This window comes from Cricetulus griseus, chromosome 3 (genome assembly GCF_003668045.3).
Source record: "Cricetulus griseus strain 17A/GY chromosome 3, alternate assembly CriGri-PICRH-1.0, whole genome shotgun sequence".
Taxonomy (NCBI): Eukaryota; Metazoa; Chordata; class Mammalia; order Rodentia; family Cricetidae; genus Cricetulus; species Cricetulus griseus.
Genome location: NC_048596.1, coordinates 74,021,605 through 74,162,378, shown reverse-complemented (window position 1 = coordinate 74,162,378; position 140,774 = coordinate 74,021,605). Strand labels below are relative to the sequence as shown.

The following is a 140,774-nucleotide window of genomic DNA, read 5'->3' as shown; positions in this document are numbered from 1 at the left end:
GCAGGGGAAGCCCTGAGGCACCCAACATAGCGGTGGCTACAGCTATGACTATTGCTTGCATTATCTTTAAGGAGTGCTAGTTGAAAATTTACTTTGAGTCATCCTGAAATTTAAATATGTACGTATGTACAAATGTATGCCCCTATATGTGTATCGTGAGCTGGCTTTTGAGAAAGGGTTGGCTATAGAAAAACTAGAAATTTTTTGAGAAACAGCAAGTTTCTCAATTCTCTGCAAGGGGCTGGGAATCCTTTTAGTTATGGAAACCTCAGAGAAGTTTCTGGAAGGCCCTGAAGGGAAAGAGGTCAGTGATTTCTCTGGTTCTAATGAGGAACCCCCGAAACTGGGGGAATAGACATTCTATGCAGCCGGAAGGAGAAGGGTAAGAAGAGGGGTGGAGAAGAGGGGTATTCTCTCAGGCTCCTTCCTGATCTGAGCTATCTTGGGTTCCCAGAATTGCTGTAACAGTTCCCAGAACAGCCTGGAAAGGCCTCAAGGCTGCGCTGGGGACAGGTGAGGCAGAGGGCTGCCTGCCCATGGGCCAAGAGTAAGGGAATGTCTGCATCTCCTAAGAAGCAGGTGCTAACGGGCCGAGCAGCTACGACTACCCATAAAAGCTGAGGAAAGGGCATTCCTGACCTTCATTTTCTCTTTGACAGAAGGGACTTTGCTCTCACCTTTTGATGGACGAGGCAACCTATCTACAATCTAGGGTCTTTCATTGCCAGGACTCTGTATTTTTTAAGCATACCATAAAAAGGAAAAAGGCCAGGGGTTAGAAATTGGATAGACCTGAACTCATAGTCTCATGCCCCACTGGATGAAGCTGCATGACTCTTTTCTTTTAAAGATTTATTTTGATTTATTATGTATACAGTGTTCTGCCTACACAGCAGAAGAGAGCACCAGATCTCATTACAGATGGTTGTAAGCTGCCATGTGGTTGCTAGGAATTGAACTCAGGACCTCTGCTAGAGCAAGCAGTGCTTTTAACTTCTGGGCCATCTCTTTAGCCCAACTGCATGACTCTTAAGTGAATTATGAAGCACAATATAGCTTACTATATACACTGTAGTATGTACTTACAAAGCGAAGTTTAAATTCCCCGAGCCTTGGCTTTCGGTTTGGAAAAATGGGAGGCACTAGTAATATGTCCCACTGGGTTACTATAAGGATTAAATGGAGGAACTCCTGTAAAGTCCTGTTGCAGGGCAGCCTGCCTTCTTAGCATGTAGCTCCACATGCTGATATACAGAAGAAAATAAACCCTACAAACAAACAAATGAACAAAACCTGTCCAGGGCAGCAGCCCAAAACATGGGGGCTGTTGCTGTGGTACTGAAGCCAACACCCAGATAGGTGTGTGCTGCTGCCAACTGTGCTCTGGAGCAGACAGTAGCACCAAAGTCTGTGCTTCGGGCCTGCTTCGGGCCTGCCTGTAAAATAACAGGCAACCAGCAAATTTTAAAACAGCAAATGATTTGGGCTAAGCATGGTGGTGTATGCTGTTAACCCCTGCACTTGAGAGAGGGAGGCAGAGGCTGGTAGATCTTTATAAATTCAAGTCTGACTGGTCTACATAATTCCAGCATAGCCAAGACTACTTACTTTAAAAAGGAAAAAAAAAGGCAGGTTGTCACTATGGAGCCCTGGCTGGCCTGGAACTCACTATGTAGATCAGGCTGGCCTCAAACTCACAAAGCCGCCTGCCTCTGTCTTCTGAGTGCTGGAACTAAAGATGTGTTCCATTATGCCCAGCCAGGCCAGAAGGTTTTCTTTTTGTATTTTAATGCTGCCGGGGACAGATTCCATGGGAGACTGTTGTTGGGCTGGACTCAGAAGGTGACTGAATATGGTCCCTGAGAATCCCAGCTGGGTCACAGCCTTCTGGAATGTCAATGAGTCAGCAAGTACTCTAGCCACTGGGCCTACCTAAGTGCAGTGGACTCCAAGCTCTGCAAGTAGGGTTTATGTGGAGAAGGGGCCAAAGGCTCAGCCTAGGGCTGGAGCTAGGGCTCTTTCCTCTCACTTTGGCCGGGGATGAGTATAAGTGATGCTTCTTGTTCATTTTTTCAGTATTCTCCCTCTCCTTCCTCTAATAAAACCCGCCTGCACCCAAGCTTGGGTTAGCACATGACTGAACAGCTAAGTATGGTATTTCCTGCTTCTCTTCAAGTTGGGTGCAGCATGTGACTAAACTGTGAGCAAGCACTGTATGTTCTACTTTCAAATGGGGCCCTTAAAAATGAGTAGGGAAAATGGGAGTGGTGATAAATGCCTGTAATCCCAGCACCCGGGAAGTCAAGGCTGGAGGACCACTGGAGTCCAGGAGTTTTGAGACCAGCCTGAAAAAGAGATCCTCGGTCTCAGAAAGGGGGAAAATATGTGTGGCTTCTTGTAACCTCTTTCCTGCCTTTCCACAGGCTGAGATGCAGATGTGATGGCAGCTACTAAAGCAGCTATTTGGGGCTTCAGAGTAGAAATGTATGGAGTGTGGCAGACAGTAAGCTAAAAGTAGCAGGAGCCCCAGTACAATAGAGTTGCCATCTGTAATTTAGGAATATTTACTCTTGGAGCTATTCTGTGTGAGAGAACTTTCTACCTGGTTTTGTCTCAGTGTCATTACAGCAGCCCTAACTCAGACCTCAGTAACTGAACACTTGGTTCCGACCATCTTCTCATTTGCTTCACTCTCCTGGAACTCTGGTCCTGAGAACCACCAAGAACCTTTACCCCAGTGGACCGGAACCCTGTCCTGGAAGCCAGCCTGTTATTACATGCTTGGATTTGAACCCTCACCCACTTAAAAAAAAAAATCCTCCCCATGTTTTTTTGTTTATTGGTTTAGTTTATTTTGTTTTGGAGACAGGATCTCTCTGTGTAACTCTGGCCATCCTGGAAATCACTCTGTAGACCAGGCTGGCTTCAAACTGAGAGATTCACCTGCCTCTGCTTCCCAAGTGTCAGGATTAAAGGCGTGTGCCTCTACCTCCCAGCCAATACTCCCCATGTTTTAAATCTTTGGTTGTTTCTTTTTTCATTTTGCAAATGGTATTAATAGTAACATTCTCTTTTAAAAAAGCAGTTTTATCTAAATATGACCTCATCCTGTACGAGAATGTGTAGGGGCTGGCCACAGTTTGTCTCCGGGGTAGCAATGCAAAGAAACAAAATAGTTTCCCACAAAGAGACCACAGAAAGAGGCACCCAAAAGTATCTGCATACATTACAGAAAGGTACCAGTACCAGGACCTGCTCAGTCTCCAGTCCTACACAACAAGGAAACTGCCATTCCAATACATACCCAAGAGAGACACTCCATGAACACATCCAGACACAAAACAGATGACACCACAAAACACAAGAAAGCTGTCGCTGTTATACTGTTTATTGTTGCTGCTCATAGTCCAATCCAAGACTAAACTTACAGCCCTTGTTTCCTCTTAGTTGACTTAAAAATCTCTAATTTTGGAGGTCACACAACAAGGCAATACATTACTGACAATACAAAGAAAAACAGTGAGTGGCAGTGGGGGTACCCAGCACTTCACCTAATGGGTGTAGGTGCGCTCCAATTTATGTCTGGTTTCTCTCACATTTCTTTTTGGGGGTACTAGTTCCCCCATTCTTGCCCTGATTGTTGCTCCGATCGTGCCCTTTTGCTGGATCTAGAAGGGCTTTTTTGGTGTCCCTTCTCTAGAACCTCACTTAGGTAGGAAAGAGTCAAACAGGTCTCTGTCTTTGCCTGTATCTCCTAATCTCTCCAAGGTCCTAATCCATTGCTGGGTGTGGTTGTCCTGTTTCCATTGCTGGGTGTGATGTCTGTGGTCTGGCCTCATCTGTGGAGAGAGAAAGCAGGTGGTGGAAGGGGCAGAGACCTGGGTTTGAATTCTGGCTTCCCTACTTATTTTTTCTGTAGCCTAAGTGAAGTACTTGACTCTGTTAAGATTCAGTTTCCCTTTCTGTAAGCCAAATTTCCTCCCAATTGGAAAGGCTCTATGGGAAACTTCCCCCATTCTGGTCATCAGAGTGGAACTCGGAGTTAAATACGGGTCTCATTCTTGCTGTAGATGACACCCTATTTTTTTTTTCTATTTACTGGAATGTGAGTGTGCATGCATGAGTATCTACACATGAGTATTCTCATATGCTTGGGTCTCTGTGAGCATGTGGAGGTAGGTCAGAGGATGTTGAGGGCATGGTCCTTGTACTCCCAGAGAAGCACTAAGAGAACCAGGAATGTTAATCACACAGGGTGTCTCCTCAATGGAGGAGATGAAATCAAATACCTGCATTCCATCCAGAAAGCTGAGAGTGGGTTTGTTAACAACCTGGTGACCAGGAGGCAGGCCTCACCCTAATTCCCCAAAGTGATTATCCCAGACTCTTCCCTCCCTAGACCATTACCCATCCTTGGGGGGAGATGTCACAAGTACTTTACAGCCTGCTGACCTCTATGCTGTTGGTCAGAGATCACACTAGATTCTAGGTCTTCTAGCTATAGAACCCATCCTCATGGTTACATGTACTTTGTAAAGGAGTCTCTACTGAGTCACGCTTTAAGTTTTATTGTGCAACTGGAATTGAACTGATTGGATTGATTGTTGCGTGGAAACCTTTTCCCAAATTGTACAGAGCTTAAAATAGGCTGACAGTGAACCGCCTGGTATTAGCCTCTCTGAAGCCTGATCCAGGTTGACAAAGTTGATCTGCACTAGGTTTTCGTTCCCATCTCTTCTCAGGCTCGATTCCCTGCCTGGATACCTGCAGGGTCCTCCTAAGGGGAGAACTTGCAATTGATTCTCTCCCCTTTCATCATGTGGGTCCCAGATGTCTAGCACAGGTTGTCACTGCTGGCAGCAAGTGCCTTTACCTACTGAGCCATCTCACCAGCCCAGGGCTTGCTTTTGATTCCCCACTTCCTACTCAATTACACTCTTAGGCCTGTCACCCTAAGCAAAGCCACTTTTACTGGCTCTCTGGCTCGTGACTCCTCACCTCCAGCTCTGCCTCAGCGCCAGGCCTTTTTCCTTTCAGAGTTCTGGAACTTGGTCAGCAGCTTCCTCTCATGCCCACCAGGGCTAGGGCGGTTGGTATTGGCGGCAGCTTCTCTCTTGGTACGACCTTTCCGGCCTCCCCCGACTGGTGGAGCAACAGGTAGAAGGGACACGGGCAGAGGAGAGGTGTGAGGTTCAGAGGACAGACAAATGCCTGGGGCATAGGGATGAGAAGGGCAGAACAGCCAGAGGGCAGCTGGTGGTCGCCCTGTGAGGTTGGGGCACTCTATCCCTGCTGTTTACTAATGTATAGAATGAGAGATGCTTAGAAGCGAGCCCTCAGAGCTGAGGAGGACAGAACTCAGTATACGAGGCTAGATTGGGTTTACTTTGGGGTAGGGAGCAGATTAGTTAGAGAAGGCAATCTGGGAGAGAAAATCCAAATCCAAGGAGGAGGATGAGAAGTCAAAGAGCTGCCCAGCAGGCCTACCGATATAAGGATGGGCCAGGCTGTACTGGTCATACTCATCCAGGATGTCATCTTCATCCTCTGGGTTTAGGGGTTGCTGGGAGGAGCTGGTTGTTGGTGGCAAGGTAGCCATCACCCTGCTCTGCCTTCTCCAAAGTCTTGCCTGTGTCTTGTTTTCCAGCTGTCTGCCCTCACCCAGTTCCCTCACCCCTGCTTATAAAGCTGTCTCCTCCTCAGACCACAGGCTGGCTCCCGCCCTTCAAGTCCTGTCTGATGCAATCTGGCCTTTCCCCAGAACTGGGCCCACAGACGCCAGCCCTGAGCAGAGAGGCACACCCTGCCCTTCCTCCTCCCTCACAGGGCTCACCCAGGCCCAGCTGTGTTTTTCCACATGGAAGACTCCTGCCTCTCGGGGAGGAGGGAGCAGACAGGATGTGGGCACAATCTTTGGCATGTTGGCCAGGGAGAGCAGAGGGCCTCAGATGGGCCACTCCTTATCATTTCAACCTCTGCCACAAGCCCTGCCTGGCTCTAGGTCATGGCTACACATTGCTCCCACCACCACTCTAGTCTGGTTCAGACTCAGGACTTGGTGGCAGCATACACCCTGAAAAAGGAGAGAGGAGGGGACAGTGACACGCTTCATGCCAGGTCAGCAGTTCCTATCCAGTCACACCCAAGGCTTCTATTTTTATGGAAAGTCCCCTTACTGTACTTCAATAGAGTCCCTAGGTACTTCCCCTCATCCAAGGAGATGCAGGCTAGCTAGCTGGTAGAGACAACAAACACCCTGGATTCAACACTCTGACCCCTAATCAACCTTCCTCTGCTCTTCCTTCTGACAGAGTCCCGTTATATAGCCCAGCCTGGCTCTTGAACTTGTAATTCTCTTGCCTCAGCATCCCAAATGCTTGAATTAGAAACTCAACAAGTCAGCTGAGATCCACTGTTTCCTGTGTGACCCTGGACATGTCACTCTCCCTCTCTGATTGTTCCAGTTTCCCCCTTTAACAGAGGATAACCCTACTGAAGGGACCAGACCCTCACCCAGTGCCCTGCTTTAGCAGCCATGACAGGCTGCAGAAAAGACCCAGCAAGATGTAGGCTTCTGACTCAGCACATGTACATGTTTGACCTTGCCAGACTGTGCTAGTCACTAGGAGGTCAGATACCCTCCACGTGGCAAGGAACCAATCAGAAGTTAGCTGGTAGGCTCTGGACATGCTTTACAGTAAAAGTGGCATAACAGTGGCATACAAAGTATAGCAACCGCCCTGGGAGGGCCATAACAACCCGTTGACCAATCAACACAGAATAGGTCATCCAAGCCTGGAAGTGCACCAATCCTGAGACTGTTGCATACCCTTAGACACTCCCGTCGCTCTCCCCAATAAATTCCCTGCCTCGAGGCCCCTTCAGGTCCTTCTCAGACCAACTACTGTGTTGGATAGATGAGGGAACCCAGTTAAGACAGTTAACTAGTTAAACAATAAAAGACTCTTTGCTTTTGCATTGGAATGGGTCTCGGTGATTTTGGGGTTCAGAATTTGGGCACACCTATCAATCTTGGTTGGTGAGAGTCTCCAGTGACATAATGCCTGGAAAGGCCCTTGCATTAGCTGCAAACAGCGTAAGGGTTTGTCCCAATTTCCCATGGTTTCCCATGCAGTGCCCTCACTGTGACAAAAAGAAGAGTGGAAAAAGAAGAATTTAGAATAAAATAAAATATTGTGGGCTCACAATATGGCTCAGTGGGTAAGGTACTTATCAACAAGCCTGGCAATCTGAGTTCAGGGGTGTCCAGGACACAGTGTCCCACATATTGTCCTCTAACCTTCAAATGCCCATACACACACATACAAATATATAAATGTGGCTTTTAAATGTTAAGTAAAATAATATATTGATGTGGAAGGCATGATGAAACAAACAGGTCTTTGTACGCCCCCACCCCCGCCCCATTTTAGGCATTCTTAATTTGTAGCTGTGGATAGCTTAGAACTCTCTCTGTAGACCAGGCTGGTGCTGAGCTTGGTGATCAACCTGCCTCTGCCTCCCGAGTGTTGGAATCAAAGGTGCACATCACCACATCCAGCCAGTATGAATTTAAGTATGAGTTAAGTATCAAGTGTTTTCCGTCCACACTGGCCTCCCCTGTGATGGATTATAGACAGGCATGTGCCACCAGTCTTAGAATTTTTGTTTTGTTTAAAGACTAGATCTTATCATGCTGCTCAGGTTAAGTCAATGTCCTAGGTTGAAATGATCCCCTTGCCTCAGCTTCCTGAGCAGTCGTGGCTACTAGTGTATGTATGTACACCATCATGCCAGGTCTTAGGTGGGAACTTGATAAAAGTTAATATGAATTTTAAGTTCAGAAAAGAAATATGTGAAGCCAGACAGTAGTGGAGCACACCGTTAATCCCAGCACTCAGGAGGCAGAGGCAGGCAGATCTCTGGTCTATAGAGTGAGTTCCAGGACAGCCAGAAATATACAGAGAAAACCTGTCTTGAAAAACTAAAAGAAAAAAAAAGAATCATATGAAATGGAGTTTTCTATTCTCTCTCTCCCTCCCTCCCTCTTTCTAATTGAAAAAAAAAAAAGTTTTCTGTCTGGAGAGATGACTGAGCAGTTAAGAACACAGGCTGCTCTTCCAGAGGACCCAAGCTCAATTCCTAGTATCTACATGGCAGCCAGAACTGTCTATAACTCCGGTCCTAGTGGCTCTGACACCTTCATACAGACATAGCAGGTAAAACACCAAAGCATCTAAAAAAATTTTTTTTTTTAAGTTTCATACAATGTATTCTCATCAAGGTTTCCCTTCCCCAACTCCTCCCAGATCCTCCCCGCTCACCCAACTCCATCACTCTTTCTCTCTTTAGGAAACAAACAGGTAAAGTAATCACAACCATAATAACCATGAGAAATATTAATGAAAAAATGTTAAAAGGAGGACATGACTGCTCCAAGGTATGGTTGGGGAGAGGGTTTATTGTAGATACAAGGGAAAGCACAGCCAGAGGTATCTGGAAGAGTCCAGACTGAACAACAAGGCCATGAGAGGAGAGAGGGGGAAGCAAGGGAGGAAGTGAAGAGAGACAGGAGAGGAGAGCTAAGGGAAGAGCCTCAGACCGTGTGGCCAAGAGGCAAAGAGAGTACCTGGAAACCTGGAGATCTAGAGAGAAAAAGGAAAAGAGACTGGTGTAGCCAAATGGCTGGGTTGTGTAGGAATCAGAGAAGCTTCGGGAAGGAAGCCCAGCCTGGGGCTGGAGGGTTAAGGGTAAGGCATGGGGTATGCCAGCCAGGACGTCTCTGTAACAGGTACTAGCAATGCTGAGAGAAGCTGAGGACAGCGTCTGCTTTTGATATGCCAATAGGTACCTCAGCCATTTGTGTGTGTGGTGGGGATTGAGACCTAACAAAATACACACACACACACACACACACACACACACACACACACACACACAAATCTATAAAAACACAAAATCAGGATCCAGCTAGCCACTGAGGAAGTGTGACATGTAGAAAATGAGGAGAAATTTGAAATCACAAACTTGGACAAGAAATCAGGGATGACCCTGAAGATTAAAGGCAAGATCCACAAGGATGTTAACAGCTTCACCATTAACCTGGGCCAGGGGCAAGACAAGCTGAACCTACATTTTAATCCCCGCTTCCACGAATCCATCATTGTCTGCAGGAGCTGGGGACAAGTCACTGAAGTCCAGGATCAGAGGTCAAGGTGTGGTGAAACGGGAGCCCAAATATGAACCTCCTGCCTGGACATGGGAGCACCACCAGGCACCCCGGTCCTGCTGATATTCGCCCTCCCGTTGCAGTTCACCGTGGCCTTCCATAATGATGAGTTCAAGGTGATGCTACCTGACGGGCACACGGTGACCTTCCCCAACAGGCTGGGCCACAACCACCTGCACTACCTAGGCATGGATGGGCTCCACATGTCCTCCTTCAAGCTTGGGTGAGCATGCAGCTCTTCAGCTCACAAACCTGTTCCAGCCCATTGCAAGTCATGTCAGAACCACAGCCTTTAAAAGGTCCTGCACTCCCCAGGATTCACTCGCAGCTTCTGCCCTTCTTCTGACTAACTCCAAGGTCAAGAGCAAATAAAAGAATCCACATTTATTATTTCTACATTTAAAAAAAAACACCACAAAAGGAGAAACTATAATACGCAAGCAAAAGGCTAGTTAGACAAAAATAAATGTCCAAACAAAACAATACGAGACAAAAAGTCTATTTTAAAAATACCCTTGTGTTGGCTATCTACTGCTGAACATGGGGGCCTACCCTTAACTGTGGTTAATATAACCACTGAGAAAACTAAGTTTTCCTTTGCAAGCAGATGTCAGTCTGGTGAGGAGTGGGAGCCTGTGTCCACTTTGCCATCGCAGCGCTGGGACCTCATCTGGTTTGCACTTGGGCAGGCCCTGGGCATGCTGCCAGTCTCTGAGTTCATATGGCATCAGTCCTGTCATGTCTGGAAGTCACTGTTTCCTTGGAGTCACCCATCCCCTCTGGCTCTCACAATCTTTCCACCTCCTCTTCTGCAGAGCTCCCTGAACCCTGAGGGGAGGGGAATTTTCTATTCTTGATGGGAGGATCTGAACCTTGTGAGTCATGTTAGCCTAGAAAGGGTGCCCATATCAGTTCTCTCTGTGTCTCCAGGCAGGGAGTTAGACAGACAAAACATTCCATTTCTCAAAACAAAACAAAACAAAACAAAATTGGATTCCAGTGAAACCAAGCCCTCTCAGCCCAGGCCAGATGTTATCCCTCTGCCGGATTCTACAGACTGTGAGCCTCATAACTGCACTTCTGTCTCAGTATTACCTGAATTCAATCTTCCCCCCAAGACTGCTACAGGACCATGATTACTCTAGTTAAGAAGAAACTATACTTCTGCTTGATGCTCCCTCCCCTTGACAACAAAACCAGGCATCTGTTCCAGATACCGGGAACTTTGTGTCCCACTGTGCTTGCTAGTCTGGTTTGGGTCATGACACATTCTTTCTATAAAAAGAAATTGCCTTACTGGTTTATGTTTGCTTTGTGTATTTGTTTGTGTGACACTGAGATTAGTCTTTTCCAACAAGGCCAGCCTGTGTTACACGGTGTCCCAAATATCAACATTAAAACAAAGCATATAATAAGAAAAGAAACAAAACCTGGCGATAATGCATCAAGACAAAGGTGCAGAAAATGGTATTCTTTGGCCCTGCAGAGCTTTATCACTTGATAGCAAAATAATTTCTCTACTGTGACATGGGTTGGAATCAGGTTGTGTTGTGACCAAATTCTGAACCCCCAAATCACCAAGAGGCCCATTTTGATGCAAAAGCAATGAGTCTTTTATTGCAGTTGTTTAACGAGCTAACCCCATTAGCTCGGGTCTTTTATCCATCCACCAGGCAGATGCCTGGGAAAAGACCCCAAGAAACCACGGGACAGAGATCTTATAGGGCAGTGTAAGGGGAATGTCTAGGGTTACGCAAAGGCTCAGGATTGGTGTGCCTCCAGGCTTGGAGGACTTGCCCTGTGTTGATTGGTCAACTGGTTGTTATGGCCCATAGGCCCTCCCAGAGTGGTTGTTATGCTCTGTATGCCTCTGCTGTGCACTTGTCTGTAAAGTACACCCAGAGCCATAAAGCACAGCCCTGCTAACTAACTTCTGATTGGTTCCTTGCCTCGAGACAGGCATCTGACCTCCTAGTGACCAAGGCAACGTCAGGCAAGCACATGTTAGGCTGTTATGGCTGCCGAAATGGGGAGCTGGTCCCTTCAGTTGTAGGGAAAGATACTGCAAATAATCTTACTAGTGTCCTGAATGTTCAGCAAGAAGCAGGGCGGTCAGAACATGGGACGCACAGGCCCACAACTGTCCTGCCTTTCTTTTCTTTTCTTTTCTTTTCTTTTCTTTTCTTTTCCTTTCTTCTTTCTTTCTTTCTTTCTTTCTTTAACCCAGAGCCTTGCACGGATTTCTGCCACTGTGATATCTCTAGCCCTTTTCTTTTGTGTCCCTTCCCCTCCTCCTTATGACGAGTCCTTTGGAGTCCTAAGGAGCCCCCTGAGGGGCAGTCCTAGTCCTGCTGAGAGGTAGATGCTACATTCCTTGACTTCTGCCATCAGCCTCCTTGGTGACTTGCCAGGGGTCCTTGGGCTCCTGGGCAGCTGGTCAAGTGATGTGTATTGCTACACTGAAGAGCTATCTCTTTACAGAATAGAGTGTTCCAAAGGCACACACAGTTCTCCTTGCCACACACCATGTAAGCTGTCAACTTCCTAGTTTCAGTTTGCGCCTTTGCAAATCCAGGATGATGAGAACACTTGCATGTTTATGGCAGGGCTTAGCCAGGTGTCAGTATGTGACACCCTGTTATTTCCTTATTCCTCAAAGAAGGTAAACAGAGGCTCTAGGAGTGCCGTTTCAAGGTCACAGCTCTATGACTGATAAAGGACCCATGATCTATACAGACACCAGCTGGGAAAGCAGTGGCAAAGGTTTGCACTGTGTGTGTGTAGTCCCTTGCCAGCTGCTTCCCTCTACACGCTCTTCCTCCCCAGGCATTTGTGTCTTCTCTGGACCAGGACTTGTATTGAGAGCATGTGGAGAACTTCACATGCCTTTTGAGAGCTCTGTGCTGTGGTGAGATGGTTCTTCAGCATTGCAGTACACATCCCTGTCCTAAGTACCACACATATGCCAGCTAGGATGACACACCTGTAATCAGAGTACACTGGAGGCTGAATTGGGAAGATCGCAAGTTCAAGACCAGCCTGGGTCACACAGTAAGCCCCTGTCAAAATTAAATAAATAACAGACCAAACCAAGCCCAAAGAACAAAAACACTACACACATCAACAACTATCATTCATGCTATTGAAGGGACCAGCTCCCCATTTTGGCAGCCATAACAGGCTAACCTGTTATGCTTGCCTGACCTTGCCTTAGTCACTAGGAGGTCAGATGCCTGCCTTGTGGCAAGGAACCAATCAGAAGTTAGCTGGTGGTGCTATGCTTTATGGCTCTGGGTGTGCTTTACAGACAAGTGCACAGCAATGACGTCCAGAGCATAGCAACTGCCCTGGGAGGGCCTATGGGCCATAACAACCAGTTGACCAATCAGCACAGGGCAAGCCTGGACGCACACCAATCCTGAGCCTGTGGGTACCCCTAGACACTCTCCTTATGCTGCCCTATAAGATCTCTATGCTGTGGTTTTTCGGCATCTTTCCTAGCCATCCGCCATGGTGGATGGATGAAAGGCCTAAGCTAACATGAGGTTAGCTCATTAAACAACTGCAATAAAGCCTCTTGCTGTTTGTATCAAGTTTTCACCTCTGCCTGGTGATTGGGGTGGCCGTGGTCCTGGGCTGAGATCCTGTGGGCCTGAGCCTCCAGGGGTCTTTCACTATCATCCTGTTCTATTTTACTATCTTCCCAGCATCCACTTAACATTGACAAAAATATCTTGCCAGGCAGTGGTAGCACATGCCTTTGATCCCAGTACTCAGGAGGCAGAGGTAGGCACATCTCTGTGTTCAAGGCCAGCATGGTCTACAAAGAGAATTCCAGGACAGTCAGAACAGTTACACAGAGAACCCTGTCTTGAAAAACAAAACAACAAAAAATTTAGCTCCGCTAGGCGTTGGTGGTGCACGCCTTTAATCCCAGCACTTGGGAGACAGAGGCAGAGGATCTCTGTGAGTTCGAGACCAGCCTGGTCTACAAGAGCTAGTTCCAGGACAGCCTCCAAAGCCACAGAGAAACCCTGTTTTGAAAAACCAAAAACCAAAAACCAAAAACAAACAAACAAAAAATTAGCTCCATCCCTTGTTGACTGCGTGTCATTGGACAAGTTATTTAACATCTCTGTCTTTGTTTCCGCATTTGTAAACCCAAGTGGGGTCTTTGTGAGCATTAAAAAGACAATTCTTGGGGCTCATGACATGGCTCCTCAGGTAAAAGTATTTGCTATCAGGCCTGAGGACCTGAATTCAATTCCCAAGACCCACATGGGAGAAGGAGAAAACCAACTCCCATAGATTGTCCTCTGACCTCTACACAAGTTCTGTGGAGTACTTGTGTGCCTGGTGTGTGTGTGTGTGTGTGTGTGTGTGTGTGTGTGTGTGTGTGTCTCTCTGTCTCTCTTACACACACACACACACACACACACACACTTTTCAAAGGGGTTGAATTCTTAGTCTGGTGCCACGGTGCACGCTTGTAATCCCAGCTGTTTGGGAAGCTGGGGAAGGAGGATCAAAAGTTTGAGGCTGGACTAGAAGACTCAGAAAGGTCTTATCTCCTCTTTTCTGCATTATTCTTTCTTTCTCTCTCTTTTGTTTTCAGACAGGGTCTCACTTTGCAGCCCTGTCTGGCCTGGAATTCACTGTGTAGACCAAGCTGGTGTCAGACCTAAGAAACATTTCCAGGACTGTCTGATAAAAGCAAGCTTTATTCAGAGGTGCACATGGGACTCACCAGACTTCTGCTTCACCCTGGGTGGGGTGGGGGAGGGAGGGTAGAAAGCAGTCCCTCACTGGCTTTTGAGGTACTTTTTATGGGAAAGGGTTAAAGTTGAATGAAACACATGTTGAGATAATTGGCTGTTAGCACCTGGATAGAAGAGTGGGGATTCAGGGCTCCAGGCTGCCTGTGGGGTAAAGTGTGATAGTAAACAGTTGTTGTGATAATTGGCTGTTAGAAAGAGGCAATAAAAATAAGAGCAAGAATACACCACGTGGAAGGGGAGTCAGCAAGGTATCCGAAAGGTATCCAGGAAGACACATTTTTGTAAAGCAAAGGGGCAGTCATTTATCATAGGTTCAGGAGTTAGCAAGGCAAACAGGGTGGGCAAGCATCATGGGGTCACAAATTCAGGTTGTGTTCAAAAAACAAGGTTTTCAGGATACATTAGGCTTGAGAAACAGAAACCTGCACTCAGGAGGCAGAGGCAGATAGATCTTTTTAGTAAGTTCCAGGCCAACATGGTCAATAGAGCTAGTTACAGGATAGTCAGAGTTTATACAGAGAAACATGTCTCAAAAACAACCAAACAAAACAAAATAAAAAACCAAAAAAACCAAACAAACAAACCAAGCCCATAACTTATTCTTGTGAGGTATGTAGATTTAGTAACAATGTATAACAATGTGGTTCCTGTTTCAGTTTCACACTGGCCCTAAGGTCACAGGGATCCTCTGCCTCCTGAGTGAACAGAGTCTCAGGGTACACTGAGACACTCTGGACTGAGCATAGTGGTAAGTACAGCTGCCTGACCAGAAAGCCAGCAGCTCCTAAGAACTTCAGGGGGTATTTACAACCTTGAGATTGCAGAAACAGAGCCACAGAGGGAGCTTTTCACCCCACAAGTTCCCTTTTCTACCCTATAATCCCTTGAACCTCCTGTACCTCAGAGTCTCTTTTCCCATGGAGAGACATGGTCCTTCATTGTCTTGATAAAGGACAGTCTGCCTCAGTGTGGGACACGTCTCCACCTTCTTTCTTATTTTCACATCATCTCATCCATCCTGGTCTAACACTGAGTACTGGCATTAAAGGAGTTCACCACAATGCCTGACTTTGCTTTTATGAGGGTGGAGGGTGACACAGGTTCTCTCTGCACAGCCTTGAAACTCACTACATAGATCAGGCTGGCCTTGAGCTCACAGCGATCTGTTTCTGCCTCCATAAGCCCTGGGGTGCTGTGATCAAAGGCATGCACCACCACACCCAGCTTGTCTTTTTATTATTATTATTATTATTATTATTATTATTATTATTATTATTAAGACTGATGGTACTGTGTGTCATAAGTGTTATTCTTTTGCTTAAATTAGAAATTCAAGAGATGGACACGAACTATAGAGAGCACATTAACCAGTCTATTATAGGGCGGGAGAGCTAGAGAGGGAGGGGAGAGAAATGGAGAACAGAGCCGAGCAGAGAGTAAGAGAGGAAGGAGAGAGAGAGAGGGAGAGAGAGAGGAAAGAGAGAGAGAGAGAGAGAGAGAGAGAGAGAGAGAGAGAGAGAGAGAGAGAGGAGAATAATGCATGCTTTGGGTTTAAAAGGCGGAGCTCACACATGCGCACTGAGTCCCTACGCAGCCCTGTAATGAGTGATATAGCCATAACGTGGCCACACAACATAGGGCCCTTTAAGCTGCCTAGGTATCTGGCTGAGCCTTTCAATAAGCTAACCTAGAACTCATGATACTACTACCTCCTTGGTGCTAGGATTACAGGTGTGGGCCACTCAGCTAAGACTTCATCTTAAGAAGAAAAAAATAGGAAGGCCTTTATTAGCCCAGTACCTTGAAGACAGTATTGCTGTCTATTCTGTAGGGCAGGCATCTTGCCTCTCCTCTGTGCCTTGAACACCCAGCTCAGCAAATGACAACCCAAATACACAAATGTTGACAAGTTTGGCCAATATTGTGTGTCCAGCTTCTGGATACTATGCTCTGAAGTATCAGAGCCCCTCCAGCCTGGTCTCACAGAGGACCACAATGGCTTCTTTGATGGAATGAGGGCAAGTGGACATGGCTGGGATCTTCCAGGAGTGGAAAGGAAACAAAAACACTGTTAGGAAAGCTGAGTGAAGGAAGAGGAACCTGAGAAAGGGACTTACAGAAAAATCTAAAATTCCACTCACATCTGTGGGACCTCAAAAGTGACTAGTACAGACCAGTGATTATAACTTGTGCTGGTCCACAGGACCCTCAAACCTAGGGCTACACTGGGAATTTCTCTTGGTTCTGTAATCTCGTTTTGAGCATAAATGGATGCTGGCTTTAACCAGCACTTAGGAAATACTGATAAGATCCTGAAACATGCATACCTCCACGACACGCTAGTCCTGCTTGCGGAAGTTTCTCCTACAGCAAGGAAAGAAGTAAGTAAAGAGGTGGGGACAAGGCTGGGGTGTAGTTTACTTGGTAGAGTGCTTGCCCAACATCCCTGAAGCTCTGGGTTCTACAACCCCCCGCCCCCACGCACTTCATAAAACTGGGTGTGGTGGTGCACACCTGTAACCCCAGATCAGAAGTTCAAGCTCACCTCAGTTACTTTGCTCAAATTCCTTCCTAGGAGACAGAAACACAAAGTCTACTCCTAAGTTCCCAGCAGCAAATGAAGGCATGAGTCCGCCAAAGTTCACCCTAAGAAATCAATGAGTTTTGTGGGCTTCCTTACAGAGCAGAGGTAAGGAGAGTTACCTACCTGGGTAGCTGCTTTTTCCCCTACAGTACCCAGAAGGGATGAGCTCTCCCTCTATGTTCCCCCAGCCTATATACATGCTAGCCTCTTCCCAGGCCATGTGCAATTAAGGTTGAGTTGCATAAACAAGAGATAGGATTGCATCACCTGGATGAATAGGTAAGGGTCTCATGACCTTCCTCACCCCTCTATGAGGAGGTATAAACAGTCAAGAAGCCCAGTTTGCATAACTCTTTTACAAGAAAGTGCAGTTGCTTGGCTGGGAGAACAGTCACTCACAACACAGCAAGTTTCAGGCCACCTGGGCTACATGACAAACAAATCTGTCTCAAACAAATAAAATAGGTAGTACTATTTGCACGAAATTTTGTTGTAATAATGTCTATGAGTTATACGTGTTTTAGCATAATACAGATCTCATATATTTTTCCTGGCCCCCCCAAAAAATAATGAACAAATAAAACAACATAATAGAATAATGTAGAACAAACATTTCAACTCCCAGATAGAACCCCAGAGACTAGCAATCACAAACCCCTTTTAATCTTAAAAAAAAAAAAGATTTATTTGTTGTAATTTTTTGTTTTGTTTTTCGAGACAGGGTTTCTCTGTATAACAGCTCTGGTTGTCCTGGAACTCGCACTGTATAGATCAGGCTGGTCTTGAACTCACAGAGATCCACCTGCCTCTGCCTCCTGAGTGCTGGGATTAAAGGTGTGCACCACCACCACCACCACCACCAGGCTATTTATTATATTTTATGTGTATGAATGTTTTGTTTGAATGTATGTCTGTATCATTTGCATCCTGAAATTGTGGGCAGTTGTGAACCAACAAGTAGATGCTGGGAGCAAACTTGGGTCCTCTGTAAGAATAAGAGTTCTTAACCATTGAGCCATCTCTCCAGTCCACCATATGGCACTCGCCTGTAATTCCAGCACTCAGAGAGCTGAAGATCATGAGTTCAAGGTCGGCCTAGGCATCATAACAAGGTCTTGCCGCAAAATAAATAAATAAAGCAAAACCAAAAATAGGCTGAGCATGGTGACACATGCCTTTAACCCCTTAACTCAGGAGGTAGAGTCAGGTGGATCTCTGTGAGTTTGAGGCCAGCCAGGGCTACTTTAAAAAAAAAAAATAAGTGAAAACAAATAAACAAAAACCAGACCAGCAAGTTGGCTCAGCAGGTAAGTGCTGGCCACCAAGCCCAACAACCTGAGTTCTATCTTCAGGATCCGTAGTAGGTGGAGGGCAAGAACCAGCTCCTGCAAGTTGTCCTCTGTCCTCCACATGTGTGCTGTGACACGAGAGTTTCCCACTCCACGTACACTCACAAAAGTCAATAAACCAATAACCGCTACAATACAAAAAGCACTGTCTCTCTCCAACTGCAGACAGGCTGTGGTGATCAGCACATCCATCAATGCTGTGTGGTTTGTACTAACTCAGAGGTAGATACGAACATTTTCGAACCCTCTAATTTCAAATTATATATATATACATATATATATATATGTAATATATATATGTAAATATATATTTTAGTGAAGTAGTTATTTCATAGTATAGACTTTTACTTGAGCTAAAAAGTTTCGTATTCATCAGGTCTGTTAGCTCTAGAAGGGAACACTGTGGCTAGGTGGTAGGAACACCGTGGCTAGGCGGTGGGAACACCGTGGCTAGGCGGTGGAAACAGTCAGCTACCCTGCTACAGTTAATAGAGAGGTTGCTGTCTACAGAGAACTTAGCCTTGTTTGATTTTGAAATAGGATATTTCTAGGTTGCCCAGGTTGCCAGGTTGGCCTTGAATTTCTAGACTCAGGTGACTCTCTTGGCTCAGACTCCAAAGTAACTGGTATTGCAGGCATGTGTCACTACGCACCTGGCAAGAGTTTAATATGTCTGATCTAGATCAGTCTGCATCCACTGTCAGTTCTCAACAGCATCACTATGAGATATGCCCTACAGGGCAAACTGCTCCCATAGGCCTTAATATATTATTGTATTTCGTATATATCTGCATAGTCATAAAAATAGAATCCCAGGACTAAAGCAATGGCTCCGAATTAAGAGTGCTGATCTTCCAAGGAAGAGTTCCGGACCCAGCACTCACTTTAGGCAGCTAAAAACTACCTATAACTCTAATTCCAGGAGATCTTTTGCCATCTTCTGGCTTCCCAGGGCACACACACTTACTCTGGTTCTGGTTCAAGCATGCACCCACAAGCCCCCCATGAACACACACAGAAACATAAATAAAAATACCTGGGTATTGTGGTGCACACCTTTAATCCCAATGTTCTGGAGGCAGAGGCAAGAGGATCTCTGATTTTGAGGCTAGCCTGGTTTACATAGCAAGTTCCAGACCAGCCAGGGCTACATAGTGAGAGCTTGCTTAAAACAAACAAAAACAAAAAAACAAGCCTTAGAAATAACTTGGTATTGTTATTAGCTATCTACTTCATGAATATTGCTGTATAGTCTCCATCTGATTTTGTTTTGTAAATGTAAACAGCATGACTATCAAAATCATCCATGAGGGTGAGGGGAAAAAAAAAAAAAGAACCAGCTCTTGGGAAGCAGAGGCAGGTGCATCTCTGAGTTTGAGGCCCGCCTGGTCTACAGAGTGAATTCCAGGACAACCAAGAAACCCTGGTTTCTACACAGAGAAACCCTTTCTCGAAAAACAAACAAATAAATACATAACCAAAAATTTAAATATTTATTATTAAAGAAAAACAAAACAAAACCCTAACAGCCATGTGTGGTGGTGTTCCTGTGTAATCCCAGCATTCATTAGAGGTGGAAGAAGGAGGATTTTGAGTTTGAAGCCAGTACTACATAGTGAGATCTTGTCTCAAAAAGCAGTTGAAGAGATGGCCCAGAAGTTCAGAGTGCATACTGCTCTTGCAGAGAACCCAAGTTTGATTCTCAGAACCCATATTGATTGGGCGGTGAAATATGACACATCTTAGCTCCTCTAGCATCCTCTCTCTCTCTCTCTCTCTCTCTCTCTCTCTCTCTCTCTCTCACACACACACACACACACACACACACACTCACACACAAATCTTTTAAAAAGATTTTCTGGCTGATCTGAGTGGCCTGCACTGTTACTTGGGGCAATAGTGACATCCAGACCCGGCTGCTGCAAGGACTGTATCTGAGTCTGTCGCCTTGCCTAAGCTGGGGTCTGTTGAAGTTCAAAGCCCATGGTACCACCAAACGTTACACAAAAGCCTGGGGTTGGGGCTGTGGCCTTGTTGGTATCTGGGAGCCATGCCTCCACCAGAGCCATCCTGATCTGAGTGGCCAGTGTTTCCACCTAGAGCCAAGATGTCCTGGACTGAGCTGCTGCCAAGCGCCATGTCTGGGTCCATGGTCCAACTGCAGCTGGGTCTGTGTTGATGTCTGTGGCATGTGTCACCTCAGAGGTCCTAGGAAGCATGCATGATGAAATTTGAGAGCCATACTGAGTTAGCCCTGCTCTTCACTGGCCCTGGGAAAGCTGGCACTGCAGCAAGAGAGCTGGTCCTGACCCTCACAGGAGAGCTGCCAGGCTCCCTGAACTTGGGAGAGATGGCCCCATCCCTTACCACAGGCTAAGGAGAACAGACCCTGATGAAATGAGCATAGGGAAGTTAGTTTTGCACCCTGACCGAGGGGCCTGGACTGACCATCTCAGCTACCACCCAGGCCCATAGCTGGGCCTTGGGTTGACCCACCCTAACATCTACCCCTGGAACTTGTGAAGGGACTGTTCCTGTGGAACAATACCAAGTCTCCAAGACTCCCAGACATGGGATATTCCAAAGGAGTTTTGGTTAGGATTCAGTGATGATGGTATATCAGAAACCGGAGTCATTGAACCAGACCAGTGACCCTCTGCAAGGAACATAGTAAAGCTGACTGCACAAAAGGGTATGCTACGTGACACACTACTCCCAGTGCCACCAGGACCAATGAAGAGGTGTTGGAGAGGTGGGAAAGATGGAGAATTGAAGGCTTTTTGTTGTTGTTCTTATTTTTATTTGTTTGCTTGCTTTGTTTTATTTTGATCTTTTTAAAAATTTTCTTTGGGGCTCCGGGTGTTGGTGGTGCACGCTTTTAATCCCAGCACTCGGGAGGCAGAGGCAGGTGGATCTCTGTGAGTTCAAGGCCAACCTGGTCTACAGAGAAAGTTCCAGGACTGGCTCCAAAACAATACAGAGAAACCCTGTCACAAAACAACAACAACAAAAAATATTTTCTTTATGTGTGTATGTGTATCCTGTGTGTGCCTGGTGGCTGAGGTCAGAAGAAGCATTGGATCCCCTGGAACTGGAGTTACAGATGGCTGTGAGTTTCCATGTGGTTTCTGGGGAAGGAACCTGGGTTCTCTGTAAGAGCAGTAAAAAAATCTAACTGCTGAACCATCTCTCTAGCTCCCACCCACCACTTTTGTGTGAGGCAAGTTTCACTATATAGCCCTGGATGGCCTGGAACTCACTATGTAGACCAAGCTGCAGGGATTAAAGGGATGTGTCACAAATGCCCAACACCCACCCAGAAAAAAAAAAGAAAGAAAGAACAAATAATGTTTATTTTCCTAAAATTATGCTGTCTGGTTCTAGTTTCATATCCTCTTCCTACTTTAGCCAATGACATTAAACATCCATTGTGCTTGCTTCTTTGTTCCCAGGTTAGCCAAGCATTCCTGCCATCCCCTGGTAAAGGCAAAATTAAGCTTTCAAAGAGAAATTACTCCAAACACCTCAGAGACTAATGAGGAGAACTCTTTAATGAAAGCATGAGTCTGGGGCCTGGCTCATGCCCACGGTATTTGTGCCACGAAACTGAAATCTCCCATGGCTTACATTGTAATCTCGAATAGGCATTCATCTGCAAGTGTGTGTTTTTGGGTTCCCACCCAAAGTTACATTTTCTGAGCAATTGGTGGGCTTTCTCAAGGCAGAAGTTGCAGTTTTAGGTTATGTTTAGATTTTAGATTACACTTTCTGGGTTGAGAAACACAACTCTATCTGGCTCTCTGTCCTCTCTGTCTCTGTCTCTGTCTGTTTCTCTCTCTCTCTCTCAGAAAGGATCTCTCCTGTAGCACGAATTCTAATTGTAATTGTTCTTAATAATAAAAATCCAGAGTCAGATATGAGGTAAATGCTGAAAGATCAGAGGAGTAAAGGAGCCAGCCACAAGAGAGACCTCTTAACTCTACTGAATCCTCAGACCAAACGGGGCGATCCTGTCCTCAGACTGCCTGTTAAGATTGCTTCAGACTAACCACTGCTCAGGTTTGCATCCTCAGACTGAATGCTCAGACTGACTGCCTAGACTGCCTCCATCTCTATGAAACCTCAGACTGCATCTCTCTCTTGTCTCCTCCTACCTTATATTCCTCTCTCTGCCCGTCATGTCCCTCTTGTCTTCACCTCCCTGGTGCTGGGATTAAAGGCATTTGATCCCAAGTGCTGGGATCACCTTTGTGTGAGCTCTGTTTCTCTTTTAGACAGAGTCAATCTCATGTAGCCCAGGGTGGCCTTGAACTCACAGAGACCTGTCTGCCTCTGTCTCCTGAATGCTGGGGCTAAAGGTGTGTGAAGGAACCGGCTTCCCTTTTGGCAGCCATAACAGCCGAACACGTGCTTGCCATAAACCTACCTTGGTCACGTAGAGGTCAGATGCCTGTCTCATGACAAGGAACCCATCAGAAGTTAGTCACTAGAAAGTCAGATGCCTGTCTCGTGACAAGGAGCCAATCGGAAGTTAGCTGGTGGCGCTATGCTTTACGACCCTGGGTGTGCTTTACGGACAAGCGCACGACAATGACGTAGAGAGCATAGCAACCACCCTGGGAGGGCCTATGAGCCATAACAACCAGTTGACCAATCAACACAGGGCAAGCCCTCCAAGCCTGGAGGCACACCAATCGTGAGCCTGTGCGTACCCCTAGACACTCCCCTTACGCTGCCCTATAAGATCTTTTGGGAGACCCAAGGAGCCGTCTTTTTCTAGCCGTCTGCCATGGCGGGTGGGTGAAAGACCCGAGCTAACATGGGGTTAGTTCGTTAAATTACAATAAAGCCTCATGCAGTTTGCATCAAGCTTTCGCCTCCATTCTGTGTTTGGGGTGGCCGCCGTCCTGGACTAAGATTCTGAAAGCCTCAGCTTTCTGAGGGTCTTACATTTTGGGGGCTCGTCCTGGATTTGCGACCACCCCTCACCTGAGTGGAGTCGATCTTGGAGGTAAGTGGGTACCCTGTATTGTCTGTGTCTTTGTGTTTTTGTGCCGGCTGAAATCTGGTTCTGTGCTTTGCAGTCGCTCGTGTCTCGGGAAGAGACAAGAGCTCTGGTCTCGGGAGGAGACAGAGTGTGATCAGTAGACGTGCTTGGGAGATCACCGACTGCCACCCTGGAAGACGTTCCAGGAAGTCTGTGGGAACCTCAGGGACGCTTGGGAGATTCCCGTCTGGGAGCCGGTGAGGGTACGGTAGTTCTCCTGGATTGGGGAAGTTATCCGTCCTCCCGGCCGTCTGTATTTCTGGAATGGTTTTGTCTGTCTAGGTGGAGACAGACATCTGATAGTTTTTGTCTGTGTCTTGGGTGTTGTTTTGTCTTATCTGTGACTTTGATGATGGGACTGACTGTAACCAACCCCCCTCAGTCTGACTTTTGACCATTGGATGGACGTTAAGGACCATAGTTAGTCAGTTAAAGTTACAGCACCCTCTTTCGTTGAGTCATGTGGCGCCACACTAGGTAACTTTATCTTCCAGTCTTTGTTTCTGTATGGTTTCTGTACAAGAATTGTTTAGGGCAGAGGTTCGGATGACAGCTTCTGCAGTCTGTAGGAGCGGGACTTGGTAGGACCAAGTTGCTTGGTCCATCTGTAAGGGGACCCAAGCGGGTCGCCCAATTTGTAGGACAGGGGCTTGCTGGGAGCAAGTCGCCTGGTCCGTCTGTAAGGGGACCCAAGCGGGTCGCCCAATTTGTAGGACAGGGGCTTGCTGGGAGCAAGTCGCCTGGTCCGTCTGTAAGGGGACCCAAGCGGGTCGCCCAATCTGTAAGGACAGGGACTTGGTGGGAGCAAGTTGCCTGCTCCATCTGTAAGGGGACCCAAGCGGGTCGCCCAATCTGTAAGGACAGGGACTTGGTGGGAGCAAATTGCCTGCTCCATCTGTAAGGGGATCCAAGCGGGTCGCCCAATCTGTAAAAGAGGTACTTGTTGGAATCAAGTCATCTAAAATTCCAAATAGGACCCTAGTCTGTGTTACTGTACTGTCTGTCCATGTTTCACATTTGTGTTATATGTTTCTTAAGCATCTCTTTCTGTCCCTGCTCTCCCTACGCACATGGCATGCATGGGTCAGGGGTCTTTTCTTGATTCTCTGAGCACGTGGCGCCACCTCAACTATGATCGGCAGATGCACCCGGAGGACAGACTGCCACTCTGAGGACACCCAGGACCCAGGAGGTACAGACTCGGGCCAAGGACACTTGGACCCGCCTCAGTTAGCCGCCGAGTTCTGCCGCCGTCTTCCCGGCGCCATTGCCTTATGAGCAGCGTGGGCGGATTGGGTTGGCGTCTGTTCTTTCCTGTCTATTCTGTGTTATCATCATTGGTTTTCAATTCAGGATCCACCACGCCACCCCCTTTCTATCCCCACCTGCGGGTCTGAGGCATGCCCAGTAGGGCTGTTTCTGCCCCAGCTGCCGTTATGGCTGTTTCCCTGCTCTGGGGGAACATGGCTACAAGGCCGCCATCTGCTACCCGTCTTTCTGTGCTCCACACACATGGTATGCAGGGGGGCCGCAGGAGTCTTTTTCCCACCCCTGGATTGGCCAAGGGTCTGGGGTTACCAGCAGCACCCCCACCCCAGGTCTCTCTGCCTTGAGCACATGGAGCTAGCTCAGGCAGATGAACCATCTGTCCTGATCCGGATATTCAAAAAAAAAAAAAAGGGGGGGCCTTAAAGTTATTAAAAATTATAAAAGGGACTTTGACAAAATTTTTATGTTGACTAAAAAATGGAAAAAAATGTAAAAAACTTAAATAATAAAGAGGGAAAGAAAAAAAGAAAATTGTCTAAAAATGTCTAAGAAAGTCAGAGAAATAAACTAAAAGGTTATAGAGAATTACAGCAAATGGTAAAAATTATAGAGGGTTAAAGCAAGTTGTAAAAGGTCAGAGAAAAGTTGGAGGTCAGAGAAAAAGATTGTTACAGAAAGTTATAGAGGGTTAAAATAAATTGTAAAAGGTCAGAGGAAAGTTGTCGAAGGTCAGAGAAAAGGTTGTTACAAGTTAAAAAAAAATGTAAACTGTGCTATGGTTTCTCATGTCTACAAATAAATTTTAAAAATGGTAATATAAGTTAAAATTTTAACCATATTAAGCTGATTTTGTTTTTAAAAAGTCCTGTTTATTTCTCAAGTAAATTATGTATACTTGTTTTAAAAATGTTCTATTTCCTGGTATAAACTTAAGCATGTTAAGCAAAGCAAGTTACGGCCATTTTGTAACTGGTCACATGACTTGACTGGTCGCCATTTTGCTAAAGTTAAAAAAAGAATACTTAAACCGCCATCTTGACTAAAGGTGACCCCATGGAAATTAGAGGTACCATCTTAGAAACAAGTTTTTCAATTAAGATTTAAAATGTTAATGCTTATACTTAAAGAGCTTCAATTTAAAATTATTCTTAAGCAAAGCCTGACAATGTAAAGTTCTTGTTTTATAAAAGATGCTAATCTGGTACAGTTTGTGTTTTCAGAAGTTAAGTTTAGAATGTTGGTGACACACACCTTTAAGCTCAGGGTGTAGGTGGCACACGCCTTTAATCCCAGCATTCGGGAGTAAGAGGCAGATGGATCTTTATGAGTTCAAGGCCTGCCTGGTCCGGCAGATCGAATTCTAGAACAGGCTCCAAAGTCACAGAAAAACCCTGCCTCAGAAAGAAGTTAAGCTACTGTTTAAGAAATATAAGATAGCTCTATATAGTTTTAAGTTCAGCTGTATTACAGAAGTAAGACTTTACCTAGCCACCTGTGTGCTTCTTGTATGCTTAAGGCAAGTAATTAAAACAGACCTCTAATGCTTCAGAGATCTTCAGAATATGGCATTTAAATTGTTATCTTTAAAGTTTATAATGTCAGACAGACTGCCAGATCCGGACAGTGACCCAAAGTCTCCAAAGAAGATTACGAGGCACCTCAGTTCCTGCACCTGGACCAGTGAGCGAGATGCTCAGATGTGAAACCTGCCGCCTGCCAGAACCTGGCCGAGACTGTGGACAAAGCTGCTGGACACTGGAAAATTGATTGCACCCCTTTGCCTAGACAAAACAAGGTCAGTCTTTTCCATGTCCGTCTTCCACAGAGAGAAAAAAACTCTCACAGTATAGGCCTGGCGAGGATTGCTGGTCTTTGAGACACCTGCCTCCAGCGGTAATGGAGAAACTTGGGTTTGGCTAACTGTATATGGACTTGCTTCTGACTGGCTTCTGTCACTTTTTAGTAGATTTGGATAAAGTATACCCTTCTCAGATCTCTGAAATATTACTGGTTGTCAGCTTGACAGCATCAGGCAGTCAGATCCACTATAGACTAGTAAGTATGTTAGCTGATAAAATAATGACTATCTACTGTTCAGGCACAAGCTCAAGGTTTTTAAGTTTATTTTGGTTGTCATCTAAGTACAAACTTAAAGGGCTTTTCATCAGGCCAAAGGCACCTCTGTCCAATCCATACCTGGCTCTCTGGACAGAAGAAAAATGTACATGCTTATAGCCCAAATCTGTAGTTTTTGCTAAATATGTTCCTGCTGTTTAAACAGATATCCAAATATCTGCTTTTTCTGTACTGTGGGCTTCAGTAAATAAGTTTTAACCTCTGTTCCTAGTTTAAACATGTCTTAAACAGGTTTCTGCTTCTGGCTGACATCTGAGTATCAGTTGCTGACTACAGGCTGTTCTAAGTAGACTGCGAGCCCTGGACTTGCTGTGGATGTAAACCAGTCCAGCTGATGTGGACACCCCCTGTCTCTGCAACAGTGTCTTCTAACCAGAAGCCCCTGATGAATTCCCCATTGCCTAAATTCCTTTTTGCTTTTGACTAGCATTTCAACCTTCTGGGGTCCCTAACTTCGTCCCAAAGTCAGCAGGAAGCAGTTTGGAAAAGAATTTCGCCGTCCATTTTCCCTGGTTAAAATGCTAAGTCAAAGGGAACTCCCTTACATGGGGATGCCAATATCTATCACTCCCTAATGGGGATGCTAGAGAGACAGCAATTCCATGATTGGAATTTCCAAAAAAGAAAATGGGGGAATGAAGGAACCGGCTTCCCTTTTGGCAGCCATAACAGCCGAACACGTGCTTGCCATAAACCTACCTTGGTCACGTAGAGGTCAGATGCCTGTCTCATGACAAGGAACCCATCAGAAGTTAGTCACTAGAAAGTCAGATGCCTGTCTCGTGACAAGGAGCCAATCGGAAGTTAGCTGGTGGCGCTATGCTTTACGACCCTGGGTGTGCTTTACGGACAAGCGCACGACAATGACGTAGAGAGCATAGCAACCACCCTGGGAGGGCCTATGAGCCATAACAACCAGTTGACCAATCAACACAGGGCAAGCCCTCCAAGCCTGGAGGCACACCAATCGTGAGCCTGTGCGTACCCCTAGACACTCCCCTTACGCTGCCCTATAAGATCTTTTGGGAGACCCAAGGAGCCGTCTTTTTCTAGCCGTCTGCCATGGCGGGTGGGTGAAAGACCCGAGCTAACATGGGGTTAGTTCGTTAAATTACAATAAAGCCTCATGCAGTTTGCATCAAGCTTTCGCCTCCATTCTGTGTTTGGGGTGGCCGCCGTCCTGGACTAAGATTCTGAAAGCCTCAGCTTTCTGAGGGTCTACAAGTGTGTGCCACCACTGCCTGGCATCTAGGGATAACTAGTGTGGCTAGATTTGCACTCTGATTTTCAGGCAAGCTTTTTTTGTTAGATTATAAACAAAATATCACCACATTCCCCATTATGTGGCCCTGGCTGTCCTGAAACTCACTATGTAGACCAGGCTGGCCTCAAACTCACAGAGCTCTGTCTGTCTTTGCCTGCAGAGTGCTAGGTTTAAATGCATGTGCCGCCATGCACCGGATGAAGCTACATTCTAAACAGCTACCCTCCCCCTTGACCTCCTGCATGCTGAAATAACAGCCATGTGTACCATGCCCCATCTTGGAAGGGACTTAAATGCTCAGTGCCAGGACAAGAGGTAGGTGGGTAGCATTTTTGGTGAAGGCTTCTTGGAGAGGATAACAATCCCAGGTTAAGCACTAACTCACAAGTTAACAAAGTGAGCCAGAAACATTGCCAGGCTGCATGTCTGGAGGCCAGGGATGGGCTAGGGCAGCTCTGAGAAATCTGTCCCAGACACTGCCTCCACACCCAGGAGTGTAGCCACACTGCCCTCAGAGGGTGATCCTGAGCCCAGCATCACCCAACACATTCAGCAGCCTTCCACAGACTGTTTTTGACACAGTCTTGATTTGTAGCCCAGGTTGCCTCAGCTTCCAGTGGGCTGGGATGGATTATAGGTATGTACCGCCACACGGGGGTTTGCCATGTTTGCCATGTTTTAGTAAGAAAATTTATTTTATTAAAGGAGAGACAGTGAAACATATACCAAATTCTGCATAGTGGATATAGCTTAGACTGGGATTATGGAGAAGTTTATTTTCTTCAGTATATATTGTGGACTTCAGACTTTGTCATAGTGTATAAATTATAAGTAGACATAGTCATAAGTGCCTGTGTTTCATTCCTTCCTTCCTCCAGTCCTTGGATTCCATGCAGACTATGCCATGGTCTGGTTACAGTGTGGCTTTTGTGTGTCCACCATGCTCAAAACTCATTGTGTTAAAATCAATCGCCTCTACCTGCCTGGCAAGGGAGGCCATATTTGGAGAGAAAGCCTTTTGTTTCCATCAAATGAGCGTTGAGTGGGCATGATCAGGGAGAAACTGAGAGAGAGATACCTTTAGCCTGCAGGCAAAAAGACTTTTCCCAATGAGAATAAAGGAAGGGACGCTATGAGCTATGTTTTTGCAGTGGGACTCAGGACAGGAAGGGCTCTGTAAAGCGCATCTTGGAAAGCTGTGCTTGGGAACTAACTTCTCAGTGTCCTTCAGTAAAGATCTCTTGTAACCCCTCTCCCCTGAGTGCTAAGGATTGAACAGAAGTCTTTGCATTCCACCACAACCCCAACCCTCCGTGTTTGAGACCGAGTATTGCTATGTAGCTCATCCTGGCCTGGAATTTTCTATGTAACCCAGATTGATCTCAAACTCACAATCCTCTTGATTTTGCTTCCCAGGTGCTAAGATCATTGATGTGGGCCACCATGCCTGCCTTCTCTACAATGTTTCAAGATTCTTTGGAGAAGAATTTGAATCTAACATCTGTGACCATGAGATTAAAGGTGAAAACATGGAGACTCTGATTTCCTCACACACCGAGATCTTTCCAGGAAAAGAGAATATTCTGGTCAGCTCCACTGTTCTCCCCAGATGATTCAGTGGACGCAGTCTCTTGGGGGCTGGATCATTGGGAGTCTAACCCTGAGAAATCAGTGATAGAACATAATTCCGAAGCCTGCAAACTTGAGGGCCAAAGTCTGCTGCAGTCACCCCACCAAAATGCTGCCTGCCACAGCCTTCCCAACCAAGACATGGCACCTTCATTTGCTCTTTTATTTGAGAAAAAAAATTTTTTTTTGAGACAGAGTCTCACTATGTAGACTAAGCTGGCCTCCAACGCAGAAACCGGCCTGCCTCTGCTTTCCCAGTGTACCCCTGCCTGGCTTACTTAAGAAATATTTTTATTAAATGCCAAGCTGAGAACACAGAAAGGAGCCTAGCTTTCATGGAGTTTAATATCCAAGGAATAAAAGACACAACACACGTGATTCAAATGTCACAACTTTTAGGCTGATGATGTAGCTTAGTGGTAGAGAACTTGCCTACCATGCCCAAGACCCTGGGTCTGATTCCCAGAAATAAAAGCACACCACAACTACTTCCTCCATCACCTAAAACTGTGACTTTTAGGTTACTGCCATAGTGACAGAGATGTATATAATATTGTGAGAGACGGGAAAGAGGATGACCCTGTCAGGAAGATTTACAGTGAGTAAGGGCTGTGGAGTTAAAGAAGGGAGAGAAAGGGCTGGAGAGATGCCTCAGCAATTAAGAGTACTGGCTGCTCTTCCAGATGATCCTGGGCTGGGTTCCCAACACCCATACAAAGACTCATGACCATCTGTAATTCCAGTTCCAGAGGATCCAAAGCCCTCTTCAGGTCTCTGTGGATGCTGCACACATATGTACATGTATGCATACAAACGCTCATGCACATAAATTTTAAAACATGAGTAAACCTTAGAAAAAGGAGGAGGGAAGGAGGGGGGAGAAGAGGAGGAGAGGAAGAGGAAAAAGAAGAGGAGGGAGAGGAATGCTGTCTGAGCAGTTACAGGGGCTCTGAGGGAAGAGTGCAATGGAGAAGACCCAAGCAGGAAGCAGGTATACCAGGGCATGAGCATATTTGCACTTTAGAAAAACCAGTCTGGCCAGAACAGACTCTCTGAAACATTATAAGAGGGTATTGTTTTCTCTTATTAGTGAATATACATTTTAGAGAAATCTTCATACTTGCCACAAGGGGGCAGGCATGAGGTGATACACCATTACAGTACCTGTGACTGCCAATGGTTAGTTGCCATTTAGAAAACCATCATCAGGGGCCTAAACAACTTCAAAACGTTGGATGTTTAAACTAAGCTTGGTTGCACAGGTGTGTAACAACAACATTCAGGAGGTTGAGGCAGGGAGAATGCAAATTCAAAGCCAGCCTGGACTACCTCAAACATTAAGAAAAAGATTGATGGCACACTTGTTCTAAGTCACAAAGCAGACATGGGGGCTGGAGAGATGGCTCAATGGTTAAGGATGCTGGCTACTCTTCAGACAGCCCAGGTTTGGTTCCAGGACCTAGATGGTGACACTCAGCAAAATGTAACTCCAATTCCAGAGGATCTGGTATCTTCTGGCTTCTGTAGGCATGACATACAAGAAGGCAAAATACCAATACATATAAAATAAAATTTTAAAATGTAGACACAAGGACAGGTCTTAGAAACTAAACAAATAAGGAGGCCAGGTGTGGTGTGGCACTAGTCTCAGCACTTCGGAGGAAGGTGGATCTTTGTGAGTTTGAGGCTAGCCTGGTCTACATATCTAACTCCAGGATGCCTGGACTACGTTGAGAGACCACGTCTCAAATAAGTGAACAGGCAGGGGTGTGGCCCCTCCACACTCTAACCATGGTCCCAGCTATTCAGGAGCCTGAAGCAGGAGGATGGCTCTAGCTCTGCAGTTCAAAGCCAGCCTTACTGAATTAAAAACCGATAAGGGGATCAGAGAGATGGAGCAGAAGGTAGAGGTGCTTGTCGCCAAGCCTGCTGACCTAAATTCAATCCCAGTGAGGTTCTGCTCCCACAGGTTATCCTGTGATCTCAGCACAGCTGCCTGGCTATGGCTGACACATGCCCACCCAGGGCCCTAATAAAATATAATGTAGCTTTAAAATGCATAAGGAAGAAACAGCAACTAGTATTAGAACAATAAGAAGCTTTTTGCTTATTTTTAAGACTGGGCGTCTTGTAGCTCAGACTGTCCTGGGATTCCTTATGTTGCTGAAGATGACCTTAAACTTCTGGTCTTCATATATCCCTCACCCAAGTACCAGACTTCAGACCTGTTCCATCACACCCAATTTATGCAGCTGGGAATCAAACCTGAAGCTTTGCACCTGCTATGCAAGTACTCTACCAACTGAACTACAGCCCTGGTCCCCACATTTCAGGGGGCCTTTTTGAGGCAAGGTTTCACTGTGTAGCCCAGGCTGGCTCAGATCTCTGGGATTCACTATGTACCAAGGGTAGACTCAAACTGGGAATTTGTTGTTATTGTTGTTTTCAAGACAGAGTTCCTCTGGGTAGCCCTTGCTGTCCTGGAACTCACTCTGTAGACCAGGCTGCCTTCCAACTCAGAGATCCACCTGCCTCTGCCTCCCAAGTGCTGAGATTAAAAGCATGTGCCACCACTGCTCTGCTCAAACTGGAATCTTAAATTATTGTGTTATATTTTTATTTTGTGTATTATTGTGCTTGTAGGAGTTCAAGTGACACAGTCGGTGTGGCGGATGCCATCTTCTTTTAATTAAAAAAAATTTTTTTAAAGACAGGATCTTACTATGTGGCCTTGGCTGGCCTGGAACTTCCTGACTCTGTCTTCTAAGTTGAGGGATTAAAGGTGTATGCCACCACCCCTGTCCTTAATTAAGATTTTATTGCATGTATTTGTTTATTGTGTGTGCATATGAATGTACGCATACACAAATGTACAGCTGCCATGAAGTGAGCACGGCGCTCAGAGGACAACTTGGGGGACTTGGTCCTCTCCTTCCACCATAGGAGTTCTAGAGATTGAACTTTTTTTTTTTTCAAGACAGGGTTTTTCTGTGTAGCTTTGGAGGCTGTCCTGGAACTCACTCTGTAGACCAGGCTGGCCTCGAATTCACAGAGATCTGCCTGCCTCTGTCTCCCGAGTGCTGGGATAAAAGGTGTGTGCCCGGTGAGATTGAACTCTTGTTATCGGGGTTAGTGACAAGTGCCTTTACCTGCTCAGCCATCATGGCACACTCCTCAGAAGCTTGACTCAGACACCCTAGTGTTGCAATTAGAGGCACACACCACCACACCAGGCTAAAAGCAATAGAAAAACTCTTCAGTTACAACAGCAGAGGCCCTTGGACTAGAGTGAACGTGGTGATGGGAAGCAGGTGAATTGTGTTCTATGAATGAAGCAGGTGAATTGTGTTCTATGAATGAAGCAGGTGAATTGTGTTCTATGAATGAAGCAGGTGAATTGTGTTCTATGAATGAATATATATGCAGAACATTTCTAGCAGGGTTGAGTGTCGGACAAATGTGTTTTATTATGCAGGTACTTAGTGGTGGGTTGACTGTAAGACTGGAGGGAAATGGGGGTCTTTTTTTGGGGGGGGTGCGTTTTGAGACAGGGTTTCCCTGTGGCTTTGGAGGCTGTCCTGGAACTAGCTCTTGTAGACCAGGCTGGTCTCGAACTCACAGAGATCTGCCTGCCTCTGCCTCCAGAGTGCTGGGATTAAAGGCGTGAAATGGGAGTCTTAAGGACAACCTTGAGGCTCTGGCTCTGAAGAGTATGTCAAGTGAGAGGCAGTGAAATGAAAACTGAAGATGGAATGATAGGTTGTTTTTGTTTTGCAACAGGATTTCTATATTCCTGGCTGTGCTAAAGCTATAGCTATGTAGACAGGCTGGCCTCAAACTCACAGAGACTCTCCTGTTTCTGCCTCCCAGGTGCTTGGACTAAAGGTGTGTGCCACCATGCCCAGCCAATAGGCTTGGTTTTGTGTTTGTTTGTTTGTTTGTCTTGAGACATTTGGATGTGGCAAGGAAGACAGAAATTTCCTCTGGCCTCCTCCATAGAAACTGGGACAGCAGTTGTGCGCTGTTATACCTTGTCCATTGTGCACCATGAGGAAGGAGACAGACAACACTTACGGGTTCCAAAGTCTTTACTACATCACCACATAATGAACTGCAGATCAGGGCTGCAGAACAAGGACTCCAGAGACTTGCTTCTTCTGGCAGCCCCGAGAAAGGGCAGAAGTGGGATTTATAAACATACAATTCACAAACAGACTGTTTCTATGGTTTAAGGAGGAGGTTGGTCAGCCACTGGAAAGTTCCTAGCTCCCTTAGGGCCTAGGAACCTGAACTGTGTTTCACCCTACAGATAAAATGAGTCTGAAGTCAAAATGAGAGTATTCAGGCCAAGGTGCTTTTGCCTGTTCCCTTCAGAACAATAAGGATCATGTAAAAAGACAAAAAATAAATAAATAAAAATAAAAACAAAACACTAACATATAATGAAAACCAGGAATTAAAGACAAATTTTAAAAACAACTGTAACCATTAGTGCTAATTGTTGACCTGATAGGATTTAGAGTCACTTGAGGGCTGGAGAAATGGCTCAGTCATTAAAGGCTAGGCTCACAACCAAAAATATAAAGTCACTTGAGAGATGGACCCTTGGGCATGTCTATGGGAAGATCCATCTTGACCTTGGGCAGAACTGTGGGCAGGATCCTGGACTCCACAGTAAGTCCTAAGCAGGGATTCAAGACTGAGCACTACCAAGCATGGCTGCTTCTATGTTTGTTTTTTGGTTTTCTAGACAGGATTTCTCTGTGTAAGCCTGGCTATCCTGAAATTCACTATGTAGTATGAACCAGCCTGGCCTAGAAATCAGAGATCTACCTGCCTCTGCCTCCTGAGGAGCTGGCATTAAAGTTTGTATGTGCCACCATACCTGACTGCACATCTCCTTTTTTATTTTTATTTTTTTTAATGTGCATCAGTGTTTTGTCTGAGCTGCCATGTGGGTGCTGGGATTTGAACTTGGGTCCTCTGGGAGAGTAGTCAGTGCTTTTTACTGCTGGGCCTTTTCTCCAGTACCAGTTCTGGTAGAGCACTTGGGTAGGATTTGCTGAAGAGGCAGAGGCAGGAGGATCATGAATTCACCAGCCGGGGCATCTCAGCTTCTTAGCTGTAGATTTCTATAACTCTGTTCCTGCTGTTGTGACTTCCCAACATGATGGACTGTATCTAGAATTGTAAGGGCTAATACTGAAAAGCCTCAAGGGAGCTGTGAAATTCTTGACAGGAAGGTTGACAGGCTAATAGCATCTGCAGGCAGCTGGGAGCCCCTAAACTCCTGAGGTCAACATATTGACCTTGAGGCTTTGGGGGAGGGGAATCTGCCTATGAAATCTTCTAACTCCCTGGACTTCTGTGCAGTCTCCACTTCCAAGACAGGCGGCCTGCCCTTCATTGTTCTCATTAAAGACAATCTTCTGCTGAGGTAGGGTCTTTTTCTTTCTTTTTAAATAACTTTTATGATTTAAGATTTTATTTATTTATTATGTATACAACATTCTGCTTCCATGTATATCTGCATACCAGCAGAGGGCACCAGGTCTCATAACAGATGGTTGTGAGCCACCATATGGATGCTGGGAATTGAACTCATGACCTCTGGAAGAGCAGTCGGTGCTCTTAACCTCTGAGCCATCTCTCCAGCCTGGGTCTCTTTCTTTTATTTTCACATTATCTTGATCAATCCTGACCAGATATTGAACCCAAATAAGCCTTTCCGTTGTGTAATAATCTTTTCATACACTGTGAAGATGTGTCTTTGCCAAAGTGCTTTCTGATTTGTTTAATAATGAGATGAATGATCAATTCAAGGCAGGAAGAGGCTAGGTGGGACTTCTGGGCAGAGAGAAAAGATTCCTAGATGAATCTAGGTGAGTGAGATGCCAGAGGAGAAGGAGAGGAAGTAGGACATTTCTTGAGGAGAGGTAAAGACAAAGAGCCACATGGCAGCACGCAGATTAATAAAACTGGGTTAATTTAAGTTATAAGAGCTAGTTAGAAACAAGCCTACGTTAAGGCTGAGCTTTCATAATTAATAATAAGTCTCTGTATTGATTTTTGTGAGCTGGTGGACCAAAGAAAAATCCTTCTACATCTTTCTTCTTTACATTGACCTTTTTTTTTTTTTTTAAAGATTTCATTTATTTATTATGTATACAACATTCTGCTTCCATGTATATCTGCACACCAGAAGAGGGCACCAGATCTCATTACAGATGGTTGTGAGCCACCATGTGGTTTCTGGGTATTGAACTCAGGACCTCTGGAAGAGCAGTCAGTGCTCTTAACCTCTGAGCCATCTCGCCAGCCCTACATTGACCTTTTAAGGGCATTTTAAACCACAACAACAGGAGCAGTAACGAAGACCATAATTGTGAGCCCCAAATGTTATGATGAGCAACTATGTCCATACTTGACTTTAGGAGAGAGTTGCTGTGGCCTTGGCAAATGGAAATTTTATAGTAGGGCCTGATGCCATAAATCTGTAATCCCAGCACCTGGGAGGCAGCTGCAGTGGATTCAGGCGTGCAAGCCCCACCTGCCTCTAAAAACAAAAGAGACAGGTGGCAGAGGCAGGCAGATCGCTCTGAGTTGAGGCCAGCCTGATCTACAGATCAAGTTCCAGGCCAATCAAGGCTACATAGTGAAACATTGCCTAAAACAACAACAAAAACCCGAACAGTAAAAATCGTGGAACTCTTTCGTTTGTTTGAGACAGTGTATCCTGTTTTTCTGTGTAGTCCCACATGTCCTAGAGTTCCCTGTATAACAAGGTTAGCCTCAAACTCACAGAAATTCTTTGCTGCCCCCAGTCCCACCATGCTGGGGGATCACTACCACACCTGTCTGTGAAATTCTTCATAATATAATTTTTCCAAAATTAAAGATGTATAACTGAGACAAGATGGGTGGTAGTGCCATTCATTGAATGGTGATAAAGAAATGTAAGGTTGATGCTGGAGAGATGGCTCAGCCGTTAAGTGCACTTTTTCTTGCACAGGACCCCAGTTCAGTTCCCATCACCCATAAAGTAGCTGACAATTGTCTGCAACTCTAGTTCTAGAGGATCTGATAACCTCTTCCGGCCTCCTTGAATAGTAGTCATACACATGGTGTACATATATGCAGATAAAACAGTCATATATATAAATAAAAACAAATGTTTTAAAAAGAAAATGGAAGGTAGTTTTCTTATTTGTGTTTTTAATGTTTCTTTTTAGATTCATTTTGGGTATGAGTATTTTTGCCTGCATGTATGCGTGTGCCTTGTGTGTGTAAACATTTCCCACAGAGGTCAGCAGAGGGCATTTGACTCCCTGGAATTGGAGCTCTGGATGACAGTGAACCAACACGCAGTTGATGGGAATGGAAGCCAGGTCCTGCACAAGAATTGCTCTTCTAATCACTGAGCATTCTCTGACCCTGGTTTTTGAGACAGGGTCTTGTTATGTAACCATAGCTAGCCTAAACTCACTGTGTAAACCAGGCAAGCCTTGAAGTTGTAGGTGATCCTTCTACCTCTGCCTCTGGAGTACTAGGATTATAGGAGTGCACTACCATGCCCCGTGTTCTAGTTTGAGTTCTGTTGCTGTGATAAAACATTTTAGCCAAAAGCAACTTGCAGGAGCAAAGGGTTTATTTAGTCTTTCAAAGTGACAGAAGTGACAGGCCCTTTTTCTTTTTTCTTTTCTTTTCTTTCCTTTCTTCCCTTCCTTCCTTCCTTCCTTCCTTCCTTTCTTTCTTTCTTTCTTTCTTTCTTTCTTTCTTTCTTTCTTTCTTTCTTTTTTGAGACAAGGTTTCTCTGTCCTGGCTTCCCTGGAACTAGCTCTATAGACCAGGCTGGCCTCAAACTGACAGAGATCCACCTGCCTCTGCCTCCCCAGTGCTGGGATTAAAGGTGTGAGCCGGAACACCTGACTAGACCTAAGTTCAATGAAAGAAAATATTCTTTCGAAAAATTATGTGTCTCTGTGTGGGTATGTGCACGTGAGCACAGACACTAGGGAAGGACAGGAATATCAGATGCCCTTGGAGCTGGAATAGACTGATGTAAACCACTAATGTGGACACTGGGAGCTGAATTTGGCTTCTTTGCAAAAGCAGTGCATTCTTAATTGCTGGGCATCTTCCCAGCTTCATCATTTTTCTTAATTTTCTTTGTTGGTCTGGAGACTGGAATAGTTCCAGTGTTGAAGTTTAATGTTCCTTAATAGAAAAAAACCTGATACCTTGCTATGCGCTGGGCACAGTGCTGCATCCTGGGGATGCCTAAATGAACAAAAATGATGATCTTGACCTTATAGAGTCTGAAATTCTATCAGAGAATAACAATATGTAATTATAGACTTTAAAAGACTTATTTCCAGCCAGGCAGTAGTGGCACACACCTTTAATCTCAACACTCTACTCGAAAGGCAGAGCCAGGCCTATCTCTGTGAGTTCGAGGCCAGCCTGGTCCACAGAGTGAGTTCCAGGATAGCTAGGACTGTTACACAAAGAAACCCTGTCTTGAAAAACGAAACAAAACTGCCGGAGTCCAGCTCCAGCGGGGTTCAGGTCCCAAAGAGGAGGTGTGGAGTTGGTGAGGGAAGGAGACTAGCAGGATCTGAGGGTGAATCAGGGTGGCTGCCTGTTTACTGAAAATAGGCTACACCTCGTATACTCTATAATTGCATCATAGTTTGAGCACAATCAATATTGAAAGCAAACAATGATTCTGGGGTGAAAATGGTCATCAAAGCCATTACAACATTCAGCATTTTTTTTGTGAAGCAAAAACAGTAAGTTTAGCAAGAATCCAAATGTCTCTTGTCCTCTAAGGTTCAGTAACCCCACAAGTTGCCCCTTTACACTTCCTCCTGTGTGGTCTCAGCCTTTGTGGTCAGGAGGTGCCAGACATTGAGTCCTGAGAAACAAACCGGTAAGAGCAATTTTCATTCCTTAAGGGACATGATGCAGCATTTGTACCATGTAGTACAACAAGCATTGTGCTGTTTCCTAATTGTATTCCTTATTGCCTTAGTCTTATAATATGGGCCTGTTCCCCTCATAAGCTCTCAAAGGGGAGGGGCCTGCATCTTACTCTTTTCCATTATACCATACCATTCTGATTCCTTCAGTGTGTACTCCTGTATATGGCAGAGGGGGATAAAGCCAGTCTAACTTCCCTAACAGAATCTTCTCTCCATGGGCCATACCAGATCTTGCCATGCATCCAGCAAGCCACTAATACTGGGCACTATTCTATACTTATTAACTGAACCCTTACCCTAAGTGGACTCAGGCTCTGGATCTGCACCCACTGTTTCTCTCTCAATAGTGTGTTTTTCATCTCTATTCTTGGTGTAATCAACAGGGGGTGCATAATAGGGAGTCTTGTGTGGGAAGCAGGCAGAGTTACCGTGCTATATAGTTCCACGGTGGCAGGGAAATTTTTTTGTCTGCATATTTTCTTATCCTTCACCAAAGCTCATACAAAATTTCCTAAAGGAACAGGCATAAGGAAACTCCCATAACCCATAGTGACAATTATTAAAAATGAAAGTAAATGGGCTGGAGAGATAGCTCAGTGGCAAAGAGCACTGACCACTCTTCCAGAGAACCAAGGTTCAATCCCAGAACCCACATGGCAGCTCACCACTGTCTATAACTCCAGTTCTGGAGGATCTGACAACCTCAAATAGACATATATGTAGGCAAAGCACCAAGAACATTTTTAAAAAATCATGGAAAGTCAAAAGGTGCTGAAAAGTTGTGATTTGCAATGTCAAAATGCTAGAACACTCTCAAGCAACAGTGGTTGCCATGCAGTCCATGCAACAAAACAAATAGTTTTTACCAAGCAGTGGTGGCACACACCTTTAATCCCAGCACTCAGGAGGCAGAGGCAAGCGGATTTCTTTCTTTCTTTCTTCCTTTCTTTCCTTCTTCTTCCTTCCTCCTCTTCCTCCTCCTCCTCCTCCTCCTCCTCCTCCTCCTTCTTCTGGTGTTTCGAGACAGGGTTTCTCTGTAGCTTTGGAGTCTATCCTGGCACTCGCTCTAGAGACCAGGCTGGCCTCAAACTCAGAGATCCACCTGCCTCTGCCTCCAGAGTGCTGGGATTAAAGGCATGCGCCACCGACACCTGGCTTTTTTTTTTTTTTTGCAGGCTGATTTCTGAGTTTGAGAGCAGCCTGGTCTACAAAGTGAGTTCCAAGGACAGCCAGGGCTATACAAGAGAAACCCTGCTCAAAACAAAACGAAACAAAACAGATTTATTCTCTCTGTCTCCCTGGTGTGTGTGTGTGTGTGTGTGTGTGTGTGTTGTACAGGTGCAATGTCCTTGGAGGCCAGAAGAGAGCATCAAATCCCTTGAAACTGGAGTTTCAGGCAGGTGTGAGCCAGCAAACCATCTTGACTTTTTAGGGGTTATGAACGAAATACAAGGATAGATACTTGAGGTGGGTGTACTCCTGAGGGGTGAAACCACGAGATAGGCTTCTGAGGAATACCTTTGTAGCAAAATGTTTGCATGACCACATCTTTTATTTCCTGGGATGATTCTGTAAAAATGTTAACCCCAAACTGATTATTTACAATTTTAAAATATTTTTGGATAAATTTTAGATTCACAACAAAGTCAGAGTTCTCATGCCTTCTGGCGGCCTTCTTCCCAACGATGCGATGTTTTTTTTTTTTTTTTTTTTTTTTTTTCTGGTGTTCAGGATCCGGTCCCATCAGCTCCCACATGCTAGGCTCCATACATGCTTTTTTGGTCCGCTTGATTTATATGAAAGTTTTCGGGGGAGTATGTGAAGACATGGAAAACAAAGAAGCACTCTGATTTATCAAATCATGGTGAAATAGATTAGGGCACAGGTGTCAAAGTAAAAACTACGTTTCCCAGGGTGCAATGCAGCACGTCACAGAGAAGTATCGGGCATGCGCAAAGGAGTCCTCCGCGCTCGACCGCGCTCATAAGAGAAACAGCGTGTGTGGTTCTTGACGTGCCGCGAACCTTCGAACACAAGTGCGATACTACCCTGTGAGGAAGCGTTCCAGCGACTCTCCTGTTCCCGCCATCGCAGTTGCCAGCGCGACGTGCTTTTTTACCCCAGACTCGGTAGGTGGGACGGGACCAAGGCAAAGCACTTCCAAGCAGCGCGGGAACGAAGGGCCAGCGCTCCTGCCCGGCTCCCGGCTCGCTCAGGCGGCTTCGGAAGAGACGCGCAAGCGCCCTAGACGGGGAAGGGGGCGGGGCTGTGGGTGCCTGCGCCCCGGCTCCCTGGGCCTGCGCGTGCGCCTTGCGTCCCTGGCGAGGTGGGAAGCCGCTGGAGCTGGCTTACCTTGGGGTAGGCACCTGGTACTCGGCCTGAGAGTGTGCTCCAGACACCTGCACTTTTTGCTGCTTGCTCAAAAGCTTATTGGTTTTTTGAGACGGTCTGGCTCAGCCTGGTCTTGAGCTCGCAATCGTCCTGCTCCAGTCCCAAGTGCTGAGATTACAGACTTGAACCACACGTTCCCTAGAGGTGTCCATTGACACAGCAGAGTAACTTCATCCCACCCTCCAGTTCACTCACCCGTCAGCTCACACATGCATCCTAGGGCGTCGGCTTCTACTCCTAAGTATCTTCCCCCACCATTCTCTCTCTGTTCTGCTCTCTCCAGGCAAGCCCTGTCTCATGTCATTCCAGAGAAACTGCTCTACCAAAGCCACCTTGATTTCTAGATTGCCAAGTTCAGTGGTGAAGGCTTGGAAGTATTCTCTTCAATTGCCTAAAACTCTTGCTCCATTTCCTTATCTTTAGTGGTTATACCATGGAAATACATAAACACTACATCTTACCTTTCTTTCGGTTCACTCCTTGGGTATTGTCTGTTTCACACGTTCAGTGTAAATAACATTTATTTGGTGCTACTCTCTTTTCTATCTTTTGGTTTTATTTTTTGAGATAGGATTTCTCTGTATAATAGCCCTGGCTGTCTTGGAACTCATTTTGTAGACCAGGCTGGCCTGTAACTCATAGAGATCTGTCTGCCTCTGCCTTCCAGTGCTGAGATTAAAGTCATGGGCCACTATGCCTGGCAACATTTTATTTCTTAAAGATTATTTATTTTTATTAATAAGAGTATTTTGCCTGATGTATGTTTATACACCACATGCAGAGACCACTAGAGGTTATTGGATCTCCGGAAACTGGGACTAGTCACCACGTGGGTTCTGGGAATTGAACCTGGGTCCTATGGAAGAATAGCCGTGCTCTTGACCACTGAGCCATTGCTATTATTATAATTATTATTATTTGGAGATAGATTATTTGGACTCTGTAGTCCAGACTGACTTTGAATTCATGATGATTCCCCTGCTTTGATCTCATGAGTGCTGCAGATTTTTTTTTTTTTTTTCGAGACAGGGTTTCTCTGTGTAGCTTTGGAGCCTATCCTGGCACTCGATCTGGAGACCAGGCTGGCCTGGAACTCACATAGATCTGCCTGCCTCTGGCTCCCAAGTGCTGGGATTAAAGGCGTGTGCCACCAACGCCTGGAGAGATTTTATTTTTATTTCATGTGTACAAGTGTTTTGACTATGCATATGTGTGTGTATTAAGATTCTCACAAAGGTTTTTAAATTGGATCTTCTGTGTTGAAAATACCAAATTGGTATCACTAAAATTTGTGGCCACAGCCTATCAAGTAGAAAGCTGAACATTTAGGATTGGAAGTTGAGTGTGGATGATCCTAAATGTTGCTTGTACGTTCAGGTTTAGATTGTAGTCACAAAAAAAACTGAATTTGAGGGGCTGGAGAGATGGCTCAGCCGTTAAGAGCACTGACTGTTCATTCAGAGGGCCTGAGTCCAATTCTCAACAACCACATGGTGGCTCACAACCACCTTGAATGAGATGTGGTGCCCTCTGCTGGCACGCAGCAGAAGACTGTATACATAATAAATAAATAAATAAAATCTTTTTTGTTTGTTTGTTTTTTTGATTTGTTTTGTTTTTAGAGACGGAGTTTCTCTGTGTAGCTTTGGAGCCTATCCTGGCACTGCTCTGGAGCCTCTGCCTCTCTCTGAGTGCTGGGGGGGAGTGCCACCCCCCCAAAAAAAACCTTAAAAAAAAAAAAAAAAAAACTGAATTTGAACCACATCTTTGCCACTTACTACTTTTGGACCTTGGTAATTACTTCTTCAGATTCAGTTTCCCACAAGTACTAAATGAGCAGTCCTTTTCAGGGTTGTTAGGAAAATGACCTGCATGAAAGCAGTTGGCATCTGGTATTGCTTAGTAAGGGACAACTGTGATTTCCCTGTTAGGATGCAGCATAGAGGTACATGAAACAGTGTTAGCATGGGTTGGGTCACAGGGTTATAGAGCTGAGAAGTCTGATGGTCTGCCATCTAATAAGCTGGAGGCCAAAGTAGACCAGGCTGAGCCCAAAGCCTAACAACTGCAGTTTGGATGATAACCACTTCTGGAAACATCCTCACGAGTACTCCCAGAAATACTGTTCTATTAACAGTAGAACAGTCAGCTTAACACATAAAACAGCCATTACATTCCTTATCTGGGACTTAAACCTCAGGTCTTGGGTAGGCTATGCTGTGTTCACTGCCCAACAGAGCCCTTGTGTTCTTTTTTTTTCTCTCTCTCTCTCTCTCCTTCCTTCCTTTCTTTCTTTCTTTCTTTTCTTTTGAGACAATGTTTTTCTGTGTAACAGCCTTAGCTGTCCTGTAACTTGCTCTGTAGACCAGGGTGGCCTTGAACTCACAAAGATCCACCTGCCTCTGCCTCCTGAGTGCTGGGATTAAAGGCGTGTGCCATTACTGCCCTGCCAGGGTTCCTTTGTGTTTTCACAACAGGTTTTCTCTGTGTAGCCTTGACTGTCCTGTAACTTTGTAGCCCAGGCTGGCCCCAAGTTTAGAGATTCTGTTGACTCCTGAATTCCGGGCTTAAAGGTGCCTGCTGCCACCACCTGGCAGCCCTGTGTTCTTTTTCAATTGCTACATTGACCATGGGCATGCTGATGATGTATTCTGTGTAACCATGGTCTAGTAGCAGTTTACAGGAGGAAAAAATGTTTCTTCTATGATTTCCTTTCCTATGGAAAATGCTGAACTGCAACAAAATTTTAATTTAGAGGAAGACCTGGAATTTGCAGCCTTCTAACCATTAAGTCCCAGTTTTACTGGTGTTCCTGAGTTATCACCATAACTTCTCACTTTTCAGCAGCAAAGAACCATGCTTTCCCAGTGTCTTTCCCCGAGCTCATTTTTCTGGTAGCTCAGTGGGGCCTTTTCTGAGCTCCTTTTTTCTTAGCCTCTTCCCACTAGTCCTAAGGCTTTTGCAACAGCCTGTAGGTTGACTGTTTTTACATTTACCCCAGTCATCTCTAATCTAAGCTCCTTATTCACTACATCCCATGATTCTAAATAATACATGATTTTTTTTTTGAACCAGAATCTTTTCGACCATTTTTACAACCTACACTCTCCTGAGTGACCTGGAACTTGCTTTGTAGACCAGGCTGGCCTCAAACACATAGAACCTGCCTTCCTTTCTCCAGAGTGCTGGAATTAAAGGAACATGTCACCATGCCTAGCATAACTAGAATTTTTTCTCTCCCAAGATTTATTTATGTGTAAAAGTTTTTTACCTTAATGTATGTATGTGCATCATGTCTGGGGCCCTTGGAGGCCAGAAGAGGATGTCTGCTCTCTTGGAATTGGTGTTACAGTTGTGAGCTATCAAGTGGGCACTGGAACTGAAAGCCAGGTCCTCTGCAAGGCAGCAAATGCTCTTCACTGCTGAGCTGTCTCTCCAGCCCCATAACTAGACTTTTATATTTTTTGAAAATTTGCATTTTGGGAATAGTCAGATTTGGGCAGGGTATCATTATTTTATAGCCCCAGGTAAGCCTTAAGTTCAAATTACTCCTGCCCCTGCCTCCAATGTGTTGGGATTATAGACATAGCATCATGGCTCTTTATTCTTCCTTTCTTCCCGTCTCTTCTCCTTCCCTTCTCCTCCTTTCCTTCCTTTTTTGGAGACAGGGTCCCACTATGTAGCTCTGGCTGTCCTGTAACTTCATATGTAGATCAGGATGGACCTGAACTCACAGAAATCTATCTGCCTGCCTCTGCCTCCAGAGTCCTGGGACTAAAGCTGTTTGCCACCACACCCAACTCTTTTTTTCTGGCACATGTTCTTCTTTATGTGAAAATGAATAATTCTGTGGTGCTAAAAATAGTGTTGTAGAGGCTGGAGAGGTGGCTCAGCAGTTAAACATTTGTTTTTTCGTTTGTTTGTTTGTTTGTTTGATTTGTTTTTTTTGTTTTTTTGTTTTTTCGAGACAGGGTTTCCCTGTGGCTTTAGAGGCTGTCCTGGAACTAGCTCTTGTAGACCAGGCTGGTCTCGAACTCACAGAGATCTACCTGCCTCTGCCTCCCAAGTGCTGGGATTAAAGGCGTGCACCACCACCACCCAGCTAAACAATTGTTCTTACAGAGGACTGGGGTTCTGTTCCCAGCACTCACATGGCAGCTAACAACTGTCTTTAATTCCAGTTCTAGGGAATCTGACACCTCTTCCAACCTCTGAAGGCTTCTTCATCCATGTGGTACACATAACATATACTCAGGTACACATAAAACTAGTACTAAAAAATAATGTGCTGGGCATTGCGGCACATGCCTTTAATCCCAGTACTCAGTAGACAGAGGCAAGTGGATCTCTGAATTTGAGGCTAGCCTGGTCTACTACAGAGCAAGTTCCAGGATAGTCAGGCTACACAGAGAAACTCTGTCTCAACAAACAAACAAAAAATAGTGTCATAAATGTGGAAGAAACTATTATCTTGCAGAACTTGTTGAAGTCATGTCTTCAAGACTCAAGTTTGTAGGAAAAAGAAGTTGCACTTCCTAGATATTTAAGACCTGTGCTTCCAAGAGCGCAGTTCAGTAATAAAAATAGAAATAACTGAATTTAGAAATAGAAAAGCGGCAGTTTGCCAAAAGAAGATAATATAAATTATCACTAATCACATGCAAATCAAAGCAACCAGGGCCAAAGAAGTAGTAAGGTGATCAAGCACTTGCCTAGTATTTGCAGGGTCCTGGGTCATCACGAGAGCCTCTGTACTGCACACAAACAGATACAGCAGTGAGATAGCAGTAAGACTCACTAGGATGCCTATAGCAAAAGTACAGTAGTGCATGTTGGCACAGACACAGACCTTCTAGAATCTCATTGCTGGCCTTAACATGGCACAGCCACTGTGAAAATAACCTGGCTGTTCTTTGAAAGGCTAGACACAAATGATCCAATAATTCCACTCCTGTGAATAAACCTTTTGTATGTCAATACAAAAGCTTGTATAAGCTCTGTCATGGGGTGCACACCATAATACTGGCTCCTTGGGTGCTGAGTTAGGTAGATTACTTCAGCCCAAAGATTTAAGGGGCCCACAAGCATAGTAAAGATCTTATCAGAAAACAGGCTGGGTACAATATCACACATTTGTAATCCCAGCACTTGAGAGGCTGAGGCAGAACTGTGAATTTAAGTCTATTATGGCTTCATGAATTCAATCTCTGTCTTTACTTGAGCAAATAACACATCTCTTGGTACATGGTATGTAGCCATTGATCTAGCAAATGCCTTTTTTCTCAGTCCAGTCCATAAGAACCCCCAGAAGCAATTTGCTTTCAGTTGGCAAGGCCAGCAGTACAACTTTACAGTTTTACCTCAAGGATATATTAACTCTCCAACCCTATATCATAACTTAGAGGGGATCTTGATTTTCTGACTCTTCTACAACTTACTACCTTCTAATTTGGCTTTCTCGGTGCTTCTAGCCTCATTTTTTAACCCTAACATTCCTTTTAACTCTGTTTTTACTTTATCAATAGTAAAACTGTCTTTTTTTTTTTTACACAAGTTTTCATAGGTACATTATTTACAGTAGCCAAAAAGTGGGCACAAATCAAATGCCCACAGTTGACAAACTGATAGAGTGTTGTATATCAAAACAATGCTAATATTATTCAGCGGTATAAATGAATTAAGTATGTCTCTAGTTTGTGTCCAGACACCATACCAGAACAAAGACTGAGCAAAGACCTACATAAACACATCCAGACTCACCAATTGATAGAGAGCAGAATGTGCTCTCTGTACGCTCTACTAGTGAATTGGGGGGGATGGGGGGGCGGCGGTGTCCTCAGATATAGTATCCGAGGAAATGTTGAAGGAAGACCCCCCCCAGACTTTTATTAATATTCCAGCATGCTTGTGGGGTCATTCACCTGTACAAAATGGTGATGACTCTGAGAGGAGCATGCAGATTCTTTGTAAGCACAGCTGGGGCAATTTCAGGTGTGGTTAGGTCATTCCAAACATAATTGGTTAAGCAAGCATCAGTTACAGTAGCGTATTTTTAATTGGCTGAGGTTTAGTCTTATCATTTTTGGACATACTTGCAAAGCTTGGACAAGTTTGGATATGACCCAGAAGGGGCGACTGGATTTGTCCTTGTCCTTGAGACCTTGTGAGGTTCCCTCAGGCCTTTCCCTGAATGCAAGGACATTGTGGATAAATGGCCCTTTGTGGAGAGACACCTATTTTGCCCTTCTTAGAGAACTGAAACCTAAACTCAGTTGTGAGAGTGGGAGAGTTTAACTCCTTCATTTCCCCCCTTGAGCTTGGTTCTATCTTGGATCTTTGTGATGGGTCTAGGGGCTGATACTGCAATTTTAGCATCATCAGCTTAATAGTACCCAGACATGAATATCATTTAGTTAAGGCATCAATGATATAAGAGCCATTAGGAATTAGCAGAAGTAGAAGGGTCAAAGGCCCTGTGATAGTTGACCGAGTTCCTTATCTAGAAAGAACTTGGAAGTCAGAATGGGGATTAGTTATAATTTTATCTAGGGTACTGTTTTTGTAAACTTTTTTAGTACAGCTAGATTGTAGTCCTGAATGATTTATATTGAAATAATTTTTTGTTGTTGTGTTTTGAGACAGGGTTTTTCTGTGTATCTTTGTAGACCAGACTGGCCTCAAATTCACAGAGATCTTCCTGCCTCTGCCTCCCAAGTGCTGGGATTAAACGTGTGCGCCACCACCCCCCAGCAAAATAATTTTTAAAAGCTATATAATACCTCTTTGTCCTTTATAAAGAAGGCCAAATACCTTCTCATATTGTAGAGCTATTTTAGTTTATGAGTCTACAAATTGACAAATCTAGGCTGTAAATAGATGTTTCTTGTCCCGACCGCCTGGCCCCAAGTAACTGACTCAAAGGCTGCATGTGAATTATAAATACTTGGCTGATAGCCCAGGCTTACACTTACTAGCTCTTACATTTTAAGTTAACCCTTGTTCCTTATTTGCTCTCTGCCACATGGCAGTACCTTTATCAACATGGCACATTCATCTCCTGCTCCCTCTGCCATCTGGCTGGCATCTCCTGAGTCTGCCCTTCTCCTTCCCATCATCCTTAGTTTGGTCATCCCGCCTATGCTGCCTGCCTGGCTACAGGCCAATCAGTGTTTTATTAAACCAATTCAAATGACAAATCTTTATACTGTACAAGAAGATTATTCCACAGCATTTCTCTCTTTCTGTCTAATTAAAAATGAAGGTTTTTAACTTTAACATAATAGATTATATACAACAAGAATAGTTATCAAGTAAGAATTATAGTTACAATATCTAGGCTGTTTGTATTTGACAAAATTAGAGAAAATATTCTATTATTTGTTTCATCTTTGTGACTCTAAAGTTTTACATTTAATTTGCCTTTTTATCATAATTAAAGAAAACTAATTATAACTGTTTAGTCTTCAACTCCATCAGCGACCCCAGAAGGGTGAAATGTTACCTAAGGACACAGACCTCAAGCTTCCTGGACAGTCATCCAAAGTCTCTGTAACATTGGGGCATCCAGCTCTGGCCTACAAGACTTTCCTTTGAAGCAGGGAATTTTGAAGGACTGTCCTACCTTGTCTTGGCAAAGTTCAGCAGTCTCCTTTTTTGCATCCTGCTGGTCAGTTTGAACAGTAACTGTCAGCAATTGAGTCAAGGGCAGTTTCTTTGCCCATATGGCTAGTTTCTTTGATGCCTGTCATCCTCTCTGAAGTAGATTTGTGCTTCCAGAAGCAGACACGTCTCACTGTCATGAAAAGTCTTAGGTTATTAAACATATTAAATGCCATATTCTTTAGGTCTTTGAAGTGTTTGAAGACCATCAATCTAAATATATCTGTGTCTGACCTTGAAAACATACCTACCTTGACTATTACAGATGACTAATATGTATTTCTTAATTATATATTACATTTTAAATGAGCTACATAAACACAATACCTTAAACAAGAATAGAAATATACATAGAGTGCAATAAAATTAACTTTAAATTTGTATCAATAAACCAAAATCTATACCAATGTAAAATATTTAAGACTAGGAGTTGCTTTTTTAGTTTAAAAGTAGGTTCAATAATCTTTTTTGTTTTTCCAAGACAGGGTTTCTCTGTATCTTTGGAGCCTGTCCTGGAACTCACTCTAAACCCTACTGGCTTTGAACTCAAAAAGATCTGCTTGTCTCTGTCTCCCAAGTAGTGGGATTAAAAGCGTGTGCCACCACCACCTGGCCTAGGTTCAATAATCTACCCTTTTATCGTATCATTTATATATCCTCCCTTTTTCTTTTCAGAAAGAGATCCTTGAATCTAATCTTTGTTCAGCTATTTTCCTATTATCAATAACAAACCAACTTCTTAAACACAAGGACAAATATCCATATCCCACTGAACAACCAAAAAGACACCCACCCCACCTCTTGGGAATGTGGGCATTGCATTCTTAAAATTGCTTCCTATTCTCTGGGGGTGATAGCATCTTTAGGGGACCATGAAAAAAAATGGAATAATTGCCAAGTCCTGTATCATTGGTAGTCCAGTCTCTGTGTAATGGGAAAGTGTAGGACTTATTTCAAGTCCTGGCTAGCGTAATCTGTGATGCTGGACCATCCCAGCTAGCCACTTTGAAAGTGTCCTGAGCAGTTTGTTGTCCAGAGCTGATCTTTGGGTGGTGTTTGTTAGCTTAGTTGTGTTACCACAATCTAGGTGGAATTGTCACTGTGGGGCCCCATCTTTCTTTTGGAGACTTCAAAAGTCACTGTTAGGCATGGTCATGGTTCACTGCAGAAAACTTAAACATTTTAAATGTCATATGCAGCAGAACTTGAAAAGGTTAAAGGACCATAATTTGTTATGTACATACAGAGTACAAAAACTTAATATCTAGTTACCTGATAGAGACTCAAACCCAAAATCATGTACAGGAAGTTAAGTGAGGCCTTTTTATAGAATTAGTATTCAATATGACAATTAATATCATGACAAAAAGTTTAGTAAATATATATACAAATGAATCATAAATTTTTAGATAATATTTATACCTTAAGAAAAGTTTTAAAAACCGAGCAGTGGTGGTGCGTGCCTTTAATCCCAGCGTTCAACTCAGGAGGCAGAACCAGGCTGATCTCTGTGAGTTCAGGGCCAACCTGGTGTACAGATTGAGTTCCAGAACAGCCAGGGCTGTTATACAGAGAAACCCTGTCTCCAAAAAGAAAAGAAAAAAAAAAAGTTTTAAAGAATGTAAATGAAACCAAAGGATTATGAGATTAGTGGCTACAGACAGTCCCTTAATTTGGGTTTTTCTTTTGTCCCATATCAGGTGGCTCTTCTGACATGAGAAGATTTTGGATTTTTTTTTTTTTAACAAGCATGCTTGGGTTTAAGTGAACTGATATTATAAAAAGATCATTTGCACCGGACGGTGGTGGCACATGCCTTTAATCCCAGCATTCGGGAGGCAGAGGCAAGCGAGACCAGCCTGGTCTACAAGAGCTAGTTCCAGGACAGCCTCCAAAGCCACAGAGAAACCCTGTCTCAAAAAACAAAAACAAACAAACAAACAAAAAAAAGATCATTTGGAATTTATGTCTGTAGAGAACAACAGAGACAAATATTTTGGAAGATTTATGAAATTTTATCCTCTTGGAAATGTGATCTACTAATAGGCCAGTTTACTCTTTTTCTTGGGACATTATCACTAGATGATTCATCCTTTTTCTTCAGATGTCTCATTTGACTGGTGGTCTTCAAATTCCTTAGCTGAACGCCTTCATTCTCCTGGAAAGACAAAAACTGTGTCCCAATCCTAACTTTGGGGAGTTTCCCTTTTGGCAGGTTATATCTGATCAATGAGAAGCCTTTGTTAGTCTTATAAGTTAGTTTAGATTGAATGGCCACACTGTTTGAAGAGCTATCATTTCTTCTAATTGAGGCCTCTCTTGTTGGAATCTAATCTTTATAATATTTGCTTTATGATTTCAACTGAAATTTTTGTTTTATCTTATAAAGCTATTCTATCATCCAGAGCAGTATGTTTTTTTACGAAAGGCATTATGTCTTTTAATTGCTCTAGGGAGGAGTTTCCCCCATGGTCACAGGGAATGATCAGATCATATGGGGGTCTGTGAGAAGACACCCTCCCAAGACATTTCCCTATGGCAAAGGGTTAACTAGTCTGTCTCTTACTGATCTGTATTCATTGGTTCAATGTCTTGCCTTTGTCACACCTTTTGCCTACTCCAGCAGGCAAGGACCTTCTGTTTGGATTATTCCTAGAAGAAACATTGTTTCTAGAAACATTTGTTTCTACAATCCCTTTTCAGGTGACCTTGTTTACCACAATTAAACACCTGACATTTTTATTTTCTTCAAGCCACTGGAAATCATCTGTCCTATCCAATTATCATCATGGTTGTATCATTCAATATTGACTATATCTCAGGTCCATTCCTCTATGGGTGCTGATCTTGCCTTTAAAGGCCTAATTATGCTTTTGCATTGTAAATTAGTATTTTCTTTTTTTTTTTGAAAGATTTTATTTATTTATTATGTATGCAACATTCTGCTTCCATGTATATCTGCACACCAGAAGAGGGCACCAGATCTTATAATGGATGGTTGTGAGCCACCATGTGGTTGCTGGGAATTGAACTCAGGATCTCTGGAAGAGCAGTCAGTGCTCTTAACCTCTGAGCCATCTCTCCAGCCCCCATGAATTAGTATTTTCAAAAGCCAAAGATTCAATTAGTATTCTAGCTTCTAGATTTGGTATCATTCTGTTTACTGCTGAAATCAATCATTGCTTAAAAAAAAAAAAAATCAGTAAAGTTTCTTTTGGACCTTGTATAACTTTAGTAAATGACTCAGTTCTCTTTCCAACTTCTTCAATTCTGTCCCAAGCATTCAGAGCTGCTGTGTGGCATAGAGCCAAGGTGAGGCCATCATATAGAGACTGTCTTTGTGTATGAGCATAATCGTCGTCTCCAAGAAGTTGGTCTTGGGAAATTTCAGTATCTCTAGTCCTACTTTGTTGTTCAATGGTCGTAGCCTCTTCCACCAGGTCTTTCACTGCAATTGAGGACCAGGTTCCAATACTGCTGTAACTAAGTCTTTCCAGTCTTGTGGGATAATTCTGTTATTAGTTTACCTTGAATTTATCATCTGCTTCACAAAAATATGAATGCATACCATATGAGACTATTGCTTCCTCAAATCTAACATTTCTACAGGAATCCAATCAGCTCTAACATAACCTTAGGGCTGTCTGTCATTTGGCAGTTGTTCCCATAAGGTGACTAGATAAATTAAAGTTGGTTATCTGATAACTTTGGGCTGTTCCTCTCTAATTTTATACTGTAATGGTGAGGTTGGTTCTCCTTTAAATTCCTCTGTCTTTGTCTGAATATCTCTATTGTCTGTTTTAGTAAGTTTTTCTAAGTCTTGTAACTTAAGTCAGAATGGCATTATTTTCTCTAGTAATTTTTTCTAAAGCCTTTATCTTGGCACTCATATCAACCAATCTTTTTAGGGATGAAACGAGAATTACCAAACTGTTAGTGTTTATAATTGACATTGTGTAAATCCCACAATTATCCCCTCATTTAATTGTTTCATTTTTAAATTATCCGTTGTGGAATGCTACAGAGACCTAACTCCCTTCATTGAAGTAGTGTTTCTCATTTTTTTAAATGTGGGTAAAGCTCTTTTTAAAAAACTAATTGCCCCCTTTAAGAATTCCCAATTGTGTCACCCAATCTGCTGACAATGACAGTGACATGTGAGGCTGGCTGCCTTTGCATAGCATATCTGAGCAGAGAGCACAAGAGGTGCACAGCCTGGCTGAGGACAGCTGCAGCTACTCTCGTGTAACTGTGAGCTCTACCTGGGCACCAGATAAAGTGTTAATATAATTAATCTAATCAGATAATATAAAATCCAGAGCCAAATATTGGGATAAAAACCTGAAAAATCAGAGAAGCAAGGGAGCTGCCACAGTGACTTCCTGCACCTACCATTCCTCCATCCAAAAGGGGGCAGAGATCCTCTCTCCTCCCCGCCTTATCACTTCCTGTGTCTTCTCTGTACAGTCCTCCAGTCCTCTATGGTTAACTAGAGCCTAGCTGTGCCCTCTGACTCCAAGGAAGCTTTATTTGTCAGAAAACAAAACAAAATATCACACAATACTGGGTCCATTTTTCTGGTATGCCCATGGGCATTTTAGGTAACCATTTTGTCCCCTATGTCAGAGAGTTTCCTTTTGATCTAGCATTTCAGCCTATTAAGGGCAGGGGGCAAGGGATGACATTTTTTTTTTCTTCCTGTAACTATTTCCAGCTCTAACTGGGGTGTTGTCAGGGCCCAGGAAGGCTGAAAGGCTAGACAAAGGCTGGGCAATGGTGCATTCGTCAGAGGCATGTGGTTATCTGACCAGTTATAGAGATAGGGAGTAATCATTGGCTGGACTCATCCACATCAGCTTTCAGCAAGTCATTTGGAGCAGGTTGTAGTCAGCAACTGATGCTTGGATGTGTCTGCCAGCCAAGTAGAAACCTGCTGAGATAGATGTAGACTAGGGAAAGAAGCCAAAATTTATGAACTTAGAGGAAAATATGTTACATTTGGAACTTTCAGACCACAGTCCTTGTAATTGGGAGGGAGAAGAGTCCCAAAACCAGGAAGACAGAGACCATCCTCAGGAACAGACAGAAGGGGAAGCTTAGGTTGTACTTAACAATCTGTATTGAAATTCATATTGTAGAAAAAGCAGGTAGTTGGTATCTGGAAAACAGCAGGAGTAGACTCACACACCCTTGAGACCTAGCAAAAGCTATAGATTTGGGTTAAAAAGCATGAACCTCAGATGTCTTAGACCCTCAGACATCCTAGACCTTCATTTTTTTTTAAGATTTTATTTATTTATTATGTATACAACATTCTGCTTCCATGTGTATCTGCACACCAGAAGAGGGCACCAGAACTCATAATGAATGTTTGTGAGCCACCATGTGGTTGCTGGGAATTGAACTCAGGACCTCTGGAAGAGCAGGCAGTGCTCCTAACCTCTGAGCCATCTCTCCAGCCCTAGACCTTCATATTTTAAAACATCTATAGACCTTTAAAACTTGTATAGACTTTAACCCTTTTTTAACCTAATCATTTATCAGAGATACAAGTAGTTATTACTGAGAACAGTCATTGCAAAGCATGTTCTTTTACTGGAAAATTACATTTGAAACCTGTTTATTCTTTAATATGAAGCCTGTGAGCAAGGCAAACTTGTCTGCCTTTTCTTACCACAGACCTAGTATCTTTAACTAATTAATGTGCTGACAAATGAGTTAACAAGGTGGCTGCAGTCTTGGGGAAAAGAGCTGTTAAACTGGCAAGGCAATTATTAGCCTAATTGTCAAACACCATCAGAGTTCTGAGAAGTATAAATTTCATCTGAGTAAGCAGAAGTGCAGATCAGGCTGCTTCTGGGTCCATTAAAAATGACAGAGACTAGTCCGTTATCTAGATAGCCATCCCAGGCAGCACCAGTCTTCAGCTGCCAGGCCCATAAGGTGAGAATTTTTCCTGGTAAGAAGGAACATGGGAAAGAATGACATTTTGTCTAAACAAAGTGAGGCAATCAATTCTCCAGTGTCCTGTTTGTCCACAGTCTGGGCCAGGTTCTGGTGGCAGGTGTTGCATTGGGGCATTTTTCCCAGTTGTCAGTGTTATCAGTAATCCAGCTGGTATCATTGTTTTGCTTGATATCTTCTTTGGAGACCTCAGGGTCATTTTTAGAACTGGGAGTCTATGTCTATTATAGTAAGCTTTTTTATTAAATAATTTAAATGCCATATTCTTCAGATCGTTGACAGGTTTGAGGACCATTATCTGATGGGGGATGTCCTTCTGTATATATGTTTTTCTTATTGTTTGATAAATAAAACACTGTTTGGCCGATAGAGGCAGGAAGATAGGCAGGGCTGTGAGACAAGGAGAACTCTGGGAAAGGTAGAGTAGCACTGGAAAGAATAGCCATGTGGTGACTGGGAGGATAGGATGCGCTAGGTGTTCTCTGGTAAGATAAGTCCATTGTTCTCTGGTAAGATAAGGCCATGTACAAATACATTGATTAGTAGTTATGGGTTAATAATTAAGACAGAGCTAGCCAATAAGAAGCCCTAGCTATTGGTCAACAGTTTTATAGTTAATATAGTGTCTGTGCAGGACAAGAAAACTTGGCAACAATTATATATTAAGTATATCTGAGCTAAACAATCCTAGGCTTAACCTTGAAAATATATCTAAGTTTGGTAACAACAACCAGGCCATCATGTTACCCTGTAGATAACATTAGTCAAATGGACCTCTCAGGTCCTGTTTTTATCCTATAAGCATTATTATCCATAGACATAAGTATATTCTTAGACATTACAGGAGTTTTTATTTATAGACCATAGATGTGGTGTTGACAATTGAAAAAAAAAAAAGATTTTATTTATTTATTATGTATACAGTCTTCTGCCTGCATGCCAGCAGAGGGCACCAGATCTCATTCAAGGTGGTTGTGAGTCACCATGTGGTTGCCGGGAATTGAACTCAGTACCTCTGGAAGAACAGTCAGTGCTCTTGACCGCTGAGCCATCTCTCCAGCCCAGGTGTTGACAATTTTTAAGAAACAGGTTTGGACTTCTTTATGAAACTCTAAATAACTAAGAGCTTTAGTCCTGCCATTTCATAGAAGGCCAATCATATAGAACCTTGCAAGCCAGAGGGCTGTGACATGATGACTATTAACCTGTATTTTAAATTATACATTATATTTTAAATAAGTTGTATAAGTAGAATACCTTAAACAAGAGTAGAAATATATAACAAAAATAACCTTAAATTTGTATCAACACATTAAAACCTGTACCAACCTGAAATATTTGAGACTAGTAGTAGTTGTTTTTTTACCATGACTAATAATAATTCATAACCAACCCTCTTAAATGGTGACAAACATTTATAACCATTGAATGTGAATGACCTCATCTGTCCTGTAGTTTTCCTTGGCTTTCTCCCTCATATCTGTACCAAAATCCTCAGGTTTTCCCCAGCCAAGTCTGATCTTTATTAATTTTGAGGAAAACTATATCCCTCCCCCCCCAACAAAACCTAAGTTTTCCCAAACATAGCATATATATATATTTTTTTTTTCTTAAGCCAAGATATCCAAAAGTATATAGGTTGGTTTAACTCAGCAGTTTCTTAAGTGTCAGGACAGGAAAGGGTTAAGGTGGGAAAGTAGCCACAGAAAGGGCCTTGGTGGAGAGAGGTGTTATCTATCACAAGGCTGTAAATTATATCCACAGTGAAGAATTTGGTTTAGGAAAGGGGGGGGGGGGAGTTGTGACTGCATGGTCAGTGCAAGCAGCAGGAGGGCACAGAGTGCCTGGCTATCGGTATTCCTGTGTGAGATCATTAGACTCTGCTTAATGCACCCAAAGTGGGGAGGGTAGAGCTCCCTGTCTGCCCTATATTATTTTCCAAGAACACAAAAGAGGATGAAGAGAACATAAACACGTGTATGTAAAAACAAACTCACCAGTGTTCAAAAGAGAAACTGAAAATATGTAGAAGGCAGCCTGTCCCTTGCTCCAGCTCCACACAGAGGACGGGTTCCCATCAGTGGCTACCATAACCAGATTGGAGCTTCCTAACTCCAACAAATTGGAACTCCCCGGTGCCACCAGAAGGGAGTTCTGAGGACCCACACCCGAACAAAGACTGAGCAAAGACCTACATAAACACATCCAGACTCACCAATTGATGGAGAGCAGAGTATGCTCTCCGAATGCTCTACTAGTAAATTTGGGGATCCCCAGACTTCCCAGTCAATGCACTGTTAGACCCCCAGAAAACTCGGGTATCCGGGGTCCCAGGCCACGACCGCGGTCACCCCAATCACCAGGCAGATTCGAGAGTTTGCTGCAAACTGCATGAGGCTTTATTGTAATTTAATGAGCTAACCCCATGTTAGCTTGGGTCTTTTGTCCACCCACCATGGCAGTTGGCTACAAAAGACAGCTCCTAGGGGCTGCCGAGAGATCTTGTAGGGCAGCGTAAGGGGAGTGTCTAGGGGTACGCACAGGCTCATGATTGGTGTGCCTCCAGGCTTGGAGGGTTTGCCCTGTGTTGATTGGCCAACTGGTTGTTATGGCCCATAGGCCCTCCCAGGGTAGTTGCTATGCTCTGTGCGTCATTGCTGTGGGCTTGTCCATAAAGTACACCCAGGGTCGTAAAGCATAGCGCCACCAGCTAACTTCTAATTGGTTCCTTGTCACGAGGCAGGCACCTAACCTCTAGTGACTAAGACAAGGTCATAGCGAGCACATGTTACTGTCATGGCTGCTGAAATGGGGGGCTGGTCCCTTCAGCACCAAATGGAGGGTCCAAGGAAATATTGAAGGAAGACCCTCAGACTCAAATAGTATGTAAGATCAAAGAGCATGCATGTGGGGTCATTCACCTGTACAAATGGTTATGACGGGAGAGGAGCATGCAGGTTCTCTCTAAGCGCAGCTGGGGGAATTTCAGGAGTGGTTAAGTCATCTCAAACCTAATTGGTTAAGCAAGCATCAGTTACACTAGTATACTTTTATAAGGCTGAAGGTGCTGCTGGATTTGTCCTTGAGACATGGTCAGGTTCCCTCAGGCCTAGTCCCTGAATGAAAGGGCATTGTGGATAAATGGCCCTTTGTGGAGAGACACCTGTTTTGCCTTTCTCAGAGAGCTGAAACCTAAACTCAGTTGTGAGAATGGGAGAGTTTAATCCCTTCAGCAGGGAAAGCTTAAAAACAAAACAGTAGATGAGTGTTTACCCAGGACTAAGGTGGTTGACATTAGAAACCCAGGTCAGTGTTGTTTGTATGTTCAGGGTTATACATCTTTTTAGCATAGTTTTATCACCAACAGAAAAAGTCCCTTTCTGTTCTCTCTATTCTTTCCTGACTCAGATTTGCATATTCTTGATATTTCTTATAAATGGAAAGGAAAAGCCAGACATCTTAGCACCCTGGCGGTTAAGACAGAAGGATCATGAATTTGGAGCTAGTTTGGGCTACGTGGTAAGATTCTGTCTCAAAACAATAATACAAAATAAAATAAATCTGTTTTGACTACCTTTCTCCCTTCCTTCCTCCCTCCCTCCCTCCCTTCCTTCCTTCCTTTTTTCCTTTTTTTTTTTAATTAAGGCCGGATCTTGCTATGCAGCCCTGGTTGGGTTAGGGTTAGGGTTATTTTTATGTGCATTGGTGTTTTATCTGCATGTATGTCTTTTTGAGGGTGTCAGATCCCCAAGAACTGACACTTGTAAGCTTCCATGTGGGGTCTGGTAATTTAACCTCTGGAAGAGCAACCAGTGCTCTTAGTCTGAAAGACCTCAGACAAGGTACTTTCGTAGCAGGAGACCCGCACCCAGGAATCAGCGAGACCACATTTGGATGCAAAACCGCAAGAGGTTTTATTGATGGCGCCGGGCACCCGGGGACTTAGCTTTTTGTTAGGCTAAGCCCCGAGCCCCGGAAGGGGAGTCCTTTTATAGGGGAAAAAGGCACCGTAATAGTCAGGCGAAACGGCCTTTATCTTTTGCTGGTCCAGATGGCTGACCTTGGGACGAAGGCTCCCCATTGGGGGGGCGTGGGGGCAGGGGAAGTGGAGGCTGGCGGGGGCAGGGACAGCGGGATGAAGGGGAAGCAGGGCGGCTCCGCCCTTGGCCTTGGAGGTGGCTCCCTGCTCTCAGCTCGCAGCTCCCGGACAAGCAGCATCGCCTGCACTGCACTCTCCAGCCCCTGGCCGCATCCTAGCCCTGCCCTGCTCACGACGACACTGGGACGGGGACACACAACAGAGAGGCAGCGGGCCTTTCAAGTCAATGAGCCTTCTCTCCAGCTCAAAATGGATTTATTTATTTATTTATTTGTTTGTTTATTTATTTATTTGAACCAGGATCTTACTAAGTAGCCCTAGCTGGACTGGAACTCATAGTGTAGATCAGGAGGGCCGTGAACTGCCTGCCTCTGCCACCTGAGTGCTGGGATTACAGTCTTTAGCCACAACACCCAACCTAACAATAAATCTTTTAATGACTGATTCTTTTTTTTTTTTTTTTTTTTTTTTTTTGCTGGCATGGGGCCGGGTAGGCTTGAGACAGGGTTCCTCTGTGTAGCCCTGGCTATCCTGGAACTCACTCTGTAAATCAGGCTGGCCTTGAACTCAGAGAGATCATCTGCCTCTGCCTCCCAAGTGCTGGGTTTAAAGACATGTGCCACCACCGCCCAACTAATAATGGCTGATTCTTAGGGTGATTTCAAGTAATATTTTGCAAGTTTATCTTGTTAGTAATTTTCTTTCTTTTGGGGGACAGGGGCAGGGAACAAGATCAGCTTGTAGCCCAAGCTGGTCTGGAACTCACTATATAGTTGAAGCTGTCCTGGAGTTCCTGATCCTGCCTCCTATTACCAAAGTATTAGAGTTACAGGCCTGGCTCATTGTACCCATGTTTATTTAATTATTTCAACATTATTTTAAATTATGTGTACATATGAGTCTGTGTATAGGTTTATGCATGTGAGTGTTGGTGTTCACAGGGGCCAAAGGTGTCAAATTCCTATCTAAGGACTCAGACTCATGTCTCTGCAACAGCAGCGACTCTTAACTGCTGGACCATCTCTCTAGCCCGCTTTCTTTTTCTTTAAGATTTTATTTATATGCATGTGTGTGTGTCTATGTGAAGATGTGTGCATGTGCTTATGGTGCCTGCAGAACCAGAGAAGTATATCGGATCCCCCAGACCTGGAGGTAAAGGTTGTTGTGGTCAGATCAAAGGTAACTAACTCAATTTCCCTAAATTCCAAAGGCAGGAGGCAGAATAGCTATCTGTGGTGCCTATCAGTATACAAAATCCTATGCTGACCTCCAGGCTCCCTCAGTCTCACACGTACCTGTTAAACATTTCAGAGTCCATGTTAGCATCCTAGTTCTTCTCTCCTACCCTCAACTCCTGTAGCTAACTCATTGGCTGTATTACCCTGCTGTTTCAGCTGTTTTCTCTCTCTCCCTTTCCCTCTGTCCCTCCTCTCCCCTCCCCCCTTTTCTTCTGCTTCTCTCTTGGCAGTCTATTACTTTCTCTCTCTGCCCCTGACCGTTCCAGATGCCTCTGGCTGTTCTCTCTCTCATATCTACAATAAAATCTTCTTAAGCATACTCTCTAACACCCCTTTAAAAAAAAAGGATCTTTGTAGTCCATGCTGTTCTGGAACTCACAGTTCTATCTTTACCCCCAAGTGCTGGAATTACAAGTGCATACTATAAGGCATCACAAAACATTTTGTGTTGTTAGTAGTATTGTATCGTCTGAATAATACAATGCTCCCTTTGGTGTGTTCACATGCTATCACTTCTTATGCTTCCTTTAGATCTTCTTTGGGTTCTTTCCACGTGCTGTGGGATATTGTGGTTTCTTTTCCTTTTTGCAGTACTAGAGATTGAACCCTGGAGTTCTCTCTAGGAAAGCTCGCTTGCACTGAATTACATCTGCAGCCTTTTTTACTTTTTATTTTGAGACAGGGTCTCTGTGCCCAAACTAATCTCAAATTCCACATCATTCCTGCCTCAGCCTCCTAAAAAGTTAGAATTACAGACATATACTCAGACATGTACTACTACACTGGGCTTGCCCCGTGATTTTCTTTCTTTTAATTTTCTTTTTTTTTTTTTAAAGGGAGAATGTTATTGATTGTTGGGCATTTATATTACTATAGGTTAGATTTTGTTTTTGTTTTTGTTTTTTTTTTTTTTTTTTTTGAGCAGGGTTTCACTGTGTAGCTTTGGCTGTCCTGGAACTCAGAGAGATCCATCTGCTTCTGCCTCCTTAGCGCTGGGATTAAAGATGTGCACCACTACTCCTAGCTTCATTCATTCATTCATTCATTCATTTAAAAACAAGGTCTTGTTAGAGCCCTGAACTTGCAGTCCTCTTGCTTGATCTAAGCACTAAGATTGCAAGTGTACCCCATACTTAATTTCACTTTTGACTGCCCCCACAAAGGCAGCCCACATGTAAAGCCTTGGTTGTCAGTGTCTAGCGAGGTAGTGGAACCATTAGGAAATAGGCTTGTAATGTGTATGATATTGGTCAGTTGTCATGTGCTGTTTGAGCTTACTGAGAGGCTGGCCCTGGAATTGGGGTGGACACCTCCATTTTAGACCCAAGCGTGTTTCTCTCATTGTCCACTGAAATCCCTTGTCTGGGGATGGGTTGGCTTCTCTAACCCTATGACAGGGAGAGAAGAGAACAGCTAGAAGGTGAATTTTCTCTTTGAACCATTCCCTTCACAGACTACTGTTGTTCCATCACACAAGTGCCCAAAATGGGAACTGTGAGCTGGAAGTTCAGCCCCGGGAAGCTCATCTGTGAGAGAACCACTCACTCAGGAACTCCAGCTGGCTGCCTCAGCTTTTCCCCAGTCAGCTTCTGCTAGATGTTTCTGAGCCCCCTGTTTGATGCTCCCTTTTGTTTGCTCTCTCAGTTGGACTACTCCAGTCCTCTCTGATGGGTGTTTTGAGAATCCGTTGATGGTGCTTTGCTGCATTGCTGCTCCTACTTGACAGAGATCATCTCCAGACTATACAGGACAGGTCATCCAGGAAGGAAGAACCAGGGCACAGGTGAAAGGGATATTGGGACCTCCACTCCTTCCGTCTTTTCTGTTTCCTGCTGTCATGAGGTGATCAGGCCCATTGTGCCATATGTCCGTCACTATGATATGTTGTGCTGTCACAAACCCAGAGCAACACAGCCAAGTGACCGTGGACTGAAATTCTGAAGTTGAATCAAAATAAACTTTTCCTCCTTGTAAGTTGGTTTATATTGGGTATTTTGTCGTAGTGATGGAAAGCTATGTGTCTTTCAGAAATTTTATTTTCCTATTATTTGGATGGGTTGGTTTTTTTGGGGGGGGTTGTTTTTGGTTTTGGTCTTACTCAGATATCAATCTAAATCCATTCTGATTTCAGATTTTCAGTTGTCCCTAGCATCACTTATTGACAAAACATTTTTCCTCATTGAGATATCATTGTATCTTTGAAAATCAGTCATGGATATAGAGATTGGTTTTATTTTACTTTTATTTATTTTCTGTGCATGGGTATCTTGTTTGCAGGTATATCTGTGCATCACATGTGTGTCTGGTGCCCAAGGAGATCAGAGAAGTAATGGGAACCCCTGGTACTGGTGTTACAGTCAGTTGTGAGCTGCCATGTGGGTGCTGGGATAGAGTCAGTCAGGGTCCCCTGGAAGAACAGCCAGTGCTCTTAACTGCTGAACCATCTCTCCAGCCCCAATATTGATTTATTTGGTCTCTGTGTTCTGTTTCATTAGTCTAGATGTTTATCCCTAGTGCTACCAAGCCATCTCAGTTACCATTTGAGTACCTGCCTTGGTTTGTTTTTGTGGGTTTTGTTTGTTTCTATCAACTTGATTCAAGGTAGAGTCTTCTAAGAAGGAAACTCAATTGAGAAAATACTTCCCTAGTATCGGCCTGTAGGCAAACCTGTAGGGCATTTTCTTAATTAGTAATTAATGTAGGAGGGCCTAGCCCATTGTGGATAATGCCAGGCCTGGGTAGATAGTCCTGGAATGTTTGAGGAAGCAGGCTCAGCAAGCCATGGGAACCAAGCCTGTAAGCATTCCTCCATGGTCTCTGCTTCAGTTCTTGACTCTGGGTTCCTGCATTACATTCCTGGCTGGACTTCCCTTCATCGTTGACTGTAAGCTGAAATAAACCTTTTCTTTTCTGAGCTGTTTTTCGTTTTATTTGTTTGTTTTTTTTGAGACAGAGTTTCTCTGTGTAGCTTTGGAACCTATCCTAGAACTCTCTGTAGACCAGGCCAGACTGGGCTGAAACTCACAGAGATTCTCCTGCCTCTGCCTCCTAAGTGCTGGGATTAAAGGTGTGAGTCACCATTACCGGGCCCCTAAGTTGTTTTTGTTGAGGGTGTTTCTGTCATAGTAATAAAACCGTAACTTATGGTACTGAGGAGGTCACCCCAATCACGATGCAGAGGCAAAAGCTTGATGCAAACAGCACGAGGCTTTATTGTAGTTGTTTAATGAGCTAACCCCATGTTAGCTCGGGCCTTTCATCCATACACCATGGCCGGTGGCTAGAGATCTTGTAGGGCAGCGTAAGGGGAGTGTCTAGGGGTACGCACAGGCTCAGGATTGGTGTGCCTCCAGGCTTGGAGGGTTTGCCCTGTGTTGATTGGTCAACTGGTTGTTATGGCCCATAGGCCCTCCCAGGGTGGTTGCTATGCTCTGCAAGTCATTGCTGTGCACTTGTCCATAAAGCACACCCAGAGCCATAAAGTATAGCACCACAAGCTAACTTCTGATTGGTTCCCTTGCCACGAGGCAGGCATCTGACCTCCTAGTGACCAAGGCAAGGTCAGGCAAGCATGTGCTAGGCTGTTATGGCTGCTGAAATGGGGAGCTGGTCCCTTCAAGAGGACCAGCTGTTCTTCTAGAGGTCCTGAGTTCAATTCCCAGCAACCACATGGTGGCTCACAACCATCTATAGTGGGATCTGATGCCCTCTTCTGGCGTGCAGGTGTACATGCAGATAGAGACTCATACATACATACATACATACATACATACATACATACATACATACATACGAACCCTAACTAAGACAAATTGGTATTAGGAGTGGAGTATTGCTGTGACTGACCTAATTAGGTATATGTTTTCAGGAGGATTGTGGATTTAGGAATTCTGGGCTGGAAAAGCAGTTGGGTGCTTAATGGGCTGTTGTTTGAAGCTTGGGAGATAAGGAGTTCTGCAAAAATGCAGATGATGGAGGCCCGGCTTGTAAAGTTTGAGAGACCCTCAAAGAATTTCAGGACAGTTTGTGTAAGACTCTATGGTGTTTGGCCAGCTGGAGCTAGAAAATCAACTGTGATTAATAAGAGCATGTGACCAAATGGCATGGATATATGTAAGAGGAACTGGGAGAAGGGAAGAGAAGCCCTCTGGGTTAGAGAGGTTTAAGGTAAGGGTGAGATGAGAAGAGCTGAGAGGAGCCACAGGTCCTGAGTGAGCCTGGAGCCCAAGCAGACACTTTGCTATGCTAATAGGCAACATAGTTAGCCATTTGTCCTGAGTTTCTTGGAGAACTAACATGCCAACCTGTTTTGTTGATGAGAAAAGGTAACATAATCTCCTGTAACTGATTCTTAGCTGAAATTGGAGTGTCATATTCAGGGCCCAGAAGAATGGAGTGATGGTCAAGACCCAGAAAGGAGAGAGTATAGGCTGGGGGCATCTGTTTCCATCACTGCCCAGGTTCTGAGGGACCACCTGGGACTAGTGAAGGGCAGGCCACTTTGGAGCAGTCTGGAATACAGGTTCTGAAGGACCACCTGGAGCTGGAGCATTGAAGGCAGTTTGGGAGCAGTTTGTACTCTTCAGCTGATTGAAAACCTTCTGGGAAAGAAGTTAAGTTTAGGGGAAGATTTTTATCTTGGGTGTGCATTTGAAACTTCCAGGCCCATGGGTTCTTGTAGTTGGGGGTGTGGAAGTAGTTCAAGGCAGGTTGGTGGGGGGGGGGCGGGGATAGATACCCCACCCTTAGGAATAGCAGTAGGCAGGGAAGTTTAGGCTGTTGGTTGACAGGAGTTATTATCTGGAGTCAGTTTGACCTGGGACGGATAGATACAAGCCTTATCTCATGAGGTTTACATGAACTTCTTTTTTCCTTTTGTTTGTTTGATTTTCGAAATAGAGTTTCTTTGTGTAGACTTGGTTTCTTGGAACTCTTTTTCAAACTCAAGGAGATCTGCCTGCTTCTGCTTCCCAAGTGGTGGGATTAAAGGTGTGCACCACTACCGATGGTCAAACTTTTTTTTTTATGTTTACAAAAAGAGATACAAATTTTGAAAATATTAGCATTACCACTGTTAGTAATCTGTACTGAAATCCTCATTGTATTTGTAAACAGCTGGAGTAGACCCTTTAAGTCGTAGCAAAAGCTGTGGTTTGGGGTTTAAAACGTGGACACTCTTTACTTTGGCCAGAGGGGAGGGTGTGTAGATTGGACAGAGATGCACAGTAAGAAGCACTTGTCAATTTATACTTAGAAGACAACCAAGGAAATTTAAAATTTTGAGCTTGTGACTTAATAGTCATTGCTTTACCAGGGATAAATTAATAGACTATCAGAACTCCAATGACAAATATTTAAAACTCTGAGCTTTAGAAATCTTATAATAATAGCATAGAGGGAAAGAAATCTGAAACCTTTCTCATTTCTACATACCTTAAATCACTTCCTCAGACCTTTCAAATTTCCATTTACATGCTGTAAGTCACTTTCTTAGACCCTCACAGCTTAAACTTGCACCTCCTCAGACCTTTAAAACTTTCACTTACCTTCTTAAATTCTCACAACTTCAAACCTTTTCTTTCCACCCAATCAAATGCCATGAAACACAGGTGGTTGGTAAAGCAAGTTCCTTTAGATAAAGGAATAGTAACATTGAAACCTGTTTTGTGAGTTTCTTTCTTTAGTGTGAAGCCTGTCTACAAGGTAAACTGCAGGAGACATAGTAGCCCTAGAAAAGGGAGGACTACTTTTTACATATGAAATGAATGTCTTAGTTAGGGTTTCTTTTGCTGTGAAGAGACACCATGATCATGGCAACTCTTATAAAGGAAAACATTATATTGGGGTGGTGGTTTACAGTTTCAGAGGTTTAGTCCATTATCATCATGGTGGGGGAGCATGGTGGCTGGGAATGTAGTGTCGAGCAGGCAGACATGGTGCTTGAGAATTCTATATATTGATCCAGAGGCAACAGGAAGTGAACTGTCTCACTGGGCATGGCTTCAGCATATGTGAGACCTCAAAGCCTGCCTCCTCAGTGACACACTTTCTCCTAATAGTGCCACTCTTTTGGGGGCATTTTCTTTCAAACCACTGCATGGACTAAGCCAGAAACTGCAGCCTTGGGAGGAGGAGCTGTTTTGCTTGCATCTGTTAAACTGATAAAGCCACAGTTAGCCATCAGCATCATCACATCTGAGAAGGGTAGATTAGAGCCAGAAATATAATCCAAATGGCCTCTATATCAGTTGAAATCACAGACTTAACCAGCTACCTGGATGATTAACCTAGAGTCTTGTGGTGATCTTATTGGCTTGTTGAAGGCAGAGGTAGTTGGTGTTTGGCTGTTACACAGGACAGCATCAAATCTTCAGCTGCTGCACAGGACAGCATTAGCCTTCAGCCGCCAGACCCTGAAGATCTTCATTTTTCCTGTGGAGGAGGAACTTGGAAAAACTGACCTACTTTGGTAAGGCAGAGTAGAGCAGTCAACCCAACAGTGTCTAGAGTTTGAGCAGAGCCTGGCAGTGGGTGAGGCATGGGGCAGTTCATTTTCTAGTGTTTAGCATTACCACAATCCAGGTGGAGTCCTCGGTGCCTTGAGGACGACTCCTTTGGAGACCTCAGGGTCACTGCTAGGAGCTGGCATTTCTACCACAGGAAGCTTTTTTAATTAAAACTTTAAATGCCATATTTAGTTGATCTCTGAAGAGTTCAACACATTTCATTAACACATCATATTAACATTTCATATGGCTCACTAGTTTTCTTGTGTTTCTCACGTCATCTCTTAATAACCACTCACACGTTTTCTCAGTTTTCACATGCTGTCTGTTATGGACCTTAGATGTCAACACACCGTCTTGTGCACATCAAATGAAGCAATCTCATTGGTGGAAGTCTGCAGGTTAATCTACAAAAAATTACAGAATTGCACGAACCCATAAAGCATTGCAGTTTTTATTGTATTTTGGTCAATTCTTGGCACTTTTAGAAATGCCCTTGCTCAGAAAAAGGAGGGAAACCAACGGAACTGATTCACTTCCAGAAGTATGTAATGATAATTTATCAGATATTCTTAAATTACTATTAATCTGAGTAGACCTTTATAATCTTAGGAATTTATAAACCTTATTTATTAAGTATACCTTATTCACCAAATATATGTTACTCCACATTTAAAATTTTCTAGAAACCTGGTATTGAACAGTTAGTAAAGACATGAGTAATTAGATATACATCTCTAACTCTTTTCTGTTAACCTGAATATACATTTATAAATTTAGGAATTTATCATCATACAAAAAATCCATCCTGCCGGGTGTTGGTGGTGCATGCCTTTAATCCCAGCACTCGGGAGGCAGAGGCAGACGGATCTCTGTGAGTTCGAGGCCAGCCTGGTCTCCAGAGTGCCAGGATAGGCTCCAAAGTTGCACAGAGAAAACCTGTCTCGAAAAATGCTGAGGTTATAGGCCAAGATGGAGGCAAGCCACATACTTGCTATTTGAAAATATCTGTTTTCCTAAACAAGAGTTGAATCACATATAATATGCTGTATCAGATTAAGATTACCTAAGTATAGATTTTTTTTAACTATCAACGTTTTGTTATAAGTTTTATGGTAACCTTTTTGATATATTTTTGACTATACCCAATGAACTTAGAAATCCTGAGATAGTTTAAAGCATAATATTAAGATTTTTTTTTGAGAATGGATAGCAAAGAAATCATAGATATAAAGATATTTAGGAGTGGAAAGAAGAAAACCCTTAGAGAGAAGAGACTTTTTTTAAACTTTTTTTAAAGATTTATTTATTATGTATACAGTATTCTGCTTGCATGTATCTCTGCAGGTCAGAAGAGGGCACCAGATCTCCTTGTAGATGGTAGTGAGCCACCATGTGGTTGCTGGGAATTGAACTCAGAACCTCTGGAAGAGCAGGCAGTGCTCTTAACGTCTGAGCCATCTCTCCAGCCCGAGAGAAGAGACTTTTGGAAGTATGGAACAGAGAAAATTTAGATATAGTAAGAGAGTTTGGGATCATTTGTGCAATCGCAGAGGTTGTTGCCATAGGAGAGAATTTGAAAATTGAGTGTGCCATCTTTGGCCATTGATTGAGCTGTACTGAGCCATTTTCAGGAAGACAGTGAGGCTTCAATGAATTCTCTGGGTCCAGGGAAGAAGAAGAAAAGGCTCATAAAAGGTCCAGGAGGATGTAAGGAACCTAGAAGCCCAGAGACAATAAGGAAGTGAAACTCCAGGAAGGAACCGAGAGACAGAAGAATGGGGCAGAAGGAATTCCACCAGAGGGAGGAGTCCAGTATTGTAGAGGCCCAGGAGGGAATAAGGAAGAGACAGAGCAGGCAGCTCCAAGAGGAAGGCGAGGAAGGGTCACAGTACAGCAGTGCAGGCCCAGGAGAGAGAGCATAGAGAAGCTTCGGAACTTCCAGGAGGGAGCAGGAAAGGAACTCCTGGGCCTATACATTGCAACCCTGTTCCTTGCAACTTGTGTACAATGAACCATCTTTCTTGCTGTCTCGAGAAAAAAAAAATCAAATGTCTAATATTCCAGTGTCTCTTAACTGTGGGTTCCCATAAAAAATTTTAAAAAAAAAATCCTCTCCGGGCTGGAGAAATGGCTTTGAGGTTAAAAGCATTGACTGCTCTTCTAGAGGACCTGAGTTCAACTTCTAGCAACCACATAGTGGCTCATATCCATCTATAATGAGATCTCTTCTAGTTTGCAGGCAAACATGCAGACAGGACATTCTATACAGAATAAATAAATTTTTAAAATATATACATACGTGTGTGTGTGTGTGTGTGTGTGTGTGTGTGTGTGTGTGTGTGTGTGTGTGTGTGTGTATACACGGATACATATGTTCTTACTAGGCATGGTGGCATTTGCCTTTAATCCCAGCACTCGAGAGGCAAAAGTGGGTGGGTTGTTGAGTTTGAAGCCAACATGGTTTATAAAGTGAGTTCCAGGACAGCCAGAGAAACCTTATCTCAAAAAACAAACAAACAAAAAATGTTTTTTAAAGGACTGTGGGACTGTGGTGATACTTTGTTTATGATCTAGCTTGCCTGAAGATCAGAGTATAAGGCTAGCTGCACTAATTAGCCATAGAGGCCGTGGTAGTATACACTTTTAATCCCAGCACTGGGGAGACAGAGGCAGATGGATCTCTGTTAATTCAATGCCACCCTGAGCTACACAAAATTGATCCAGACTAAAGAAAAACAGAGGTCCCACAAAGGTGATCTCAGCACTTGAGATCCCACGCCTTTAATTCCAGCAATAGGGAGGAATATAAGGCAAGAGGAGACAGGAGCTCAGTGCAGTAAGAGGTTTGGTGGAGACAGTGCAGTCTGAGGACAGGATCACCCTGTCAGTTTGAGCATTGGTAGAGGTGAGAACTCTCTATTGGATGGCTGCTTTGCTTTTCTGATCTTCAGCTTTAACCCTGGGTTAATCTGTCTCTGGGTTTTTATTATTAATACCAACTAGAATTCGTGCTACATGGGCCTTTTAGTTTGTAATGTGTTTTATTTTGAGATGCTGATATTAATATGAGATCATCGTGCGTGAACAAGAAAAGTTAGACTTGAATAGTGATGTGATTTGTGTGTTGGGTTGGTGAGGGGTAAGTTGTACTAGATGGTTTTGTTTTGTTCTTGTTTTTTGTTTGCTTGTTTACCTTTCTATCAACTTATAACAAGCTAGAGTCATCTGAGAAGAGGGAACCACAATTGAGAAAATGCCTCCATAAGATTGGCCTTTAGTGATTATTTGTGATGACCTAGCCCATTGTGGGTGGTGCCTAGGTTGTATAAAGAAGCAGGCTGGCAAGCTTGTAAGCATTATTCATTCATGGCCTCTGTTTCAGTTCTTGAGTTCTGCCCTTTGTCATGGACTGTAAACTGAAATAAAGCCTCTCCTCCTCAGATTGCTTTTGATGAGGGTATTTTATTGCAGCAGTGGAAACCCTTACTAAGGTAGTTCCACCCGACCTCTAATGATTGGTTTTGTACTAGGCTTTGTAATTGTGAAACATTAGTCCTTCAGATTTTCTTAAATTCTCAAAATGATTTTAGTTCCTGTGAATTTTTTTGTTTGAATTTTAGGATGTTTGTCAATTGCTGAGAAGCCAGTTGGATTTTGATTGGGATCACACTGAGTCCTGTAGATCAGCCCAGGAGTGTTGCTGTCTGAACAGAATAGTCTTCTCATCCGTGAAAATGAAATCTAGCATTGCTCTGGTGGCTCATACTTTTAATCCCAGCACTTGGGAGGCAGAGGCAGATGGATCTCTGTGAGTTCGAAGCTAGCTTGGTCTACAGAGCAAGTTCCAGGACAGGCTTCAAAACTACAGAGAAACTCTGTCTCGAAAAATACCAAAAGGGGGGGTTGGGAGGGAAGGAGAAAGGATGGAAGGGAGAAAGAAAATGAAATCTAACAGGGCCCCTCCTGTCCATTTATTTATGAGTGTGTGTAACAGATGTATGAGTGGTGAATGCAACCATTGTGTGGGTGTAGGAGAGGATGATCTTTGGATGTTTATGTTCTCACTTAAGACGAGGTCTCTGTGGCAGTATCAACCAGGTTGTACTGGCCTGTTCTGTGCTGTATGCTCCTTGAGGGTCTCCTGTCCAATCTCTCGCTTCCTGTAGATGTGCTAGGACTACAGGCACTTATACTACTGCCTCCAGCTTTTATTACATTGGCTCTGGGGATCTAAACTCAGGTCAGTATGCAGCAAGCAGTTTTACCCACTGTCTCCCCAGTCCTTACTTAGTTCTTTTGATTTATTATTTGTTTTAGTGGTACAGGGGATCAACCTTGGCCAGGAATGATGGCACACACATGTAAGTAATCTCAGCATTCAGGAGGCAGAGCAGGAAGATCACAAATTCAAGAACATTTTAGACCACAGCATGAGTTCTGGTTGGACCTGGCTATATAACATAACTGTCTCAAAAAAAAGAAAAGAAGAGAAAAGGAGGGGTTTTAGCAATGGCTCAGCAGAAGAGCACTAACTGTTCTTCTAGAGGACCCAGGTTCAATTCCTAGCACCTACATGATGGCTAACAACCATTTGTAACTCCAGTTCAAGGGACCCAGTGCTCTCTTTCTGGCATCTGCCTGAATCGGGCACACGCATGGTGCATAGATACAGATGTAGGAAAACCACCCATATACATAAAATAAGATGTTTTTTAAAGGAACCCAGGACTTTGAGCATGCTAGACAAGCTCTGTACCACTGATGTAAATCTAGCCCTGAATAGCCTATTTGTTTTATAATTACAGAGTGGCATTCAAGTAATAGACTATTTCATGTAAATTGTATTGTAATTGAAGATTCAAGAATAACTGTCTCCCAGGGCAGTGGTGGTGTGCACCTTTAATCCCAGCAATTGGGAGGCAGAGGCAGGTGGATTTCTGTGAGTTTGAGACCAGCCTGGTCTACAAGAGTTAGTTCCAGCACAGCCTCCAAAGCCACAGAGAAACCCGGTCTCGAACCCCCTCCCCCCCAAAAAAAAGAAAAAACAAAATAAAGCAAAAAAGAAACTGCCCCCATATAAAGCTAATTAATTGTGATTTATACCAAGAAGAACTTGCTTCAAGGTCCATGCCAGTTCACAATCTTACCGGGAAAGATTAAAGACTCTTGAAAATACCACTAGGATGTGTTATCTAAAGGCATATTTGGTAGCCAACACACATGCTAACTTCCAAAAAGGGACTCTACACAACCTTACACCCTAATTTTAATTTTGTGGGAATTTTAATTGTTGATGTTTTGAGACAGGGTCTCATACCTAGCCTTACACTCTTGATCTTCTTGCACTTGCCTCCCAAGTACTGCAGGGATGTGCCATGCCACCACAACCTGCTTTGTAGTTTTGTTTTCTTTGAGAATGACTTGTGTCTGGAAATATTAAAAGTATGATAGACAAAGAAAACCATCCAGTTTAACTTTATCTTTGTATTCCTTTGTGTCATCCTCTTTTTCCTGTGAAAAAGCCTTGAGAGTTTTGAAATTTTTAAATATTTATTTATTTTATGTGTATGAGTATTTTTCCTGTATGTAAGACCAAATACAACCTGGTGCCCTCAGAGGTCAGAAGAGGGCATCAGATCCCCTGCAACTGGCGTTAGAGATGATTGAGTCATCATGTAAATGATGGGAACTGAACCCAGGTCTTCTACAAGAGCAGCCAGTGCTCATCTCTCCAGCACCCACCCACACACACACACACACACACACACACACACACACACACACACACTTTTTTTTGCATAAGGTTTTCCTATTTATAGCCCAGTAGGCAGCAATATGCCTCTGTTATTCTTTGAGCTCAGCATCTTGTCTTTCAAAAGGCTGCTTGTCACCTCTCTGTTTCTTTGTAACAATACAAATGCCTAGGAAGATATTCTTTGTATTTTATACAGACTCAGAATGGGGTTCCTCTGGTACCACCAGATCATTTCTCATGGTAAACCTTGTCTTTTGTCTTTATCCCACATGGTCTTCTACCTCTCTGAGCCCTTCTTAGAAATGCTGAGACATGACTGGAGCTTCTAGTTATATTCCAGTAGGTGAGTTTATACAAAAAATGGGCATGAAGACACTTGCTCCTTGCCTCCTTAGGATCTCCATTGGGCATCCTTTTGTTCATCAGGATTTTTTCACATTAAAGCCATCTTCTCCGTTTTCCCTTTGTCCCAGTGCTAGGGATTGAACCTAGGGCCTGTGTACACGAAGCGAACACTCTGCCACTGAGCTACTCTGTCAGACCCTGCTCCATTGAGCCCACTAGGTTACCTGAAACAGGGTGCTAGGACTGAGAATTGGCAGATAAAAGAAACAGAGACAGAAACAATAGAGTCAGAAAGGCTGCCGGCTCAATACCCAACAGCCCCAAGTTTAATTTAGAACCTGCTTATATACAGACTAGAGGCAAAAAGCAGAACAAAGCATAGTCAGTTAAGCAGCCCCCTTTCCTGTCCTTGAATCATGTGGAGCCGGCAGGCTTGCTGTCTATCACATGAGTCCTGCTAGCTGCAAGCAGCTTCTTTATATATCTGTGTGTGCCTTCAGCTGACATCAGAAGCTTGTTAGTTAGATAATATGCTCTTTTCCATGGGCTTAATCTGAACATTCTCATAGCTCTCAAGAAGACTGGAGCGAGCAAGCTTAAACTCTTAATTCTTATAAGTCAGAATATAAGATGGACACTGAGTCAAATGTGGGTCACAACGCTACATCCCCAGTATTTGTTGTTCCCTTCTTTGAAATAAATTTTTATGTAGCTTAGTCTGATCTGGAACATGGAATTTTCCCCTGTGCCTCCTGAGAAGTTAGACTTTCAGGTATCTACCACCATGGCTGGCACCAGAATAACCCTTCTAAGAGGAGGGTATTGTACAAAATTCCAGCAACCCTTCCCCCCAGTAAACCTCTATTTTAGATATGTCTATCTTCAACTAGTCATAACTTTCTTTTTACCTTTTTTGGTCATCTTTTATTTTTCTAACTACTTTTTGTTATGCAAAATATTTTGTTTTTACTATATTTACCTTACCTTGCAAATATATATATATATATATATATATATATATATATATACATATATATATATATTTGGTGATTTCTTTTTCCTCCCTAGTAAGGAAATAATGTCTCTTTGACTTGGAAATCATCTTGATATAAAGTCACTGGGCGTGGGTGGCGCATGCCGTTAGTCCCAGCACTCAGGAGGCAGAGGCAGGCGGATCTCTGTGAGTTTGAGACCAGCTCAGTCTACAAGAGCTAGTTGCAGGACAGCCTCCAAAGCCACAGAGAAACCCTGTCTCGAAAAAGAAAATGTTTTTTTTTAAAAAAAAATCATCTTGATATAGAGTCTTATTTAAAGTAGAGTGTAGTGGTGCTTGACCATCATTCTGACCACGCTGAAGGCGAAGGCAAAAGCTTTCAAGTTTAAGGCCAACAGTCACTTGCTATATCATTCCAGTCTCTGCCTCTGTGGTTATCTTCCCTTTGTCTCTTTTGTTTGTTTGTTTGTTTGTTTGTTTGTTTGTTTTCGAGACAAAGTTTCTCTATGTAGCTTTGGAGCCTGTCCTGGAACTCACTCTGGAGACCAGGCTGGCCTTGAACTCACAGAGATCCCCCTACCCTTGCCTTCTGAGTGCTGGGATTAAAGGCATGTGTGACCAATGCCCTGCATGTTTGTCTCTTAAAGGATACTTAGCACAACAGGTTAAGGTTGTGTCTTACTTTTGACTTACATCTGCAATGACCATGTTTCCAAATATATCATTCAGATGCACCAAGGGTTAGGATTTCACATGTCAGAAATACAGCTCAACCCACAGCAGACAATGACAGCTTTCCTTCCGTTCTTCCCTCTCACCAGATGTCCTTCACAGACCCGTCCCATGGCCCTCGTGTCTGCTGATTCCCGAATTGCAGAGCTTCTCACAGAGCTGCATCAGCTGATCAAGCAAACCCAGGTAAGCTTGAAGTGGAGCATGGGCTGTGGCGGTAAGCTGTATGGAGGTGGGGTTATTTTTGTTCAGAGATACCTTCATGAGCTGAGGTATTGTAAAGATAGGAGGAGGGAGTCTTGTATCTGACTGCCATTCCTGTTGGGTTTTCTGTCAAGTATGAGATTTCAGGGTTCTTTTTGTTTAACAGCTGTACGAAAGGCATCTCAAATACAACACAAGGTTCTTAATGAAAGTGTATAATTTAGTGATTTTTAGGAATTTAGTTGTACAACTGTCACCATGATCAGTTTTAGACCCATACCCATTAGCCATCACTCTTCTTCCATCCCCAAACTCCAGGTTAACACAGATATTCTTACTAGGCAAGACACTCAAAAGATTTAACTTCCAGCTTGGTGTTGGGAGGCAGAGGCAGGTGGATTTCTGTGAGTTCGAGGCCAGCCTGGTCTCCAGAGCAAGTGCCAGGACTGGCTCCAAAGCTACAGAGAGAAACCCTGTCTCGAAAAAACAAAAACAAAAACAAGAACAAAAACAAACAAACAAAAGATTTAACTTCCAGGATCTACTCAAAGGATAAAGCACTTTGAAATGTGTGGGGTTTAGATAACCCAGCCTGCTGAGTTAACCCTGTTAATCCCCTGCTGCCCAGATTACTACCCTGGCCTGTGGCTGCCTATTTCTGGGCTGCAGCTCAGTTGAAAACAAACCCAGTCACCTTGCCTCAGTCCTTGGCACTACATACTAAAGTCTACCACCTTCCCTTGAGACAGACGCAGGTGGTGTTTAGAATAATTCTTATTGGTATTGACATTGCTTCAGGATGTAGCTTAGGTTTCTCTGTTACTGGTCCAGGTGTAGTCATGATGCATCACTGTATTACAGGTACCCTGGAGGTCCACAAGAGTACCATAAGTGTACCTATGGGCTATAGCATTGAGGGTGGAAGGCCTTTGTCTTTTGCCTTCTCTGGCCTCTGTCTGTTCAAAATAGCTCTGCTCTGTTGGGTCAGTGTTTAAGGCCTTTCTTTCCCCATGATGGATGGTTTTAGCATTTTTGCTGGTCCTGCCTGACTCTAGAGGCCCTCACTATTTCTAGATTGACTTCCATTGGCCTTTTTCCTGTAAGAGAACTCACGTTGATCTTCTTATTCTAATTAACAAATACTTTCCCTCTGAATGCAGCTCCTCATTCATCATGAATTTGTCTTGTCCCACAAGGCATAGGCATCACCAAAGCCCTCTCTGTCTGTGGGTCAGTGTTTACTCTGCCACTCATGTTGCAGATGTATACTGATAGCATAGGAATAGTAAAGTGTCAAACCAGAACAAGTACAGTGCCTCATTCTAGGACTAAAAGGTGATAGTCACATGTATGTTTATTTGTCCTGCATGTAGTACCAAGGAATTGAATCTGCCAGGTGATGCCTCTACTTTTTTTTCCAGACTAATTTTATTTTATGATTATGGGTGAGTGCCTACATGTATGTTTGTTCACTACATGCATACTTGGTGCCTCTAGAGGCCAGAAGGGGTTGTCAGACCCCCTGAAGCTCTAGTTATAGACAGTTGTGAGCTGCCACATGGGTGCTAGGACTAGAACCTGGGTCCGCTGGAATAGCAGCCAATGGTCTAAATCTCATTTCCTCCTATATATTAAAATAGCTTTTCTTTCATTCACAAATAAAGCATGATATGTGTTTGTGCCTGTAGCATGCCGTGTGGCATGTTGAGCATGCCATTGCTCTGTTTTGTCCATTATTACCGTTCCAAGCATTTGCTCATTGAAGTGTGTGTGTGTGTGTGTGTGTGTTGTTTTGCTTTTTTGAGGCAGGGTCTCTCTATGTAGCTCTGGTTGACCTGGAACTTGCTATGTAAACCAGGGTGGCCAAGAACTCTTAGAGACCTATCTGCCTCCTGAGTGTTGGTATTAAAGGTGTGTGCCACCACGTCTGGCTTATTGATATTTATAGTCAGTTACACACTGGTGGTTCTGCTGGACCACATGGTCTAGTGAACCAGTAGGGAGCAATTCCCAGGAATTCCTCTCTGGGACATACTAGTTGGTATACCCTGAAAAATAATTGTAAAATACTAGCGAATATTTGCTTAATGAAAGATCCCAGTGGGTTACATATATGCTTCATTCCAACTGTGTGACAAACTCCAGAAAGGAGAAACTAGAGAAAGTAAAAGTAAAATGATGTCATTGGCAGAGCCTTGGGATAGTTGGGATGGATGCAAGAGTTAGAGGAGCAGGGAGGATGTCTGGGGAGGTAGGACTCTTGTGTATGATACTGTAATGATAGGTATGTAACCGAAGCGTCTGTCAAAACCCACAGGACAGAATTACACAGAGGAGGTCTTCATGTAAACAGGGAGCTTTTGTTAGGGTAAATGGTCTACTTCATGGTCTCTTGACCTTATCTTTCTAGGAAGAACGCTCGAGGAGTGAGCACAACTTGGTGAACATCCAGAAAACCCACGAGCGAATGCAGACTGAGAACAAGAGTGAGTACCTGAGGGCAGAAGAGAAAGGAAGTGGGAATGGCTGAGGCCAGGAGCATGGCCTTACTGTGTCTTCAAAGGGAGTTTTGCTTGTATCTGCATATCCCAAAGTTGCTCTTTAGGGTCATTGTTCCTTTGTCTGAATGACTTAAAGTGACAGGACTAAAGACAGTTGGCCTTGCACTAAAGGACCTCAGAGTCTCTCAGCTCGGACTGGAAAGGCAGCCTTGAAGCAGGAAAACTCACCCTTACCTTAGAGCTCATAGGCATGGGGCTTTTCGGGAGCAGAGTTCCCCCATGGCCTCTGCATATGCCCCAAGGCAGGTCACCCCCTGTGCCTGGGGCTTTCTAACTCAGAATAGCTTTGGACAGTACTTGCTTCTCCTTGGTAATGATGTGGACAGGAGGCAGGTTAGAAAGCAATTTTTAAGAATGGTGGTGGCGTCTTTACCATATGGAAATGTGGCCCTGTTGAACAGGGAACACTTTTTTTTTTAATGTATGTTGGGATATGTGTATGCACATGTGTATGTGTGCAAAGGCCAACCTCATGTTTTGTTTCTCACCATTCATTCGCTGGATAACCCTGACTGTCCTAGAACTCTGTGTGGGCCAGGCTGGCTTTCAGTTTATAGATATCCACCTGCCTCTGCAAGTGCCGAGATTAAAGCAAATGCTACACATCTGGGATGCCTGGCTTTTTTTTTTTTTTACTTAGGTTCTGGTGATAGAGCTTGGTTCCTGGTACTTTCAAGGCAAGTATTTTACAGACAGAATCATCTTACTAACTTCCTGGGAGCATGTTTGAAGTGATAAAGCTCAGACCTTGACCTCTGAGCCTCTTCAAGCTGATTCTGATGTCCTGGAATCAGGGTTGCATGCTGCCACCTCCTCTTGCTCATGTCTCCTCATGCTTGTGTTTATAGTTTCTCCTTATTACCGGACAAAGTTGCGTGGCCTCTACACAACCGCCAAGGCTGATGCGGAGGCTGAGTGCAAGTGAGTAATGCCCACAGGGCTGTTGCTGCTCTGTTCCCTGACGTCTGGTGCTGGACCACATATTCCCGAGGCCACAGCCCCAGCTGCCTTCTGTCTGTGAAGAGGGTCCTCCTACTCTGCCTCTCCCATTGCTTGAACCTTCCCAAGCTCTTCCTTCTTTATCCATTCCTCTCCTGTATCTTATTGCCTTGTAGATGACAGTAAAGCAGTGTTGTGTCCCTGCATACCATTTCCTAGTCACATGACCTGGTAGTCAATTCACTTGAAACCCCGTTGCTTTGTCATTAAAATCAGGGTAATAACTCCCTGCTGGATTGTGAGCATACAGTGGGATTATGTGGAGAGAATGACAGATTCTATCAACTGTTCTGACCCTCCCCTGCCATGGGAATATGCCGACTATTGCAGCCTGTAATGGTAACAAGGACCACTACCTGGCACTACCTGGTACCATTCCAAGTACTTTCTTAATTTTTTTATTTTTGAAACAGAGTCCCATAATGTAGCTCTTATTGTTCTGGAATTCACTATGTAGACCAGGCTGGCCTCCAACTCACAGAGATTGTCCTGCCTTTGCCTCCCTAGACATGTTCCACTATACCTGGCCCAAATACTTTGTGTTTATTTACTTCACTTGATCCTCAAAGCATTCCTTTGATGTAGTTTTTAGTATTGTCCCCATTTACTGTTAAGGAAACTGACTCATAGAGGGATAATAAAATCTGCCAAAACTCATACAACTAGTAAACAGGGGAAGTCTGGTTTCTCAGGCAGAAGTCCACAGTTAGTGCTCTGCTAGATGCTGAACAGGGTCTTTCTACAGCTCTACTTTTTTTTTTTTTTTTGAGACAGGGTTTTTCTGTGGCTTTGGAGGCTGTCCTGGAACTGGCTTTGTAGACCAGGCTGCCTCAAACTCACAGTGATCCCCCTGCCTCTGCCTTCCAAGTGCTGGGACTAAAGGCGTGCGCCACCACCGCCTGGCAGCTCTACTTATTTTAAATGAACACATGTCACGGGGTCTGACAGAAGTTACAATTAGTGTGTCATTATGTGTAGCCAATTCTCTTCACTTTTTAATGCAAGTTATAAGCAGAAAATTAATCTTAAGCCTTCCTAATAAATCTTGGTCTGCTGTTTTTAATAATGGCTGCTTGTTGAGGGTCCCTAAGGATGGAAGCTGTGGGATACGGACAAGAGTAGCCTAAATGGTACTCACAAGGACCCTGATTACCACAGCCCTCACTCCAGAGGCCTTGGGAGCCAATGAAGCCTTAAAGTTGCAATAAAAAAGAGTTGGAAGAGGATCAAAGCCAGTTGGAGATCACCCCACAGTGGAGATGGAGATGAGTGGAACATAGTAGAAAGCAAAACCCAGTTCAAGAACAGCAGTGTTTGAGATCTATGTAGGGAACTAGTTGGCAGAAGGGAGGTTCAAGATGGCAGAGTTTCTAGTTGGATGAAGGGGTCTGGCATGGCTCCCCATGTGAGGCTGGGGCACAGAACAGAAGAATAGGCTCTACTCCTGGGGAAGAAACAAAATGAATTCTTAGGAATGCCTAAGCCCTTCCCACTCACCTGGGCTAGAGTAGCTTGCATAAGTCAGTGCTGCATGTGTTTGGTTTTCTGGGTTTTATGTTGTTTTTGGTTTTTTTTTTTTTTTCTTTTTTTCTTTTGTAGTACAGAGGATGGGACCCAGTGCCTTGTGTATAGTAGGCAAGCTCCGTACCACTGAGTTATGCCCCCAGATCTTCATTTGAAAGTAAACAGTAAACTGCCCTTTCTGTCCTAACTGCTGGCAGGGTGAAGACTCTTGTATGGAATGCCTCTGGCATGTCTTACCCAGCATTCAACACTTAGAAGCCTGTTTGGTAAACATAGGCCTGCATTGAAATCCTTTTGCTAATTCAAATTTTTGTTACCCTATAAACACCAACCAGACCTTCCCAACCCAGCAGTTAAGAGAGAGAAAGCAAGCAAGCGAGATGAAGCTACTCCATCTAGGTCAGACAAACCCAACCCACTGGGTCTTACTGAATTCATCTGGGTGATAAGTAATAAACACCATAGTGTTTGTAAATTAGGATATCAGTTCAGAGAGCTTATTCATATTTCGTCATGAAAGAGGCCCTCCCTGTTCTAGTTCAGATCTCCATTGGTGTCCAGTCTTCTTTGATCTGATCAGTTTTCAATCTCTCTTAGCCATTATAGGTTAGTTATTCTGTAGCATGTCCCTCCCATGGGTGTATTTAGTGCTTCCTGGCTTCTAGATTCCAGTTTGACACTTCAGGCCTTGGTAACACAGAAGTAGCCTTCTATTAGAAGGCCAGATACTATGTGTCATTACTTGATGTGGGATCTCCCAGGTTTCTGTTTTCTGCGTATAATGAGCAAGTGTCTTGTGGGGAGATGCTTTGTGACTGTTTGAATGTCCCATTTCATGTCACCAATTAGTTTGAGTATCACTTTGTTTTGTTTTGTTTTCCTGAAGCGCATGGGGCTGAGTTCTTGGTGATTTTTCCAGCTGAGTTCTTGATGGTTTTTGTTGTTGCTGTTTCTTTTGATGTCATGTAAACTGCAACTTTGAATGTAGGACATAAAACTACGTCCTCTAAATAGGCCCAACAGCAATATCAGCCTTTCCACACTATCTTTGGCCTCCTGACTGTCATTCCTTGTCTGCTTTCTGGGTGCCTCACTGTCTTGAGTCTTAGCACTCCCTTGCTAAGGGTTTGCTGTGGAAACAGAATAAAATGACCCACAGTGGCACTGTTCCTGCTGATTAAGGTTGAAGCTTTTCTGGGAGACTTGCAGAACCTGTGTAGTGATATCCACTGCTGGCCTGCCTGCCAGCCTGAAACCCCTCTGTAAATTTGACTTTTGGAGGTTCTGGCTGCAGGACTTCACAGGACTGGGGAAGTCTTACAGGGGATACTCTGAGCTTGCCTGGTCTCTCTAGGCCCCTGGGGTTCTGCTTCTCCCTTTGCTACCTGTAACAGCCCCGGAGCTTCCCTGTTATTTACTTCTTACTGTAGTAAAAACTCCCAGAGGAAAGCAGCTTAAGGGAAGAGCGGTTTATTTTGGCTCCATGCTTTGAGAAGGTTGTCTGTTATGAAAGGGAAGGCATAGCAGCAGCAGCAGCAGCAGCAGCAGCACAAGGCTGCTGTTTACATTGCATTGTACTGAGGAAGTGGAGAGCTCAGGTCAGAACACATAAGACCTGCCTCTCACCAGCCCTTCCTTTAGCAAGGCCCCACCTCCTAAAAGATCCACAACTCTGCAAAAAGCTCCACCAACTAAGGACCACCTGCTCAAGCACATGAATCTATTAGAGACGTGCCAGGCATACTCAGATCTGAACTTCCATTCCTGTCATCTCAGGATGGGGTCAGAGCTTTGGCAGGGTTTCTACAGGACAGGGCAAAGCAGTACCAGTGACCTCTCAGTGCACCTACTTTCTCAAGGGGTTGTCCTGCCACTTGCTACCATATTGCCATTTATGCTTTTACAGCTGAAAAACCGGGCTGAGGATGTCACTTAGAGCAGTTGCCTAGCTTTCAGGTGACCCTTGGTTCCATCCTGAGCACTGAAAAATCATTGGTTAGTTAATATTCTGAGATCTGTCATCAATGAATCCCACTATGAATGTCATAGCAATGACACAAACTTAGATGCATTGACACTCACTGTAGCCTCTTAAACAATAAAAACACTCCTTGAACATGAAATTCATAATGTAGCTACAATGTATTTTGTCAAAAGTATAATTTAGTAAGTTTTGTGGGGTTTTTGGCTTGTTTTTTTTTTGGGGGGGGGGTGTTTCAAGACAGGGTTTCTCTATGGCTTTGAAGGCTATCCTGGAACTAGCTCTTATAAACCAGGCTGGTCTCCAACTCACAGAGATCCGCCTGCCTCTGCCTCCCGAGTGCTGGGACTAAAGGTGTGTGACACCACTGCCCAGCTTGTTGTTTTGGTTTTTTTGTTGTTGTTGTTTTGTTTTGAGACAGAGTTTCTCTGTGTAGACTTGACTGTCCTGGAACTTGCTCTGTAAACCAATCTGGCCTCAAACTCAGAGATAAACCTGCCTCTGCCCTCCAAGTGCTGTTATTGAAGGCATGCACCACCACTACCCAGCTAAATTTTATTAATTAATTTATTTATGTATTTATGCATTTTATGTATATGTGTGCTCTATCTGTTTATATGCCTGCATGCCAGGAGAGGGCATCAGATCCCATTCTAGGTGGTTGTAAGCCACCATGTGGGTGCTGGGAACTGAACTCAGGACCCTAAGAAGAGTAGCCAGTTCTCTTAACTGCTGAGCCATCTGTCCAGCCTTAGTAAACTTCTAAATCAGTGGCATGGTCATTACTATAATCAAGTGTGATTGAGTGTATATGATTGTATATGCCCTGCATATATGTGACTGTCAGTGCAGAGAATATGATATGTTTCACTGTGACATTAAGCTGGCAGTGGTGCCATGAGGCAGTAAAATCCTGTGGGGCCACTGTCATAGGATTGTGGCATAGAAAGACCTGTTAACTGAGATATCAGGGGTAGTGCCTATTTCTATTTAGGGGCTATAGTTTCATTTATTTTTTTCATTGTTTTTATTACTATCTTGTGTATACATGTGGTATATATATGTTTATGAAGTATGTACCTATATTTGTGTAGGTCCTCAGGCATGTGAGTGTGCATGCCCATGGGTGAGAATGCATGTATAAGGCAGTGGTTGATACTGGATGTCTTCCTTGATTATTGTCCACCTTAGTTTTTGAGACGGAGTTTCTCACTGAACCTGGAACTGATTGATTTGGCTAGGCTGTTTGGCCAGTGAACTCCAAAGACCCAGCTGTCTCCACAGTAATGCAGTGCTGGGATTGCAGGCACACACCACCATGTCTGGCTCTCAGATGGGTTTTGGGAATCTAACTCAGATGCTCAGGCTTGCACAACAGGCACTTAATTCACTGGGCCATCTCTATAGCCTCTCCTTCTTTGTTTGAAGCAAGGTCTCACTCTAGCCCAGGCAAACCCGGAGCTCTTTGTGTAGCTAAGATGGCATCAAACTCACTCCAGGACTACTACAGCCTCCTACACGGTAGGATGACAGGTGTCAGCCACCACACGCAACAGGATCTGTAGTTTTCAGCATAGACTTGGTCTGGGGAGTCCAGATCGCCAAGAAGCATACGCTGAGTGCCTCACCCAGCACTCTTTTCTCCCTTCTTTGCCTAGCATCCTCCGAAAAGCATTGGATAAGATAGCTGAGATCAAGTCTCTGCTGGAAGAGAGGCGGATAGGTGAGTGGGAGAAAATGCAGGGTATTTCTTGACCAGGCCAGGTGGGGGCTGGGGGGAAGCAGTCATAGCCTTGGCAGGGGAATATGGGACATAGGTTGGTGGGGTCACCCAACAGAGCTGTCTGAAACAGACTCAGAGGCAGAGAGTTTGCTTAGTTCTTGCCTAGACCCAGGAAATTTTGTCCCACCACTCACACTGCCCTGCTCACTCTAGCCAGGGCTGGTCATCTCTCTCCTTCCTACCGCTGCTCCCTCTGTGGCATGCTTTGGTGGCCACATGTAAGCTGGCTTAGCCCCCTACCTTGTAGGTTCCTCAGGTGCCATTGCCTTGGCTTCCTGACTTCTGTCTTGTCCCAGATGCAACTCTTTACCCCATATCACCATCATGGTACCATTTTTGTTTTTAGTTGAAGAGTGTGATGAGCCATGGCTGATGAGACCAAGGATCCACACTAGATAATTTGTGCAACTTTTGTTGAAATTACATACACTAGTAGAAAGAAGATACATTCCAGGAATTTTCATTGACCCAGCACATTTATATATCCAGCATCCTGGTCAGGAGACATAATATAACCTATATCCTGGAAACCCTCCTTTTTAGTTCCACTCCACGATGGTGGCCACTGTCCTGACATCTCACCCACTTGAGTTAGGCTGTCAGTTCCTGACCTTAAGAAGGGGTGTGGATGGTTTTGGGATCCTGGTATAAAGTGCTCCAACTCAGAGCAGTTGCTGGGGTGTGACTGGGTCAGACACCATCCACTTGGCCTCAGGGGTTCACTTGCTTCCCACAGCGGCCAAGATCGCAGGTCTCTACAATGACTCGGAGCCCCCACGGAAGACCATGCGCAGAGGCGTGCTGATGACACTGCTGCAGCAGTCAGCCATGACCCTGCCCCTCTGGATCGGGAAGCCTGGTGACAAGTGAGGGCAGGAACTAGCCAGAGAGGGCTGGTGACAGGGAGCCAGACTAACGGGCTTTCTCTCACAGGCCCCCACCCCTCTGTGGAGCCATTCCAGCCTCAGGGGACTATGTGGCCAAACCTGGAGACAAGGTGGCTGCTAGAGTGAAGGCTGTGGATGGGGATGAGCAGTGGATCCTAGCTGAAGTAGTCAGTTACAGCCATGCTACCAACAAGTGAGTGTGTGCCTGACCTTGCATTCTCACCACTCCAGCTTCTGCAGCATGGGAGGAAAACTCCCCCCAAAGGGTGCTGGGTGGTGCTCTCTCGAGCTTCTCCATCCCCTTTTCACCCTCTCTCAGCCTTACTCTTGGATGCAAACCGCTCTTTGTCCCAGAACTGTTTCCCTTTTGTTTGCCCACAGGTATGAGGTAGATGACATTGATGAAGAAGGCAAAGAGTGAGTGTCCCGGTGGGGAGCAGTGGAGAGTCACCAAGCTTCTGGGAGAAGCCTCCTGGTCACGGCCTGTATTGTTCCCCCAGGAGACACACCCTGAGTCGGCGGCGCATCATCCCACTGCCCCAGTGGAAAGCTAACCCTGAGACAGACCCTGAGGCCTTGTTTCAGAAGGAGCAGCTGGTGCTGGCCCTATATCCCCAGACCACCTGCTTCTACCGTGCCCTGATCCACACACCCCCACAGCGGGTAAGGAGCCACATGAAAGGCCTTTGATGACACCAGAACCTTAAGGGTTGGTCCCCATCATTCTTCAGCTTGCCTGCTTGCTGCCTTCTTGTTGTCCTTCATCTCCTAAACATAGGCTTTCCCAGTAGCACCAGACCCCTTGACTTGAGAGCAGAGAAGAAAGTAGGAGAGGCAGGCAGGGAGATGCATCTGGGGCTCTGGGCAAGGAGGGGCTGCCCTGGCCTAGAAGCATCTTGACCAGCCCTTCCTGTGTGTGCTCTACAGCCTCAGGATGACTACTCAGTCCTGTTTGAAGACACTTCCTATGCAGACGGCTACTCCCCTCCTCTCAATGTGGCCCAGAGGTACGTGGTGGCTTGTAAGGAGCCCAAGAAAAAGTGAAGCTGGCTGGCTGGCTTGAGTCTGCCACTGCCGACCTCATGGGAGAAGGCAACAAACGAGTTCCTGTAATAAAATAAATACTCTTCCCTCTCACCATGTCTCCTGGGCCTCACTACTTCAGACCTCCCTGCCCTCCTCCATCAGGCACATGGGATTGGTGGCCGCAGGAGGGAGAAGGCCCAGTCAGCTCCCAGTGACATTTATTCTTTCAGGTAAAATACAGTTTATGTCTTCTGTTGTTGCATGCTTGGGTTCCTTTTCAGTGCACGGATCAATTGCTTTCCTGACACGTGTTGGTAAAACCCTCTTCATTCAGATACTACCCAAGTCCTGTTCATTCTCTGAGCTCAGATTTCCTGTAGGCATACAATATGGGTGCATCATATTCTATTCTTGAGGTCATACAACTGGATACATCATATTTTATTCTTGAGGTCATAATGGGTTATGTCAGCTTACCTTCATTCCCAATATAGCCATATCCACTTACAGATTGCAACGGAACTTGAGGTTGCAGCCTGCCATCATTTTGGTGTAGTGGGCATCAAATTGCTCATTCTGAGCTACAGTGAAGGTGTTTTTCCAGTCCCCAGTGATACCTGAAGAGGGAGAGAGACTGTGTAGAGTCCCAGCTACAGGACCCATGTGACTTCAGGTTTTGTTGGTTGCATCCAACCTCCCTTCCCCAAATCCTCCAAATACCCATCCAAGCTACTACCTACCTTTCCTCATGAAGGGAGAAATATCATGGTCCATGACTGTAGTGGGGATGGTTGTGTAGTTAGCCATGGGGTTCTCCTTCATCTTCTTGAAGGATGTATGCTCAACAATGATATCCACAGTCTCCTCAGGCAGAGAGCGTCCCAAAAACTCTAGGACCTTCTTGATCTCCCTTTTGGGATTCTGGAGCATAGAGATAATTTTGGTACTCCTTGGGATAAGGTTGGGGGATCACCCACAGGGAGCGGGCCACTTCTACCAAGAAATTTTCAGACCTGATGCCCTGACTCTTGAGTCTCTTACCCTGATGCAAAATAGGTAGTTTCCTACCCTGCCATCTTGGCATGATCCCAGTGGGTTCATTTTGGCAGAGGACAGGGACAGACTTTGATCTCTGGTACCCATACTTGGTACCTCTGGAGCAGGGAGAAGCAAGAGCAGCAAGCCACCAGATCAATAATGGCACATGACTGACACTGCACCAAGATAAGAGCTGTGCAATGTCCTCTGCTGAGGTCCTGAGCCAGGAGGTAATGGGAGGTACTGGTCTGGGGTGGGGCTGGGATAGGGATGGGGCTCGGCCAGGTGAGTGAGGTTCCTGCCTGTGAGACACAGAAGGAAGTGGTAGCAGGCAGTCTCACCTCCTTCATGTCTTCATAGAAGAGATAGAGAACAGGGTGAGTTTGTGTCAGTTCCCACCACTCCTTCACGTGCTGGTACCACGACCCATAGGACACTGGGGAAGAGGGCAGGGTACAGACACAGTCCTTGTTAGCACCAGCTTGTGCCCCTCAGCTCCAGCCCCCTCCTTGGTACAGACTCAGATTCACCTTTCCCAGCCATGAAGTTCTCCAGGAAGATATCCCAGGTATTTGGATCAGGGTGCACCTTGGCCATGTTGTAGAAGTTATAATAGGAGACAGCCACATCCTTTGGATTTCGGGCAACGTAGATCACCTGCAGGGGCAAACAATCCCTAGTTCTGGTTCCTCCTGTTTTCCTGTCACCACAGGACCCAGTGAGGTGTCATACCTTCTAGCACTTGAGAACTCTCAGCACTTCTTTTAGGGATGGCAGAAGAGAAAACAGGACTAGAAGTTGACTTGTTGAGATTTCGTGGTAGGGTACCACTGACCTGAGATTACACCTTTGATGCCCAAGTCCTGGCTATTCCATAATCTATATTTTATCAGACTCCTTTATTGTCAACACATCCACATGGTAGGTCAGAGTTCCACCATCCCCTTCATCCATGTCCTGTGAGCACCTGGACTCTGCATCTCTAGTTTACACTGAAGAATTCCGTTTTCCTTGTTATCTGAGTCCTTCCAGAGTGACAGCCAGAGATCCTCCATACAAGATGAAACAGGGCTTGAGTAGCCCCATAATTCCCAGCAGAATAAATCAAAGCTATGGTGACCCCAGGGACCCTTGCACCCTCTCACTTTACCCACCTCCCTGTTTCCCTTTCTTTTTTTTTTTTTTTCCTGCGATTTTTAAACAGGGTCAGATGCAGCTCAGACTACTAGTCTTTAACTTGCAGTGTAGCAAAGGCTATCCCTAAACTCCTGATCCTTCGGCCTCTACTTCCCGAATGCTGGAAGGTACCACGATAACTGTGGTTTTTGTTTTTGTTTATTTTTACCTTGATCTTCTGATCCAGCAGACTCTGAGGGAGCAAGGACAGAGGCAGATGTGTCTTAATTAGCCGTGGGTCTGGTGTCTCTTCCAAAGATTCAAGACCTACAGTTGAGCAGAGAACTTAGTTAAGCTGGGGCCTAGTCCTACCTCTCTCCACTTGTGTCTAACATCCTGGTGCTCATACCCGAGGGAACTCCTGGGCATCGAAACTCAAGGAAGGGCACCCGGGCATAGATGGGGGCCCGGCGACAATTTTCTGGCTTGCCACCCTGGTAGATCATGTCCAGGATCTCACTAATCCAGGTAGTACCTGAAAAGCAGGGAACAAGAAGTAAGCATGACCCAGAGTCTGGACCTGCTTGCTACAATGAGATCTGTATGATGTTATGGGGACCCCTTTGCTTACCAGACTTTGGGTATGTGCTGATAAGCAAGTCATCAGGATGGGGTGTAAAATTCTGCAATGGCTCAAGAGCCTCTGCAAAGTATTTGATGAGTGGGATGCCCTTCACATGCACCAGTGGTGGACGGGAAATATCCTTAATCAACTCCATGTTGCTGCATTGAGAACAGAGTAAAACTCACTTTTTTTTTCTCACAAGTTCACAATACTGTGCTGAATTCTTGCTTTAAGATTGAGATCCTGGCCAGGCGGTGGTGGGGTATGCCTTTAATTCCTGCACTCAGGAGGCAGAGTCAGGCGGATCTCTGTGAGTTTGAGGCCAGCCTGGTCTACAGAGTGAGTTCCAGAACAGGCTCCAAAGCTACACAGAGAAACCCTGTCCCGAAAAAACAAACAAAAAAAATTGGGATCCTGAGGCTCTGACAGTTTACCCAGGTGGCAGGTAGACCTGGGATCAAAGGCAAGTCTAACTCCAGCAAAAGTTACTACTTTGGCTACATCGATGCTTACCTGCAGAACTTTCCATGTCCCTGGTGCCCAAGCATAGTCCTGATATTTAAGCACTCTGAAGTAGAACCAATACAGTGTTTGGCATTTTGGGGTAGATACCAGCATGTACTCAGGTGGATGGCCAGCTATGGCACACGGGTGCATCTCCCCACTTTTCCTCCTTGGGCTTCCTATTACCTTCAGAAATACCCCAAACTATCAAAACCTCTGAGACAAGCATAACCAATTTAGCTACTAAGCTTGTTGCCTGTTGCCAGGGAGAGATTTTCTACTAAAAAGGATTCTAAAACCAGCCAGGGAAGAGAGGGGGAACTCAGACAAGCTACAGGTGCTCTTCTGAGGTGGGGTTTGCACAGGGAAAGAGCAGAGAGGTTAGAGGCCTAGTCAGGGGTCAAATAGACTAATCAAGATAGAAGAACTAGCTGGCCTTGAATATTGGAACTTGTAGCTGGGCAGGACAATGGTGGCCACCCTACTGTGCCACTCACCTGATTCTGAGTTCTGAGCGTCTCCTCCTCGGTGCACAGTGGTAGGATCTTTGTGTGGGAATGTAGGAAATGCAGAATTGGAATTTGAGCTGAATGAAGATTTGTAGGTCCCAAGTGGGAGGGAGTGGGAACAATGCTAGGACTGGCTGTTCTAAAAAAAAAAAAAAAAAAAAAAAAAAAAGTGGGTGGAGATGGGGCGTTACCCCCACTATGGACTGTGGATTTAACCTATAAAAAAACAAGGGGGAAAAAAACAGAAGGACAGAAGGAAGGTAGTTTTATTTTTACACTGTTTGTGGTTCCTTCCTCCTTTCTTACCTAAACTTGGGGGTAGATCATAGACAGTTAATACAGTCTAGCAAAGGGAAGACAGTGGCCAGATGGGGACAGAGCTACTCAACATTCCTGCTGGCTCCAAGCCAACCTTGAGGACACCCTGGGTTTAGATCAGAGCACCCACAGCAATACTGGAAATTCTGGCTGACCTCAGAGAAAATCCAGAATGGTGAGAGGGACCAAGGTCAGCGAACTGGAGGTACAGTAGAGTAGGGAAGGCTGTTCAAGGGAAAGACCTGGAGTCTAAAGGCCCTGGAAGGTGCCCCTGCCTCATGGCTGCTGGGCTACCTCATCCAGTGCCACACATGACGGGTAAACAGTCCCTAGAGGACTTTCACCCAACTCTGGACTTGGCAAGCAGCCCTGCAAAGACGGGAGATGCCTGCAGCTGAGTCATAAGGCCTTAGGTAGGAGAAGAATCCCACCCTCTTGATCTTTGTCTTCTGTTGGAGTGAAGATGCAGTGTGAAACTGCACTGCGTCTGTAGACCCTTACAGAGTTGTCATCTCAGGAGAGCTGCAGAAAGGCAGGTGACAGGACACTCCAGGAATGACTTAGGAATTTCCTTTTCTCTAGGGGAAAGTTTGTTTGAAACTGTCTAAAAACTGATGACATGTCTGCTCTGAGGTATGATTGGAGATATGAGGGAGAGTACAGCCAGAGAGAAAGAAGTAGACTGGGCTTGGCCATGAGGGTTGGGGGTTGGGTAGCAAGGGATGAAGACAGAAGAGGAAAGAGAGGAAAGAGAGAACATGCCCACAGCAGAAATAGCAGCGTTGTGAGGACAACGAGAAGCTGAGGGGAAGCTTCTGAGCTTGGCGAGTTTAGGGTAGGGGTTAGGGTGAGAAGAGTTGGGATGCTAGCAGGGACTCTGAAATGTGTAATGGGAACTTATGGTACTGAGGGAGCAGGAGGCCAGCATGCTCTAATAGGTGCCACAGGTAGCCGTTTGTCCCTTCTGCCAGTGATAAGGAAATGGCTGCTTTGGTAGAGGGGAACTGCTTTACAGGTTCCTGAGGAATTCTGGCTTTTGACTAGAATTTAGACCTGACAGAGACAAGGTCTCACACCGTAAGCTGAACAGGAATTCACAATGTAATCCAGGGTGGCCTTGGACTTGTGGCAATTCTCCTGCTCCAGCTCCCAAGTGCTAGGATTACAGGTATGAACCACCACACCCAGTCTCATCAGGAAAGCTCTATGCTTGGAATGAAGATGGATCGCTGAAGGAGCTCTGGCAACACAAGCTTCCCAGAAGACTATAAACTCAATTGTTTTTCTTGTGGGTAGGCATTTGGATCCATTGTCAGGCCTTAGAGGCATGGGATCCACTAACAGGAACCTGTAAGGGGGCGGGGGGGGGGGCACTAACAAAATTTGGCACCTAAAAAGGAGAATCCCCTCTCAGAACTTGGCATCTATGTAGAGAGGATCCCGTCTCAGAACTTGGCGCCTGTGGAGAAGTTACTAACAGAGCATAGCATCTGTGAAGGGTGGTGTCTAGTTGCAACTCCATACTTTTGACTGGCCTTTCAGCCTTCTGGGCCCTGACCATCTATGCCCTGTTTCAGCTTGAAGCAGCTATAGGAAGGATGTTTGCAAACATGTGGCTGACACAGCCACTTTTCATTGTCCCTGAAAGAATAAGGACGGAGAGCAGTCACGTAGGAGGACAAAAAGGCGTGTACCACCAACACCCGGCTAGGATGTCTGCTCTTAAGGCAGAAAGCCTTGGGGAGCCTGGACTCCTGAGGCAGAGAGGGACTGGAAAGGCTGGCAAAAACTTCTGTTGTATTCTTGAAATCCTGGAAATTAGAGTACATGATCCAAAAGGGCCTGAGGCTCAGAGGAACCTTAGCCCAGAGTAGTCATTAATTTACTGACAATTACCACAAAGAGACTGACAATAGACAACACAACAAATAAACAGAATTGATGAGACATACAGAAGGAAGAACGCTGCACGCAGGGACCATGAATCCCAAACCAATCCCCAAGGGCCATAGATGAACAACCCAACAGCCAGAAAAGGGGTTGAAGTGTCCCAGGGCCCCTCTGCCTACTCTTATTGAGCCTACCTTTTTCAGGACACCAGAAACCAGAGAAAGGTTACCAGTTGGCCAAAACCAATAGAACAAAGTTTGCCAGACTGGAGTGTACCCCCCCCCAGAGCCAGGATTATGTGAGGTCCCAGGTTTCTGCAACAAAGATGTTGGGGCCTGGGCTGCACAGTGATGGGGGACAGACCACCAAAGTTTATTAAACCAGAAGCAAGCTTTATTCCAGGAAAGAAAAAAATCTCTGCCGTGCTCAGAAGCTTACAGCTATAGCTGTGACCACAGCCAGAGTTCGGGCTTCTGAGACTGGCAATGGGGGCTGGTTTGGGGCCTCCTCTTACCGTAAAATCCAGCACCAGATGTGAGTCAAAGAGCTTTCACAACTTTGAGGTCAGGCTTAAAGTCACATTATATTGTAAGTTTTACAACTTTTATTTATAGGATGTTAACTTAGGATGTTTGTGAAAGCCTGTGGCTGACACAGCCATTTTTCACTGTCCCTAAAAGAATTCAAGGCAGAGAGTAGAGTCACGTAGGGAATACAAGGCAGAGGGTCCCCTAAAGGCAGCAGTTATAAGGTGACCTTTGTCTGCTGTACCTGCCTAGCTGGGAAGCTGGGAGGTGGGAAAACATTGTTAAAACTTTACCTCTGTACACAGTGGCTGCCAGGATGTCTGCTCTTAAGGCAGAAATTGGTTGTTAAAGTTTAACAGTGACTGCCAGCTTTTTGTTTGGGCTACAATTTTATATTTCCATATTCCTGGACCCTGCATTTCTGTATTCCTATTTCTGAACACTTCAATTTCATTCACTCAATTCTTGTTTCTACCTTTACCCTATTTTTTTTTATTGTATTTTGAGATAATCTCTCTATTGTGTAGTCCTGGCTGTCCTAGAACTAGATACGTAGTGCAGGTTGGTCTCAAACTCAGAGATCTCTCTACCTCTGCCTCCTGAGTGCTGGGATTAAAGCATACACCACCATGCCCACTTAACACTGTTTTTTGGCAGTTTATTTTCTGTAGTTATTAGTGGTATCATAATTGACTGCAGTAGGTTTAAAGTACTTTTTTTCCCCAGAGACAGGGTTTCTCTGTGTAGCAGCCCTGAATATCCTGGAACTTACTCTGTAGACCAGGCTAGCCTCCAATTCAGAGATGCACCTGCTTCTGCCTCCCAGGTGCTAGGATTAAAGGCGTGCACCACCACCTCCCAGCTAAAATGCATTTCTGTATCTGGTTTGACTTGCTATTGTTGGTTGGCTGGTTGTTCAACTGTTTGTTATGTTTTTTTTCTGAAGAATACTGAGGATTAAGTCCTCAGATGAAGGTCACATCCATCCCAACAGACTCACAGATCAGAACCAAGAAACATGAAAAACAAGGTGCCATGATCCCTCTAAAGGAACATAACAGCTCCACTGTCAGATCCAAGATACTGAAACTGGGGTAAAGTGCTAGAGGAAGAATTCAGAAGTTGAGTAGAGCAATGGTTGAGTGGTTAAGAGCACTTGCTTCTCTTCCAGAAGATCTGAGTTCCCGAGTCACAGCTGCTTAGGGGTTTGATGCTGCTGCTGTCTTGTGGGCACCTGCACTCACATGCAGACACACACCTATCTACACATTTATTTTTTTTTACTTGTAAAAAATAATGGCTTCAAAGAGAACAGGAGACAAAGTAAGAAAATAATTCAGGACTTGAACAAAGTTAGCAATGCGGATGCAAAACTCATAGCAAGGCGTGTTTTGGATGAAGAACATAAATGTTAGAAATAAAAAAATGGACGAATCACATTTAAAAAAAACAGTAGAAAATACTGCCAATTAACAGACCAGTGATAAAGACTTATCAGGAATGGAAGACAAGGCCAAAGGAATACTATAGTTAGCAATTAAGAGCAAAAAATACATATGCATAACCACAGCTTACAAGAACTTTGGGATAATGTCAAGAAACCAAACCTGACGGTATCCTGTTGCATATTTTTAATTCCTGAGAGGCAGAGGCAGAAGAATTACTTGAGTGATTCTATTCCAAATAAATCTTCTGAAAAATTGAATACTAGTTGAAATAAATGTACCCTACTGTTCTAAGGTGTGATTGGAATCATTGTATTCTACTGGTGGGTGGAATAAAGGAACACCGTGTCCAGCAAAGTTATCTTTTATAATGGAGGCATATACATTTTAAGAGAAGTACAAATTAAAGCAGTTAATGATCAAGTCAGCACTGCAGAAGGTACTTAGAAGGAACCCCAAACACAGAGGAGGAAGATAGTGCCAATCACAAGAGCACAGAAAAAGAATAGCATGCATAAGAGGAGCTTTTGTAGTTTACTTTCTGCTACTGGGATATAAACACCATGACCAAAAGCAACTTGGGGATGAAGGGGTTTGTTTTCCTTGCTTTCAGGTCACAGTCTATCACTGAGGGAATTCCTGGAAAGAACTCAAACAAGCAGCAGCAAAGGCAAAAAACATGGAAGAGTACTGCTAACTGGCTTGTTCACTCTGGCTCAAGCTTAGCTAGCTTTTTGTTGTTGAGGTGGGGTTATTACATCCAATAAACAAGGAGGCAGGTTTATCTAATCTTGGTAGGAACATTCTGCAAGAGGTCAGTCTGCAGGCTGTAAGCATGTGGGAGTGGACATTTTCTGCAATGTCAGCATTTGCCCTTTGGAGGAAAGCTTTGCCAGCCTGCTGAGCCTGCCTTTCCCATGAGTCCTTGATAGGCCACGCCCAGGTAAACAGCAAACTCACTCTGATAAGAGTGCCACCCATTTGTTTTTTTTTGTTTTGTTTTTGTTTTTTTAATTCTGGGTTTTTGTTTTGTTTTGGTTTGTTGTTTTGGTTTTTTGAGACAGGGTTTCTCTCTATTGCTTTGGAGCCTGTCCCAGAACTCCCTTTGTAGACCAAAAATGGGATTCTTAAAAGAGATTACAGCAGGGGACTGGAGAGAAAGGTGGCTCAATGGTTAAGAGCACTGGCTGCTCTTCCTGAGGATTTGCCTTCAATTCCCAGCACCCACGTGGCAGCTAACCACTGTCTGTAACTCCAGCTCCAGGAATCTTAACACTTTCACACAGATACACATGCAGACAAAACACCTATGCACCTAAAATTAAAATTTAAAAAGACTGTAATTTTCCTTTCTCAACTTTACTCGGCCCAGATAAGAATGTTTGCAGAGAGCCTGTATCCCAGAACAATCTATCTTGTCCAAAGCAAACAACTCCAGGGAAGAGCGACTTCAAGCTCTAAAATAACCCCCACAGGGCTGGAGAGATGGCTCAGCAGTTAAGAGCATTGTCTGCTCTTCCAGAGGACCTGAGTTTAGTTCCCAGCAACCACATGGTGGCTCACAACCATTTGTAATGGGATCTGGTGCCCTCTTCTGGCCTCAGGCATACATGCAGAAAGAGCACTCATACATAAAATAAATCTTTTTTTTTTTTTTTTTTTTTTTTGGTTTTTCGAGACCGGGTTTCTCTGTGTAGCTTTGGAGCCTATCCTGGCACTCTCTCTGGAGACCAGGCTGGCCTCGAACTCACAGAGATCCGCCTGCCTCTGCCTCTGCCTCCCGAGTGCTGGGATTAAAGGTGTGCGCCAATGCCCGGCCAAATAAATCTTTTTTTAACTTCTTTATTGAATCTTTGGGAGTTTCATATCATGTGCCCAATTCTGCTTACGTCTGGGTCCTCCCATCTTCCCTCATCCCTGTTGCATCTCTCCCATGAAAGAAAGCAAAGTAAGCAAGCAAGTAAACAAAGCAAGAACAAACAGCAACAACCACAAAAAAACAATAAACCAAAATAGAAAAAAAACCACAACCGATACAGAAAACTCTCTGCTTCTCCTTCTCTCCTGCCTCTCTATCACCTCTTCATTGGTGGCATTGGAAGCTCCGGTGTGTCATATAGTACACCCCTTTGTCACATCAGCCTAGCCTGACTTACAACTGCTCATTGACTCTGTATTGGTCCTAGTGGTAACCTGTGCCACAGAGTTCAATGTAGACCCCAGCTTCAGCTGGGCCACAGACCCAGACACGGTCTCAGGGGGCAGCTAAGCCTGGTCGACATCCTTGTTCTAAGGGGTAGCTCTGGACACTCAGATCAGGACGGCTCCAATGGCAGCATGGCCCCTGAACACCAACAAGGCCACAGGATGCGGCCCAGACCCCAGGCTTCATTTGGCCTTTAGTGACACCGTTGGGACATGGGCACCAACACAGACCTCAGCTGCAGTAGGACCACAGGCACAGACATGGTCCTCGGCAGCAGCCTAGGCCTGGCAGTCACCATGGCCCCAAGTAACAGCAAAAACCACCTAGATCAGTCTGGCCCTGGGGCAGCATGGGGATTTCAGGTCTAGGAGGCAGCCCAGCCCACTGGAGTCAGCATGGCACTGGACAGCAACAGGAGGTATGGACATAAACAGGGACCCTGGCTACTGCTGGACCAGAGACCCACATGTGTCCCTTGGTAGCGCCTGACCTGGACATCGCCGTGGTCCGGGGTGGCAGTAGACCTCCCTCAGTCTCCTCACTACTGTCACCAAGGACCCAGATGTCAGGCTAGCCTCCAACATCTGCCCAGTCCTCTACATCTACCTTTCTTCCTTCATGTGTCTTCCCGAGGCACATGGACCATTCTGCTTCTCTGTCTCTCCCCATTCCTGCCCCTTATTTACCTAAAATGAGGGAGGCACCAGGCAGGACCCTGGCTGTCTTCCCACCAGCCTGGACCCAAAACCAGGGCTGACTTTCTTCTGCCTGCTGGGAAAGGCCCAGCTAGGTCCCATCTGCCTGGATCTGCATTGGGTTTGGCATTCAATAAATCTTTTTTTTAAAGTGGTTTTTGTTTTTTGGGTGTTTTGTTTTTGAGACAGGCTTTGTGTAACAGCTCTGACTTTTCAGGAACTCTCTTTGTAGACCAGGCTGGCCTTGAACTCACAGAGATCTGCCTGCCTCCATCACTCGGCTACTTATCTTTCTTAAAGATTTCCCTTTGTAGAAAGTTGTAAGGTATCTGGGCAGTGGTAGGGTACACCTTTGATCCCAGAACTCTGGAGGCAGAGGCAGGCAGATCTCTGAGTTTGAGGCCAGCCTAGTCTACAGAGTGAATTCCAGGACAGCCAAGGCTACACAATAAAGCCTGTCTTGAAAAGTTGTCAAGTGGTTTCCTGAGGTATACCAGTTAGACTCAGGAATGAGGAGTGTTGATGTGCTAACCCTCAGGGTTACAAACACCCTGGTCCTAAGTAAGCATGGGCCATTTTGTTTTTCACATCCTTGCTTGGGATGTTTCTAGAAAAATGTTTATTAATAAAATAAGGGGCCAGTAGGATGGTTCTGTGGGTAAAGGTAGTTGTCATGTAATCTTGATAGCCTGAGTTAAGGTCAGCCTCGGGTGTAGTGAAACCCTGCTTTAAAAAGGGGGGGGGGGTGATGGTGGAAGAAGAGGGGCTGGAGGCTGGAGAGGAAATAGTTAAGAACACTGGCATCCTCTTGGAGATTCACAGCCATCTATAACTGCAGTGCCAGGGGATTTTTTCACCCTTTTCTGGCCTCTATAGGCACCAGGCATAAGCCTGGGTGGGTCCTCCAGACTGCAGTCCACCCGGGGGAAGACTAACTCACTCCCAAGCCCCGAAACATGGCCCATAACCCGTGGGTGCTTCAGCCTTTGTGGCTGGACTTCTGTCCTCGCCTTGAATCCCCACTTCCTGGAGATATCTCGGATCTCCCTGGTCACACTTGCTTCGGAGCCCACCACCCCAGTCATTTCCCAATCCCATGTCTGGACGCGCTGGTGAATGAGTGCTTAGCAGAAGAGCTCCCGCACACCCATGCTTTAGAGCAGAAAACTCTGACCTGAGAGCAATGGAAATGAGCGGCCCAGGCCGGAACAGCCATTAAGTTGTAAATGGGGACCTGGTGTATCAGCAGCCCCTTGGGTGATGGAGGGGCTCTGAGGTAACTACGGGACTTGACTTTTCCTGCCTTCACTCCAGCCACTGCTTTTAGTACACCTGGATGGATTCCACTGGTTTTGGTACACTTGGATGGATTCCTCTACCTGCCTAGGTCTTTTAGGTCCCAACTTTTAAAAAAATGAAAGCTTGCCGGGCAGTGGTGGCGCACGCCTTTAGTCCCAGCACTCGGGAAGCAGAGGCAGACGGATCTCTGTGAGTTCGAGACCAGCCTGGCCTACAAGAGTTAGTTCCAGGACAGCCTCCAAAGCCACAAAGAAACCCTGTCTTGAAAAACCAACCCCCCAAAAAAACAAACAAAAAAGAATGGGCATCCCAACCTCCTCTACCTGTGGTATGAGAGGTAGAGAGAGACCTACCACATACAGGGGAAATGGGCTGGGTTTCAGAGAATCTCAGCTGGGGAGAATGACAAGCAATGGACACCTCCTATGCATGGTGAAAAGGAAGAAAGCCAACAAAAGCACAAATGAATATTAGGTCCCCTTCACCCATCCTAGGGGCCACAACCTCATGGATCCCAGACAAGGGAAAACTGGCTGAGAGGCCTATATATCAGCCAGCCAGTGGTGTCCTTTGGGGAAAGACAACAGGTTTTGTGATCAAGTATAAATTCTGCACCACCGGCCCCAGCAAGCTTCACACCATCCTCCCACAAGGCAGGGTGTGCAGAGGGAACAGGCCCAGCCTCTCTAGTACCGCTTCTTTGTTTTGTTTTTGTTGTTGTTGTTGTTGTTTTGTTTGTTTGTTTGTTTGTTTGTTTTGGTTTTTCGAGACAGGGTTTCTCTGTGGCTTTGGAGACTGTCCTGGAACTAGCTCTTGTAGACCAGGCTGGTCTCGAACTCACAGAGATCCACCTGCCTCTGCCTCCCGAGTGCTGGGATTAAAGGCGTGAGCCACCAACGCCCGGCCTGTTTTCTTGTTTTTAAGATTTTATTAAGTATAGGTGTTCTGCCTGTATGTATGCCTGCAGGCCAGAAGAGGGCACCAGATCTCATTGTAGATGGTTGTGAGCCACTCTGTGGTTGGTGGGAATTGAACTCAGGGCTTCATAAAGAGCAGCCAGTGCTCTTAACCTCTGAGCTACCTCTCCAGCCCCCTCTAGTACCACTTCTTTGGTTTCCAATTTTTTCAGGTGCTATAAGGGGCCATGGGCCCAAAACAATGCAGCTTAAAGCCCACCTTTGTAAGCCTTTTAATGACCTTTAAGTTTGCAGCTTAAAGCCAGCTCTGTGAGCCTCATATAACCTGTAATTAGACACCGTCTGGCCAAGTGGAACTGCTAACTGCTTCTGTTCCGAGAAAGGGTCTGGGGCTTTTCTGTTCGCTGTTCCAAGGAAGACCACTAGATGTTCTGGCTGATAAGAAGAATGTTCCAGTCCCAGCAAATACCTGATGTTCCTTCTGTTATTCCCTCCAATTCTATTGTTGCAGGGCTATTTAAGCCCACTCTAAGCCCCAATAAATCGAGACCTTGACATTGCACAGATGGACTCTTGTCCTTTCTTGCGCCGCTTGGTCTCCTTTCTTTCTCTCGCCCATGACTCTTTCAGGCAGCCCCCCTTCGGAACCCTGAATAACTGGACCCACGGGACGGGTCAAGTGGCGCCTGAACAGGGACCCGAAGTACGGTCAACTGTCAGACGGCGAAAAGACAACCCGGGACAAAGAGGATCCTGTAGACAGCTAAACTCGAGCTCTCTCCAGGTGGAGGTAAGTTACCAATCATTGCCGTCCAAATGCCATGGGTACTTTCATTAGTAAGGAGTTAAAATTCATAACAGAGTTCCAAATAGCATTCAGGGAGAAAGGAGTAAGAGTTAAAAAGAAAGATAAAAAGGAGTAAGAATTAAAAAGGAGAAGATAAAAAGAAATAAGAGTTAAAAAGAAAGATTTAGTTCATTTTTTCTGTTTTATTAATAAAGCTTGTCTATGTTTGATTTTAATGGGACCAGACATAGCTCCCCAGACCTGGGAAAAGGTTGGGAGAGATTTAGGTAAGATGTATGAGTTAAACCCCCCCCCAAAAAAATGTTCCTAAAGTTATTCTTAATTATTGGGCTCTTCTCAGGAACGTCATTCAGAGCCCTGAACTCGTTGGTGAGAGGTCTCGCCTCTTGCTGACTGTTAAAAGACTTCCTTCAGAAGTCTCGACCATTGTCATGTACAGAAGCCAATGACCGACCTTCCCCCATTCCCTCAGCCCATGCTCTCACCCTCCCGGGGCTCTGCATACTGGCAAGCCACAGCGGACTCGCTGGTCTGCTCGTTGCTGGCAGCATTTCTTAGAGGCAGTCAAGCTTGGAGGCTGCAACTTACAGCCTTGGGAGATGCCGCCATGGTTGATGGCTAATTAATGTATATAAATGCTATTGATACAGCCAGACAGAAACTGTTTTTGAGACTTATAGAAAAGGCAACATATTTAAGCTTAGAATTGTTCAAATTTTGGATGCTCATATTTCAATGATTGACTATAAGCTACTATGTTAAAATTTTCAATTAGGGATTTTTCTTTTCTACAAATTGATCATAACCTAGGCAAAAGGAGAAATGTGAGACGTATGCAAGTTATGAATGAACGGTGTGGCCACACCTGGATGCGTGATGTGATTGTGAATTTATGAATGCGGATGAATGGAAATGCCTAAATTGCCTTGGATATGATTAGAGATATTTATTTACATTGCCTCGGATATTGTTTAAAAAATATCAAAATCACTTTAATAGAGTCAAAAAGAGCATCCAGTTAATGAGTCAATGTCTTAACAGGAAAAATTATGATTTGAGCCCTAGGAGATAGTCAATTAAAAAGTTAGCAAAAGTTTATAGCATTAGCTTAGAGATATGAGGAATCTATGATACTATAAAATTTGGCAGATGAGAGGATGTAGGTCTTACTAAAATTTTATGGTTAAAAAAGGACATCTAGAAAATAAGGGTTGATGCATGATTTTGAGAAGGATTTATGAGAAGCCTCAAAAAAGAGCCAACCTGTTAGATTCACAGCTTGGCAGGTCAGCTAACATGCAAGTGAGGTCTTATCAGCTTGTCAGCCTCAAAGATTAGATTAGAAAAGGCTACTCAGAAACTCTAAATAAATCTAGAGAACTGTTAAAGACATATGTTATATTCTAAAGAAATTAGAGCTTAATAGATAGCAATTGGAAAAGATAGTTTAAAATTCTTTTAAATGAGTTTTTTAGAAATTGTTATAAAACATTCATTGGTTAAGTACCCTTTTTGGGACATCTAATGATGATTTAAATCCTTTAAGTAAAATTCTATAAGGAGATAATGATCCAGATATACCCAAACAGCTAACTAGAAAGGTAGACAAGTTCTATAATTAAAGGAGGCGATTCAGCATCATCAGATATATTGACTATGCAAAACCATGGGAAGCTTATGTACTCCCCACAAAGCATAGTCCGATTTCTGGTTTATGGCAGAAGGAACCATTGCTATGGTTGCGCCTACCCGTCCACCAGCCTAAATATTTAAAACCCTTATTTTAAAGCATTAGCCTACATGGTACAGAAATGCCATATAGGCCTAAATTCCCTTTTTTTTTTTTTTTTTTGCTTTTGACTAGCATTTCAGCCTTCTTGGGTCCCTAACTTCGTCCCAAAGTCAGCAGGAAGTAGCATGGAAAAGAATGAATCGCCCATTTTCCCTGGTTGAAATGCTAAATCAAAAGAAACTCCCTTACATGGGGGAATGCCAATATCTCTCACTCCCTGATGGGGACGCTGGAGAGACAACAATTCCATGATTGCTCTATGCTGCCCTAAAAGAGGAGTGCTGTTTCTATGTTAACCATTCTGGAGTTATTAGGGATTCCATGGCCAAGCTCAGAGAAAGACTCAACCATCGGTGAAAGGAACGGGAGTCCCAACAAGGCTGGTTTAAAGGAATCTCCACCCTCTTAGGACCCCTACTTATTCTTTTACTGCTGCTTACTTTTGGGCTATACATTCTTAATCACCTACTCCGATTTATTAAAGAATGCTTATCCATAACCCAAGCCCTAGTTCTTAATCAGCAATATCAGGCTCTCAGGCAATAAGCAGGACCATGGGTTTTAGGATTAAAACCTCACAAAAAAAGATGGGGGAATGAAATATTTTAGTTTGCTGAGAGAAAAAGTTTTAAAAGATTTTAGTTCACAGAGAGAAAAAGTTTCCCACAGGCCTTGGCCCATTACAAGGGGGTTGGCCCCAACCCCGGCCACATCCTATGGTTTAGACGGGGGCAATCGCCAAGACAATCCTCTTTGGGTCACACCTGGCTGGCCAACAGACAATCAAGGACTTTCCAGGGTACGTTCTATGGTTTTTCCTTTGTAGAAAAGCAAGTCACACCTGGGTGACCACTCTAACATGAGATCATACTTTGTAATCAATCACTTTGTGCCCCTTGCCTGTATGCTGATCTGCGGTTTTTTCCTATATAAGGAGCTTGTAACCCTTGCTGGGGTGTGCAGCTTCCCCGATATTGCTGACACCCGAATGTGCATTCGTTCAATGTTTTAGAAAGTATTTTAGAAGAGAACCAAGTATGATACATGTCTCCTACTTTAAGCAACAGTTTAATTGATGGTTTCAGAACAATGATTTATGGGTGATTGTCTTGGCTAGGTTTTCAGGAAGAATTAATAATCAGTTTCTAGCTCATGAACTGTTACAATTTGTACTAATGCATCTTTTGTATTTCTGAAATTATAAAAAGCAGGCCTATAAAAATATGCTATGTTAATTTTTACCAATGGTTCTATTGGGAGAGTCACTTATATAGGTTATTAATAGAAAGAAATAGATAGAGCAGACAGCTCTGGCTTCAGCTCAAATAATTAAACTGCAAGCCGTTATAATGGTCTTTTAAATCCTGGTAAATAATTCATTTAATTTATATACTGACAGTCACTATGTCTTCAAGGATCTTATGGTAATACAGACAATTCCATACATAGGATTCAATATTAGATTAATTTGAGCAAATTCAAAATGTATTCACCTAAGAGAATTATCATGTTTATGGGTCACAATGGGAACCTATTAAATAGGCCTTTCCATGATTACTAGCCAAATGGAATGAATTAACTGATTAACAAAATCAGTTGATTTGCCTCAAATAGAAAAAGCTCAACAGGCTTGTAACTTTCTTCATAATAGCAAAAGTCTAAGTAAGAAATTTGGCTTAACCAGAGAGACTGCTGGTCAAATCATCAAACAATATAAAAAATGTCCACAATATGGCTATGGCTAATTTAAGGATGAATCCTCAAGGCCTGCTCCCCAACCATTTATGGCGAATGGATGTAACTCACATTACAGAGTTTGGCAAGTTAAAAATGTGCCACTCCACAAACAGGAGAAGCCACCAGGCATGTTATAATCACTGTTTAAGATGTTTTGCTTACATGGGAGTGCCAAAAGTTATAAAAAACAGATAATGGGTCTGGATATACTAACAAAGCTTTCCAGCAATTTTGTGCTTAATTCCCGAGACCGGTGCTACAGGGACAGCCCATGTGGCCTAGTCCCACCCAGCGTGGACCTGCCTGCTGAGCCCGTAGCAGCGGGGACGGCTGGGCCTTTGGGGACACAGCATGCTGCTGACTTGCGGGAGTGAAACGCCTGCCTCCGTGCTTCTGTAGCGGCGGTGAGACATGAGGCTAGCCCAGAAGCCAGGCAGTGGTGGGGCACGCCTTAATCAGCCAAAGATAGCCTCTGGCATCCATCAACGGCTTAAAATTATACTCAAGCCTTATGGAAAGATCCCCTAACTTACAAATGGCACGGACCAGATCCGGTCCTCATTTGGGGAAAAGGACATGCATGGATTTTTGATACTCAGGCCAATAATGCTAGATGGTTGCCTAAATGCCTTTTAAAACTAAATAATCCACCCAGGGGAAGCCCCTGAGAAGCCTTCTAATTCTGCTTAATTCTAGATAAAAGATGCTGTCTTTTTGGCTACTTGTGTTTCTCACCTTCAATTGCCATTGCTGCTGGAAGCCCTTATCAGATCTACAACTACACCTGGATGATCCTCAACCAAGCCAGTGATGCTGCCAATGCTTCCACAACTATTACGACCACCCCCTCCTATTCCCCCCTGATAGTTGATTTATGTGCTTTAGCCCTAGGAGCCTCTCCAGACTAGGGAACCCCTGACCATTTTTCCCACCAGAACCTCCCTCCTCCGCTGACCTTATTCTCTCCTTATTCTTCAGGCCCCTCATCAAGCCAACCACTCCCTTATAGAGGACTGTTGGGTCTGTTATTCTTCCACCCCTCCCCTTTATCAGGGAATTGCAGGCACTTGCTAATTCCTACCTTGCCTGTTCTACTTGATTAACTACTTAAATTGTCACCTCTACCTTTTCAAAAACTAACCAGATTCATTAGGTCTCAGATTGACACCATCCTCGAAAAACTGGTTTTGGTCCACTACCATCTCCTAGAGGCATTAGATTCTGAGCTGCCTGACGACTATAAAAACCCCCACAGTCCTAAAGGACTGGAATTCTCAGGCCTTAAATCCATGGTAAATGCTTCTGCTTTAGCCTTACAGTCCCTTAATAATTCTCGCTATCAGGAATGCTGGATTTGCTTTTCCCCTCGGCCGCCCTTCTATAAGGGCATGCTAACTTTCAAAAATCTTCTCTTCACTAATGAGACTTCCTCACTAAGATGGCATTCCATGAATCATGAGGGCTTGACCTTAAGTCAGGTCTCAGGCAAAGGCCTCTGTATTAGAGGACCGGAACTCCATTTCCCAGAACCCTTACAGCCAATGTGCAACCAAACTATCATTATTAGCCAGTCATCTACAAATGTAGCTGTACCTGATGGAACTTATTTTGCTTGCTCTCAGGGACTCACCACCTTTTTTCCACCTTTCAGTTCTAGAGAGTAAAGATTATTGCGTTTTGGTACGGCTGTTGCCCCGCCTAACGGTACATGCCCCGGAGGAGCTGCTCCCTAGCTGGGAGGAGAGGCCCCGTCACAAGAGAGAGCCCATTACAGCCATCACTTTAGCTGTCATGCTGGGCTTAAGGGCAGCTGGAGCCGGGACAGGAATAGCTTCCCTAATAACTTCCAAACAGCAATATGCACATTTGACTCAATTGTCCCAAGCAGTAGATAAAGATATAAAAGAACTACAAACAGGACTCCAAAATCTAAAGGACTCTCTGGTCTCCCTGTCAGAAGTGGTACTGCAAAACAGGAGAGGACTGGATTTAATTTTCCTCAAAGAAGGCAGACTCTGTGCAGCTCTCAAAGAAGAGTGCTGTTTTTACAAAGATAAAACTGGGTTAGTGTAAGATAGTATAGAAAAAATGAAGAAAAATCTAGAGGATAGAAACAAAGAGAGCAACAAGAGTCCTGGTATAAAAATTGGTTTTCAACCTCCCCCTGGCTTTCTACTTTGCTACCATCTCTCCTGGGACCTCTTATAGGACTATTGCTGCTGATTTCTTTTGGCCCGTGGGCCCTCCAAAGAATGACTCGCTTTATAAAAAGTCAGATAGATTCACTTCTCCCTAAAGATTTTGTCTCCGTACAGTATCACCGGATCCAGAACCCAGGTGATGAGCAGCGTAACGAGCAGAGCGAACCAGGCAACCCCTTGGGCCATCAAGAGAGGCTTAATTTTTCTAAACTGTTAAAGGTCTAGTCACAGGCTTTAGAGCCATACTTGCCATCCCTAGGCATGCAACACTTGTAGCCCCGGGTACAAATGGCCGCCTCGACGACGGTCAACTTCCTTCCCTCCTTGACTAATCTAAGACATGGGACCCCTGGATGGCGGGTTTTTATCACCCGAAGACGGGTAAAGTCAGTGAGGTGGCAAGGTCGAACTAACCTAAGACAGAGACGGTCATGAGCAAAGACCCCCTAAGAATGCTACCTGTGGCCTAGTCCTCACCTCCCTCCTTTGTAAAGGAAAAAATAAGAGGGAGATATAAGGGGCCGTGGGCCCAAAACAATGCAGCTTAAAGCCCACCTTTGTAAGCCTTTTAATGACCTTAAGTTTGCAGCTTAAAGCCAGCTCTGTGAGCCTCATATAACCTGTAATTAGACACCGTCTGGCCAAGTGGAACTGCTAACTGCTTCTGTTCCGAGAAAGGGTCTGGGGCTTTTCTGTTCACTGTTCCAAGAAAGACCACTAGATGTTCCGGCTGATAAGAATGTTCCAGTCCCAGCAAATACCTGATGTTCCTTCTGTTATTACCCCCAATTCTATTGTTGCAGGGCTATTTAAGCCCACTCTAAGCCCCAATAAATCGAGACCTTGACATTGCACAGATGAACTCTTGTCCTTTCCTGTGCCGCTTGGTCTCCTTTCTTTCTCCCGCCCATGACTCTTTCAGGCAGCCCCCCTTCGGAACCCTGAATAACTGGACCCACGGGACGGGTCAAGGTGCTGTTGAAACAGTTCTGCATGTGACCCTAGCTGGACTTGACCTTCTGTGGACGCCCACATCCTAGCAGCTTTACTCTTCCTTCTTTTTCTTCTTTTTGATACAGGGTGTGATGAGCCAAAGCTGGCCTGGAACCCCTTATGTTTTCTCAAACAGACATATCCCTGCCTCTGCCTCCCTAGTGCTGGGATTAAAGGCGTGTGACACCATGCCTGGTCCATCCTGTCACAGCACCCAGTGGGAGAACTGTCTCCTGAGCTGCCAAAGGAGAAACAGGCTGGGCTGTTGCAACCTTGTGGTATGGATTTATACAGTGCTTCTTCCTGGCATGGGTTGGATGTGGAGCATCCCCCAAAGCATTCTTGTTGAAGCCGTGGCTCCAGCTGGGCAGCACCACTGACAAGTGACTGACCTAAGGTAGGGATCGATCCACTCAGGATTTATGTTTGGATGGCATTTCTGGGAGGTGGTATATATGTGGAGGCGGGGCTTGGCTGGAGAATTGCACAGCACCAATGGCATTGTAGTTCCTTCCTACTCCCCCAAGTGTGTCCGTCATGATACCCTGGCTCACCAAAAGCCAGAAAAAAGATACACTGTGTCCTGAAGCCTTGAGTCAGAACAGACCTGGAGTTCTATTTTATTCACAGTGAGGATAAACAAACTAACACAAAGTCTAAAGTCAGGTTGCTCTCCTGAGGGGCCACACACAAGGCAGGCATGGGTCTTGCCAGCTCTCTCCCATGTTCTGTGAGAACCTTGTTCTGTGGCTTCCCTTCTCTTAGATCCACGCTATGAACCCCACAACACTGACAGGCAGATGGCCTCTCACTCAGTGAAGCAGCTGAGACCTCGGCAGGATCAAGGGGCTGTCTGCAGCTATCTAACGATGCCCTGGCTTCTCACCTTGACCTTCTGCTCCAGCAAGCTCTGGGGGACCAGAGCCACAGCAAGTGTGTCTTGAGGAGCAGTGGGGCTGGGGGTTTTACAGAGCCTCAAGACCTAAGCACATGTAGGGAAGGGGTGCTGATCAGGACCCTGGTCCTCTTTCCCTCAGCTTCATTTCCCCAGGGTTCCCTTACATACCTGAGTGGACACCGGGGCTTTGGAACTCTAGGAAGGGCACCCAGATATAGATGGGGGCCTGGTGACAGTTCTCTAGATTAACATCCTGACAGATCATGCCAATTATCTCACTGACCCAGGTGGCACCTTGAAAGGAAGAACTGGAAAGTGAGCTGGGCTGAGGGCTCAGCTCTGCCAGCTGAGGTGGCAGCTGCAGGCCTGATTATGGGGCTCTACTGGCTTACTGGACCTTGGGTACATGCTGATGAGCAGGTCATCGGGAAAGGCTTGAAAGTTTTGCAGTTCAGCAGTCCCCTGTGCAAAGTATTTGGCCATCAGGGATGCCCTTCGGATACACTAGCAGGGTATGGGGGAATTCCTGCACCAGCTCCATGTTGCTGAAACAGCCAGCCCACTTCTGTTGGTAGCATACCGCTACCACTTGAGGCAGGAGGCTTGGGGAGTCTAGCACTCGGCTGGAGCTCACTGAGCCAGCAAGTGGTAGGACTGTGACTGGAAGGTGGGTCTAACTTCAGGGTAACCTGAAGAGCACCACTCCAGCTGTACAGCAGTTCACCTGAAGAACAACATTCCGGGAGCTCACTACCCCCACTGGTGGCCAGACCATTAAAGAACTCTTGGGGGTAGAGCTCTTTACCCTCAAGATGCAAAGTTTGTCAGCTTCCCAGGAGATGCCACACTGTACCGGAGAAGGTCCCCAGGCCCCTGCCCATGCTCACTGCTTACAGCCAGCTTTGTTTCTCCAACTACTGTTTCTCCCACTGTAACTGTCAGTCTGTAGCTGTGGCCTCTGTGACCCTCCCCACTGTGGCCCTCCTTGAGCTTCTCAGGCCATCCACTTAAGGCAGCCACTCAGGGTGTGCACTTCTTAAATCTCAGCCCATTTTCAACTTGGCACTAGGACAAATATAAGGTTAGGTGAGGTTCTGAGCTTGTTTGGGGGTTGGAGGCTCCTGTGTGCATGAGCAGAACTGCTGGTCAGCTGGAGTTGCCCCACTGAGACGGGGTAAGCGTGGAGAAAGAGCACAGAAGAGGAAAGTCCAGGCAGAGGGCAGATAGGAGCTGCCCTCACAACCAGAGCAAGCCTCCTGTGGAGCGTGTTGGAGGGCAAAGGCCTTCCACCCACCTCATGCAGGCACTCACCTGATTTAGGAGGATCTGGCCTGCGGCCTCCTGGGCACACAGCTGACTGTGTGTGCAGTCTGGGGAGTGCAGGCTCTTGGGGCTAGATGTTTTTGTAGGTCCCAGAGGGAAGGGCTTAGAGCCAGCTCTAGAACTGGCTGTTTTCCTAGGAAGGGTGGAGTAGGAGAAGCTTTGTTTTTGTGCTGAGACTTCATGAAGGAAGTAGGGTGTTTCCTCACCCTCGGCAGAACCCCAGCTAGAACTAAGCTGATTGCATCTGCAAGTCAAAAACTGGCTGGCCCTGAGCTACAAAATAAAAGGACAGTATGTGGAGAATGCATAATAGGTGGACTCAACAGCTCTGGAAATTCCACCCCCCGCAGGATGGGTGTTTTTCTAACACACCAGGTCAAGGGAGAGAATGACAGCACGAGATGGGTGGGGCTAGTTTCCTTTCAGTTGGCTGAGGACCAACAGTGGGGAAAACAGCTGAAGTAGAGCTCTCTGGTTTGTGAGAATTTGAAAGTAGTGATAGGGTGTAGCCTGTGAAGGGCCCACGGTGAGTCAGGGCAGGGGAAGCTGTGTCTAAGGGTCCTAGGAGCCACCTCATTTGAATGGTGATTAGTGGGGTGGGACTGTCCGTGAAGGCCCTAGAAGGGACCTCCACCTCATGATTCCTGGGAAATGAGCCAGAGAACAGTGTGTACAGGGCTCTGTGGAGAGCAGGCAGCCCTCTTCCACCATCCAGTCTCAGTGCTCATATAACTGGCCTGGCAGAAATGAAGACCTAACTAGATTCTTGTGTTTCTCAAACTGACGATCAGATCATTGAAACAATGGACTCTAAAGAAATGGGAATTTCCTCCAGGAATATCATGCTGGGGGTGGAGGGAGAGAAGAAAGGACCCCAACTAGAGGGGCAAGTTGTCTCCCTGGAAGAGATCTCAGATAGTTCAACAATCTGTCCAGTTACCTTACAGGATGAGACGGAAGCCCAGATGGTGTCTGGACCTTGACAGGGACTGCTTTGATGAGCATTTCCTTGGACCTCTATTTAAACCATGATCTCACTGAAGGGCCTTAAAGATGCACTCAAGGGGTTTGCTGGACCTCTTTATCCCTCTTCCCAATATGGCTACACTGAGTGAGTTTCCCTTTTCTGCTTTGAATGTTTAATTTGGTTCTTTCATTGTCTTATTGAGGCTGGGTGATCAGACTGACTTGGTATTGGTTGACTCACAAGTTCAGTAACATCTAGATTAAGATCTAGCAGCAAGCTTGGCCCTGGAGGCCTGTGGGGCTCTGCAAACAGAGGAGGGTTGGCAGGGTAATGCTGAGTGAGGCAAGAAGGAAATACGGTTCAGCAGGACTCAGTAGCCAGTGTTGGTTCAAACTTGTAGAGTTGGGCACTGCTTATTTAAGTACAGTACAATTTTGGAGAGAGTTTCCTAATGTAACATGACCCCTTATGTACAAGGAGATGTGATTACATCGAAACTCTTCTCAAAGTACATTTCACTCCTTCCATGAAGGTGGGTTCTATTTGTGTTATCTTAAGGGCCTAGGGAAGGATCTGGTGTGGTCTTGGTCATACAGATAGTATAAAGGTCATCTGGGCTATTAGCCACCTCTAGTCCTAGTTGTGGGAGCTTAGGGGAGCCAGGTATAGAGTGGACCTACAGATAGCACAGGGGCTCACCCAGGCTGTTAGCCACCTCCATTCCCAGCCTTCTAGGCAGAAAATATACATCTTTCCCCTTGAAAAGACTACTTTGGGTGTTTAATATTCTTGGTTTCCCTGGCGCTTATTTGTGAGCACAACAGAGACACGCAGACCCTAAGTCACAGGTGCTGGTCTCCTGAGCTTTTAATTATTCTATTTAGCTTCAGCTCTAGACTTTACACATTCCAGCTTTATCTGAGGGGTTCTCAATGGGGGAATCAGCCATTGGTATGTCTGTGGGGGCATTTTCTTGATTGTTGATTGATGTAAGAGGGCCCAGTCCACTGTGGCCCAGTCTACTGTGCCACCCCTAGGCAGGCGGTCCTGGGTTTTGTCAGTTACTCAAGCATCCCCAGAGAGATCGAGCCAGTAAACAGCCTTCCTCCTTGGTCTGCTCCAGGTATCCACCCTGACTTCCCTCACTGATGGGCCATTACCTGGAAGTGTAAGATGAAACAAGCCCTTTCCTCCCCAAATGGCTGGTCCCAGTGTTTATCACAGCCACAGGAAAGCAATGGAAGACAGTAACTGTTACCTCTGAGAAAGACAAGGGAGTAGCAAGGCCACATGGTCAGGCCCAAAGCCTCAACTTCACTTCACCCCTTCCTGCCCTTCTCTGAGTAAACACCAGAAGGTAACCTTAACTCAGTTATTTGTTAAGATTTATTTATTTATGTATGTATGTATAGTGTTCTGCCTGCATGTGTGTCTACAGGCCAGAAGAGGGCACCAGATCTCATTACAGGTGATTGTGAGCCATGTGATTGCTGGGAGTTGAACTCAGGACCCCTGGAAGAGCAGTCAGTACTCTTAACCACTGAGCCATCTCTCCAGCCCTTAAGTCAGCTTTTATAATTAGTATTTTTTATTATTATCATTATTATTATTATTATTATTATTATTATTATTACTATTAATTATTGTGCTCAAGTAAAAGCTGCCAGGCACTGAAGAGAGGGGCAGAAAAGGAACAGTGTTCATGGGGATGCCTAGGATCAGGTCTCCAGCAAGTCTGTCCAGTGTTCCTGTAAAGGACAAAAGGGTGGGTCAGAGGTAATCTAGGACGGCTGGGGGAGAGTGGGGCCAGAGTCACTTCTCACCTCTTCCAATCCCAAGTCCTCTTCCTCCTCGGCGTCCACATGGCACTGCCCAATCAGACTTCCCCAAAGCAGAGACTTCTTACAGCTGCCAAAGGGAGCAGTTGGTAGAAATGGCAGTCAGGCATCCCCAGGCCCTTCCACCCAGGCCCTGAGTGTCAAGGTGAGGTTCCCTAGCCAGGACTGAAACACAGGACACCTTTTTTTCCAGGCCTACGCAGGCTGGGAAGAGGGCCTAGACTCACCTAGGACAATGGCCTTCTAGAGGCAGAAGCTGCCCAGGCTCTTCCCGCAGGAACTCTTCTGCCAGACAGATGATATGGGCTTTTAGGGGACAACCAGGGTGGGGGCAGCACAAGGGGCCCTCTTCATCCTTTCAGGTGGCAGGTAAGGAGACACGGAAGTTAACCGGAAGTAACCGAGAGCAACCCACAGCTTGTGAGACAAGAAAGAGACAGAAAAAGCAGGAAGCACACAAAAGAGTGATGACTTCAGAAGAAGGTCAGGAAAGAGCTACATGGTGGCTGGTTGCCCATTCAGAGGCTCTGACGGCCCTGGCAGGTACTGATAGGCCAGGAAACAGCCGAAAGTACCATTGCCCTCATTAGACTGTTTCAGGGTGGGCAAAATCTGGGGCCTCAGCCCCTATGTGCCCCTACCTGCAGCATGCGCGCGCACAACACGCAGCTGGCCTTGGGTCCTAGATCCAACTGGGGCTTGCTGTCAGTCTCACTTGCAGCGAGTTGCTTCGGTTCCAAGGGCTGGGGTGGCGGTCCAAAGGCTATGGGCATGTGTAATGGTGGCGCTGGAGAAAGTTCATGGTGAAAGTCAGGTCTCAGCCAGCGCAGTGTTAGAGGGAGGCGCACCCATGGTGGAGCTCGGAGCATGTGCGCCAACACGCGCAGGTGGAAGGCAAAGGAAGCCTCGCTGCGCAGGCGCGGCCCCACGTGAGTCAGGCGGCGTGAGGCTTGAGGATGCTGCCAGGCCCATTCAAACTATAGGAAGTGACACAGATGACAAGTCAGGGTGGTCCTGGGCAAGGTCTTTTAGACAAATTCTAAGTCCCAGACTAGCCCGCCCTTACGACACCTTCTTACCCGAAGGGCGGCCACAGCAGACGGAAAACCGTGCAGGATCAGCACCATGTCCCTTGAGAGGAGAGGGCACAGCCAGTGAGTCCCCATTCCACCTCAACCCCACCTCCAGGCCTGTGTTCCAGTTCACACTGAGAGCCCAGACACACCATTTCACACCTGGCCATTAGGACTTGAATCTTTTTGTGGAGATGGAAGACCCCCCTGTACCTGACAACCTCAGGCTCCTACCCGGTCCCGGTCCTTAATTCCTCTCCTTTGTAAGTAGTATTCTAGGCCCAGTCTTGCTGACCAGGGCCCCTGTTTCCTGATCCCAGTCTTTAAAACAATTTTTCCTGGTGTATATTAACTGTTCAAAATAATAGCTGCATCGACATTCTCCCACTTATGTAATGTTTTTGTCATTGCTTACAACCACTTCCCTCATTTTTTTTTTTTTTTTTGGCTTTCTTCCTCATTCCAAATAGTTCCTTTCCTATATAACCTTTCTTTAAATCCTGAATGAGAGAAAACTTGAGGTATTTGTTCTATAGCTTAACATGATAATGTCCAGTTCCATCCACTTTCTCAGAAGAGGTATAATTTCATTCATCGTTATGACTGAGTCAAATTGCATTTTGGGGCTGGAGAGGTGATTCAGTTAGGCTCACTTGCTCTTGCAGAGGACCTGGGCTCAGATCTGTCTGTAACTCCCATTCCAGGGGGTCTGGCGCCCTCTTCTGACTTCCGCGGGCACTGCATGAACATGGTGCACTTAGGATGAAGGCAAAACATTCTTACGAATAAAAAAAAAAAAAAACAAAAAAAAAACCGGTTTTTAAAAACTACATCTTTAATCCCAGCACTTTAATCCCACGCCTTTAATCCCAGCATTCAGAAGGCAGAGGCAAGTGGATCTCTGTAAGTTCAAGGCCAGCCTGGTCTACAGAGCTAGTTCCAGGACAGTCGGGGCTGTTACACAGAGAACCCTGGCTCAAAAAACCGAGAAAACAAAACTATATCTAGTATATGTCCTATTTTCTTCACCCACTCACCTGTTGATGGGCACTGTGCTGAATAGTTTTATGTTAACTTGACACAAGGTATAGTCATCAGAGTAGAGGGAGCCTCAATTGAGAGAATTCCTCCATAAGATCGGGCTGTACGGAGGCCTGTAGAGCATTTTCTTAATTAGTGATTGATGTGGGAGAGGGCCCAGGCCTTTGTGGGTGGTGCAACTCCCCTGGGCTGGTGGTCCTAGGTCCATGGCCTCTGCATCAGCTCTTTCTTGTTTGAGTTCCTGTCCTGACTTCCTCCAATGATGAACAGTGATGTGGAAGAGTAAGCCAAATAAATGCTTTCCTCCCCAGTGAGCTTTTTGGTCATGGTGTTTCATCACAGCAACAGTAACCCTAAGGCGAGCACTTAGGCTGATTCCATAACTTAGCTTTTTTTTGTTGTTGTTGTTTTTTTGTTTGTTTGTTTGTTTTTCGAGACAGGGTTTCTCTGTGTAGCTTTGGAGCCTATCCTGGCACTTGCTCTGGAGACCAGGGTGGTCTCGAACTCACAGAGATCCGCCTGCCTCTGCCTCCCGAGTGCTGGGATTAAAGGCTTGCGCCACCACCGCCCGGCCCTTAGCTTTTGATTTTAATTCTTCCCTAGATTTAGTTTATTATTTTATGTGTATGAGTGGTTTTGCCTGTATGTCTGTATTTAGGTACGTGCACCACGTGCGTGCCAGGTGGGCGAAGAGGTCAGAAGAGAGCGTTCCATACCCTGGTACTGGAGTTACAGATCAGCCCTTGGTTTGTGACTCTGTTCCCCAATTAACCATCCCAAATCTTAATCCAGCCTTCGCAGAGTCCACAGGAGCCGCCTTCCCGCTACGCTCGCCCGGGTGACAGGCCAGGGACTCGGCACCGCCCGCGATCACAGAATTGGCCCCGCCTCTGTCTAACCAGAGCCTTCCGGCAAGACACCGGCGCCCTCTTACCAGGGTCCTCGCCCGCTGGTCCGCCAGGCGCCACCTTTTTTGCGACCGGCGTTGTGTTGCCGGACCCGACGAGCAGGATTGACAGTGAATCCCACGTAAACGCGGCCCCGATGCCGAGGGTTCTGGCAGTAGAGCAGGTAGACACCGAAGAAGCGCTCCGGTCTCGCTGTATGTCCCATCCGGACTTTCTGGGTTGGAGGTCCGAAATGAGGGGTGGTTTCTGGGACTTCGGACCTCGCAAAGGGCTGGGTATCCAGGACTGTAAAACGTTCGATTAGGGAAAAGCTCTCGAGAAAGATCGTGCAGAGCCCGGGAAACCCGGCAGCTCGGCTTGGTGCGCCGCCTGCTGGCAGGAGGAGGGTGAGCAAACGCGGCCGCACCGCCCACTGCCCTCCAGTCCCGCTCGGATTGGCTAACTGCCGGAGCGGAACCTCCCAAGTGTGGCAAATTCAGTGTGCCAGGGGGCGGAAGCGTTGCCTTCGAGACCGCCCCAGGAAGGGCGGGAGTAAGCGGAGTGAAGGAAGTGGCTACAGTGAGGGCGGAAGGCGGGGTGGTGGGACCCGAGGCGAGGTTCTCAGTACGCGGGCCTGTCGACCCCGTCGGGCTCTGGCCATGGAACTCAGCGCCGACTACCTCCGCGAGAAGCTGCAGCGGGACCTGGAGGCAGACCATGTGGTGAGTGCGGGGCCGGGGCCTCGGGCGGCGGGAAAGGACTCCAGGGCGAGCGCCCCATCGTCTGGGTCTTCTGCTGGCTAGGTGGTGGAGGACACGACTCTCAACCGTTGCGCGACCAGCTTCCGAGTCCTGGTGGTGTCGGCTAAGTTCGAGGGAAAGCCACTGCTCCAGAGACACCGGTGAGCCCCAGGAACCCCTCGCCCAGCGCGGCTTCGGGCTCGGGACTGCAGTCCACCCGGGTGGGGACTAACTCACTCCCAAAGCCTCGCGATGTGGCCCATAACCCGTGGGTGCTCCAGCCTTTGTGGTTGGACTTCCCGGAGACATCTCCGATCTCCCTGGTCATGCTCGCTTTGGAGCCCACCACCCCGGTCATTTCCCAATCCCATCTCTCACCCAGGCTGGTGAATGAGTGCTTAGCAGAAGAGCTCCCGCACATCCATGCTTTTGAGCAGAAAACTCTGACCCCAGAGCAGTGGACCCGAGAGCTGCAGAAATGAGAGGGGCCCAGGCCTGAACAGCCATTAAATTGTAAATCAGGTCCATCTGGTGTCGGAGTGCTGTTTGATGATGGCTCTGAGGCTGAGTCAAGAACTTGGCTTTCCCCTGCCTTTCCTCCAGCCATTGTTTTAGCATTGTCCTGTCTTTAGTTTCTGCTAGGGGTGCCTTGTAAGCCTTCTCTGTCTACCCACGTGGTCTCTGTACTGTCACCAAGGTGCCTCAGAAAGTAGGGTGTTCCTGCTCTGCCAGCCCTCCAGGATCAGAAACCCTGAGCCTTTTTCTATCATCTCCCTCTCTCCAGGCTCCTGGAGGTATCAGAGAGAGACAGATAGATACACATGTTATCAGTCTCTTTTCAGGCCTCAGGGGGGGCATGAAGTCAATACCGTTCCTCTTTGTGGATCTTTGGTTTTGTCTTGTTTTGTCTTTTAGACAGGCTCTCAATGTATTTTCCAGGCTGTTCTTAAATTCATGAGCTCAGATGGTCCTCTTGCCTTGTCTTCTGAGCAGCTATGACTGCAGATGTCAATCCCCACACTCCTCTTCACCATATTGTCAAAGCCTGTCTCTGACACTTGGCAGTTATTTACTTTGCCTCCATCTTCTCGTTCTTCCATCAAAGGGACTGGAGTCATAGTAGTCATTTGTCGGGCCTTCTCCGTTCCCAGGGTCATTTCCTTAGTGTTTTAGTTCCTCTGGAGAAGTAGTGATTCAGTCTGCACACACAAGGATCCCAAAAGAGGACACAGGAAACATGCAGAGGGTAGCCTAGCCTGTATCTCTAGAGGAGTAACCCTTCATTGGCCCTCCAGTTTATAGGGGAGATCACATGTCCTGTCAGAGGGTGAAGCACAACTGGGCAGGCAGGACTATTTGTGTACCATTCTCTAGATCCAGATAACTCCATGGCTTGCTAAAGAGGAAAGGGCTGGGGATGGGGTCCCAGGTATTCTCTGAACTGTATGAACTGTGGTGGCCCGGATACTCTCCCGAGCCCCTCTATATCATCCCAGCTCTGCAGTCTCCCATCAGTTAGGCACCAAAAGCTACTCCCATGATGACAATTAGCTAGTTGGCAGAGTGCTTGCCTAGCACACAGGAAGCCCTAAGTTCAATCCTCAGGACCACTGGAACCAGGCATCTAGGAGTCCAGAATAGCACTTGAGAGGTAGAGGCAGAAGTGTTAGGCGTTCAAGACCATCCTGGGCTGTGTGAGACTGCCACAAAACACACAAAAACAAACACCTTACTCCTATTGACCATGCTTAAGAGATCTGTTCTTTCCTGTTTTCCTCAGACGCCAGGTCCTGTGAAACCCACAGGAAATGCTGTGAGGCAGCAGAATGCTAGGAGTAAAAGGGGGTGGTTAAACCATACCTCCAGACTGCCCTTCTGCCAACCATTGCCCTGCTGTGTGTTTCAGTCCAGAGTCAGGCTGTTGGCCTGGTTTCTAAGCTTTGCCCTTATGGGACTTTGTCTTGGTTTTGTCAAGTTGTTTTTGTTTGAGACAGGTCTTTCTATGTAGCCCTGACTGTCCTGGAACTTAAGAGATCTGCCTGCCTCTGCTTCCACAGTGCTAGGGCTAAAGGCATGTGTCACACATGGCTTATTTGTATTTGTGGATTTGGATGTAGTTGCTTGTAGAGGGTGTTAAGTTTCCTGAAGCTGGAGTTGCAGTGGGTTGTGAGCCATCTGATGTGGGTGTTGGGATCCGAATTCTGGGCCTCTAAAAGGGCAGCAAGTGCTCTTAACTGCTTAGCTATGTCTCCAACACAAGCTTTATTTTTATTTATGTGTATGTATGAATATATGCATGTTGGTGTACATGAGTGTGTGTGTGTATATGCCTATACACATGAGTGGAGGCCAGAAGAGGATGTCAGATGTCTTCCGTCACTTCCTACTTATCCCTTTGAGGTAGGCTCTCTCCTTGAACCTGAGTGCTTGCATCTTGTTAAGCTAGAAGCCAGCCAGCCCCACAATCCTGTTTCTGTCCATGTCAGAGCTGGATTTACAGGTTTGTAAGTACACCCATCTTGTTACATGGGTGTTGGGATCTGACTTCCAGTGCTCATGACTGCAGAGCAAACACTAAACCACTTAGTCATCTTTCAGGCCTCCTTTTTTTTCCCCGTCTGTCTGTCTGTCTGTCTGTCATTATTTATCTTATTACAGTTGTTTTTTGAGATAGGCTGTCTCTCCTAGGCTGGCTTTGAACTTCTGATCCACCAGCCATCACCTCTCAAGTGCTGAGATTACAGATGTGGGCCACCACACCTGTTTTATGCTGTGCTGGGGATCAAACCCAGGACCTGGTGCATGCTGCCAGCCAGGCTACATCGCAAAGCCCCATTTCTGGTTTTGTTTTGTTTTTTGAGTCTGTATGTCACTTTATAGCCATTCTCAATTGAATTTCTGGCTTGAAACTGCCAGCAGTCCTACTCAGTCTCCCAAGTGTTTGGATTACATGTGTGAATCATGTCTGACCAGAAGTCTTGTTATTTTTGTTCTTTGACTTTGGTTTGAAAATGTCACCATTTGCTTGTTGGTTTCCCCATAAGCACCAGTGTCAATATAACTGTATATAGTCTGTGCAAGAAAAGCCTTGGGTGAATATGGAAAATCTTGATGATTCAGACCCACTTCAGATGGAGCTAGGAAACAGAGCAGTGTCTCAGCTCCATCCCTGGCTATCTACAGTCCAAGGCCCCATTCATTTGCTACAGTCCATTTAGCAATGACATGTGACAAGTGGCCCACAACCTGAATGGGATAGTGCATTCAGAACCATCAAGGGGGAAGCCTTGGGACCGGTCAGTTCACCATAGACTGAGAGGTACAGAAAATAAAGCCGTTTTATTATTCTCATCTTATTCACCATATGGCCTGAGGGGTAGGGTGGGAGCAGAGTTGAATGTCTACCCCACTGAAGGCTCGGGGTCCTTTACTTGGCCTGAACAGTCTCCTCCAGCCTGTCCATGCGCTTCTGTAGCTCTTGTACCGTGGCCTGCAGATTCCTCATCTCTTCCTCCAGCCTTGATACAACGTCCTAGGGAAGCCAGCACTGCATTAGGCCCAGCGTTTCTGTAGCGTCCTTTCCAAGAACCTCAAGGCTTGGGCCCTTTGGTCCCCAGCAGCTACTACTTGGATCACTGCCCTATAAGCTTGTGACCTGATTTCTAAGGCCTCAGGGTCACCTACTCCTGTCCTCCAAGAATTTCCCGACATTAGGAGTTTGGAAACCTATAAATACCAGACTCTTTCCCTGAGACCCTGAGCATATCCACACAGCCTTTGCCCTAGTCTGTCACTCCCCACCAGCCTCACCGAGCTAGGTGTGCCACTGGCCTCTGGTGTGGCTCTCTTGCGTACACTGTCCAGGCCCCTGTTGACTCTCAGCTCACGGCTCTTTGGGGGCACATAGCCATCCTTGAGGGAGATGAGGAGGGGGCCAGCGTCCCGACCACCCAGCCACTCCTCAGCTGTGAGGGCAGGGTCAGGTCCTGCCGTAGGTGGATACAGGTCCTCCTGGAACAGGTCCGACTGTGGGCAAGGCCAAGGCTGGTCATGAGAGTGTTTATGTTCCTGCCCCTCCCTACAACCCCCGTGGTCAGTTCCTGTCCTAGCGCCCAGGGAGGAGCATAGGAGCATCACCTTTCTAGGCACTGTCATGGCAATGGGCTCACATTTCCGCTCATGAAGCTTATAGAATCTGTGGAAACAGGAAGATGAGTAATACTATACAGCATGAGTGGGTGCTGAAGGTCTGGTCAGAAAGGGGGAGGGGATCATTCACCTGGCAATCTCACACTTATTCACTTCCAGGCCACGTTTGGGCATGTAGCCCATACCACGCTGAGACTCCTTGGAACTGAACATGGAAAGATAGTGCAGGAACGGAGCCTCAGAAGTGATCTCAAAATACCGGATAGAGCTGTCACCCTGTCGGTGGTATGGGCTAGAGTCAGTACCAGCACAGGTCACCAGCCTTTGTGTTCACCACGCCACTTACCCACTTCCCTGCCCCCAGCCCTCCTGAGTACCTTGCCACAGAGGTAAACAATGTTGGTGTCAGGGTCAAAAAAAGGCAGCAAAACTCCGCTGCTGGTGTCCAACTCCTGCAGGGACAGTGGCTCTTCCAGGTGCTTCTGTAGAGACAGGTGGGGGTAGCAATAGGCTGGGCCATGTCATGTCCTCACTGGACAGTAAGTAGGAAAGGACCCACAGTAGCAATGGAAACTCCCCACCTCAGTGATAAGACAGAGACTTAGCCTCCAGCCTTGATTCCCAATCTAAAGGGTTCCCTTTCTCTGCACTCACTGTGTCCCACAGCGCCACCTGCCGCTCGCTCATGCGGCTGAAACCTGTGGTTAGAATCTTTCCTTCTGATACAAACACAGCATGCACTGGCCGAGTTCCCTCATGAGGACGGTCCTTTTCCTGAGAGGAAGGAAATATGGTGGGTCAACTTCTCACAGTCTCACCAAGAGACTAGAACCTAGGTGGGTGCAGGGAGAGCAACATCCAAGGGTCAAGGTTTAGGGTTCATGGCAACTTACAGCCACAATGGTGCCTTTTCGAGGCTCAATGATGCGAACACGCTTGTCACGGCAGGAAGTACAGATGAGACCACCATCCCGACTCCAGTCCACACTGTAGATCGTGTCCGGGTGCACATCTGGGCCGAGTGTCAGCACAGCTGCCCCAGTGCCCACATCCCACACCAGGATCACATTGTCACAACCTGCACAATTGGCCAGCGGTGAACTATGAGCTTTTGCCCTCCTGTCAGGCTCCTAGCTGCCCCCCCCCACACACACACCCTTACAGCACCTGCGCTGAGCAGTACATTCTGGGCTGTGGGGTGCCAGGCCACGATGCCCACCCGCTTGGTGTGTCCCTCCAGGGTGACAACAGGCTCCCGCAGGGGCAGTACCAGGCCTCCGTCAGGGATCTCCCACACCTACAGAAAGGGGCAAATGGCTCGGGTTCAAAAACCAGGTTTTTCCTGAAGACCCCTCCTAGCCACATTCCTACCAAAACTCACCATGACCGTGCAGTCCTCAGAGCCACTGGCAATGACATTGTCATTGTGTGGGCACCAGGCGATGTCTAGCACAGGGGCGGTGTGGCCGCAAACCAGGGGCACATTTTTGTCCACTCGTCCAGTCTGGAGGACACAGCAAGGGTTCTGATGGAGGTGCTTTGACTTCCAGACCCAATCCAACCTCCCCACACCCCTGCAAAGGGACACACAGGAAGGCTGTGGGGTCCCTGGAAGCACTGGGGTGGGGAGGGTTTGACCTCTGTCCCAGTTCCAGGAAGGCTAGCACCAAGCAGCATGAGATCCTGACCCCCTCTATCTTGGTGTCATCTGTGGGTGGCACAGGCCCTGGGCCCAGGACAAGCATGGGGTTAGGGTCCCCAAGAGGAGAGGGTGGGGATCTATGGGATGCACCCTAATCTGTCCCAAGCCTCTGGACAGCAGCAGAGGTTTGGAAATGGCCTCTTCCGAGGGCCAACTGCTTCCTGTGTAGAGAACAGTGCAGGGTGCAGGGCCGAGCTTCACCCGACAACCACTTCCTCTTCTCCTCTGCTTCCATCGGCCCTTTTAAGGTAACAACTCGGGGCCCATCTCCCCTTCCTGTTTCACCCCCTGAGGAGCCCAGGAGTGTACTGGGGCTAAAGGGTAGTACGGGCTTAGAGGGCTTTTGCCTCATCTCCACCTGTGAGCCAGGGCTTACACTTGGTGAGTCCCCGGAGGCTCAGTTCCTTACAAGCCAGACCTGGAGTTCTCGCTCCTGAAAACCCTGGAGCAGCCCTGCCCTGAAACCTGCCCCCACCCCCATTTTGTCCCCAGAGAGCGTAAGGAGCAAATGGCCCTGTCCCATCCTACAGGTAACAGCACTGACCCTCGGAAGGCTTGGTACCAGGTGCCTACTCAGGATCCCACCGCCTCAGTGGACAGCAGAAACCTCCCCAGGAGAGCTGCTGTACCAGAAGCTCACCTTGCCTAGGGGTAGCACCAGGAAGGCCCCTCCCCCACTGGCTTCACAGATCAGAGCCATGAACTTGGGGTTGACAGCACAGAAGCCACTGTCCCAGGTGGTCTGTGAGACGCGCACATCCTCATAGCACTGGTCAGCTTTGGCTGGCTGTCCAAACACGTGTCGGAATTTGCTGGAGCGAACCACCTGCCGGCTCATCCTGAGGGACACAGATTATAAACTTTTCTCAGAGTCAATTCTGGCCAAATGTTGTTATCCCTAGAGCAACCCTTAGCCTGGCTTTTAGGGTTCCCGAATCATGACTGAGGCACTCTGACCTACTCTCCATGACTGACAGCCTGCTTACCCTCCCCAGTTTTTCTTCAGTCAAACTCCCAGACACTTGAAGCCACACCCTCAATCCTGCACCATCAGCCCCTACAACAGAGCCTGATATAGTGTAAGCACCTAGGGGCTGGCTCTTGGCTGAAACAGTGCCTCCTTTCCAATGGTCCTGACACCCTGGAGGCGAGTTCCCTCCTACTGACCTCTTCCAGACCCTACATCCCACACAGCCATACAGCACTTCCTACAGGCAGGGCAGGGATGCTCCTCCCTAGCCTTCCCTCAGGGATGGCACACAGGAAGATGTGTGCCAGCTTGCCTAACAGGGAATGAAGTAGCAGGATGGCTTCCCCAGGTTTCTGGCCACAAGAAGCAGCAATGGCTTGGGTCCCAACATCTCCCCACACCTCTGCCTCTTAACCTCCGCTCAGAAAAAGCAGGTGTTCTGTACCATCTCTGCTTCCTTCAAGGATGGGGATGCCCAACATGACTTCCCTGAGGTCCGCTAAGATGGTTACCCACTGTGGCTGGGCAGCCAGCCAGTGAAGCCCAGGGGCAGCTTGTGTTCTAGATCCCCATCCCTGTGCCCAATCCCTCCACCTCCCTAGTGAAGGAGTCTTAACTGCCCTATGGAAAGCACCCTGCCCAGGGCCTCTCTGCCCACCTCCCCAGCCTCGCCCATCTGCTCTGCCTTGGGGGGGGGGGCTTCTTGCTGGGACTTTAACCCTCACCCACTCGGCTAACCCTAAGGAGGCTCCCAGGTCTACACAGAAAGCAGGTGAAATGCATGAGTGAAGGTCTCCAAGACAAGGGGACATAAGCCCCCCAGTAAGCAGTCTAGATTTGGGAGAAACCCCAACCTAGAGGTGGGGGCAGGAAGATGTGCCCCACCCGGCCTCCTCCCCCACCCAGGTACCAAGCCCGGAAACCACGGAAAGGGGAACTTGCTCTTTTCTTGTTTTGCACTCAACCCCTTCCTGTCTCAAAGCTTGGGGCAGCTACTTGGCTCACCCCACCCTGGCCCCCACCCTCATCGCCCAGAAGCTCCCTCCCAGGGACACAGGTCCCGAGACCAGCTGTGGCCGCTCCCAGCGCGCCCACCTCCATCTTGGTCACGATGGTCCTTTGCCCTCACCTTGGAGCACTCTGGGACCTGCTTGCCGCTTCACACTCCTTGGTCCCGGGCCCTCCCGGCGAGGCTCATGAACAGGTTCCCTGAACCGCAGCCCGGTGGCCCTGACAGCTCGCCCGCCCCCACAGCCCTGCTCCCACGCTGGCGCTGGCGCTGGCCCCACAGGTGGCCCATGGCAGCGGTGCCCAGCCCTTGTGACCAGCCCTCCCCCAGCACCCAATCTCACCTGCTGCGGGGAGCTGAGCGTGACCCCCCCAAGTGGAGGAGGAAGGAGAGGAGGATGGAGGAGCCGCAGGCTGGCCGCCGAAGATGCTCTGTCAAGACAATGAATGAGCAGCGGCCGTGCGCCGGCCTCCTCCCGGTGGCAGCGCCCCCTTTGGGCGGAGCTTCTGGAGGCCCGGCCCTTCTCTCCCTGAGGCGATGCTGAGACCGCTCTGCACGCTGTCAGCTCCAACCCCCGAACAGATGCTGACGCGAATCAGCTCTTCTTTTAATGTCAAAACGCAAAAATATCCAGTTCCTTCATCCCTCCCCCGGCCGCCCGCAGCCTCCTCGAGGTCCTTTTCCTGGTACCGGAGGAAGCTCCCGAAAGGCTGCGACCAGCTTGAGAGCCTTGTCTAAGCCGGACCGCTCTCGTCGCTGCCCCGAAACGGACTCCTTCATGGCCTTGGAGTCAATTTCTCCTCTCTTGAGACACAGGGCTTCAACGGGGACACCCTTGCCCTCTGCTTCACAGGGTTGAGACCCGGAAGCAGCAAAATGATTGGGCAGTACGGAGAGCCTGTTTTGTGCTCTGGGCTGAGAGGACAAATGAGACAGTCTCTCCCCTCTATAGAGCTCTCAGCCTGGGGTCTGCCACAGTTTCAAGGCCACTGAGTACAGACAGAAGTCGGATAGCACACACACCTGTCCCTCAGGGGTGCTATGTTGTCGCAGAAGCAAGGGCTGGGCAAGAAAGGCCTTTGCTAAAGTCACTGTGGCTCTTGGCTGTCACTCCTCTGAGTGACTTTTGGCAGGTCACTTTAATTTCATCTCAGCCGCAATTTTCCCTGTATAATGGTCTTACCCGCCTCATATGGAGAGCTGGACACACATCTACAGAGTGGCAGGTACTAAGTGAAGTTGAGACTTACAGGCAAATGTGGTGGCCGACAGAGGCAGAAGGATCACAGTGACTTCAAGGCCAGCCTGGTCCACACATAAATTCCAAGCCAGGGCTACATATGAGACCCTGTTTCAACAAACCAAAAGTGTGGTTATTTTCATAATTGTCACTTGCCAAAGCTTTGGGCTGGCCTGAGAGGATGAGGAAACACCAGGCATAGCTTTGGAGAGGCAGGGGCCTGAGGCACAGTCTCAGCAAAGTTCAAAGAAGCAGGTGTGCTCATAGATAGTCGCCTGTAATCTGAGCATGCAGGGGGCTGAGGCAGGATGCCAGCCCTGGCTACATAGCAAGACCCTGTCAGAAGAAACCATTCTTCAAGGAAGAAGTTCAAAGAAGTAAGAAGGGCCTGCCTCCAGTTCTGCTGATTAATTGTGTGATATTGGGCAAGAGGCCCAACCTCTCCAACCTCAGTTTCTGTAGGTGAGAAACAAGCCAAGTGTCCTGCCCATCTCACAGTTAACAGGACTCAAATGGAGTGCTCAGTTCCTCGGTACAGGGCTGTATTGTGCTTGAGGGTCTGTGACTGTGGGCAGAGACTATACAGTCTCCAGCTAAAGTGCTAACAGTCGGGGCTGAGAATGTAGCTCAGTTGGCAGAATGCTTGCATAGCATGCATAAAAAAATGATCTCCAGTACCACATTAACTAGGTGTTGGGGCTGGAGAGATGATGGCTGAGTGGTTAAGAGCTCTTGCTGTTCTTGCAGAGGACTTGGGTTCAGTTCCCAGCATTCACATGGTGGCTCACAACCATCTGGAGACCAGGCTGGCCTCCAACTCACATAAATCTGCCTGCCTCTGCCTCCCGAGTGCTGGGATTAAAGGCGTGCACCACCAAAGCCCAGCTGCAGGAGGTTCTTAAGGCCCTCTCTAATCTGCCTACCTCTAAAGAGGTTGTGGAACATGACAGGGCCCAATGACCTGGAGACACCTCACTACTATTTCCTTGTGGCTCCTCACCAAGTGATGTCAACTTGTCTAAAAAATACATAACTTGCTAATTTAATGGAGTAGGAAGACAAATGCATGCCATGCATACTAAATGTGCTCTGGTGTCATCTCACCTTCATGTGAAACAAGCCTCCCTGAGGATAGAACAGATCCACAGGACAGTAGAAAGACAAAAGAGAACAAGACCAGCTCCTGGGGACTATATTCCAGACGCACCCTGGGTCCAGACCCATCCTGGACCCAGCTATACCTGAAGGAAGTACATTCCATTTCTGTGAAACAACAAATACCAACTTCTAAACACGTGACTTTTCTACCGCTGTAATAAGACGCCACGACCAGGGCAACCTACAAAAGAACGTGTTTAATTGGGCTATGGTTTCAGAGGGTTGCAGTCCATGATGGCAGAGCAAAGGCATGGCAGCAGGACCAGCTGAGAGCTCACAGCTTGCTCCTTAAGTAGGAGGCAGATAGAACACTAGGAATGGCACAAGCTTTTTTGAAACCTCAAGCCTATCACCAGTCACACACCTCCAACAAGGCCACCTCCTAATCTTTCCCAAACAGTTCCAACATATGACCCTATGAATACCATTCCCTTTCAAACCACCATCTCTCCCTCCCTCCCTCCCTTCCTCCCTCCCTCTCTTCCTTCCTCCCTCTCCCTCCTTCTTCTCCATTTTGCTATTGCATCCTAGGCTGGCCTCACTCACCTGGTCTTCCAGCTCACCCATTACTGGTGCCTGGTTCATGTCAGTCCATCTCAATGTCACCAAAAACCAGACATCCAAACACTATGTTCATGCTATGAATATTCAGCAACACCTTGGGAGTATTATTGTTAAGAAAATAATAGGGCTAGAGAGATGGCTCAGAGGTTAAGAGCACTGACTATTCTTCCAGAGGTCCTGAGTTCAATTCTCAGCAACCACATGGTGGCTCACAGCCATCTGTAATGAGATCTGGTGCCCTCTTCTGGTGTGCAGGCAGAACGCTGTATACATAGTAAATAAATAAATACTTTTTAAAAATAGAATAATAGCTATAGTAATCTTGAATCCAGTCATGCCCCTAAATATAACTATTGGTTTATAGGAAATAAGATAGATAAAAGAATTGACAAGCCCGTGGTGGTGGCGCGTTCCTTTGATCCCAGCACCAGGGAGGCAGAAGCAGGCGGATCTCTGTGAGTTTGAGGCCAGCCTGGTCTCCAGAGCGAGCTCCAGGATAGGCTCCAAAGCTACACAGAGAAACCCTGTCTCGAAAAAAACAAAATTAAAAAATAAAAAGAAAGAATAGTATGAAGAGGCAATGACATGAATCTCCAATGTGGGAAATTTCATAGGACATACGACCTGACTTTGACAATGGCAGTAAAAGCAAGTGGGGGAAGAGTGGGACATTCTTGTGATCTCAGCACTTGGAAGGCTGAAGCAGGAGCATGGAGAGCTTCAGACCAGCTTGAGTTAAGTTTGCTCCTGTGGCCAAGCAGGCAGCCACTCCATTCTCCGAGTCCAGCAATGCATATTCATTATTTTTCTCATCACTGTGACCAGATACCTGGCAGAAATTGACTTAGTAGAGGAGGGGTTTAGTCTAGCTCACAGTTCAGGGAAATGCAAACTGCCGTGCTGGGTGCAGGGAAGCGGGGTGGAGGTGGGGCCTAGTGGTTGGAATGGGAGGTTGCCAGCCACAGTGTGCTCTCAGCCAGAAAGAAGAAGAGGGCTGAATCCTGCTGCTCAGCTCACTTCTTCCCTTTCCCTTTTCTAGTCAGTCTGGGCCCTCAGCCTAAAGAACAGTGACACACACATTTAGGTGGGACTGTCCTCCTCACTTAAACCTCTTTGGAAACACCAGCACAGACACGCCCAGATATGTGTCTCCCAGGTGATTCCAGATCTAGTTGTGTTGGCAATGAGGATGAGCCATCACACAATGACAGGGTGTCATGAACAAGTGGTCACTCTGGTCACTTGGCACTGTTACTAACCAGGCTTGCTGCACAGGATACTGAGTTCTGAAACAACAGTTTTGCAGAAGAGGTTTTATTCCTAAGGCACCTGTGTGTGGAGATGAGCATGCAAGTCTCAAACCCACCTCCCTGAATATGGCACTGTAGTGTGCGGGGAAAGTGATTCTAGGTTAATCAGGAGTAACCGGTGTAGGTTAGGGATAACAGATTTATTTCAGTGCCCTTTGGGTTTATCCATTCTAGAATAGTGTTGAGATCAGGCTGTGCCATGTTCAAAGTTACTCCATATTGTATAAAACAGTCGTTCTTTTTTGTTTTGTTTTGTTTTGAGACAGGGTTTACCTGTGGCTTTGGAACTAGCTCTTGTAGACCAAACTGGTCTCGAACTCACAAGAGATCCGCCTGCCTCTGCCTCCCAAGTGCTGGGATTAAAGGTGTGCGCCACCAACACCCGACTAAACAGTAGTTCTTTTAGACAGGAATTTGCCTGGAGAGACTCCATTTAACAAGCAGCATTTTTTGTTTTGTTTGTGGGTGTTTTGGGTTTTTTTTTTTTTTTTTTTTGAGATAGGATCTTACTATATAGCCCTGGCAGGTCTGGAACTTGCTATTGTAGACTAGGCTGGTCTGGAACACACAGGGATCTGCCTGCTTCTACCTTCCAAGTGCTGAGTTTAAAGATATGTAACACTACACGTGGCTACAAATAGCTTTGAAGGATGAAGGATGAAGGATGACTGCACCTGGGTGAACATATGAACAGCACGTCTTTCTGGCACCATTCATACAGCATGAACTGATACACGATTTATCCCTGGGAGTAGGTGCGGTGCCACTGTTATAAATTTATTGGGTGAGGGGCTAGAAAGGCTTAGCAGTTAAAAGGACTTGTTGCTCTTACAGATGACCTGGGTTCAGTTCCCAGCACCCACATGGAGGCTCACAACCATCAACAACTCTAGTTCCAGGGCATCTGACACCCTCTTCCGACCTCAGCAGACACTAGGCAAGCACACGGCACACACAGACACACAGACAAAACACTATATACCTGAAACAAAATAATCTACCGCATGTTTTAAATTATCGGGTGAATTGAGACTGTAGAGGAAGATGGGCATAGTAAAACAAGGGAAACCAGATCCAAGAACCTATCAGACACACCAGTTGGAAGAAAAGGTGTAACTCCCTTGCTTGTCCCCCACAAAGTGGCTGCCGCAATTGTGATGGCCCACCAGTCTCTCACTTAACCATCTCAATGTATATTTACTCAGTTAGTATCTGTGTGTCCTGTTTGTTCATCTGGATCTGCCCATCCATCCATCCATCCATCCATCCATCCATCCATCCATCCATCCATACTCGGTCCTGCCCCTTTGCTTATGCAGCTGGACTCTGCCCTACGGCTTCACTCCTACACCTAAGTGTGGCTGGGTGTTTTCTCATCCTGCCCACTAGTTCCCACAGCCGCTTATCAAATAACCATTCAGATGCTAACATTAAATATAATTAGCCAATGGCTGACTAGCTCTCTCAAATAAATTAATTCATTTCTATTTGTCTGTGTATCACCATGTGGCCGTGGCTTACCAGTAATTTTCTGGCATCTTACCCCTTTGGCGGCTACATGGCGTCTCTGTGACTCCACCTTCTTTCTCTCCATCTCTTTGTTTGAATTTCCCGCCTGGCTTTGTTCTGCTTGGCCATTGGTCAGAACAGCTTTATTCATCAGCAAATAAAAGCAACACATATTTGCAGCATGCAGAAGGACCCCCCATATCATCTGTGACCCACAATTAGCAGCTTCCTGTAGGGAGCCGTCCCTGCATTCTCCATTACAAGATGGTGCCTGCATCCGGCAGGCACTGAATGTAAACAAGATTATTGCGCAGGCGCTGCGTAATTTTCCATTCCTTGATCTCTGCCTATTCCGTGGTGTCATATGGCCTGATGAGCTGCAGCCAATCATAGGGTGACACGTCCCAGGCGGCGGCTGCCAGCCTTTATTAGGGGACGGGATTCTTGGCTCGGGGTCTCCGCTCTGGTAAGCTTATGCTCTCCTCTCAAGACGCATTAAAGCTTTACTGCAGAAGGATCCGAATGTCCTGTGTGGTTCTTGCCGGCGAGACAGTCGCGCGGGACAGCTTCCTGGTTCGGGGTCATTATCTTAGCAATACAGGGCCTTTCCCATTCCTATTTCTTTCCCAGATTTCACTTTTGCCTTTGTCTCTTCAATCCTTTGTAAGTGCCCCACAACCTACCTACACACACACACAGAAAATATTCACTGCCTACCTACAAGCATATATGCACTTTGGGATGCATAACATGTGAACTGAGGGCATCTTAGTTTCTTTTTCATCACTGTGATAAAACACCATGACGAAGGAAACTTACAAAAGAAAGCACTGAATCTGTCCTATGGTTTCAGAGGGTTGGAGCCCATGATGGAGGAACAAAGGCGGGGACATCTTCATCCACAACCGTGAAGCAAACAAAGAGGGCACTGGGAACTACAGGAGTGTTTTGAAACCTCAAAGGCTTTCCCTAGTGACACACCTCCTAACAGTTCCCAAACAGGCCCACTAATTGGAAACCAAGGATTCAAAAATACAAGCCTGTGGGGTTCATGCTCATTTAAACCACCACAAAGGGTGAGTACAGCGATTAAATTTGAAGTAAGAAAACCCTTGTTCTGGGCCAGAGAGATGGCTCAGTAGTTAAGAGCAGTGGCTGCTCTTCCAGAGGGACCTGGGTTTAATTCCCAGCACCCACATAGTGGCTCACTACTGTCTATAACTCCAGTTTCGAGCCAGGCTTGGTAGAGAACTCCTTTAATCTCAGAATTTGGGAGGCAGATACAAGCAGATCTCTGTGAGTTCAAAGCCAACCTGGTCTACATACTGAGTTCCAGGACAACCAGGGCTACAGAAAGAGACCATGTTTCAAAACAAAACAAAACAAAAAGAGAAGGAAACTCCAGTTCCAGGGGATCCAACGCCCTCTTCTGGCCTCCATGGACAATGCACACATGTTGCTCACAAATATAAATGCAGGCAAAATGCCATGCACATAAAATAAAAATAAATGAAACTTTAAAAAGGAAAAGAGCCTGTTTGCTTCAGTCAGGGTTACCAAGGAAATGCAGGATTATCTAACAAATTGCTGCCATTGACACAACCCTTCTTTGAGAGCTTATTGTTATTCAATAAATTCTGACATTATGGAAAAACACAGACCTTCTCTTTCCCTCCCCCTCCCTCAGCCCTTCCCACGATCCCCCACTCTCTTCTTTCTTTTTGAGACAGGATCTCACCATGTAATTCTGGTTTGTCTGGAACTCGATCTGTAAACCAAGCTGACCTCAAACTTACAGAGCTCCACCTGCCTCAGCTTCCCAAATGCTGGGGTTAAAGGTGTGTGGCACTGCCCCCAGCCTATCTATGTTTCTGACATAGTGTGCTCATTCCAAATAAAAGGTTTTTTTTGTTTTTTTTTTTTAAATAGGCTTGTGAGATGGCTCAGTGGGTAAAGACACTTAACTGGCTACCTAGCCTGACCACCTGAGTGTGTGTGAGCCCTGAAACCTACATGGTAGAAAGATAGAAGTGATTCCTGAAAATTGCCTTCTAACATCTGTACATATGCTGTCACACACACACACACACACACACACACACACAGAGAGAGAGAGAGAGAGAGAGAGAGAGAGAGAGAGAGAGAGAGAGAGCTTAAAGGCTGGGGGTGTAATTCGGGTCCCTAGAACCGCAGGGGGGAAAGAGTGAAGCAAACATGCTGGGTGTGGTGGTTGGTGTACATCTATAATTCCAGCACTTGAGGGGCCCAGGCAGGAGAAGAATCCAGAGCCAGCCTGAGCTACATAGCTAGAACCTGTCAAAAGAAAGGAAAGAAGAAAAGAAAAAAGAAAAACTTAGTAAGTGTCCCATGTGTCAGGAGACCCTGTAGCCCAAACCACTTCCTGTCTTCCCCGCACTGTTCACACTCAAGGTTTATGACCGGCCGGCTTGCTTTTGCATTGTTTTCACTTCCTCGTCACCTCCTTTCTTCTTGCTTGAGCCTTCTGCCTCTGTCATGCCACATGGACCCAGCCTGCACAAGGCCATCCGTAATCCTGTGACCACCACATGAAACACTTTGTTTTCTCTGTGGTTTGGGGAACAAAACTGTGTGTGCTGGGCAGGTGTTCCATTGGGCTCCCTCACTAACCCTCCCCACTGTCTTCCTTCCCTCGATACCATATATGGCACCTTCTGTAGACCACTGTCCTTTCTTGTGGTACTCAGCACCCCATACTATTTCGTCCATGCCTGTAGCCTCAATTACCACCTTTGGTCGGCCACCTCCAGCCTTCGTCTTATGACTCAAACCCCCTGCCCCCACCCCAGCCCTGTGACTCTGACTTGTATATCCCAGTAGCACCTCAGTTTGCTTCCACCTCGGGGAGAAGGAAGTCTTGACCTTGAATCTCTTCCCTGTCTCTCCATCTCTATCAAGGCTACCTGAGTGGAGTTGCTGTTCCGTTACCGTAGGCCCTGACCAGTCTGTTGGCCACCTTCCCTTCCTATGACATAGCCCATTACAACGTTGCTAGAACCACTTCCTAAGAGGAAATCTAGCTGTGTTTGACTGTTTATACATGTTGTTTTCAACTGGGTCTCTATACAGCCTAGACAAGCTTCAAGTTCATGATCCCCCTGCCTCAGCGTCTCAAGTTTTAACCTCAGGTATGTGCTACCAAGCCAGGTTTTTTACTTATGCCTACATTGGGAAACTCCATCACCCTAAGCCATGTTCTGTTCCTGCTCTGAGCATAATATTTTTTGAGCATAATATTTACTCTTCTCTTGTATTTGAAGTACTCTTCAAAGACATCTGGGCCTGAGATTCTTTTTCCACAGCCCTTAAACACTATACAAACTGCCATCAGCCACTGTACAGGGGTTCTCCTCTCTGTCACGTCTCCAGAGGGCTGCCCATTCTCTTGGGTTCTGCTTCTTTTCAACCTACAAAGGGCCTCCACTAATTTGACATGCATTGGCTCATCACAGTTTGATACACAAGGCTGGGCTTGACACTTGTCTGAAGATTTGGCAGTTTCATGAATCCCACCATGGCTGAGGGCCTTCTTCAACCATGTGAAGCAGTATTGGCTGAGCAATCAGACCTCCAGCAGCAAGGCCTCCCTCAGGCACTGCAGTGGGGTGTGGTGTGTTTTGGGTGAAGCTAAATTTTCAGTGAACCCAAGTTTCTGCCTCATCGACTCCACCATGTCAGGGGGAAAGGTGAAAATAAAGTACATGCTGGGGAAAGTAAAATAAATCTTTAAGGTTCTAAAGAAGTCCAACTTGGACCAAACTAGACTCCTTTAATATAGGTGACAATGGTGTGACTGGGACAATATATGAGGCCACTGGCAGTGGGTCCAAGATCTAACACTAATGCACAAACTGACTTAGTGGAGCCCATTCTCTATGGAGAGATACCTTGCTCAGCCTAGGCACGGGGCAGGGGTGGGGGTGCCTTGGTCCTGCCTCAATGAGATGATGGGACAGACTTGTAGACTTCCTAGGGGAGGGTCTTACCCTCTCTAAGGAGCAGATGGGAAGTAGGGGGGAGTAGGAGAAGGGGGAGGAGAGGAGGAAGAGGGAACTGGGATTGAAATGTAAAAAAATAAATTAATTTTTAAAAATGTTTTAAAAAAAAGTCCAGCTTGTTTATTTTTTCTTCTGTTGTGCCCTTGATGACATATGGGAGAAGACATAGTCAAATTGGAGGCTGTAAAGACTTATCCCTAAGTTTTCTTTGAAGAGTTTTACCACTTTAGCTTTTATATTTGGAGTTTCATCTATTTAGTTGGCTTTTGTATATGGCATAAAGTCACAACTCCAAATTCATTGTTTAGTGTGTGTGTGTGTGTGTGTGTGTGTGTGTGTGTGTGTGTGTTGTCCATGAATATTCTAGCACCATCTATTCAAAGGCTGTTGGTTCTTCCATTGAATTATCTTGGTGTCTTTGTCCAAAATCAATTAAATTTAGTACTGTGGGTTTCTTCCTGAACTATTTATTCTATTCCATCGATCTATGGAACTACTCTTTTTGTTTGTGTTGTTTTTCAAATAAGTTCTTACTATCTAGTCCTGGCAAGCCTGGAACTCACTATGCTGACCAAGCCTTGAACTCACAGCAATCTACCTACCCTCTGCTTCCTGGGGGCTTGGATCAACGGTGTCTATGACTATACCAAGCTTGTGAATCCATTCTCATCAGTGCCACCAGGCATTGATTTCTGTGGCTAGGTCATTGAGTTAAAAGATGAGAAGCATAGTATGCCAACTTTATTCCTTTTCAAGATTAATTTGGTGGCCTGGTCATGGCAGCTCACATCTGTAATCCCAGCACTCATGAAGTAGAGGCATGGTTTTGAGGCCAGCCTGGACTACAGAGTAAAGCCATATCTCAAGAAAAAAGCAGAAGGAGATGGGGCTGGAGGGAAGGCTCAGTGGTTAAGAGCACTGGCTGCTCTTGCAGAGAGAGGACCTGGGTTTGGTTCCCAGCACCCACATGGTGGTTCATAATTGCCTACAACCCCAGTTCCATGGGATCTGACACCCCCTTCTGGTCTCTTGCAGCATGAGGCAGACTTGAGTGCACACACATCCATGCATGCACTCATACACATAAGACATACATACTTTTTTTTCTTTTTTGTTTGTTTTTTTAATTTTATTTATTTATTATGTATACAACATTCTGCTTCCATGTGTATCTGCACACCACAAGAGGGTACCAGGTCTCATAACGGATGGTTGTGGGCCACCATGAGGTTGCTGGGAATTGAACTCCGGACCTCTGGAAGAGCAGTCAGTGCTCTTAACCTCTGAGCCATCGCTCAAGCCCCATAGATACTTTTTTTTTTTAAGAAGGAGGAAAAGAAAGGAATTTGGGGAGAGATCTACAGGGAAAGTGCTCACCAGGCAAATATGAGGCCTGAGTTCAGATCCCTAGAATTTACGGAAAGCAGGAGGCGAGCATGGTCTGTAATCCCAGAGCTCAGACAGCAAGATGGGAGGCACAGACAAGAGAATCCTGGCATCTGCTGAGAGGAACAAGAGACAAGAAGGTGGAAAGCAGAGACCAACACCCAAGTTGTCCTCTGACTCTACTACACCCATACCACAGCATAGCACGAGCATGCTTGCATACATACACACACATACATCATAAACAACGGATTTTTTTTTCTCAGACAGGGTTTCTCTGTGTAACAGAGCCCCAGTTGTCCTGAAACTCACTCTGTAGACAAGGCTGGGCTCAAACTCACAGAGATATGCCTACCTCTGCCCCCCAAGTGCTGGGATTAAGGGTGTCCACCACCATGTCTGGCTCAGATTTTCTGTTTGTTTTGGTTTTGTTTAAAAAGAGCCTAGCATGTTGACCCTGTTAGCTACTTTCTGTTGCCGTGATCCAGGATCAAAAACAAATTATAGAAGAGATTTCTTTGAGTTGTGGTTTGGGGGATTAGAGCTCACCGTGGCAGGGAGGCAAAGGGCAAGCAGCGGGGGTGTTGGCAGGTGCAGACATCTCTCACTGCAGGCGTGAAATGACAGTGAACAGAGATGTGGAGTGAGACTATAAACACCCAAAGCTCACCCCCAGTGATACACTTCCTGCAGCAACATTCCTCCACAAACGCCCCAGACAGCATCACCAGCTGGAGACCAAGGGTTCAAACAGTGGAGGCTATGGGGACACCCTCACTCAAACTATCACAGTGGCCCATGCCTTTAATCTTACCCTAGGAGGGATGGGCAGATTTTCATGGGTTCGAGGCCACCTTGGTCTTTATAGAGAGTTTCAAGCCAACCAGGACTATGTATTGAGATGTCTCAAAATAAGTCAAATAAAAGAAAAGAAAGAAAAATATGAGGGAGAAAATAAAATAGGGTTATGATGGAGTGAGTTAGATGGTTCAGTGGGTACAAACAATTTATGTGAAAGTCTGATAACCTGAGTTTAGTTTGTAAAACCCTCATTGCAATGAACGATGACTCGGAAGCTGTCCAATTCCTGAAAGATGTCTTCTGACTTTCTCCTGTGTTGCTCCCCAAACACAGACACACACACACACACACACACACACACACACACACAGAGGCACGTACACATATACACACATGTACACACACACATGCACACTAGACAAAAACTTAAAAAAAATAGAAGTTATGCCAGGCAGTGGTGGTACACATCTTACTCTCAGCACTTGGCAGGCAGAGGCAGGCAAATATCTGTGAATTCAAGGTCAGACAGGTCTATATGGGGAGCTCCAGGCCATCAGGGCTAAATAGTGAGACCCTGTCTAAAAAATTAAAGTGTGTCAGGCAGTGGTGGCACATGGCTTTAATCCCAGCTCTCAGGAGGCAGAGGCAGGTGGATCTCTGAGTTCAAGCCCAGCCTGGTCTCCAGAGCGAGTTCCAGGTCAGCCAGAGCAATGCAGAGAAAACCTGTCTCATAAATAAATAAATGTATGAATGTATGTGTGTGTGCATGCCTCTGTGTGTGTGTGTGAGAGAGAGAGAGAGAGACAGAGACAGAGACAGAGAGAGAGACAGAGAGAGAGACAGAGAGAAGAGAGAGACAGAGAGCGACAGACAGAGAGAGGGGGGGTTGGGGTGGGATGGGGTGGGTGGGGTGGGGTGGGGAGAGATGTGTTTCTTTTTAATCAGGGTTTCACTGTAAGCACAAATCCAGAACTTCTTCCTCTTTTGTGACTGAAACTCTGTACCCACCAGACAGCAGCTCCTCAAACCCCTGGAAACTACCATTTTAGTTTCTGTTTCTAAGTGTAACTATTCTAGATGCCTCATGTAAATAGAACCTGCGGTGTCTGTCATCCTTCCTTTGACTTAATTCATTTGATACAGTGTTTTCAAGGTGTGCTTATATGGTAACATATGATAAAATCCTTTTTGTAGCTGAACAATAATAATATTCTTTATGTATTTAAACACCACAATTGCTTTTTCTTAGGTTCTCTGTCTCTGTCACTGTGTGTGTTTGTGTGTATATGTGTGTGATGCACACCACAGCACATCTGTGGTGGTCAGAGGGCAGCGTGGGTGCCAGTTCTTGCTTCCCATCTTGTTTGAGCTCTTGTTCACTGTCATATATACTAGGCTAGTCCATGTGTGTCCAACAACTCTCCTGTCCCTGCCTCTCCATCTTCTTGTAGGGGTGCTGGCATTACAGACACACCCACCATGTCCAGTTTTATGTTGATTCTGGGGATCTGAAGCCAGGTTGTCAGGCTTACCTGGCAAGCCCTTAACCCCACACTTCCCTTATTCATCTGTCAGTAGCTCGTTAGGCTGTTCCCACCTTTGAGCACTTACGAATAATACCATTTGAGAACCTGAGCTCTTTGAAGTGGCATTTCTGGAGCAGACACTGCTCTATTTTTTATCTTTTGGAGCAACCACTACACTGCTCTTGGAACACTACACCTTTTAAAATTTTTTAAAATATTTTGGCGGGCTTTCAAGGTGGCTCAGAAGGTAAAGGTGCTTGTCAGTAAGCCTGGTGACCAAGTTTGAGCCCTGCATTACACATGGAGGAAAAAGAGCCTGGACTCTCACAAGCTGTCTTCTGACATACACACACACTAAATAAATGGCTGTGTTCACGTGCTCCAGAGAATTCTGCTATCTTCACCTCGGTCTTGCTGTAGGAAAGCTGGAATTACTGAGGCACTACTGTACCCGAGTTTTCCTGGGTTCAAACTCAGGTCCCCTTTCCTTCACAGCATCTGAGCCTTTAGTCACTGAGCCTTCTACCCAGTCTGCAACTACACCTTACGTCCCCAGCCACAGTACTTGAATTTAAAACAAATCATGATATTTGTTTAGTATCTGTGGTGGGAGCACCATGCATGTGTAGAAGTTAAAAGACAACAACTTTCAAGGGTTAGTACCTCTCCTGTCACCAATGTGGGTCATTTGTATTGAACTTGGATACTCAGGTTTGGAGCCAGGCATACCAGCCCCCTGAGCCAACTAGTCCCAACGTTTATATTTCTTTACACTTTCTTTTGTTTTTGTTGTTTTTCGAGACAGGGTTTCTCTGTGTAGCCCCAGCTGTCCTGGAACTTGCTCTGTAGACCAGGCTGACCTTGAACTCAGAGATCTACCTTCTTCTGCCTCCCAAGTGCTGGGATTAAAGACCAGTGCCACCACCATGCCCAGATTTCTTTAAATTCTTAGGTTTTCTGAGTTCGTTCATTTGTGTTTATCATAGTCACCCTAACAGCTGTGAGGTAATAATTAATCTTCAGTGTATTAGGATTTTCTGTGTCTGAAGTCAAGTCATTTGCAGATGTAGTTTTAATTCTTCTTTTCCAATGTAGGTGCCTTATTTCCCTTTCTATGGGATCTCACACCTAGGGTCTCATCATGCTAGGTAAGTGGTCCACCATCAAGTTATGCCTTTAGTTCTTTTTTTGTTTTGTTTTGTTTTGTTTTGTTTTGTTTTTTTGTTTTTCGAGACAGGGTTTCTCTGTGGTTTTGGAGGCTGTCCTGGAACTAGCTCTTGTAGACCAGGCTGTTCTCGAACTCACAGGGATCCGCCTGCCTCTGCCTCCCAAGTGCTGGAATTAAAGGTGTTCGCCACCAACGCCCGGCTTTGCCTTTAGTTCTTAAGCACTTTTTCTGTCACTTTCTTTCTTAGTTTTCCCAGGTAGAGTCTATTTTTCGAACTTCAACATTATTTAAAGAATATTTTTTATTTATTTTGGGGGAATGCAATACATGAATACAATGTATTCTCCCTCCTCCTCCCCCGGGCACCGCACGCACCCCTTCCCACTTTCGTGTCCTCTTCTATCTCCCTGTAACGCGCTGAGTCCGATGCTGCTGGCTGCACGTTGGCTTGCTCTTATGCAGGTGCCCACAGCTGCTGTGAATGCAATGGCCACAACATGTCCAGAGGACAGCATCCCGCAGCCCTCCTCCCATCCTCCAGCTCTTCTATTCTTTCTGGCCCTTCTCTCAGTCAACGTGGTTTATCCTCAGCACTTTGATTGCTTGTGAGACACCACAGTAACTGTTGCCCACTGTAGGAAGAAGCTGGGACCAGCATGGATTTGTGACTTGAAACATAGCCAAACAATAGCAGTAAGTTCCTTCCACCTACAGTCTATGAACTTCAGGGCCATGGGCTTTCAGCCAGCTTTGCAGTCAGGCAAGAAATGTCTCCTGGGGCTGGAGAAATTGTCCAGTGGTTGGGAGCACATTCTGCTCTTGAGGACCCAGGTTTGGTTCCCAGCACTCATAAAGAGGTGCTAGTTTTTAACTCTGGTTCAAGAGGATTTGACGCCCTCTGTTGGCCCCTACAGGCACTTCATGAATGTGGTGCACATAAATACATGCAGGCAAGATTCTCATATACTTAAAAAAATAATAATTCCCTTCTGTGAAGTAGGCTTCACATCCAGTCAGAAGGCATTTGGTCGCCCCTAACATTCATGGCACATTGCGCCAATCAGCCCAGCTTTGTTGTAAGCAGGATTTGCCACTGGGTAAGAGCACAGATGACTTCTCTCCTCTAGCAGCCTGCATAGCACTTAACAATCTTTTATTCTCTTCCTTAGACAGGGTTAGATTCCTAATCCTATCAACAGCAAAACAGCATCTTCACTGAGATCCATGCTGGAGGTTCAAACCCGGCAAAAATTATCTCTTTTTAAAAAGACTGAAAGCTGGGTGTGGTGGTGCATGTCTTTAATCACAGCACTTGGGAGTCAGAGGCAGGTGGATCTCTGTGAGTTCTAGGCTAGCCTGGTCTATATAGGAGTTCCAAGCCAGCCAGGCTACATAGTGAGGCCTTGTAACGAGAGAGGGGGGAGCAGAGAGATGGCTCACTGGTTAAGAACACCTGCTGCAAAGCAGAAATCCACAGATAACCAATGGGCCAAGCTCCTGGAGTACAATCGTGTGAGGGAGGAGCAAAAATAAGAACAAAGGAGTCAAGACCATGATGGGGAAACCACAGAATCAGCTGACCCGAGCTAGTGAGAGATCACTGACTCAGGTCTGACAAATGGGAATCTGCATAAGACCAAACTAGACCCCCTTAATATAGGTGACACTAGTGTGACTGGGACATTATATGAGGCCACTGGCAGTGGGTCCAAGATCTAACTCTAATGCACAAACTGACTTAGTGGAGCCCAGTCTATATGGAGCAATACCTTGCCCAGTGTAGATACAGGGGGGTAGGGGCAGAGAGGTGCCTTGGTCCTACCTCAACTAGATGATGGGACAGACTCAGTAGACTTCCAAGGGCCGGCCTTACCCTCTCCGTGGAGCAGATGGGAAGAGAGGGGAGTGGGGGGAGTGGGAGGAAAGGAAGGAGGAGGAACTGGGATTGAAATGTAAAAAATAAATTAATAAAAAAAAGAGGAAAAGAAAGAAAAATAAAACAAAAAAGAACACCTGCTGCTCTTATGGAGGACCAGAGTTTGTCTCCCAGTACCCATGTTGGGTAGCTCACAACTGTCTCTATCTCCAGCTCCAGAGACTCTAGCACCCTCTGCTGGCCTCAATGGGTACCTACACACATGTGCACACCACACATTCACAAAAATAAAATAGATATTTTTAAAAGAGTGAGAAAATGTACCCATCTGCCAAAGTGTTTTATAAAAACATGGCATTCTCCAGTTGGCAGAAAAAAAAACCCCTAAGTTTTTTTTTTTTTTTGATTCCAGTCTATAACAAAACAGAACTGTGGGCTGGCGCCCCAGAAACACAAAGATGGCATCGTTTGGCAGTGTGTGCTGCCTTAATAATCCCAGAGGAAAGCAGACTGCCCCCTTATTTCAAAACAAAAGAAACCGCTCTCTTTTCCTCTGCTCAACTCCTACAACTTATTGGAGGAAAAGATCCAGAGACTAAATAAAATCGTAAGGGGATCAGGGGCTGACAAGATGAGTCAGCTAGTGAAGGCCCTGGCCCTGCAAACCAGGAGACCCAGGGCTGGATCCCTGGAATCCATATGAAGGTGAAAGGAGAGAACTGATCCACACAGCTGTCTTCTGATACTCTCACCCCGGCATGCACACCAACGTACATGCATTGTGCACACACACAATAATTATTTAAAGAGTAAAAAATTGCCACAAGAAAACTATTTAAAGAAAGTCAGGATGGAAATCAGGTTCTTCTGCATCCATGAAGGTTCACTCCAGTCCCCTTTACTAAAGCCAGCAAGCAGATCCCCAATTTGGGGGCCAGATTTCTAGAAACCCGTAAGACCCTCTTAGGCTTCTTCCACAGAGGGGCCTGAGGACTCCTTGAAAGACAGCCGAGGCCTATCCACGAATAATCACCAGGACCTTTGTAAACTATAAACCCAGTCGGGCATTGGTGGCGCACGCCTTTAATCCCAGTACTCGGGAGGCAGAGGCAGGCGGATCTCTGTGAGTTTGAGGCCAGCCTGGTCCACACAGCGAGTGCCAGGAAAGGCTCCAAAGCTACACAGAGAAACCCTGTCTCGAAAAACCAAAATATATATATATATATATATATATATATATATTATATATATATATAATACCATACAATGAAACAAACACATCAGAATAGGACAGAACAGGCAGAAGGAAAGATTCTAATATATGATATGATATATTATATCATATATCAGAATAGGACAGAACAGGCAGAAGGAAAGATTCTAATATATAATATGATATATTATATCATATATCAGAATAGGACAGAACAAGCAGAAGGAAAGGCATCCAAAAAAAGGCACAAGAAACTGACATAGGTACAAAGACCTACTTGTTTGCACACTCAGGAACCCCATAAAGACACTAAACTAGAATTCATAATATATACGCAAAAGGACTATAGGGTAAAAAGAAATACAAAAAATATAAATATAATGTAAAAATAAGATAATTTTATATTAACATAATTTTTATTGATTCTTTGGGAATTTTACAACATGCACCCTGATTGCACCCATTTCCCAGTCCTCCCATGTCCACCCTCTACCCAAAATAAAATAAAATAAAACACAATACAAATAAAAATAATTAAAAAAGAAAGAAAGAAAAAGAAAACACTTTGCTCCTCCATCTTTCCCGCCTCTCCATCACATATTCATCTGTCATGGTGGCCTTGGAGTGTCTGTGGGTCAGGCAATATACCCATTTGCCCAAATAGCTTCACTTGCAAATGTTCATTGCAATGGGTTCTTGGTCTGGTTCAAGGCCTCTGGCTTCTGGCACACCATCAGTACCGGACCCTCACTGAAACTCCTCTCAGATATCCTGTTGTTGCCCCCAAGGAGATCCTGCAGCAAGGAGGTTCTGCAGGAATGGCCCCTCCACGTGCTGTAGCAAGTCACA

At 45.7% G+C, this 140,774-nt stretch overlaps 6 protein-coding genes and 1 pseudogene across 12 annotated transcripts; 3 read left to right on the top strand and 4 right to left on the bottom strand.

Annotated features, from left to right (window-relative positions):
* Positions 1 to 3,611: 3,611 nt before the first annotated feature.
* On the bottom strand, positions 3,612 to 5,687 carry Nupr1 (nuclear protein 1, transcriptional regulator). Its single transcript, XM_027404656.2, has 3 exons — positions 5,488 to 5,687; positions 4,999 to 5,142; positions 3,612 to 3,839 (listed from the first exon to the last, which is right to left on the bottom strand). Exons 1-2 carry the CDS (start codon positions 5,597 to 5,599, stop codon positions 5,012 to 5,014), a joined length of 243 nt encoding a protein of 80 aa, XP_027260457.1. The 5' UTR covers positions 5,600 to 5,687; the 3' UTR covers positions 3,612 to 3,839; positions 4,999 to 5,011.
* A 3,070-nt stretch (positions 5,688 to 8,757) lies between these two features.
* LOC100754948 lies at positions 8,758 to 9,687 on the top strand (annotated as a pseudogene).
* A 30,538-nt stretch (positions 9,688 to 40,225) lies between these two features.
* Sgf29 (SAGA complex associated factor 29) lies at positions 40,226 to 85,031 on the top strand. 5 transcript variants are annotated; one of them, XM_027404653.2, is made up of 11 exons: positions 40,226 to 40,398; positions 61,265 to 61,403; positions 74,045 to 74,141; positions 76,570 to 76,645; positions 77,569 to 77,641; positions 82,883 to 82,947; positions 83,744 to 83,873; positions 83,941 to 84,087; positions 84,276 to 84,311; positions 84,395 to 84,557; positions 84,822 to 85,031. In XM_027404653.2, exons 3-11 carry the CDS (start codon positions 74,067 to 74,069, stop codon positions 84,936 to 84,938), a joined length of 882 nt encoding a protein of 293 aa, XP_027260454.1. In that variant the 5' UTR covers positions 40,226 to 40,398; positions 61,265 to 61,403; positions 74,045 to 74,066; the 3' UTR covers positions 84,939 to 85,031. The 5 variants fall into 5 exon arrangements, with proteins under 5 accessions (XP_027260454.1, XP_027260453.1, XP_035298106.1 ...); XM_035442215.1 differs by lacking the exons at positions 40,226 to 40,398; positions 61,265 to 61,403 and adding exons at positions 61,413 to 61,590; positions 72,185 to 72,227; XM_027404652.2 differs by lacking the exon at positions 61,265 to 61,403.
* A 90-nt stretch (positions 85,032 to 85,121) lies between these two features.
* Positions 85,122 to 110,213, bottom strand: LOC100769643 (sulfotransferase 1A1). 3 transcript variants are annotated; one of them, XM_027404648.2, is made up of 10 exons: positions 107,750 to 110,213; positions 88,701 to 88,851; positions 87,706 to 87,857; positions 87,484 to 87,609; positions 87,304 to 87,401; positions 86,489 to 86,615; positions 86,300 to 86,394; positions 85,661 to 85,841; positions 85,398 to 85,537; positions 85,122 to 85,294 (listed from the first exon to the last, which is right to left on the bottom strand). In XM_027404648.2, the coding sequence occupies exons 3-9, from the start codon at positions 87,851 to 87,853 to the stop codon at positions 85,425 to 85,427; spliced, it is 888 nt and encodes a 295-aa protein (XP_027260449.1). In that variant the 5' UTR covers positions 87,854 to 87,857; positions 88,701 to 88,851; positions 107,750 to 110,213; the 3' UTR covers positions 85,122 to 85,294; positions 85,398 to 85,424. The 3 variants fall into 3 exon arrangements, with proteins under 3 accessions (XP_027260449.1, XP_027260450.1, XP_027260451.1); XM_027404649.2 differs by having other exon boundaries at positions 88,701 to 88,846; XM_027404650.2 differs by lacking the exon at positions 88,701 to 88,851.
* A 139-nt stretch (positions 110,214 to 110,352) lies between these two features.
* On the bottom strand, positions 110,353 to 113,959 carry Slx1a (SLX1 homolog A, structure-specific endonuclease subunit). The gene is made up of 6 exons (XM_027404646.2): positions 113,615 to 113,959; positions 111,646 to 111,697; positions 111,208 to 111,543; positions 110,794 to 110,921; positions 110,552 to 110,636; positions 110,353 to 110,476 (listed from the first exon to the last, which is right to left on the bottom strand). Exons 1-6 carry the CDS (start codon positions 113,791 to 113,793, stop codon positions 110,447 to 110,449), a joined length of 810 nt encoding a protein of 269 aa, XP_027260447.1. The 5' UTR covers positions 113,794 to 113,959; the 3' UTR covers positions 110,353 to 110,446.
* A 116-nt stretch (positions 113,960 to 114,075) lies between these two features.
* Bola2b (bolA family member 2B) lies at positions 114,076 to 114,834 on the top strand. Its single transcript, XM_027404647.2, has 3 exons — positions 114,076 to 114,289; positions 114,371 to 114,468; positions 114,690 to 114,834. The coding sequence occupies exons 1-3, from the start codon at positions 114,227 to 114,229 to the stop codon at positions 114,787 to 114,789; spliced, it is 261 nt and encodes an 86-aa protein (XP_027260448.1). The 5' UTR covers positions 114,076 to 114,226; the 3' UTR covers positions 114,790 to 114,834.
* A 2,815-nt stretch (positions 114,835 to 117,649) lies between these two features.
* Positions 117,650 to 120,996, bottom strand: LOC113834559 (coronin-1A). Its single transcript, XM_035442214.1, has 10 exons — positions 120,799 to 120,996; positions 119,838 to 119,960; positions 119,624 to 119,753; positions 119,350 to 119,534; positions 119,111 to 119,230; positions 118,834 to 118,938; positions 118,587 to 118,732; positions 118,445 to 118,502; positions 118,118 to 118,333; positions 117,650 to 117,839 (listed from the first exon to the last, which is right to left on the bottom strand). Exons 1-10 carry the CDS (start codon positions 120,994 to 120,996, stop codon positions 117,735 to 117,737), a joined length of 1,386 nt encoding a protein of 461 aa, XP_035298105.1. The 3' UTR covers positions 117,650 to 117,734.
* Between the last annotated feature and the right edge of the window lie 19,778 nt (positions 120,997 to 140,774).

Bases quoted from the DNA above. Each gene is read 5' to 3' on its own strand.
- Nupr1 (XM_027404656.2), bottom strand. From the start codon at position 5,599: ATGGCTACCTTGCCACCAACAACCAGCTCCTCCCAGCAACCCCTAAAC. The intron at 5,143-5,487 runs GTAGGCCTGCTG...TTGCTCCACCAG, and splicing joins CCTGGCCCATCCTTATATCG to TCGGGGGAGGCCGGAAAGGT.
- Sgf29 (XM_027404652.2), top strand. From the start codon at position 74,067: ATGGCCCTCGTGTCTGCTGATTCCCGAATTGCAGAGCTTCTCACAGAG. The intron at 82,948-83,743 runs GTGAGTGGGAGA...TGCTTCCCACAG, and splicing joins GCTGGAAGAGAGGCGGATAG to CGGCCAAGATCGCAGGTCTC. The intron at 84,088-84,275 runs GTGAGTGTGTGC...GTTTGCCCACAG, and splicing joins TACAGCCATGCTACCAACAA to GTATGAGGTAGATGACATTG.
- LOC100769643 (XM_027404648.2), bottom strand. From the start codon at position 87,853: ATGGAGTTGATTAAGGATATTTCCCGTCCACCACTGGTGCATGTGAAG. The intron at 86,616-87,303 runs GTAAAAATAAAC...TTGCCCCTGCAG, and splicing joins TGCTGGATCAGAAGATCAAG to GTGATCTACGTTGCCCGAAA. The intron at 85,538-85,660 runs GTAGGTAGTAGC...CTCCCTCTTCAG, and splicing joins TTCTCCCTTCATGAGGAAAG to GTATCACTGGGGACTGGAAA.
- Slx1a (XM_027404646.2), bottom strand. From the start codon at position 113,793: ATGGGACATACAGCGAGACCGGAGCGCTTCTTCGGTGTCTACCTGCTC. The intron at 111,544-111,645 runs GTAAGAAGGTGT...CACTTCCTATAG, and splicing joins CTGCTGTGGCCGCCCTTCGG to TTTGAATGGGCCTGGCAGCA. The intron at 110,477-110,551 runs GTGAGAAGTGAC...TGTCCTTTACAG, and splicing joins AGGACTTGGGATTGGAAGAG to GAACACTGGACAGACTTGCT.
- Bola2b (XM_027404647.2), top strand. From the start codon at position 114,227: ATGGAACTCAGCGCCGACTACCTCCGCGAGAAGCTGCAGCGGGACCTG. The intron at 114,290-114,370 runs GTGAGTGCGGGG...TCTGCTGGCTAG, and splicing joins ACCTGGAGGCAGACCATGTG to GTGGTGGAGGACACGACTCT. The intron at 114,469-114,689 runs GTGAGCCCCAGG...TCTCTCACCCAG, and splicing joins CCACTGCTCCAGAGACACCG to GCTGGTGAATGAGTGCTTAG.
- LOC113834559 (XM_035442214.1), bottom strand. From the start codon at position 120,996: ATGAGCCGGCAGGTGGTTCGCTCCAGCAAATTCCGACACGTGTTTGGA. The intron at 118,334-118,444 runs GTGATGCTCCTA...CCTTGCCCACAG, and splicing joins CCATGACAGTGCCTAGAAAG to TCGGACCTGTTCCAGGAGGA. The intron at 117,840-118,117 runs GTGAGGCTGGTG...TGGCTTCCCTAG, and splicing joins CCAGTGGCACACCTAGCTCG to GACGTTGTATCAAGGCTGGA.